Source organism: Alligator mississippiensis, chromosome 9, assembly GCF_030867095.1.
Source record: "Alligator mississippiensis isolate rAllMis1 chromosome 9, rAllMis1, whole genome shotgun sequence".
NCBI lineage: Eukaryota > Metazoa > Chordata > Crocodylia > Alligatoridae > Alligator > Alligator mississippiensis.
Window position 1 is genome coordinate 9,013,090 of NC_081832.1, and position 124,765 is coordinate 9,137,854.

The following is a 124,765-nucleotide window of genomic DNA, read 5'->3' on the forward strand; positions in this document are numbered from 1 at the left end:
GTTTTATTTTATTTTATTTTTCAGATAAAGGCCCCTAGATTCAAGAATGGGAACTAAACCCAAACAATGAAGGAGCCAATGTCAAGGAGTCCTCTTTTCTTTGAATATCCAGAGACATTCAAAGAAAGATGTTGATGCAAACAAAATCTATCTGGTTTTCATCAGCATATTCTGCTTCAGGGGGTCTCTTTGCCCAGTTCTCCACTACTGTAGGGCTCTTCTCTAAGTAGGGCTTGCAAATTGCTGGCTTGACTGTGCAGCCACTTTGCATTGGCAAGTACTCACAGAAGAAATCCTATCAAATGGGATGGGAATACTTGTGGCAGTAGCTGATAACAAAGAGGAGCTGTTCTTTCAGCTAGCATGAGGCCTAGCTATCTACATGTACATCCTATTTTGGGGTCCTCACTGGTACATTATCTTTGCCCTGGCCACTTGAACAGGAATGAATATCACCCCTGTATGAGCAGGGATTTGGACTTACCCCACTATCTAGCCAGGAGCTGGGCTTACATTCTGGGCCTCCCATGCAAAGGTACAATATCAGGTCCCTGCTCATGACCATACTATCAAAGCCATGAAATATATGGCTGCAAATCTGTTTCATAGCTGCTAATGCAACCGAGAGTCTCTACCCAGCTCTGGGCCCCATGGAATAGCTGGGCTTACATACTGCTCCGCATCTTCAGATCAATCCTTGACAATGCTAGAACAGCCTTTTTCATATTAAATTTAAGAGTGGTTTTATGTCTCTAGTGGGTACAAGATGATCCAACCCACTGAAATGGTATACGAGACAAGTAAATCTGCAGGACACTCTTAGACTGAGTGCTGATTCATTTCTGATTCATAAAAATAAACAGATAGCAAGACATATGTCTGAGCCAAACAGCATTTACTCTGTGGGAACATGTAAATGTAATAACACACTTTAACAGGGTTAAACAACATTAGCCCTCTGATTTGTCATTATTAGTGTCACTAATTCTAGTTTCATGAACATCACTGAAAATATATGGCACGCAAAAAACAACTACCATAATGTGAGCACGTCCATCTGTCTTTCCAGAAGAAAAACAGGCTTGGCAGGGACCACAGATCTGCATGGATTTAAAGCAATGACTTTTTATTCATTAAAATGCAGTTATGGTCTGGAAATGGACTTGGGGGGAAGTGACCTCTCATTAGAGCCCAGCACTTAACCACTCCGGTTTTGTCTTCCAAGACATATTGGCAAACTCTGCTGGCAAATACAATGGCTTAATGCTGCTCCCATTGAGCCAATGGCAAAATTCCCTTTCGGGGGAGGGGGAAGGACCAGACCCTACATTTGTCCAGCTGTCGGCAGTACAGAGCCCTTGTCACCAGAAAATCAGGTTTTCTGCCCTGAAGGTCTTCAGCAAATGGCCACCTAGGTGCTGATCCAGGCATGCTACTGTTACTGAGTTTTTAGAGATTTGGAGAATCCAGTAAAATAGTTCCTGAGGATAATATTAATAAAAGCAAAGCCTCTGCTACATATGAATGGCCAAGTCATGACTGGCTGGCATGCAGGGTACCCAGGTTCAAGGACCCTTCCTTTGCCCCAGTGTATGCCAGACAGGCCAGCTGTGATTACAGCCCCTGCTCCAGGGTGAGTCCATGGGCTGCCCCCTCAATGCATTCCCTGGGGAAAAATTAATTACTCACTAAATGGCTGGGCAGAAAGCAAGACCATGCATTTCTCCCAGTCCTAATGGGGTCGACTAGGTGTATCACTCTGCAGCACAGTTCTCTGGGACACAGTCTTACTTGGAGCACACCTTGGGTCACTGCAGCTCTGCACCATCTCTCTGCTGCAGGCACACAGCGTGATGTAATCTGTCCCTAGCAGGGAAAGAACTGCAGCCTGGGCTGGACGTGGCTCTCAGTGCCTGGCTGCAAAACCTGGGCAGGGAGCAGAAAGGGGGAACCACGCCACTGCAGAAATCCTAGAAGCACAAAGTAGGGCTGCAGTCCCTGTGTCTCCTGTCCCCCTGCTTGAGTCTTAGGCTGGGGCACAGTATATTTTTTAGCCATTAGAACGCTCTCTGCCCCTCTCGGCTCTCGTCCTCAGTCTTTCTATGCTTGGTTTCCACTCTGCTTGCTCTGTTACAGGCTAGCACATAAGATGCTTACTTTATCCTGTTCCCTACATCTCCACTCTCCTTTTCGAAGCCTCTATCCAAAGAGGAAGGCAGACTCAGTGCATTTCAAAATATGGGATGAGGCAGCAATACCTGCGCAAGAGTGACACAAAGTCATAGAGCCGGAGAACTAGAAAGAACCTTGTGTGGTCTTCTAGTCCATCCCCCCATGCTGAGGCTGGATCATCTAAACCTGAACCACCCAGGCAACCATCCCCCCAGGTTAGATGTTTGTCTAATCTACTCCTCAAAACTTCCAGGGAAGTTTGTCCCTAGGTAGCCTGTTCCAGGGCTTTGCACCCTGTTCATTAGAAAGGATTCCTAATAGTCCTGTTATTTAGTGGATCACAAAAGAGACTGCTGTGCCCACTGCGGGAACAGAGGAAGGACACCCTTGTTGCATCCTGCTCTATCACCTACCAGTCACTATTTATGCTTGTGCTTATCACTGCAATGCACCTGAGTCCCAGGGAAGGGTGACAAGGTGGAGATCCTGCCTCCTTTGCAGGGGAGTCTGAATCCTGGGGCATTTCTGCTGTAGACTCTTCTGACAGCTCTCTGGAAGAGGGTGTCAAGATATTAGGAACTTGATTTGGGGGGAGGCGGTGCACACCCCCAGATCCTACTGCTTTCTGCTGAGGTTCAGAGTCTCTGGAAAAAGATAGGTCCCACCTCTGAAAAGTTAAATCCTTCAGAGATAAGTTCTTGGGTTCAGATCTCAGAAGGTGCAGCTCAGCCCCTCGCTGCCGTGAGTGAAACTGGGTGCCAAAGACTGCATGGCTGAGTATTTTCTACCTGACAGATCCTATGATATTATTTCTAATGGGAGGTTTTTCTTCTGGTGTCCTAGCCCCTGAATTGCTCTTCCTCCACATCGCTCTGCCTGAAAGAAGCTGCATTTCTGTACAGCTGCCTTTCTGTGGTTATAAAGTACGGTGGGAGCCCTAACAACGAAAGGAGCAACAGCAACATACATTAGTATTATTATTTCTTAGGCACTGATATTATAAAGGCTCTCAGCGCTACGCTCCAATCTATATGATGGCAAAATACTACAGCAATGCTGGTTTCTTTGTCTTCGTTTCATTAAGTTTATTTTTCACAATTTATAGGTAACAAAACACGGTTTCCCTTGATAAACTAGAGGAAGCAGTCTGTACAGGAGGGTTAAAATGGATTCCTTTAATTTTTAAACATACTTTACCCCCTCAAAAAGACCAAACCAAAAACCCCACTGGGTACTTAATGCCACGGACAATGGGAAATCAGAGACAGTGTTTAAACAGATTTATGTCTCTAGCTGGTGTCCTGCCATTGATAAATCCACCTAATAATATTGCACGACTTTAAAAAACTTGGAGGCACATTACAGGCACTCATTTACCTGCAGAACAACTTAACTGTGTGTCAGCAGTTAAAGAGGATTGTCTGCAATTAGGCTATGATATAACATAAATGCAGTGGCCACAGACAGCACAAACTGAGCTAGTGTCTTTACAGTGCGTCTCCACGCAGGCAGCTGTACACCAGCCGAAAACAGGTTTCCACAGGAGGCTCACGATGGAAATGAGTAATGTGTAAATACATACATTGCAAATATAGATTGGTTCTAAGAGCAGTATCAGTAACATTTTCTCTCGGGGGAATAGAGCTCGAGACTGAGGGATTTTAAAGGAATTGTTTCTAATGGAAGGCAATAAGAGTTTGTGTTTTACTTCTGTTGTTCCATAAGACTCTTGGTTCCACTGTTTTCCTTCCTCTTTTCCCTTGGGGCCAGCTGGAAAGATGGGCACGGATTCGATCTGCTGAGAAGATGTGCTGGCTTCCCTGCAGGCATAGATGAGTTCATCCCAGGGAGGGGGGAAGGACTGGTTTCTTCTGTTGTCGGCACCATTCTCCCTTAGGCCAGGAGTCTCAGGGGGAGAGCTCTGTTGTGAGATGCCCTAGAGCTCCTCTGAGGTGGGCAGATGGGTACCCTTGGGTACTGGTGCCCTAGTGCTCTGTCAGGGGGGTGGCGGTCTGCTGTGGCTATTGCGGTGGATTTGCAGGTCCTGGAGTCCTTCTGTCCTGTTTGGGTGGGTGGGTGGGTGCGTGGGTGGACTCCCAGAGCTGTCACGAGCAGGCTGAAAATCTTAGATTATTGTTCTGTCAAGTGGGACAAACCCCAATATTCTCCGCCAAGGGAATGAGCCAAAATATAGAAGCAACAAAGAAACACGTCTCAGGTTTCTGTGTAAAGCTTCTTTATTCCTAGATTAGCTTACTGCCCAACCTTCATTTCAAGAACGGCAACATGACCTGGGAAGCAAGGGATTTGAAACACCTGCATTACACTCTTGGCTTTGATTCACCCAGTCCATGCCTCAGTTCTCTCATCTGACGAATGGGAGTAAGGACACTCTCCCCTCCCCTCCGCTTTGCCTGTGGGAAAAGCAGATGCAAAACCTCATATAAATTACTGTCCACATTGTCTGGTGTTGTCGGAGATGGAAAAGCATCACAATAGCCCCCGCTGGGCAAGTGCTAACAATTTGCTTACCATTGCCGCAGACTAACCTAGCAATAAGCACAGCTTAACTACAGTGCTTGCTTCTCTCTGCTGCGTGTTTAGTGGCACTGCTCTGTGGAAAGATGAAATCTATGGTTAGGCAATAAAAGAAAAGCTGGAAGGAAAGATTTATAATTTTCCCCTTAAGCCTGTCATTCATGTCATGAATATAGATGTGATTTAAGAAGGCAACAACTTTTTCTTCTTCTTTTTCTTCTTTTTTTTTTTTTTGCTAAAAGCTTTGTGTATGTACCCACAGTCTGACAACCAAATGGGGCTGCTTTTTTTTTTTCCTTCTTCCACTGTGCGGATTGCTTCTAATTCTGTCAGTCAAATGGAGCAGCAGTTTCATGATTAAGCCTCCTTCAGAATAATGGACTGCATGCTGTGTTTTTTCTATTCATCAATGCTGAAGATGGAAGAGTGATTCTGGGCTGCTGAATAACATGATTTTGCAGACATACAAAACATACCTTGGAAATACTGCACCAAATGAAGCTCAAAGGCCTCGAAGAGCCCAGGCCTATTTTCTGTTTATTTCTGCATGGCCATGCTTTATTTCTAGTCTTCACTATGTGCTCTGGGGCCCAGTTCTACGCAGCGTCCGAGCAAATGCCTAAAAGCAGCCCGATTTGGTAAACCAATCGAGCATTTGCTTAATTGTAAGCATATGCTTAAGTTCTACTGAAGCCAAAGGGATTTAAGCACATGCCTGATGTTAAGCATTGAATTAATAAAGTGGGGGAAGACTTCATCAACCCCTAACCAACTCAGTGGAAAGATTCCCATTGACTTCATAGATTTCTAGGGTCGGAAGGGACCTATTAGGTCATCGAGTCCAACCCCCTGCTCTGGGCAGGAAAGAGCAACTTGAGTGGGCTTTGGGTCAGCTTCTGAGTCTCCTGAACTTGTTCACCTGGAAGTTATTGACCACTACATAGAAATGCCAAGTCCCAGTACATTTGGGTGCAAAGAATACACAAGGCACTTATTGTGGAAGCCGGATGCTCAGAACCACTTCTAGGACTGCAGCGATGTTCACAGTCGCAGGACTCTGGGTAGTAGGGGAGTAGGCGAGTCAAACAGACAGGAATAGTGCTGGTAGCTCATTAGAAAGGGTAGTTTGGATAGTGAGTATTTGACTGTATTAGAGTCGACTTACATTGTTTAAAGACCAGCGTATAAATCTGGGAGATGAAAAATGAACTTATGCATCACTTTATGGGCTTGTTTCTCTCCTGATTGACAGCTAAATCAGGAATAACACCAATGGAATTACAGGCATGAATAAGTCCTGAAAGAGCAGAGTTGTGCCCTGTAAAGCAGAAGAATCAGGACTTCCCCACTGTACAAGTGCTACCTAATCCATTATCCATATCACTTCCCTATGAGGTAGGTTAAGGGCATGTTGTAAGCATGGATTTACCTGCAGGAAAATTAACTTGCCATCTCAATGCCAGACTAAACATTGATGAGAGGTAAATGAAATTTTTGGGCAAAAAACAGACTTGGTGGTTACTGAAACAATTCAAAACCTCGGTCTCTGTTCAACAAACTGTTTGTACAAGAAAAAGCAAATGGTACCTCAAGAGTTGGGCTGTTTTGTTTTGATGGGTTTTTTGAAACAACTTTTTGTTTTGAAATTTCCTTCCATTTTATTGAAAGCATTAAAAAAACCAACAAACCACACGGTGAAAAGAAAGCAGTCCATTTTTGATCAAACTAAATATTTTTATTTGCCCCATACTTACATTTTCCCCGACTTTTTGGTTTATCAAAAACCTTGCTAGATATTCCTTTCAGGTTGCCCTGAAATATTATGTTTTTAAAGAAAGGAAGAAAGATGTGGAACTACGAGCAAAGTGCAAATTTGACTATTAGCCCAGACCCATTCCTGATTTCCAAGCCTACAATTCGTTCCTCCAGCTCACACTGCCTCCTATCCCAGGTAGAAGGAAACTGAACAAATAAAAAAGAAATTGTTCTTGTGCATATTCTTGCTTTTTTTGGTGACTCTATTGCTCAGTGATCCCTCACTTCCAGGTATTTATTTTCCATTACAAAACTAGGCTCTATCTTACCTCTGTATTGTAGTGGTCTTTGGCAAACTTTGTAGGGCCTGGGATATGACCTCACATGTAGTGGTTTGAGCTTGAGCTGCAGCTGTCCCCAAAGGAAAGAGGAGATGTTTAGTCCTTAGTCTCAGGCTGAGAGACCTGCAGTTAAGGTTCTCGGCTCCATCTGTTAGACTCTCCGAAGATCGTCCAGCTGAGGTCTGCAGAGAAAATGGGGAAACTGGTATATGATACTGGCAAGCAAAAAACCACACATCATGCTAATGCTGTTACAAAAGTAGGAAGGAACAAAGGCCAGAAATGATTTTTGTATTGCAATTCTACTAAAGCCTCAGCATCATCTTAGTATCACTAATTATATGAATTATGGAAACACCTAGAGCAGTGGTTTTCAACCTGCAGTCCGTGGACCCTTAGGGGTCTGCAGACTGTGTCTAAGGGGTCTGCAAAAGATGACTATGATCAATCAAAAGTGTGTGAATACCCACACTTACAATTCAAAGGGGTCCGTACTTCTAGTCAAAATGTTTTAGGGGTCTGCAAGTGAAACAAGGTTGAAAACCACTGAGCTAAATGATAATCACTGGGCAAGCACCTGACCAGAGAATACTGCCTGCCCTGGCAAGTTACAGGCCTAGGGTGGGAGGATGGGAATGTGAGTCCTGCCCATTTCACAGACAGCAAACTGAGAGATTAAGCAATTCAGCCACTTCCCCCAACCTTCAGTCCAGTGCCTTCACCACAGGTCTGTGCATTCCCCGTGTGGTGCAGGAAGACATACAGATAACAAGAAAACAAAACTGCACTTTTAGCTACAAAGTGAAGCAAATGGATGGTGTGCTGTCCTCCGAGACCCCGCTGAGTTGGTTGAAATGCAGAATATTACTTTGCAATTCCCTGCACTGTTTTATGGTGTGGCAAATCTACCATGGCTATAATATTCAAGGAACACACTGGCCTGAATTTAAAACCAGGAGGACCTATTCAGGTCAGTTTTACTTATAGCATTTAATGGCCGCAGGAATCCTGCACGTGTGAGTGACTGTAACAGCCTGTGTGCTGTGTTTGCTAAGGTACAATGGAGTGAACGCTTTGGTACAACATGGTAAATGTTTCATGAAAAGAGTATCAAATGGACTGTCTAAAACCTTCAGAGACTGTCTGCACTGCACTCAAATGCAGGACATTATTTCATGATTCCCTGTGATCCCTTTGGCATTGTAATTCTAAACTGTGCAAAGAAAAGTGGATGAAGGTGGATTACAACTCCAAGGCCATACAAAGAACCTGTAATTATTTGTTAAACTGTTGTGTTTAGTCTCATGTTCTCTTCTCTCCAGACTGGGTTAGGCTGCATTTTCCTGTAAACCTCCTGGACTGTGTTACCAGGATAGTTTATAGGGACCATCTGCATCTCTTCCTATTTTCTCACAGGCGTGGAGATAAGATTTCACCTTTGGATGTCTGATTGGAGTCCAATTGGCAGTCCGGATGTGCTGGTAGTTGGGGCTCCACACTTGTGGTGCATCAGCCCCATGGGGCTGGTGGGAGAGCGTGTGCTGAAATCCAAATCCAAATGGAGTTGTATTTCTTTTTTTTTCTTTTTTTCTATTTTTCTTTTTCATTTTATTTCTGATCTCTCGGTGCAATTTCTTGATCTCCCCCCAGCTTTTTGTTTTGTTCTGGTTTGTAAAACTAGGAGGTTTTGTTTCCATTCTGCAAAGATGGATTCTCCCCAAAATTACTATAAATGGCAAGAAAAACCTGCCTGCCTTCTCCATTGGGATGTGAGGGGGAAAGGGGTCATTCACCTTCTTGAATACCCCTTGCTGCATAAATATACTTTCTTTTACCCTGCTTTCTTGTAATTCTAAATAGCAGCCCTCTGGCTGTCTCTCCTCTCCCCCTGCAGACAGGTAGGGGTTATTTTGGAGGATGTGAAGGTTGTTTTGTTTTATATCATCAAAATGGTGTTAAATATAATTTTCGTGATATGCTCAGCCCACTCCATTTGCTTGGCTATGTTGTTTTTCAAGCTTTCTCCCACCTCTAATCAGATATGATTCGGCACAGTTGGCAGCCTCTGCTCAGCTGAGGCTCACATTTAAGCTAGTAAGCAGACTGTCTGAATCACAACTCAGCCCTAGAAAGGATGGTCTTTCTAGGTCAGGGCTAAATATACCAAGCATGGGGGTGAGGATGGAAAATTTCCCATTGAAGCTGCCTACTGTGTGCCTAGCCTGTGCAGAGACACTGGGGATAAAAATGCCTAACATCAGAGGAATGTTGGAAGGATTAATTGACTGAGAGCGTTGAGATCCTCGGATGGAAGAAGCAAAGTAGTGTTATGTTCACACTGGACCATCTCATGAGCAGCAGAATAGCTCTAGGGGGAACATTGTACCAGACTCTGTTTGGAGAAGACCAGAAGCTGCTCTACATTTAGCTGGGGCCAAAGTAGCCCTTGGCCAGCTATGGTATTTGAAGGAGGACATGTAAAGGTGGTGTGAAGATATCTCTGCCTCATTTCCTTAGTTGTTCTCGAGTGCTCTGGTGCTCTCATTATCATCTGTGAACAGCATCACATATACATATACATACAACTATATACATCACAGGTAACACATGACATCCCTGACTGTGATGGGGGAACTGGGCGGACAAAGCCTCCTTCATCCGTCACCTCCTAGTGTGGTGGGTCACCCTTGAATTCATTGCCGTGCATAATGCCAATGAAGCTCTTTGTTCCCTAGTACTGTTCCTTCTTGAGGTGCTCCCGCTCTGTATCATTTAAGGTTAGTGAGCTGATATTTCCGGACACACTGACTCTCCTAACTTGTGAAGGAAGCTGTAGCGTGAACACAATTCACCCATGTTTGTTGTAACGGGGTCAGATGAGTGTGTCAGGGTCTGGTTCCAAAGTATGGCTGTCCTTGCCGCAGATAGGGATTGAACATGCTTTCCTTGAGGCTAATGTTTTCATGATGCCTTTGCAAGTATGTTGACTACGGAAAGAAAGCACTTGCAGAAATCTCCGTCCAGCCTGTGGCTGAAACTTGGCAACCTGACTGGAAAAATTAAAGCAAAATCTGTGTGCTGTTTGAAGGCAATAATGAAATGAATTCCCTTTTCCAGCAGTGGGATTGCATTTCCATTGGAACACGGGCCCTTCTCCATAAATTCCATAATAGCATCTTTCTTTTCTGATATAATACATTAGCCCTGTGTGAGAGTTGTCTTTCCTAGCAAAGATGAAGCTTATTCAAGATTGTTACGGTTGCTAGAGGCAACTATTCTGCAAAATCTTTTTTAAAATGTATTTATCTAATTAAAAATCTTTTAACAGCACCAGACATGTAGGATCAAATTTATACAGCACAGTGCTAGGTTAAGTGTCTTCTTCTGTAGAACCTCAGAGAAACAGTAAATAAAGGAGTGAAAACTGGCAGCCCTAACCCAGCTAACCTGCAGCACCTTCTCCCAAATGTCCTTGCCCCCTAAATAATCCACAGCAGGATCTAGGATCTGCCTATTTTATTATGGGAAGAAAAGTAACTGGGGGGGTGTGCTTATAATGGAGTCAATTCAATGTAGTTGGCAACAGGAGTAGAACAGCCTTACGTCAGTGACATTTTCCAGTGAAACAAACCTGTTGTACAGAGAACAATTTTTAATTAACTCTATATCTCATGTGTTGAGGAACGTGAGCAAACTTCTTTATGACTTTACTTTTGGCTGCAAAGTACATCCCAGTTCTTACTCTCCAAGAATAGAGCCAGGAGCTGAATGGCAAGGAAGGGAGGATTTCTAAAGATGCATGCAAAACTAAGTGTAGAGCAACTTTGCAAGCACCGTAGTGAGTTCGTTCTGATCTCCTCCAATCCGACGCAATGCTGCACATTAAACATCCCTTCACGTGAATTTTTTCAGTAACTTTTGATGTTTAAAGTGTGGGCTGGGTCTGGAGGCACCAAATATTTGGCACTTGTGCCTCAAGACAGCTGACAACGTGTGTGTGTGCACACGAGGCATGTCAGAGCCCTTGGCTTTTCTCCTGACCTAGGCTGGTGTAGGAGGAGCTCCCAAAGGTCCATAATGCACCTCTCTTGCATGTGACATCTGCTGCTCACTGGGGCAGTTGCAAAAGCAGGATGCCAAGGATTCAGCTCCAAGGAGTTGTTCTGGGAGTCTCCTGTTCATGGAACTCCCACTGAAGCAAACTGGTACTTACACAAAGGCTAGGGACAGAAGTTACACATAAACCGGTTTAAGTGATGATCAGAAACTGGTTTAAACCTGTAACAGAACAGAAGCTCAGTGCACATAAACCAGTCTCAAAATGGCTGAAACTGGTTTAAGATAAACCTGGTTGAATGTAATATCAGACTTAACTGATGTGGGTCAAACTGGTTTATGAAACTCTTGTCCCAGACCCCTTCCTGGTTCAAGTTAAATCACAGTCTACCAGTATCCCAGCATGCTTTCCAGCCCTGGACCAGGCTGTGCTGTCTGCTCCAGAAAGCAAGACTGGCTCTGGCTCCAGCCTTCTCCTTTCTAGCTGGAGCAGTGATGGCTGGCTGAAAGGGGGGCGGGAGAAGGGGTAGCCCAACTGAGGATGCATCCCAGTCTATGGAGGAAGCTACCCCCACCAGGCAAATCCCAGCTGGGGCCAGGGAGGAGGGTTAAATTCTCCTTTGCCTGTTTAAACTTACTGCTGGCTGCTAGGGCTCTGCAAAGCTTCGGGTGCTGGTTTGATTCAGAGGAGATTTGGCCTGATTCAGTGGCCGAATCTCCAAATCCAAGTCGAATCAGGGACCAATAAAAAGGTCCAAATCAATTCGAAGCTCCCTGAATCTTTGGAAAAGATTTAGAGAGCTTCAATGATTCAGGCAGTCCCCGGTAGCTGCAGCAGGGAGCTGGAGCCAGACTCCATGCTGGTAAGTAGGGGGTGGGGGGCTGGGGAGGGGACCATGGGGGGACCCCTGCCAGGCCCCATCCCCTGCCTCCTCCCCCAGCAGGCAGCAGCAGAATCTCCAAATCAGATTTGCCCAAATTGATTCAGGACAGTGATTTGAATCACCGAATTGAATCACTGTCCTCCAAATCAGCTGAATCCAAATCCAAAGCGAATACTATCCCCTTTGCACAGGCCTACTGGCTGCAACTGTGGACTACAAATCCCAGAGGCACCTGAAGCAGGAAGAGGAAGTGATGAGCAACCCTGCAGAGTCTTGCTGCTGTAATACTGGACTACAAATACCAGCAACCTGGCAGGAAGCAGGAAGAGAAAGTGAACACACGACCAGAGAGATTCAGCCTCAGGCTTTTTGATTATCTGTATCTAGCCATGGGGAGGTCTGGAAGATAGACTGCAAAAGAAAAGCCCTCAAGATCTCTGGGATAGGAGAGTGTCCTGATCCCTCCTGCATGATACAACTGCTCCATGCAGCTTCCAATGTGAGCAGTAACATTAAGCCACAGCCCCTGTAGGAGAACCAGGAACCAGAGGGTTTCATTACAGTCACTTTCTATGGGATTTTTTTTGAAGCTATCCTTTCTAATAGAGAGTTTTGTGTCTCTGCAAGGCTGATCTTAACTTGCTCATTTTTCTTGAGAAACAGTGTAAAGAAATCATTGCTATTGGTTGTTTCCATGTGATCAAAGATATATCTGGAGTTTTACAGGCAAGTACAAGAAGGCAAAGGCTGCACCCCAAAGCATTTACAGAATAAGGTAGTGGACAGACAAAAGATCTGGAAAAGGTTTGTGAATGTTAGCTCTTTGGCTTGGCCCATCTCTTGATAGTCCAGGGGCTTGTTATAAAACATATATTGAACTTATGGCAAAGGCAGGAGTGGGCAGTTATTGATCAATATGTGAGTTTTCAATGGAGAATTGAAGAAGCAGCAAAATCAACTAGCTATCTAGTCACTTAGCAGGCTAATGGGTTGCATGAGCATAGACCCAAATTGTATGCGTGTGTCTCAGGAGGCTATTCAACTTGAACTGTGCCCTGCTGCTGTTCCCACCACTGTGCAGACCTTGGAGTTGAGTCACAGACTGAGGTGATGTCAGGATGAATAGCAGAGACCATATGGGACATGAACCTGTATACTTTAACACAAATCAAATTAGGTTTCCGAAGTCCTGATATGCATACTAATGGCTCCAGAGGGCTTGGTACAACCCAGGCCTGTGTAATAATTTCATCCAGAATTTACCTAATGGGATAAAGGAAAGACATTTCTCAAAACACTGGATGAGTCAAATGAACTAGGTGGGAGTGCATCTAAGTGAGAGGAAATGTGTTCTTAATCAGGGCTTTGGATCTGAGCACAGGAGAGTCTTGCAAACTTCAGCTGTGACGGAGAGAGATGCCAATGAGTGGAGAGCAGCCTCTGTCAAATGCAAGTGCCTAAAAAGCACTTATAGATGCACTTATGGGTAAATGAAACATTTGTCTATGGATAATACTAACTCCCCTATTAAAGATACTGGAAGTTTGGCCATTGCTTCAGTGAGATCAGCATTTGATCTTATGATCAGCTTGAGATTGGTATTTAACCCACAATGAGCAAATAACTATGGGCTTGTCTTCAGTAAGGAGAAAGGAATTGGCATTTGGTGGCCAGGAGCTTCTGGATAGGTGTGAGCAAGCCTTATAGCAAATCATTCATCTGTAATGGGTTTAGCACTTGTTCTGTTCAAGTGCTAAACCCATCTACGTACAGCCACAGAATATTAGGAACTGACTGGCTCGTTGTTATTTAGTAATTTTCTGTGAGCAAATCAGCAGGTTGGCAAATCTTCAACTAGTCATTTGCTCTTCATTATTCTGGGTATATGATTGACTGTCTCAGTCACCTGGATTTCTTCCTGCTCCCTGCCTGAATTTATAAACCGAGAGCAAAAATGTCCAGTACAAATAGCAAATAATTGTATTTCCATCTAGCCATCTATGTTTGAGTGCCAAAATAGGTACTTACCCAAGGGAAAACAGTTTCCTCAAATGTTTGTGCAGGCAAATCAACAAAAAGGGCTTCCTTAGGTTATACAAAACATTGTAAAAATAGCTTGTTTAAAACTCTAGGGGCTGGGACCCCTAGGGACAGACATTACACATAAAACAGTTTAAATGATCAGAAACTGGTTTAAGCCTGTAACAGAACAGAAGTTCAGTGCACATAAAACAGTTTCAAAATGGCCAAAACTGGTTTGAGATAAACCTGGTTGAATGTAGTATCAGACTTAACTGGTTTGGGTCAAACCGGTTTATGCAATATCTGTCCCAGACCAAGGAGTGAAAGTCACAAGGAAGACGAGTTGTTGAAATGCCTGCTAGCCACCCTGACACCTAAAGAAGTTCATAACCCTAAGATACAGACTTCCCAGTACAATGCATAGGGAGGAATGAGATTTACAGTAGATTCATAGATGTTAGGGTCAGAATCTATGAATCTACTGTATATCTCATTCCTCCCTATGCATTGTACTGGGAAGTCTGTATCTTAGGGTTATGAACTGCTTTAGGTGTCAGGGTGGCTAGCAGGCATTTCAACAACTCGTCTTCCTCGTGAGTATGCTGAGTTTACACTTGTTGCCAATAGGAAATTCTCCAGACAGAGATGAAGCATAAGTCCCATCCTTTCAGACTTAGGCCATGTGTAGATGAAACGATGGGCGTGTGTGCACAACATTTTCAAGCGGGCTAAATGTTTTTGCACCGCTTTAATGGTCTCGGTGTTTGCATGCGTTGACGGCGTATTGTGCATTAATTCCAGCTGCTGTAGGAAATTCAGCGGCATAGTGTGCCTTAAATGACTTGGGGCACAGCAAACTAAAACTCCTCCAAGGGGTTTTAGTTTGCTGCCCTACCGGCCGTGGAGTGAACAGGAAGCCCTGCAGGCAGCCTGGCTGCAGCCCGGGAAGGCAGGCTCTGCCCAAGAGAGGAAAAAAAAAAGTGGTGAGCCTGATTGCCACCCCCAGGGCCTGCCTGCCTGCCTGCCTGAGCTATGTGGGGGCCTGGTGCTTCCCCCTGCAGCTGCAGTGCCCCCCGGGACCACCTGAGCTGGGGGCCTGCTGATGGATGCTGCCTGGTGGGGGCAGGCCTCCACTGCCATTGAAGGAAGCAGCAGCCCCGCAATGGCCCAGGGACCGCTTCGCCCACTGGCAGCTTGCCCTCCCCTCCCCGCTGCCGGAGAGGCAAGTCGGGTGTGTGCACGACACAGGAATTTACTTGGCCCTAAATGAAAGCAGTGTTTTTAAAAACCCACCACTTCAATTTAGTGCCCCCATTTCGTCTACACACGAATTTAAACACCTTACCTCTTTCAGGAACTGAGCAGGGTGAATGTCCCTTTTACCTAAGAGTATTAGGTAGGAGCATTGACCTGGTTTTAAATCACTCCTCTGCCTGAGAAGACCTGAAGTTTTCTCTCTCACCTGACAGGTTAATGCCTGACCTACGGAGTAGAACTGCTCTGCCAGGAGTGGCGGAGGCTCGCCATCTCTAGGACACCCGACTGAATGATCTGTGGCCTGGTCTGAAGCGCTGGGTGCCAGGTTTGACCAGTGTAGATTCCTACGTTCTGCCTCCCCGCCTTTCGTCTTCCTTGTGTTTAATTGTGTTTAGCATGCTTCATTCCCATCCCACACAGTTGTGCATTGCAGCTGCATGCTGTTCAGCAGCCACAATTTATTGCGACAGAGATGGCTGCAGTGTGCTGGTGTATTTAAGCAACCACTTTTGTCCATCTCTAATGAACAGTGCTATGAAAATGGAAAAATGTTGCGGTTACTACTGATGTCTGCAGTCTGTTCCCAGAGCAAACTCTCAATGCAGGATTGATCCTAATGGCTATTAAAACTTTTATATAAGAAGCTTTGCTTGTCTGGTGTATAGAAATAACCCCGGTTCAGCTTCCACTAAAACAAAGGGCAACCCACATAGGTGAAACAACTGATGTGTTACCAGGTCTCAGTCTTTTGTTTATGACAGACCTAAGCATCCCATCCAAACCAGGTTTCACAGTTTCTAAAGGAACCAGCATGCCTTAGTCTCTATTCTTTATTCTTGCAGTACTTTGTATGAGAGCCTCTTTTATTTTATTTTTTTGGAAATGCTAAAAATTTGCATGATATTAAAATGCAGGTTCCATTGGGTTTTCCATTTAATTTTTTATTTTTTTTTTTACAGACAGAGCTTAGTTTTACCATTGTTCATTTTTTCTTTTATTTTAAGCAAATTTTTCAGCCATTCAGCTCCTCGCTGAGATTTTTCTTTCTTTATGGCAGATGAAAGTTAAGAGGCCCAATTACTAACATTTTATGATAGCACAGAATATTATTAAAGCACTTAAGAGGTTATTAACACCTTTTATGTACCTCATTATTTAAAAGCCTGCCATATTTAATCATTTAGCACCATTAAATTGGCATTAACAACAACCCTATGACTTGCACTCAAAAATGTCACAATTTGACAACATTAATGTAATAAAACTTTGTGGAGGAACCTGGAGGCACCAGGTGAGTTTAATGCTTCTTGAGAACTTCAGCTTTCCAATAGCTGGGAGAGAGACAGACACAGAGATGAAAGAGGACCCAAAAATATTTCTCTGTTTGAAGTGTGTTGTTATGTCCAAGTGTAGTAGAAGGTGGTCATTGTCCAGTTTGGGCCCACTATCCTTTAGAGATGGCTCGTGAAAATAGCACGTGAATATACTGGTGCAGGCACTGGAAGACAAAAATTGTATGGTTGGTTTTGTGCCCCTCAGGGCTGCAAGGAGAGAGAGTGAGAGGCAGGCAATGGGCTGCCAATGAACAAGAAAGCTAAAGCTATGTGATAGCCATTTTACAGAGATTTCTCCATTCTGCTAGCATCAGTGTTTGAATATTGTGGTCTTTGGAATACACTAAAGTAACAACGAGTGCTTTTGACTTTTAGTTTGGATAGTGATGATCCTGCCATAGGCGGGGGGTTGGACTAGATGACTTATGAAAGTCCCTTCTAGCCTTATTTCTCCATGATTGTGTGACTTCTTTTCTTCCTGGGACCCGAGATCCCAAAGGTCTGACAGACACACAGGGGACAATGTTCCTCTGAAAACTCCAGGGTTTGGAGGAGCAGTCATTTTTCTGCATTTCCTTCTCTGCATGGCCCTCCGAGTGGGCAAGAACAGCCTGAGGGCTGCTCTAAATTGCATCGGGTGGAAATAGCTGGTCTGGAGGAGCAGAGCCAGCAGCAAATGGCCATTCCTCCCAGCCACTGTCTACATAAATCTCCTTGCCTTTCCCTGCTTCTGATGTGCCTTCTTCACCAAGGCCTGGGGAAAGGGAGGAGCAGGAACCAGCTGTATCAGCTTTGGTTGGGGGGGGGGAATACTGCCTGAGTGGCATATAGGATAGGTCCAAATACTTTGCACATCCCTGAGCATGACCACATAATTATCATGTACTCGGCAAAGATGAGGTTCAGGGACAGGAGTTTCCTGTGTCTTGGTATCCAGACACCGAAATGTGCACCTCAGGCACAGACTCTGCCTGTGTTTCCCAACCATGCCCTACTCTCCACTTCAGGAGGAACATCTGCTCAGCATCAGTACAGGGTTGGGTTGGTGGGGTGGGGGGTGCAGAATAAGATCTAGGTCCTACAACTTTAGAACCGTTACCTGACTCGGGACAGCGTGTTGCTGTCCCAAGGACGTAATTGGGAACAAGGTCCCAGCCCTGCCTCTTCTACTTCTTTCTCCAGATGTCTTTTTGTGGCACTTACTCCTCCTGCTCACCCAGACAGTTAGCGGAGCACCCACCGCAGCTCTCCCCATCCTGGCTCCTTGCTCAGTCAGTGTTTCGTGTCCTCCTCCATGCACAATCCATGCAAGAGTTACTGCCTCCAGCTCGAAAACCTCATCCATTACCCCATGCTGTAAACTCCTGCTTTTAGCTCTGAAGGACCCCAGTTCTCCAGATGGCCCAGACGGCAGCCAAAGCACCCCCAGCAGGACCGACAGGGTGAGTAGCTGCCGCCTAAGACTGAGCAAGGTTGTGAGTAGATGGGGCCTTACTTCCCTGTGCAGCTGAATGAATCCTGTATAGGAAACATTATGTATAGGCAGGAAAGTACTGCTGTGCCAAGTAAAGCTTTCAGACCCATTCTTCTTCCTGTATCCATCATTTTGGGTCTCTCCTTTATTCCCCCCCACTTTCTGGACAACTGAGGCTGAAGTACAATCTGGTGGTTAGCGATTACACATTTAATATCAGTCTCTCCCCACTGATTGTCAGCTATATCAGGGGGGAAAAAACAACAGCCGCAGAGTGGCTAAGTGCAACGTCATGTTAATCAAGTCAGAAGTATTATTTTTAAAATCTCCTGATTATTCCTAACAACGTGCTTCAAGCCAATGTGACTGGGGTGGCTAAGAGAAGTTCTGATGAAAGTAGGACTGTTCCAGTCTCCAAATAATCTATTCCACTCAGTTTGATGCCATTGTGGGGGGGGCAAGATTTTGTTTGGCAGAGCTTTTTTTTTTTTTTTTTTTTGGTAACAAAATTTGAGATGAATTAAGCCTTTTCTTTTCAGACTCACAAACAAAATCCTCTCCTATAGCCTGCCACCCCCACAGTCCCAAGATGAATGTTACTTATGTACTATGGACCGAAGCATTTTAAAACACATCTTTGTATCCACTCTTAAAATGCCTGCTAAAAATCCGACGCCCGTATCAGGCAGATTTCATTGCTTACATGCCCTCAATACCACAGGGTTCCCCTGTTTCACTCGGGTTTCTGCAGCGGAGAAATAGAAAGGTTTGAGCTGTAAAAGGGAACTCATTGGCCGGTCTTTCAGATACTGACCCTGCTGCTGCTGTACAAGTGGCTGTCCAAAATAATCAGATCCTTGTACAAAACATATCAGTACCATCCACTGGAAAGATGCCATCACTGCTATCAAGAATATTAGTTCAGCCATTTGGGGAGAACAAATGTCAGCATTTCTAATGCGGAGAGGTCAAGGCATTCTGCTGTTAATCTTGCCGTCTGTCCACAACAAAACTCCCAGTGTTTATGTTAATCACTGACTTTTCCCTATTTCCAAGGCCCTCTTTGGGAGATATTAATAGTTCACTCAAGCCAGGCTTGGATTTGTTTTGCTGTTTGTACAACATCCATATCTGCAGCAGTTTAATGTTGATAGATCACTGTGTCTCTTAAATGTATGCCAGGAGCCCCTAAATGGAGAATCCTGCCCTTCACATGACAGGCTAAAGCGCTGTTCCTCTAAGAGCCACTGTGGAAATTACTCAGCTGTGCAATCTCAGCCAAGAAGGCTCTGACTCCACCACTGGAACAGAAGCTGTTCTGCGTTATTATCTGAAAAGTTCAGCGTGGGGATGGAGGGCAGGATCAGCATTTATTGCAACAGGGTACTAATACTATATCCAAGGCCCTGCATAGCACCTGCTGGAGCAGGGGTGGGCAAAATGTGGCCTGGGGGCCGGATGTGGCCCACCAGGCCATTCTATCCTGCCTGTGGGGCCCCTAAAAAATTTAGAAAATTAATATTTATCTGCCCTGGACTGCCTGTCATACGGCCCTCGATGGCTTGTGAAAACTCAGTAAGTGGCCCTCTGCCCAAAATAATTGCCCACCCTTGTGCTGGAGGGATCTTTGGGTGTGTCTACGCATGCATTTAAGAGCGCCTAAATTTCATGCGCATCAAGCGGGTTTAGGCAGGTGTCTACACATGCAGGTGTTAAAGCACATTAACGCTGTGTGTGTGGACTAATTTAGGTCTATAGTCCCAAGTCAGTCCACACACACAGCGTTAATGCGCTTTAACGTGTCTACATGCTTGTTAATGCGCTTTAACAATTTGCACCTAAATTTGATACCTGCATTTGCAGGTACAAATGGTATATGTATACCATATGGTATACACATACCATATCTGCATTTGCAGACATGGTATGTGTATAAATGCACAAAGGGCATTTATACACATACCATGTCTGCTCCGACATGCCAGAAATCCAGCACGTTGGAGCAGACTCATGGAGCATGTGAGCTGATGTGCCCGTCTCTGCGTTGCATGCATTTGTATAAATGGCAAAATGCTTGTCGGCGTGCATAAAATGGCAGCGGTGCACTTTTGAACTAAAACACCTTCCATGTGTTTTAGTTCAAAAGCGTGCCACCACCATTTTCTCAGGGCTGACACGAATTTCATGTTTTATACAAATGCGTGAGCTGCAGCACTAGGTGCTTTTAAAAGCGCCTAGCGCTGCCACGCATGCATGTGTACAAATGCCCAAATAGCCTGAATTCACCATTTTTAAAGAGCATTGAAGGCGTGCATGTGTAGACACATGCCCTAATGCGCCTTAAATTTAGACTAATGCACTTTTAAGCATCTCATATAGATGCACCCTTTGCACAAGTTTCTCTGCCCACATTGGTCTGCCTCATTTGCTGCAGTTGGTCCCACCCTTCCCCCATTCTCACAGTTCCCCTTCCTACTCCTTTTTGCTTCCTGATTTGAACATCCCACCCCCAGTTTTTTTTGCTCCCTTTCTTCTATTTCCCCTTCCCCAGAAAACTCCAACTCAAGTGTGAAGAGGACTGTTCACATTAAGAAAAGCAGTACAGGAGTACAAGTTGTCTTGGGAGTCGGGCTGCCAGGGGCCTAAGGAACTTCTTCAGTTCCTAAATCTGGAGTGAGCAGATGAGCATTCCCCTTGGGGTAGCTACGTACTGCAGGTATGCCTCTGGACTACATAGATAATTGCCTGCCTTCATTGAGCAAACAGCTACCCACAGGTAAATTTGAGTCTGTATAACCCAAGGAGTACCCTCCCCTGCACCTTGATTTTCCTTGGGTTGGTTCCACATTGGTTTCCTGCTGTAAGTTCAGCTTTGCCAGTATAGCTGTGTCCAAGCCTGTAGCACCTCGCCATTGCTGTGGACTGGCATCCTTCTAGGGATGAAGCGCTACCTGTGTAGATATGTGCAGGGGCACCTGCCTGGTTCTACAGGAATCGGTATAACAGACTAACTCCCTGGGTGGATGAGTGTCATTGTTTTACAAGTAGTTTAAACCCCTTTCCAATTAACAGGAGCCAAAATGGAAAAAAGCCACTGTTAAGAGTTCCTCCATATGGAAGAGAAGGGTTATAATGGTAGAACTACATGAGTTTAAATTGGAAGGGTGAAAGTGTGAGGGATGGGTGGAGTTCCACCCCTAATAAATTATAGAGTTTACCTTTTTGCTACATGACCTCTTTTTTTTTCCTTAATGGAATCTTATTTGACACAAAACGTGCCGTTAAATGTTCGGAGAAAAGTTTATAAACTCGTGATTTCCGTCTGGCCTGCCTAACCCGAGCTCCTGCTAATGTGCATATGAATCAACTGCTCACTGAAGCTGGTTGGAGAAACTTTGACATACCCCTGTTCTGTCCGAATATGCCACTCTGGTGCAGTTGAAACCCAGAAAATCAGGTTGATTTTGCCAGCATTTCAGTTTGAGAAGAAAAAAAACACAAGGAAAAATGTCCCGACAGTGTTAACAACAGTGCGACACAGGATACCGGGTTTGACCCAGTAAATGGCAATTCTCATGTTCTAAAATGCCCCATGTCAACGTTTGCTTAACAAAACCTTTCAATTTGCAGCTTTGAAAAGATGTTTTTGTTTCACATTTTTTAATGTGTATTATTTATTAGAATATGAAATTTTAAAGGGTCTAAATCAAAATGAATCAGTTCAACTGACCTGAAAAAAAACAGCCTTCCAGATTTTTTCATCATGATTTCCTCCCCTCCCCAAATTGAACAAAATCAAAAGGTCTTTCATGTAATGGGAATTCTGTCCTCTGCACAGCTCTGCTGCTCACTGAAAGCCATTGGGAGGTGTAAAGGGGTGGGGAGACTAAATGCAAACCCTTTATTCTGGTGTGATTGTAGCCGTGTTGGTCTAAGGACATAGGCAGACAAGGTTCTTTGGGTGAATCTGATATCTTTTATTAGACCAACTTAAATAGTTGGAAAACTGTTTTCCAACTATTTAAGTTGGTCTAATAAGAGATATCAGATTCACCCAAAGAACCTTGTAACCTTTTATCCTAAAACTTCAGATTGCTGTGCTTGGGAGGGTGAGCACTTAAATGGCCTAAAGCAAACTTTTTGTCAGGTGTGCCACAAATTAGCTCTGCACCCTTCCCGAATGCCACTCCCAATTTCTTTCCTTTGCTGGATCTGCTGCTCTGTGACTAAGGACCATGTTTCTGCTGGCTTTCATTAACCCTAGGCTGTGTCTTCCTTGCTAAATGAGGGGCATCTTTATGGTGAGATAACTAACGATTAATGATTTTACTGGATAATCTAATGGGGACTTTTACTGTACTGTAGCTAGGGGAAGTCAATCAGGCATAAGGGATAGATGTGGCAAATCAGATAAGTTTGGGCTTCCCTGTACATGGTGTTAGTAAGAAATACTGATTGCATTTTCATGTCACAGTGTCTTAATCCATGCTAACTTTTAGGTGTAGGCCAGAACTTTTTTCCCCCCTCATCCAGCTACCTCTTTGTAAGGGCTTTTGATGGCTTCAGCACTGTCATAAAAAATCACCCCACAAACCAACATAGCTCAGCTAGCAAAAATGTCTTATTTAGACCTCCCCTTAGTCAATCAAAGGGACTGTCTCTTGGGGAAAAAAAGAGCTAGATTATTTGGGCTGTATTTACCATACCTTAGCCAAGGCTGGTTGTGAGTAATACTCATTTGGTCTCTGGGCACATGGTGGGTGAGGTGATTGTGAATTGGGGGTCTTGGTCCATTACAAATGGAACCAACTGATTACCGAACAGGAAGCCTCAGCTAAAGGACCAGGAATGAAAGGTCATGTACAACACAGCCCTCAGATCCCACTGGAGGCCACTGCAGCTCGGGGATGAAGTTTGAGAAATCAGTGCTGGAAACTGAGCTGCCGCGGGCTGCATGTACTGTGGAAGATGGTCTTGCACCAGTTCCAACAAGTCTTGCAGGGAATGCCCTTTCTAGGCAGGGGCTCTGGGCTCCTGATTTCTTGTTCAGTGGGCAGAAGTGTAGCTAGTAGGAGAACAGGGGTCTAGAGGGAAGCTAGTAGGCCTGTGCAAAGTGACTAGTATTCGCTTCAGATTCGGGTTTGGCCGATTCGGGGGACAGTGATTTGATTTGTTGATTCGAATCACTGTCCTGAATTGTTTCAGCCAAATCTGATTCGGAGATCTGGCTGACGCCGAATCTGCAAATCACCCAGGCCTATCCCCCACACAGCCCAGCAATGGCTGCCCTGTCTGCCCCAGCTCCTGGCACTTGTTAAAAAAAAAGCCCTGACTCACCAGGTGCTGCTGGGTGGGGGGGTGATCCCTGCTGCCCCCCATGCTGCATGAGGGGTTCTACACGAGCCCCCCAACTTCCCCCCTAGCTCCTCCAGCACCCACATGGCTGCCCTGCCCAGGCCAGCTCCAGCCCTTTAAGAAATAAAAAACAAACAAGAAAACCCCAGCACTCACCATTCCTGCTGGTAGGGGGCGATTCCCCACTGCCCCCCACTGCCCTATGCTGCATGGGGGCTCTGCACAAGCCCCCCAAAGCCCTGAGGCCACTGCAGGAGCGGTGAGTCCAAGGGCTTTTCTCCATTTTTGGTTTTTGGGGTTTTTTTTAAAGGACTGGGACCGGTGGGTGGGGTAGCCATGGGGGCTGGAGGGGTGTTGAGCGTGGGGCAGTGAGGGGCAGCAGAGATTGTGCCCCCCCCCCACCCAGCAGCACCCAGTGAGCACCAGGGCTTTTCTTTAAAGGGCCAGGAGCTGGGGCCGGCGGGTGTTGGAGGGGGTTGGGGAAGCAGGCAGGGGATCGGGGCTGGCATGGGCCCCCCCATGGTCCCCTCACCCCTCCCCCAGCCCCCAGCTGCCCCTCCCTCACCCCTAGTACTTACCAGCTCTGAGTCCAGCTCCAGCTCCCTGCTGCAGCCACCGGGGACTGCCTGAATCATCAAAGCTTTCCAAACTTTTTCAAAAGAATTGGAGAGCTTTGAATTGATTCAGACTTTTTAATTGGTCCTCTGATTCAATTTAGATTCAGAGATTCGGCCACCGAATCAGGCCAAATCTCCTCCGAATCAAATCACCACCAAAGTTTCGCACAGCCCTAAAAGCTAGCTCTGTATAGTGGGGTAGGAGGGAGTGCTGATGCCACAGTGCCAGCTCCCTGCACACCAATGCTGCTGCCGCCACACGAGCTCCTTGGGGCCCACCGTTCTGGCAATCCCTCTGAATCAGCGCCCAGGACTAGTGCCTTGCCCCCAAGTCTGTAGGTCAGGTGGGTGTAGGGCATGGGGGGTCCCAAGCAACCCCTCACATGGGAAGCCACCGTTTCCCATGTTTTCCTCTTTTAAAGTTTATTGATCCACTTTTAAAAGTTGTTCATGACCCTTCCTATATTCTTGTGGGCTGAGAAATGCTGGTCTATTTGATGGAGGGGTATGGGTGAAGTCCACCTCCCACCCCAGCAGTCTGCTTGATGCCCCACAGAAAGCCCATCAACTCTAGCTTTGGGCAGTCAGAAAAGCCTTTCAGCTTCAACAGATAGTTTAGTGAAGCACTGCTATTCACCCAGCAGCTGACTCTAGTGCGGAAATCTACTCTAAAACTGGAAGTTAGGTGGCTGGACCAGCAGGTTGAGGAAGAGCCTGTTTTCTCTATTTGGGTCCAGAGATCCTTACAAAAAAACAAAACCAAAAATCTACAGGCCACCCACCCTGGCAATATCAGCATCCAGGCAATGTCTTGATTAAATTCAAATTTTAGGAGACAGAAGGAATGACATTTACAGCAACTCCTACTTCAGCCAATTTTTAGTCAAAGGTGACTTGTAATCATCAAAGGATGAGACATGAGTTCAGGGTTGCAGGGTTTTTGTTTTATTTTTTAATATACAGCTTGATTCTAGAAAGGGTAAGCATACCAGAAGGCTGGCTCATCCCCCACTGGAATCCCACATCATGTCACTTTAGAATGAAAATGGCTTGGTAAAAGCTAGAGTTCAGATATAATGCTGCCAGATCGTTATGAAATATTCACAAGACATTTAGTTTAACTTGGTGCTAATTGAACACTGACAGCATAAGTTACTCCTGCCTGCAGCAATAGTCTGTCACGTTTGGGCAAGCGACATTCCTTCCCTTTTGATGCTCTCATGGAAAATAGATTGCAGGGAAGCACTGATAACAATCCATAAATATTTGGGAAACAATATATCATGGCTTGCAATCCCAATGCAGGGAGAACTGTCCGGGGCCAGTAAGAGCTCATATCTACAGAGGCATGGCTAGTTTAAAACCTGAGCTCTGATGGACTGGGGAAAGCGCTTTTTCAGTAGAACCTATGGTGTGAATTTAAATGGACATCGTGGCATGAGCCATCCCCAGGCTCGACACCCTTAAACAATGCTCTTTTCCACTTAGCTTATGTCACTTGGGAAGGTTTCAAAGCCATACCATAAAACCTACCCCGGAGAGTGAGAGTCAGCAAGGCAGTTATACCAGTGTAACTGTATTGGTATAAATGGCAAGGCCTTATTCACTTCTTTATCTCATTATTTTTAGACAAATGAACATAGGGTTTAGCAACATAACATGAATTTCATAACTTTCTCCATGGGCATTGAACAATTCACCAGGGTGTTTCTTACTCTTGTATTTGTTTCTGGCCTTATTTATTTGGGAACAAAGCTGAGGTTGCAATGTTACTTTAGTAGTATGGTCAGAAATGATGTGGACTCTAGCTACGAGGGACGAAACCTCAACGAAACCTGAGGTCTAAAGTTGTCTCTGCCATCATTCCTGGCCTGTCTTCCTTACCTCTGTTTCCCAGCTGGATAGCAATTACGTGGGAGCAGCCCACAATATCAGGAATCCTTCATGTTTACCAATGTGGGGCACCTCTCAAGGGTTGAGTGCTACGTGAATGACAGGTCTCCAGGTTGTAGCCTTATTGGTCTAGAGGCAAAAGGAATCAAAACTCATGGTAGAAATGATATTTTTTTATTAGACCAACTAGATTTTTGCAAAAAACATTCTTTAATTGCAAGCTTTCGGGCACAAGTGTAGCCCGGGTACAGCCAGGGGTGTGCCTTGTCCGCAAGTGGAAGGGATAGAGTGGTCAGGCTCTGAGAAGGGCCTGCCACTGGGGAGCAGTTCCCTCTTTTGTCTATAGAGCCAGGCAGGGACAAAACACTTAACTATATACAAATTTACTGCTATACAAAAAGTAGATATGAGTAAGAGACGTTAAATATTTACAGTAGAATTGGTATGTGACACCATGTACAATAACCTGCAAATAACACATTGCACTACCTTGAGGGACTGGAAAACATAGAACAGGTAACTGGGAACTCAGTACAGGTGACCCACCGTGCAGGCAATAATTAACCCCCCTGCACAGATGAACATTAACACTCTGGCACAGGTAAGTCAAGGCATCAACATAGTAAACACATAAGTATCAACTTATAGTTTCATAGATGTTAGGGTGGGAAGGGACCTCAATAGATCATCGAGTCCGACCCCCTGCATAAGCAGGAAAGAGTGCTGGGTCTAGATGACCCCAGCTAGATACTCATCTAACCTCCTCTTGAAGATCCCCAGGGTAGGGGAGAGCACCACCTCCCTTGGGAGCCCGTTCCAGACCTTGGCCACTCGAACTGTGAAGAAGTTCTTCCTAATGTCCAGTCTAAATCTGCTCTCTGCTAGCTTGTGGCCATTGTTTCTTGTAATGGCCATTGTTTCTTGTAACTTAGATAAACCCAGGTAAGTTGAGATAGCAATACAATAGACATACACAGGCAACAATACAGGTGAGTTCGGGTAATAGGCAGTAAACATATATAGGCAATGAAACAGGTAAACCAATATAACCCCCTTAAGGAGTACCCATAACTATATTAACATCAACAACACAAAACAAACTTCAATCACAAAATATGAAGTGCGCTCAGCACCCCACGGGGTGCTCCCCGGAGCCCCGTCCCCTTAGGACTCTGGGATGTGGACATGCCCCCCGACAATGGAGGAGGGTGGAGGCTGCAGACCCTCCCTTCCCAAGGCTGCCTCCCCTGCGAGACCCGCTTCCCCAGTAACTCATGCTCCTGCTCTGAAGCAGACAAGGTTCGTCCCCTGGTGCCCAGTCCTGCAAGAGCCTCACTCTGGCAGTGCCTCTGGCTCCTCTCGATGGCCTAGTGTCCCACACTGGACACCCAGGGAGCTCCTATGGGAGCTGAGCCCTTACTGGCTCCGGTTCCCCGGCCTCACACCGGGGGTCTTTCCCCTTCCCGGGCACTGCTCTGGGAACTGGGGCTCTTTAGTTCAATGCTGATCCACACTGTGGGGCTCCAGCTACCCAGACTAGAGCCGAAGCTAACTTGAGCGGCCTTAAGCTGCCCTCGAGGTCAACTCTCCGTGCACCAACCTGCGCGCTGTGTGGGGCCCAAGCAGCTCCCAAGGTCGGCTCTCCATGCACCATCGAGGCTCAGGGCGGGTCCCGATGATGATCTTCTCTGGAGCTCCTTCTTGCTCGCTGCGTCGGAGGCTCCACCCCGAAATCTGCCGGACCTGCAAATCACAGTCTTCAATTGAGTCCAGGGGCTCTTCACCACCCCCCTCTGAGCAGGGGTGGGGCAAGCCCCTCCCCACTGTTACCTGATTGGTGGAAATGTTGCACCAATCTGAAGTGTCCTTCCCAAGCCTGGCTTACCGTGCAAAAGCAAGCCACGCACGCACCCTTCTTCAGGCACAGGAGAAAAGATTGTAACAATTCTCCCAGGTAGAAATGGAAGTTAATATTTCTTAGAGAGTTAAAGGTGTGGTAAAATCTCCTGTTTGGCACAGTTCATTTTATGCAGCTTGGACCTCAAGAAAAGTTGAAATAGTCTGTTAACCTCGAAGTTGGTTGGTGGCAAGCAGGATGTGGTCGCATTTCTTTCTGGCTCTGATGTTTCATCTGTCACAGAGGAGAAAAAGGATGGAAAGCTCTTCTGGGCAGGAAATTCTTATGTGGCGAGGTGTCTCTGGACTCTGTGATGATGCAAATTACCTTGAACAAAGTCAGGAGCAGGATCTCAGGCTTCAGGCAGTAAAACTTGCTTTCTCCTTGTCAACTTGTGAAGATTTTTATGTGACTGATAAGGGTGATCACTACCAGACCCCAGTGGGTGCCATAGCTACAGAAAATGGTCACATGAATGGGGCCACAGCTTTGTAGGATTATTTGAAACTTCGTGATTTTCTAGAGCATCAGGTATGAAGTTCAGTTCACCAACCTCAGGTGTAAAGTTCAGTTGTGATACAATGGGGGACCCCAAACTCCTGCCCGTGGTGCAGGAAACTATCAAATACCTGTACAAGGTGTTGGGAGTCATTGTGTCCAGGGTACTGAACCCGCCACCCCTCCTGCTAAATCTTCCACACCAGGCTCTTCCTCAAGCCCAACTCAGAGCTCACCATATACAGGGTCTTCATAAAGTCCGTGTGCACTTTTAAACTTTAATAACTTAGGTTGTGCACACAGACTTTATGAAGACCCTGTATACACAGATTATACTGAGGGCCCTCTATACCTCTGGTCCCTGCTTCATAGAAGACAAATAGGATGCTTAAGTGCTGCAGAAAGCTTGTGCGGGGCACTCTGTGGAGGTGTAAATTCCACACCCCCCCAGGAGATCCAGATTGCTTTTTGAAGCAGTGTGTTAGAAAAGTGACCCTTGCGACTGTTAATCTGCAGGGGGGAACCTTCCCATCAGCCCACCTCACTTAGGTTTGAGAATTAGAAAGAAGAAACGTGAGAAGGTGTTAATGAAACTGTAAATGAATATTATGCTGACAATGATTTGAATTACGTTAGCTCATTCAGTCAATGGCAAGGTGACTGCAAGTTCTGACATGCGGACCCATTGACTATAGGCATCTACACAGTCCTAGACTCACTGGAACCAATCCAGGACCTACTGTCCTTTTTATTCATAGTATTATTATCACTATTTTCATAATGCTTACAAGCCCTGGCTAGAGACCAGGATCCCATTCCACCAGGCACTGTCCAAACACAGACAGTCCTTCCTCAAAGGAACTTACGTACAGGGTGCGTCTACACGACACGCTAAAGGCAGAGTAGACTAATTCTACTGCAAGTTAGTGCAGCAGGCAAAACCTTTGCTAATGCACTAAGGCGCAGTAGAATTAGTCTACCGTGCATTAGCATCACAAAAAAAGCATGCACTGGCACCGATGCCCAGTAGCGCCAATTACAGCATATTAAGTTTAGTATCTATAATTACAGGTACTAAACTTAATGTACCATAATTATGGCACATTCATGAACATATAGACGCACCCAAAATGTGTAAGAGAACAGGGGGAGACAGACAGATGGAGGAGTACAGGGGAACAATGATTCAAGAGTGGTCAGCATGCTAGGCAGTGGTTTCAGCATATAAGTAGCTAAACACTGTTGATTTTTTATTTATTTTTGGGGTATTTTCATATGGTCTAATTTGAAGACAATCCCTAAGGGGGTGTTAGAAACTGTGGTGAAAGGTGCCAACACCAAAACTTGAAGCATGAGAAAAATTGTGTTCTTTCTTAGATTTCCTTCTATTGCTGCCGTGGGCAGTCACTCCCCAAATGCCGCTGTCTTTAGCAGGTTTGAATAAATTTAGATTCCCCTCCTTTGATCTGAAATATCCTCTGAAAGAACAGAGTTAGTTAAGTAAAACACAGACTTCACCACAGAATCCTTTACCAACAGACACCCATACCCGCACTCCTCAGGAGGGGTATGAATTGATGCTTTGAGGACCTGTTTATTTCAATTTATTTTAGTGAGAGGAGGATGGGGGATTAGGATGAATCGAATAGACAGTGGTAGGACTCCACTGATGAAGTACTTTTTCCCCCAAAGCAGAGAATACCAGAAGATAACACAACAGCAAATTACTGCATATTTTAAACCCTTATAGCTAAACGTTCAGTTTTGGGGCTACGCCAGGTATCTTGCGGTGCCAGTGAAAATGGGATACAGATGTTCACTTGCTTGAATGAAGACACAGCAATAATTCATGCCTTCTCCAAAGTACATGATGCTCTGCATTCACAAAAGAGCACCTCTATCTTTTTCTCAGTAATAAGAAAATATATTCTCACTAGTTACCTTAAGGAAACCAAGGATTTTGAATCTGGAAAGTATCTTCTTTCTGTTTCCAAAATCTTAGTGCCGCTGTAGAAAGCACTGGCTTCTAAAAGCAGAAGAACCATAATATAAAACAAATGCTGTGTTAAAGCCATTGCTCAGAAAAGGAAGTCAGTGTGTCACCAGGATCGGTATATATAAAGTTAAATGTTTGAGTACAAATTATTGTATCGGGGCCCAAACCTATATAAAAGAATGAGGATTGAACATTGTATTTCAGAGAGAATTTGCCGTGATTAAAGCGATACAATGTGTGAATGAGATTTGACTCAGTAAGGGCCTCAGTGAAATGGGATTTAGGCACATTGGAAAATTTTAGCTCTGATCATACTTACTGTCCCACTGAAGGACATGGGGTTATGCACATTAATAAGGTCCCTGGGAATGGGCTCAAGACTTGTGCACTTGGGGTGGAATTTGGAAACCAATAGAGAATTCAGACACAAGCCTGACAGGATAAATTACCAAAAGGGCTGAGGTCTGCCCAAAATGTGCCAAAACTGACATCTGCAAGAGGTATTTAGGAGTAAATGTGAGTACTTGTGCCACTGACAAGCACCTTCCATCATATTCTTGCCAGGAGAAGTATGACTAGATTGGCCTTTGCAGTTCTGCCAGGCTCAAAAATGCAGGCGCACATCTGGCCAGTACAAACTGTGTATGCATACAATAGAAGCTACCTTTTGGAAAACCTGGCTCCGGATCCCTTAGCTTTCATTCGTCCTAGGATTTTTCATTTTACTTTTTCAACAACTGTATTTAAATAAAGGATTTTTATCCTCCCAGTTCATTTCCTCTGTACAAAGCCTGTGCTGGCACTGGAATTGGAGCGGTGTGAAACCCACCATTTCAGAGGTTGTTGTGTGAGCATTTTCAATGTTTGCACAATTCCCTTCCCACCCTGACTTTCTTTGCAATTGTGACATCACTATGACGTGGCCTAGCCTACTCTACCACCATTTGTCATGTGACTACAGGCACTGTGTGAATCAGGGATGTTCTAGCTGGGCAACCAAACTGAAAAAAAAATAATTCTGGGTTGATCTGAGCACTTTGTTAGACAAGGGTTGTCTAAAAAAAATCCAAACTGTTCTCCTTCCAAGTTATTTCCCCATTTTTAGCCTAATTTGAAATTTCAGGGCCTGGATACATGACACATTTCTACTGGTTGAATTTATGTCTGTTTTATACAGTGCTGTTAATCAAGAGCAGCCAGACAAAGAGCTATCCCAGGGTAGCGGCATACAGGAAATAATACGACAGTGCCTTGCTGCTGGGTGATGGGGCACAGGTAATCCAGACTGTTTTCTTTTATGCAAATGCCTATCTTGGGATATAAGTGGGATAGTATTTGTACCGAGATAGTTCTTATCTCGTGTTTCATAAATTTCTAGGGTCGAACGAGACCTATTAGATCATTGAATCTCACCCCCTGTTCTGGGCAGGAAAGAGCACTGCAGGGTTCAAGTGAAGTTATTCCAGTAGGGTTTTATGTTGCCTCTCCTCTCTTTTACACCAAATTAAAGGCTGACTATACTGCTTTTAAAAAGGTAATCATAGGAACAATAAGACCTGCCATAGTCAGTCAGACTACAGGTCCAGCTACCCGATATCTTGTCTCTGATATGGGCGATTACTGAATGTTTCAGAGGATGAGTATGAGAAGTAGTGTACATGTAAAATGCTCCATCCTATCATGGCCCGATATCTTTTAGCAATCACAGGTTTAGGAATATCCTGATCCTGAAGTTACACCCTTGATTTTTGTGTGTAGTTGCCCCTGGCAGGCTCATCTTCCATAAAATTTGCCTAGTCCCTTTTGAACCTCATTATTGACCTCCCACACATTTGTAATGAGCCAGGACCACCAGTTCATTATCGCCTTATCCATTGTACACCCGCAGGAAAATGAGTATTATTGGCCCCTCTGCTTATTTTCCAGCCACAGCTACTCATCAGATTGACCCACATTTATGAAAAGTCTGGCTCATCCTGAAAATGAACTACTCTCTCAAAAAAATTCATCCATCTCCAAAAACTAGATGCTAGGCATCACACCGCTGGAAACCCATAACTTCACCTGTGAATTCGGTCAGATAATTCAGGCTGGTGTAATTCCCATCCTGCTCCAGTGCACCCAACTTACATGGATAGTTTTTAGTGCCATTTTATCCAATAAGGCCTATTTTTTGTCCTGCAAGAGCGCTCAATACATGATTTTCCAAATGTGATAGCCACACTTACATGGTAACTAAGAGTCACTTTTTTTAGAAGATGAGGTTGGATCAACTCAAAAAATTGCCACTTCCCAATAAAAATAGCACCTGCTTTCACTTTTTCCCCCTTGAAAACAAAACCTCTTTTGAAAATTCCCCCAGTTCCAGATTTGCACCACAGTGTGGGGGGAGTGGGAGAAAATACCTTCCAATTCAGTTCCTTTCTCTAGGAGTATTTCACACACCTGAAGCCATAATGCTGCCTTTTGTGTTGTCACATGAAATTTCACAGTAACAGACTGATATAAACAGTGTAACTGCAGTGCAGACACAAGCCAGAGAAACCGGGCTGATTAGGACCAAGAAGGCATTTATTCAGACATAAATATCGTCTATGATACTGGGGCGGGGGGAGCAGAGGGGGAGATACAAAGTAGCCAGCCAAGAAATCACTTTTTTTTTTGTATAAATGGGGTTTTTTTTAATGCTCCACTGTGAAAAACCAGGAGCTCCAGAAAAGCCTGATGACCTTCTAATCCATTTAACATGCAGATTGCAACTCCTCTCCCAGTTAAGTGCAGGCACAACAAATACAAGACAAAGGGAGTTGATCTGCACCCAGAAAATGTTATTAAATAAAGAGGTCCCGTAATACATGAAGCTCTGCAGATTTCCATGTGGGTTTTGTGCTTGAAGGAACTGCACAATAAAGCTCAAGACATTCTCCGCATCTGCCCAAAACCCAGCATATGCTCAGTGAACCTGATTCACCAGGAGCAAAAAGCTGCTTTTGCATAGGAGAATTGTTGGATGGCCCAGAGCCAGGTGGAGGAGCTGGTATACTATCTTCTCTCAGCTAATGGTGTAGAGGTCTTATCTAGAGAACGTGGGCATGGCCAGGCATCCTGACACCCAAGCAATCCCTAGCTGGGCCAGGGCTTTTATTACCTGCAGATTGGATTGCTGTAATGTTTATTTATAGGGCTACTCTATTTCAAGATCCGTTGGAACTGTAGGCTAGCGCGGGAGGAGGCAGCCATCTTGCACAACATCGCTTCCCAACCTGCTCACGGCACGTCATGCAGCAAGGTCTTTGGTCCTGTGCTCTGTGACCCACTGCACAATTGCTGGATAAAGTTCACAGCATTAGAGTTAGCTTAGAAAACTCTGAACTAAAGTCCTGTCTGCTTTACGCCACAGTACTGGAGTCTAATTCTTCTTTTACCCACTGAAGGCCATGCTTTCAATGCATGCCAAAAAGCATATCGGGCCTCCCCTTTTCTTTCCAGGAGCGGGTCTGAGCGATCGTCTTGGGTTTCAAAGATCAGGGCTGGTGAACGCCGTGCCATTGCATGAGTATTTTTTGTTAGAAATCAGTTATCTATATGAAGGGAGTGTGAAGGAATATCCTGATAGCTGAACAGATCTTGCTGTTAAAGCTGGGTTGTGAAGCTACATGAATGTTACATTTTTCATATTTTTTGTCACTACAGTCACACTCAGTAGGTTTGCACCATGCTTTGTAAAACTTGTTCTTCTGGGACTGGAAGTGCAGTTTCTACCTGATACCATCCCCAAGCTTTTGACAAGAAATAGCTTGCATGAAAAGTCACTTATATCTGACTGGCTTGTAACAAGGAAGAACAGATCACTGCATATTCATAACAGTATACTGGACAGACGCCCTTAACTTTTAATGCTGTGTATCTGGAAAAGTACTTCTCCCTGGACCCGCAAACACGAATCCATAATTTTTGAAGGGCATGATTCAGCTGCAGCTCTTTGACTCTCTTTTATTGTGGAATGATCCACTAAAATTTCCAGCCTGAGCACATTATTATTTTTTTAACAAAAGAACATGATACAGCTCTATATATCAGTTTGAAGCAATGTGATTTGTGTCATGAATACTAATATGCATTTGACAGCCTCACATAAATTCAACACATTTTGAGGAGTATTAGCAAGAGTTGTAGCTACCGCTCTTAAGAATTTTTTTGCAGTTACAAAGAAAAGGAAGCTAGCAAGAGTCTATATTTGTATCCAAAACAAATATGGTTTGGGTAGTGGTAAGGTTTCTGCATGCAGCACTAGACCTGTGTTTGGAGCATATCATTGATTTTGTCTACATTAATCACCCTAAAGCTATAGGCAACAAAAGCTGAAGCTATGTAGATCTGATTTCTAAGTTCATTTGTTGTTCATTAGAAAGATTTTCTCTCTCTTATTTGCTGCCCCCCTGCTGCTGCATGTTCATTAGGAGAATGGAATGTATTCCAAATATTTCCTCGCACTAGCAGGGCAGATGGCTGGCAGTAATACTCAAAACTCCTCTGGAAAAAGAAAAGAAAAAGGAAAAAACAACAACCCCTAAACAGGCATCAGGTATCTTAATGCTGTCGTGTTTTACATTTTAAACTCCTTTGGGTGTAATACATTCTTTGTCAGGGTTACATGAAGAGTTGTATATTAACGGGTATGTATTGATACTACTGTGATGTTCGCATGGCTGGGGGCTTTTTTCATAGTCAACTGTGCTTGCAGATGCTTTGGTAGACAGTCCAGTGGAGCTGTGCACCAACCAGCATCATCCCCTGGGAAATATTCTGTTTGACCCCATTAGAAGTCCTCCTTCAAGCTCCCAGGGGTCAAGTTCTGCCCATAATACTGGGCAGAACTTGACCTCTGCCACAAGATCTATTCTAAATGATCAGACAATAGATAAGTAAGTATCTGTGAGTGCCCCTCCTCTCTGGTCCTTTGAAGAACCAAGAAAAAGATCATTTAGGAAATACTGAGCTGTTGGACCCACTTGCAAGATTGCAAGGGCTCACTCTCTTCCTTGCCCAGCTCTCCAGCCAAGTGCACAAGTTGCACATGCATTGAACTAGCAGACTGAGTAAGATCTGCCAGGCAGATCTGCAAGCACTGCATAGCTTAACTGTGGGTAGCAATGCCTAATAGATGGGTTTTATTTATTGTGTTCTTAAAATAATCCACTTTTCCTATATGCAACTGCTTCCCTCTTCTCATGACTTCTTTACCTTCAGAGCTCCTTTAAGCCATTCCTTCAATGAAGCTTCTAAACAGACCATGCACTAGACCAGCGTTTCTCAACCTGTGGGTTGTGACCCAGAAGTGGGTCGCAAGAATGTAAGAAAGAGTTGTGAACAAACTTTAAAAATGGATTCTCCTTAAAAGGGAAAAATGTGGGAACCCGTGGCTATTCCCTTGCAGGCTGGCAGAGTTCCAGCCTGCAAGGGACTGCTTGGGGTCCCCCATGCCCCACACATACCCCCTGCCCCACACACTGGGAGTTAGGCCTGGCACTGGGTCAGTACTGACCATCAATGTTTACTAATGGGTCTTGGTACAAAAAAGGTTGAGAACCACTGCACTAGAGTCTTGTATCTCTTCCACTCATGCTAACACAATGACAGTGTCAGAACTATTGGATTCCAGCTGTGCTCTAACCTCTGGGAGGAGGGTGCACTAAGTTCATATGCATTTGCAAAGTGCTAAGAGCAGCAGTTGGACTCATTAAGTCATAAATACAGATGGGCTTAAAACTGAACCCTAGATCTGAACAGTCCAAAGCTTAGGAATGTTTCTAGCTTCTCAAAGGCACTCTGAAAGACAGTTCTCCCACTGGCATGGCAGCATCAGTCAAGATCAACAGCCACAGAAGCCCAACATGCAGAAACTTGGCAGAATCGGGATGTTTGCTAGAAACACAGGAAAACAAGGCCATTTGTTTGACCTCTTTCGTACCAGGGAGTCACCCAGTTCCAGCCGATAGGGAAGAGGTTGGAAAAAGCTACTTATGAGAGAGCGGCTGTGAAGCCCAGTAAGATTTTTTTTAGTGCAAATAGATACAAGTTGGGGTTCAATTTACAAAAGGTGTGAAGCTAGGACCTCTTTTACTTCACATGCAGTTTGTAGTGCTTGTGACCTGCTACTCACCCATGGTGAGGCAGGTACAGATGTCAGAACCCAAGTTTGATTCAGCACTTCAGGGCCAGGTGCAGACATTACATTTTTTACAGGTATTATAATAAATGATCAGAAACTGGTCTATACCCATAACAGAAGTTCAACATAGGCTGGTTTAAAAATGGCAGAAACCAGTCTAAAATTTGCCTTTCCACCAAAGGACAAATGTGTTTTCTGTTTGTGACTAATCTAAACTACAACACTTACAGAAACCCATGTAATTTAGATTGATTCTGGCTTGGGCTTTTTGAATGTCTGTACCAACAGTGTGGGCTCAGATTTTGCAAGCAGAAGTTGCTCCTGGAGGGTGCAATTTATAAAAACTCTTAATCATGTCCTCAATATTAAGTGCTTACTGAGGTCTCATTGACTTCATCCCATGGTACCTTCTATATTTGTATGTTGACTTCAATTTGTACAGTATAATTGTGCATTTTGCCCAGTAATACTGTGCAGGTTGCCTTCCTTGAGACCTAAGGATGTGTTTAAAATTAAGTACATCCTTAAGTGTTTTGAGGAATCGGGACGTAAAAAGAATGCTACTCTTTCGACAAGTTGATCCTTAATGTCCATTGATAGACTACCAAAGGGACCAAACATGACACCACCCTTGTAAAGGACTAGCACTTATCCTGGACCATAGGATTTATCATTCAAGAGCTGACTTTCTTCTGTGGCTGGGTACAGGTAATACTATTCTTTGTTAATACCAACCAGAACGGTCTAGCAAGCAGTATTTCAGCTGAGATTTAAAATTCTAAGCTATGTAGACATATATTTTTCATATCCACTGTTTTCAGCTACTTGCCATCAGATGGCCACAAGTTTTCAGAGATGAGCAGCGGATGAAATTAAATTATCAAAACTCCTTTTCATTTGTTTTTATTGAATTGTTGAAAACATACATGACTCACAGTTATTATGTGTTGGAATGAAATTTTTCCCTTAGGCAATTTACAACATAGCCCATGTATGTATAAAAATGATCACAATCATATTTTAAATTAAAATCTGTAAAACGATACCAAAAAAATGAAAACCCAGATTAAATTTCTAATTGTTTTAATAGTGAGATTTGGTTCCATGAGAACAGGGCATATTGGTTTCCTTGGAAACATTGGCGATGTATTAGCTGTGTAAAATCTGCAATAAAAGATTTGCAAAAGTAAAGCCTCTAGGTCTTAGTTGATGTTGTAACTCTTTTCATTTTGAAAATCAGATTGATGTGTGGCCCATGGGAAGGAGTCGGTTAGGTGTGCTCTCTTAAGCCTTAAACTTCATCATTTTACAAATTACCAAAATCATTCTGAAAAAAATCTAAACTGGAAAAAATAACCCTTTTAAACACCCCCAAATCCCTATTTTTTGTGCCTTAAATATAACTGCAAATCTTAGTTGTGCCAAACACTCCAGAACTCAAGCAAAACTCATAACAATAATAATAAAATGGCAATAATATGAATCATAACAACAAGAAAAATAATAGTAAGAGAATAATTCAATATTTAAAGTATTTTCTCAAAGACTATAGGGATGGCATTTGAGTTTAATAAGTATCTTTATATTGAGATACTAAAAAAAAACCCTATGCAAATGCCTCTGGATAAAAAAGGAATAATAGGATAATAGAAACCATCAATAATATTGGACATTAAAAGTATTTACAGAAGGGAAAGTGTGTGATGAAGAAAATAAAGCAAGAGCAATTTGAGAGATTAGCAAACTTTTTGCAATTAAAGACTGATGTGCTAAACACAGTTAATGTGATAAACACGTGTGCCACGCTGATTATACAGGGTTCCACTGCAGCAGTAAACTGGACAAAGATTGATTGAAGGGAGCTGGGCAGGAGGACCAGGAGGAAGCTAGCACTATTTTAGGTGATGAGCAGGAACTCAGATGTGGACAGGCTTCATATTGACAGGAAGAACGGAGGAAAGGGGCTGAGAGCGGCCAGGGATGTCGTGAAACAGGAATGTGTGATGATAGCAAACTATACGAGAGAGAAAAGACAGCCTGATGGGAATCTTGAACAAGTTCCAAAACTAAATGAGGAATATTCTCCTACTGTAAGTCATTAGCCAGACAACGACTAGAGATGCATAGGCAGAAATAGATGGAAAAGGAACTACGCAGATTTTGTGTGTGTGGGGGGGGAAGCCCACCAAAAGGTAGATTTTCAAAGGATGGAAACAGCAACTTGTATGAGATTGTTAAAGCAAACATAGATGGTAGGAAAGATGTAAGCCCAGAGTTTTAGATATGTGGTCAGGCCCCAGACACTGTTGTAAGTGGATGGACCAGGAGGCTGGATGTGAGCATAAAGTAGGGCATGAAAGCTGGCAGCGCTGTATGGATATTCTTCATGAAGTGGAGGAAAGTGTGCTCGCCATGCTAAGGCTTGAGACAATTCTGGACAACAATGATCGTTTTTGTTCTTGTTATTTTTAATATGCACAGCACTATGGCAGAAGCTCAGGTAACATAAGCTAATGCAGCTCCATTGATACCAGCTGATGATTTGGCCTCCCATGCTTATCATCTGCCAATAGTGCCAGACATTCTCATGGCACATGTGGTGGCAGGTGCAGTACAGCCAGATAACTGTGCTTGCAGAACAGTTTGGCCACGAGGCATCAAACTGCAGTGCCCGTGAGGCAGTGCTCCTCAAAGTTTTAGATTCAAGGCATGCCTCAATAAACTTGAGACACTCTTTGAGAGAGACTCAAGGCACTCCTCTGAAAATACCAAAAAAAATTAAAAACCATTTTTTTAATGCTATGCATTCTTATTTAAAATCTCTGTGTTTATCTTGTGAATCTTATTTTCAACAACCAACAGCACTAACATTGTGTGGCACCCCACAGCACCTTTGAAAGGATCTCAAGGCACCCCAGGATACCATGGTACCCTGGTTGAGAATCATTGCCATGAAGTACCGTGGCAGGTCAAATGGACCCAGATTAATGTTGAGCTGACCTGAAATTAAATACTGAATACTATATTTTGATTTGCCAGGGAGGGAAGGTGGAAATCAAAGCCTTTCTGCGAAATGGAAACTTTCCAAAAAGCAGGTTTTGTGGGACCTGCCTTGTCCAGAGAAACAATCTTCTGTTGGAAAATTCCCGGCCAGTTCTACACAACACGACTGGTGCTGTGACAATCTATTTTAAAGCCTGTGATTCACTCTGAGCAGAAAATGTGATGATATATAGTAACAAGGGACTAAATATGGCAGAATCTTGCTTTTAATTAAACAAAACTTCTCCTAATAAGCTAGCAAGTGGAGGATTGCTGAAGACCAGAGGGCAGAAGGCTGGGTGGGTTTTGTGTAAGACTATAAACTCAGTTAAAGTCATTTTGGCAGCTGAGTAAATAAATCCATGGGAAAGAGTTGTTCTTCAGGCTTTCCCCACCTCTCTGTTTCCCCCCATGTTTTTTCTGTCTCATTTGAGTTGAAGCTTCCAAGTCAACAGGTTTATTAGGTAGTGATGACGATGTCAAATGTGCAGCTATGCAGTCAACGAGGCCTCTAGACTGTAACGTATACATATAGGCTGAGCAAACTGAGTGCAAGTTCAGCAGCCCATCCACAAACAATGGCCCTCTCTAAAGCAGTAGGTCTATTCAGCTGCGTGCTTGGCTGATTGCCACCAAAAGCCATGACCAGTCAAGCACAATCCCAGAGTCTGTACGACACACACACAAAATCCCCCAGCAGACTTTTCCTTCTGCTCTTTAGTCATTTCTATCAGCTGCAACCAGATCACTCCCATTGCACTTTCCCCCAGTGAGTAGTAACAAGATCAGATCCTTGTTAGAATGAGATTCCAACGCATGCTCTTAAATATATCAGGAGGAGGAGGAGGAGGTACAGAATAATCAAAGCCTAAAAGGACAGAGTTCAATGGCATGATGTTGGTATCCTGGAAAATTCTGTGAGCCCTACCACTGATGCCTTGGGCCCTAACAAAAGGCCTGAACTGAATTTGCTGGTTGGGTTAGTACGAGCCTTGCATACCCAGTTCCACAGCGATGCTGAGAGAGAACTGGATTTAATCTAGCATCATTCACAAAAATGCGTCACAAAAAGCATTTCCTGTTTAATAACACAATACAACTGGGATTCCAGACTCACCAAAGGACATTGCTGTCTACTGATGTCAGTAATGGGCTGTTTAAACAGAGAGTAGCACTGATAATCAATGAAGAAAATGCCTCCAAACTGTATTTTTTTTAAACCTCAAAACCCCCCCAAAAAACCCAAGAGCCATATCTTCAGCAGAAACAAAGCAGGATTGAGCCCCTTGTGGCAAATATAAGGCTGCATGGAGAGTGTTTCCATATCCCAAACTGCTCTTGAAAGCAAGGATCATTTAAAACATGTAAGAAGGGGGTGGAGGGGGGTGTCTCTCTTTTTTTCTGTCCTTGCAGTCAGAGCTAGCCTTAGACAAAATGGTGCCCTGGATGAACTTGTATTTTCATGCCCATCCTCCCAAGTCACCAGAGCTGCTGCCCTGCTGCAGGGGGTCTTGGTCCAACAGACCGGTGAGCTGGGCAATGTCTCTGCCTCTGACAGAGACCTCCGGCTAAAGCCCCCTGGCGCTGAAGTGGAGGGAGCAGGAGCTTGCGATGAGTGACCAGCGAGTGCTGGCACCACAGGGCTCCTCCAGGACCCAACATACAGCCAGCCACACACAGGCGAGACTCAGCTGGAGCCCACCCCTGCTCCCCTCTGCCCAGCCCCAGCCCTTGGCTCCCTGCATGCGCTATCCAGCCCTGACATTGCACCGAGCAATGCCCCAGGTTGGCAGCGCTACCTGCTGCTCATGGCACCCATGTGCGAATGTGTATGTACGTGTGTATATGTGTGTGTGTGGTGCCCCCCCGACCACAGTGCCCAGGGCAGTTGCCCACATTGCCCACCCCTAAGGCCGGCTCTGCTTGTAGTGCCCTTTCTTCATAGGCTGGTAATTAATAAAAGACAGTCCTACAGATTAAGTACCTTAATACATGGGAATCGTCCTCACAAATGTGAGTAATCTCCTACACATGCCTAGTTGTGAAGAATTGGGACTGTTCACAACTGGACAGTTATTCCCCTGCTTAAAGCTTTGCAGAATTGGGATTTACATACTAACAAAATGCACCGTGTCCCTAATGTTTTGACCTGTTATCTACTGATAACGACTGAATCATACCCTATGCATTAAACAATACCGCCATGATCCTACAAGGTTTTGATGGTTTGCCTCTCATTATGGGGCCCTACCGTGATTGCACCCAGAAAATCTGACAAGCTGTTTGTTTCCCAGACGAACAGATGCGTTTATCTGGAAAAATAGCATTTTTGCCTTTTTTTTTTTTGAGTGCACCAGGTTTGCTTCTCTCTCCAGCTGGAGAGGAGATTTATTTTCAATCACCGGAAAATGATAAAAACCTAAGAGGGAACGAAAGTGTTTTAAAACCATAGCAGGGAGACAGAGCTCTGCCTAAGCCAGATTTCACTGGTGACGGTAAGCGGCACGGGCTTGGAGAACTTGTCTTCATCACTCCGAGGATAGAGACACTGGTGCGGCTTCTGCAGAGGCTGAAGGGGGGACGAGGGGGGTGGCTCTTCAATGCATCTGGCTCAGGGAAAAGGAGAAGCTGTTTATTCCTTTGTGATAGCAGTGGGTCAAACTGAGGTTAGCAGCCCCTTTTTACAACAGGCCCTGATTGCCTGGGTAATGAATTGTGTCTGTGTGTGCAGACACTTCCTCCCCCCTCCCTCCACCACGTGGATTTAAAACCCACATGGACAGCTGGGGCCTTCCTTCTCTTCGCTGATTAGCTCGCTTGCAACCAGTGGAAGCTGCCACTTCAAGGATCTTAACTTCCGATTGGCTGAGCGGTTGTGTCATGTACATGCAGAGACAGAAACTCCCGTCTGTGACATCAAACCCTGTCTGAACACCCCCCTCTAGGGGGTCTGGAGACATTTAAAGCGGCAGAGCACTTTGATCAATGCCTCTTCCCCGAGCTGTTACAAATACACTTGACCAAGATTATATTCTGGAATATTGACTTTGTCTATTTCCCCAAGCATACAGGTGTAGAGAGAAAAAAACTGTCTGGTTAGTACCGCCAAAGCGCACAGTTGTTTCAAGGGTAAATTGGGAATATTATGTATGCTTTTCCCTGGTTTTGAACACAATGCCTGTTCAGAACCGTCAAATCATGCCATTCTTTTCAGTGGTAAACTCCCTTAGGAGGGATGTTTCTAGAGATTTTCAAAACGCTTGATTATCCTCTGGCAACTGACATAGAAATAAGCAGCAAACACTCCAGTTTGCTATTTCTTTCTTTCTTTCTCTCTTTCTTTTTCTCTGTCTCTCTCTTCTCTCTTCTTTTTATGGCCTCTAGAGTGAAACAAAGAGCACAGGTGGCAATGATATGTCTGATACCTATATAGAGAAGAAGTCTCTCTCCTTATTTCACTGAGAGAGAGGGTGTGACCACACACCTCTGTCCCCTGGATCCAGCTCTTCAATCAGACTGTTATCATTGCCCTGCTTGCTTTTATTTTTTAACCATGACATCAGTGTAAGTTAAATTGATGGCGTGTCAAGGTGGGCACCATCTGATGATGCAAACAGTCTTTCTGTGGCCGACTCACAATACTCTGATTGCTGAAGAATGGACTAGGCTGGTCTTCTTCTGCAGGCTGCCCTTGCCTCTCCGGGTTTTAATAGATCTTTGCAAGACAACAGCACCGGGCAAGTTCTCAAAAACCCACCTGATGAAGGGTTTTTGAACCCGAAAGCTTGCTTAATAACTATTCTCCAACCATTTGGGTTGGTCTAATAAAAGATATCAAATTCACCCAAGGAACCTTGTCTGCCTCTGTCCTTAGACCAACATGGCTACAACCTAAACCCCTGCAAAAACTCACATTGCATTTTGGAGCTAGGCTCAGGTGCTGCAGTGCCTCAGCACACTTCTTCCAGCATCTGAAAGCAAATCATTGGTTTCAGTCTGGGGTGAGGAACATCTCTGGGCACAGCATGGAGATATGTGTTGGAGTAAGGCAGCATGTACCTGAATGTTGGAGAGCAGGGAGCATCAGAGATATTCCAAGAAAATGAAAAGAGAAAGAGCAACAGTCGCATCTCTGGGTCTGTTTACACAGCAAAATGAAAATGTGATTTTGGCTACCTTAGTCTGATGTGATGTGCTACCTTAGTCTGGTTAGCATGGCTACTGCTGGCAAGGTTAGCACATGGTAGCATGGAAGTGCCCAGGGTCCCTGGGGAGTGTGTACTCTGGTTGTGCTACATCTGGCTGTTAGCACTAGTCTCACCTTTTTTTCTGAGCAGATGCACCCCCTGTAGTGTAGCCATTTCCCTTTAAGACCTGATCCTCCCCGCTCCCTGTTTCCACACAAAGGAGTTCATAAGCAAATAGGGAAGTAGACAAACTCTGCTACTAGGGCCATGTTGAAACCACTGCTGCCATTCTTACACATTTAACTTGTCATTGAAATGGAGCGGATCCCTTCTGATAGCTGAAATGACTCCTAACACATGGGCTGTGGGAACCACGCTGCCTGTGCTTTTAAAGCACTAAAAGCAGCACTCAGGGACACTTCTGGTCGAATGGCTAAATCTGGATTTCTCTGATCTTGCTATTATAAAAGCTGTGAGGGGTAATTACTTAGAGTAATCTGTTATGGTTCAAATATGTATCTCTATCTGTGTGTATGTCTGCACGTGCACAGAATGAAATCTGGATTCCTTAACATTTGAAATGTGCACAGCTAGTCCTCTCCTAAATTGCTTTATAGAAAAGGTCCTCAATGCAAACCCCAGCACAAAGTATGCTTTCAAAACTCCTGAACCGCCTCACCAGCAGAGCTGCAAGACGTTGCTTTGGTATGCTGGCTGTAATTTCAGAAACTCAAAGTGTCACCTTTGTTTGCTTTCCAGAGCACTATTTCTCCAGCCAAAGTGACTGTTGTTCTGTCAAGAGAAATCAGGGCTTGTTCATGCTTTTGTATTTTAAAACTCTTTCCCCGGCACGGCTTTCTTAGTTTTATTTTTTTTATTTTTTACATACTGTCATTCTGCCTTTGCTGTTCTTGGTTTTCAGAGCAAGAAAGTAAAATGTTTTCAGCTGGGGAGTCGTGAATTCAGAGCCTGTTTATTTTTTTGTTAGCAATGTGATATATTCCCTGCTGGTGCCTCCAATGAGATATAAAAGGAGGGTGGCATCTTCCCATTAATGTCGGCAGAAGTTAAAAGAAGCCCTGAACGACACAAAAGAGTCTAGAGTGACGTCCGGGTGCATTTAGGAGAACATTTCATTCCAGACAAGCACCCCTTGACTTTGTAGCTCTGCTGGTTGTGAACAAAACTTTCCAAATGTGTCCCAGCCTCATGTTGTCTTATTTGGGTAGGTGGAAGTACTAACAGTATATGGAGGTGATCTGTCTACATTCACCTAAACAAGGCATAGACTGTGAATCCTACCCATGGAGTAATATTTAGCTTTCTTTTTTTTTTAATTTTAACCCACTTTAGCCCAAGGCTGGTAGTGAGTCACCAGAGAAAGCAAAGAAGGAAGGAAAGGAAGGTTGGAGCTAAAGAAGAGTGACTAGATAATGGGAGAGCAAAGAAACAGAGGCACAAAAACCAGGAGACAGAAAAGCAAAGAGACCACAGACATTGTGCATGAGCTGTGCTAATGGGGACAGTATAAATGCTTGAGATGGATGGACAGGTATATTAAGCAGAGAACTGGTGACAAGGCTGAGTAGGACACGAATAGATTTCTCTCGTCCTATCCTGGCAATTATGAATGCTGTATAAAGTAAATAATTAACTCTTGCCAAGTGATCTGAGACGAAAGGTGCTCCTGGAGTCCAAAAAACTCCAATCAGGGCTTATCTTTCGATGGACTTATTCAGGGAGGGATATTGCATTTTATATTTGCCTCTTAACTTGTCTCTATACTTTCAAGTATATAAAAAAAAAAGCTGTCCATACTGTTCTGCTTTATCATGTGAAGTATCATGCTGTAAATGGCCTGGGGAAGATTGGAGTCCTTGGTACCAAAGAGTTAAAAAAATAAACTTCAGTTAAGAGGTTAGTCACCAGAAAGTGGAAACCATGTCTGGAATTGTTAGAAATAAGGCTTGCTCAAAAATAAATATAGAATTATTCACCATGGTAACTATTGCCCTATTGCGTTAGCGGATATCGATTTAACATTAATCCAAGAACTAATGCTGTGAAATATTTGCTGTCTTTAATGGACACCTATTTATTTAACAAATCTTTGGGGAGTTGGTGCCTTTAGATTATTTTTTTTTTTATTGTTTCCCAGATTGCCTCAACATATTTTTTGCAGAAAATTATTCAAATCCCAGGGTTACTTATTTCTATTATGGATCTTTCTTTCCCAGCACTTCATATGAACTTATACTTAGTAGAAAGGCATAATAATTATGCAGGGCAGCTCAAATCCTAGACTAAAGCTGAAACTGTTTGCAGTGAGAAAAACAAGCAGAGATTTAAACATGCTCTTGTACAGGTAAGAAAGACAGTTGGTTAACTTCTTGTCTTTAAATGATATAAAACAAAACCTCATGACAACAGAATGACATTTCTGTTGCTCAGTTTGTTGAGATATATTACGAACATTAGCAATGCTTTCTTGTGAGCAATGCTTTCAGTGATGTATCATGAATCCCATTTTACAGGTGAAGAAACTGAGGCACAGCGCAGTTAAATGCTTGGTTCCCACTGAGAGCTCATGACAGAACTAGGGAGAGGAACTGAGATTGTCACTAGCAGATCAGTTCTCTGGTTGCTACATATTCTCTGTCTCTCTCTAAGCCAACACTACCAACAAACCCTGAGGAAAGGTGAGCAATGTGTGGATACCAGTGACATGTGCTGCAAAATTGTAATATAAAACCTCTTACATCAGGCAAGTACACATTAGTAATGCTTGTAATACAGGAGAAGTATTGTAGAACTGACATAATTCTACCCACCCTTTTAACCAATGCAAAGGGTAGAATAAATCATCAAAGGGGTGAGGTTGTACTTTAATTTTTACATGTCCTTTCCCAGTTGCCTTTAATTATGCATTCTAATATCCTGGTGGAGAAAGGTTAGCTGTTCTTTGGGCCCCAGTACAGAGAAAAGTGGGGTATTGGTAAACGCTGCATTTTTATACCAGCATCAACTTGCAAACAGTGATATATATATTTAATAAAAGGTGTAGAAAATGTGTGAACTTGCAGAAGCCTGCACCTGAAATGGGAGCTTTTATCTCCCAAAGCTGCACGGAACTTGTAAAAACTCCTCCTTAAACAAGAAGGATGATTCACAGGAATAATGGAGACTCTTGTCCCCACCTTTTCCCAGGCATAAAAGAAGATCTCTTTTTATCTCCTGAGCCAGCTCTTCCTCAGATCACCTCCAGCCTGATTCTCTGTGTCCTATTAAAGCAATGGCAAAACTCCCATCAGCTCACCAGGGGCCCAATCCTGCATTGCTTTTTCTTGCTCATCCAGAACTCTGTGGACTCCACTTATTGATGTAGGAAAGGAGCCTGTCCTTTCCACAGGCATTTTAACTGTGAAATAAATGTGGAGGCATGGCAACAATGAGCATCTCCGTGCCTTTGCCATGGGGTGGGACCTCCAGAGCGCAGAGGGATAGAGAGGCACCTCAGATGGGACTACACAGAAGCCACTGACTGCCTGTGATAGCTAGCAAGAAATGGTGAGGAGTGGGGCAAAGTTTAAGCCCCGTCTCTTCCTGGTAGGTAAGCATCAGAATGAGATACATGTCTCTGCTCTGGATTCTCAGCCACGGACTCATTCTCTGGAGTTTGGCACCTAACCCTGCTCACAAAAGATCGGAAAGAAAGAGCGAGAGAGAAACCCACTCCGTTATCCCCAAGAGCCTACTGGTTAGTACACACGCTTGGCAGGTGTTTTTAAATCCCTGCTATGCCCTGTAAGTGCCCTAATCATTGAGCTAGTGAATATTCTGTGACAAGTATTTTTCATCTCCCCGTCTGAAGCGGTTCCACTTTGCATGAATAAACAGGTAGTCACTGGATGAGGCAGAGAGCGGAGTGACTCTTCTACTAGTCAGGGCACACACTTGGGCTGCAGGAACATCAAGTTCAAGGACCCTGCTCCATATGTCTGACTTGGGCACCTTAAGCAGTAGTTGGGCACTTATATCCATTTAAGATGGTAGCCCCAATTCAATCCAGTAATTATTTATCACGCATGCCCAGAACACCACCACTTATACCTGTACAGCAACATGGGCCCATGAAGAACGCAGAAGGTCAAGTGGTTAATTGCAGGATTCGTACTAGTAGGTCATTGTTTATTGGTTTCCCGTGAAACACGAGTAAGTGTGTATTGTTAACAGTGACTCATTTATGACTAGGCTACATACTGTAAGAGGGAAGGCATATGTTGTTTACAAGCTGTGTAGGCTAGGTTTAGCTCACAAGCTTCCAGTGCTTTTGGGGGCAAGTGAGCAGGAGCCCTTGAAATAGGGTGTCTAATATTCCCTGTGTATGAATGCTTTCTTTAGAAGGAAAACTCCTTCTATCCAAGCACCAATTACATTTGCCAAACCGTGCGAGGCTGGGGTGACAAAGAAGTGGTCTGAACTAGCATTCATCCTTGAGATTTCTATTCAGCCAGGCACTTAAGCATGTGCTTAACTGAAACTTTCTACTTTAAGTGGCCTTTCTTAGACAGCAAACCCCACATTTAAGTACTCCATTTCCAGGAATCCCAGGCCACTAAGAGTAACAATACTTTGTTACAGTCCGCCAGCTTGCAACAGGGATCTCAGAGTGCTGTAAGAGCATCAGTGAACTGAAGCCCCAAAAGGGGAGAGAGATTATTCCTGTTTCACAGGGGAGGAAACTGAGGTAGAACGAGGTGGCCCCAACTTTTCTTATTGTGCTGGAAAAATAAGATGGTAACTTGGTATAGAAGCAGATTTGGCATCAGAAGTCAAGTGTTTTATTTCCAGGTAGGCTGTTTCAATTCAAGCACTTGCAACCATATTTAGACACCTAAAACAGTGTGATTTTCAGCGATGCTTATCTTCATCAGCTTCCGCTGACTTCAGCCGCAGTTGTGGGTGCTCAGTACCTCTAATTTTGAGACTTACTAGCACACTCAGGTGCCTAATTTAGGTCACCACCAAAGTGTGAAAAATTTGGGCTCCCTGATTTGTGAAGTCATACAGGAAATCTGCATTAAAACGAGAAATAAAACACCTCTGCCTTACAGACTCCCAGCAATAGATATTAACTGCAGGCGCTATCTCCTTACAGTTTTGTGTTCAATATTATTTTCCATGAATTCAAATACGTCTTTCACTATGGAAGGGAAGGTCAAGTCAGCTGGCAGATAACTTTCCTTGGCCATCTCTGGTTCTATAATAATTCATATCCATTTAGACCCACACTTGTTAGAAACCACAATGTAACCTCTTAAAGCTGCTTTGCTCTACAAGATGCAGTATATCCCCCGCTCTTCACACTGAATTAGTAATTGTTGGAGGTAACTTTTAGTGGATGACACAGTATAAAGATTAACTAACCTTTTGATAACATGATCCTTTTCGCTAGGCATTTTCCTTAGGGGTTGATGGTGCTAAAGCAGCCTCTGAGAAGTATGCAGACTCATTTAAAATCATTTTTATAAATAATCAAGTTTTTAAAAATCCCATTTTCTGTGGGAGGAAATAAAATTTCAGACTTTCCAATAAATAATACTAGGCTTGACTTGGAGACACTCTCCACCCTCCATGATTTCTATGACTTTGCAGGAGATTTTGGTTTTACATATGCTGTTCATAGCTTTTATCCTTATTTAGCACTATATTCATGGTAGCATCTCTAGGGAGTGTTGGCCCAACTGAAGACCCTTTAACGACTTCCAAATACTAAATCATAGCTATCAAGAATTATGGGAAAATATGCTTTCTTAGAAGATAACTGAAGCTGTCTTTATCTCCCAGTAACAGGATTCACCAAGTATTATAGCAGCTTCTTCGCACCACTATAGTTAAGCTTGTTTCAGCATTTTCATTATAAACCCCTATTTTCACAGGTTTATTTCTCAGCAGAAAAAAAAAAATCACTCCTGAATAAAACCTGGCACATAAGCACTCAGTGAGGGAGTGAAGATTTTTTTTCCTTTATAGCTGCCTAAAAAGGAAATGGGATTGGTCATCTTCAAATTAAATAAAAATAGAAGTTTATCTTTCTGGAATATTTTTTGAATTTTGTGCACGCAAAACAAATGCTAGTTCAGCTGAAAAAGCAAAATCTGCTTAGCAATCAGGGCAATCAAGCCCTAAAAGGTTTTTCTGGTGCATTTGGAGAGAGAAACAGAATTTCTGATGTCGCAGCAGCTCCCATTCAGAAGGATTGGGAAAGGCACCATAATGCTTGACAGACTCAACACTGCTCGCCATTTCTGTCAACCTTGTAAGTGTTACAGAGTCATGGCTTGCACTGCAGACCGTGGGCAAGATTGAGATTTGTAATTCATTCAGAGCCTGATCCTTCTGCGGGGGTAACAGCAAAGCCCCCACTGACTTCAAGGAAGCTTTTATTTTCCACACCTCTGCGTTCCAGCCCCTCGTGTACAACTGTCCATAGGAGTAAATCTACAAAGCCAGAAGGAGCTCATTATACTGTAGTGTCCTAACCATGCTATCAACCAGTGAGTTTTTCTCTGAAGAAGGGACCAAACCATGTTATAGCACTGTGTTAAAACCCTGAATGAGTTAAGGACAACAGGTTTAAACACGGCCACTGATCTGGCATGCATCAGTTTTGAAGTGTCTGAACAGACCCGTTTTTGGTCCGATTTTCAAAGGCGCTGAGCCCGCAATGAACTCCTTGACGTGCACGGGCTGGGCATCCCAAATTCGAAGGGCTTCCAAATTGGTGGTTGCTGGCTGGCAGCGTGGCTTTGCACAATCTAGTCAAAGATGTTTTAATCTTGCATGAGCATGCAAGACCCAGCCATATCATAACGTAGTTTGGCACATTGCAAGGTTCTAACACAACTTCTCTGACGTGCCAGACTTGCTTCTGTACATGGGGCTAATTAAACAACAAATTAAGCTGTGGCTGCATTTTTTCTCAAGGCATCTCTCAAGTGGGAGATTGGTATGCAGTGGGGCCTTAAAAAAAAGAAAAAAAATTATTATTTTTTTTACAGGTTTGAAGTCTGAAACGATTTTCTCTTCACAAGACAGAGTTTGGTGATATTAACCAAGAACCAAGAAAGGAGAGTTTGGGCAATGACACTCGAACAAAGCCATCAGCCTGCTGCGTGCAGCGTGGGGAGAGGTCCTCATGGGGAAAGGTATTTCATTCCCAGCACTAAAGAGGGAGGTTGGATGCACTACAAGGTGCATTTACACATTAGGAAAGGAACCGGAGCAGGGTCCTCTGGCACCACGCAGCCTTCACAGCGAACGCCAGGCTGTTTATGGCCCGGTTGTGCAGGCGCCGAGAGGCCTGAGTTGTGCTGCAGTGGAGAGGAGCCGTGGCAGTGGGGAAAAGCAAGCCATGCTGTTATGCAGCCAGGCTACGGGGTCAGCAGATCCTTGCAAAGAAAACTGTCCTAGAGCAGACGGTGGCTTGTCTGAGCCCCTCGGCTTGGGCAGTAGAGGGAGTTTGGCTTTCTGAAGGGGGTGGATTATTGGGGGCAACGTGCAGGGAGACCCCTGCCCCCAGGAGAAGCCACAAGGACGGGGACATGACTGCGATCCCCTGGCTGTGGAAGGGCCTCACTGGGGTTGGGGTGAGGGGGGTCTGCACAGGTGGCTGGGGCGGGAGCACAGCGCAGAGCCTGGGAAGGGCTCTCCGGGGGCAAGTCCTGCCACACCTTCCCACCGGATGAGCTGCTGCTGGTTCCCAACCAGCTCCTGGTCCCCTGCCCTTGAGCACCGGCCCTAATCGTACCCGCCCCCCCACAGAGCCCCTCTCATCTCCCCCTATGCAGGGAGAGGTGTGTGTGTGTGTGTGTGTGCGCACACACATGCCTGAAGGAGGGGGGCTGCTGCTGGGGGGGCTTGCATGCATGGGGGGGGAGTGTGGTCACATGCCTGCCTGCCTGAAGGAGGGGGGTGTGCTCCAGTGGGGGTGGGGGGGCTGCTGAGGGGGGTTTGCATGCTCCTGGGTGGTGTGTGTGTGTGTGTGTGTGTGCATGCTTGAAGTAGGGGGGGTTGCTGGGGGGGGGTGCATGTGTGTGTGTGTATATAAAGGAGGAGGGTTGCTGGGGGGGGTGTGCATGCTCCTGGAGGGGAGTGTGTGTGTGTGTGTGTGTGTGTGTGTGTGTGTGTGTGTGTGTGTGAAGGAGGGGGATTGCTGGGGTGTGTGCTCCCGAGAGTGTGCGTGTGTGTAAAGAAGGAGCGTTACTGGGGGGGTGTGCTCCTGAGAGTGTGCATGTGTGTGAGTGTAAAGGAGGAGGGTTGCTGGGGGTGTCTGCATGCTCCTGGTAGAGAGTGTGTGTGTGTATGTGTGTGTTGCTGGGGGGGGCACGCCTAAGGGAGATTGTGAACCGCTGAGACGCACTCACTCCCGAGGCCCGTGCTTCCCGGAGGAGGGGGCGCGCAACCCATTCCTCCCCCCACCCCTCCCAGGTGCGCGGCGCCTTTAAGAGACAACGCGTCCCCCCGGGGCGGGCGAGGGCAGAGCGCGCTGTGATTGGCCCGTGCAGCTGTCACTCACCCCTACCCCCCGCCCGGCGGGGCTGTGGCGAGGGCAGTCCCAGTCTAGCGCTGACGTCAGCGCGTCTGTCTGCTCCCCCCAGCGACACCGACTCCCCCCGGCGGGCGGGAGGGGAGGGGCGGGGCCGGGATCTTGCTGGGGCCGCGCGAGACGCGCAGAGCGGTGGCGGCGGCGGCGGAGGCGGGCGCGGAGGCAGCGGGCAGTGCCCGGGCTGGCGGCGGCGGCGGCTCCAGCGCGCTGCACGCGGGCGCAGGGGGCTGCCTGCCCGCTCCTGGCCCGCTCGGCTCCTGCCGCCCGGCCCGTGCTGCCTGCATGCGGGGCGGCCCGGGCCCCGCCGCCTCGCCTCGCCGCCGCCTCCTCGCCCATGTATAACTTCATGGGGCTGAACGGCACCGCCGGCATCGCCCTGCAGCCCAATGTGTCCTGCACGTGCAACTGCAAGCGCTCTTTGTTCCAGAGCATGGAGATCAGTGAGTGGGGCCGGGGGTGCGAGTGCGTGTGTAAGTGTGAGTGTGAGGGGGGCGGCTATAAATAGCCCTGGCCGAGCACGGGGGGCTCAGCTAGTGGCAGGGGCCCTGCCACAGCCTCTCCTCAAGGGCCGGAGCAAGGAGATTTGGGGCACTAGACACCCCCCTTCCTCCTCCTCCCTAACCCGCACCTGGAGGCACCGGTTCGCAGCCGGAGTCGCCGGCGGCCGCGGGTGTCTTTTGGAGGAAAGTTTTGTGCGAGATCCAAAAGTCACGCGTGGCCGGCGAGCAGGCGAGTGGGGCTCTCCGTGCGCCCCACATCGCAGTAAAGTTGTAGCCGGTCGCTCCCCGCCTGCCAGACTGCCGCGAGGGGCGAAGAAAGCCGTCGCTGTTAAGCGGCTTGTCCGGTCTGTGCACATCCTGATCTTTAATCTGTTGCTGCTTGGGATTCAGCATCTTTGTGCCGGAGCATCCTGGCATGAGCAGGGACGACCGCGCTGCGTCCGCGGGCGAGGGACCCGCCGGGCTCAGAAATCGCTTTTGCCCGACCCCGTGCAGAGTTGTGAGGGGTTTATATCACGAGGGTTATCCTCGCCCCTCTTGTTCCCTTCAGTGTATGTAACGTTTCCTTTTCAGCATATGTAAAATTTCCTTTTCCAATTCATCTTTTTTTTTTATATCGTCCCTTCCCCTCAGCTAATCAGCCGTAATGATGTTTTGGCTGACACCGAGGCAGTCTTGTTAATTTAGTTGTCTGCTCTAACTGTCTGCTCTTCCAAATAGACTACGTTTCTCACTTCGGCTGAAGTGATGCTCAGGAGATTTTGACCCATAAGGTTAGCGCTGTTAACACTTTGAGCCTTGCTTTTAGGTATCTTAATTAACCGCTCCATTTCAATGATACGCCTTCAATTATTGGAGGGCTGGAGGCAAAAGTGGAGCAAATATTTTGAAAACTCGTTACATTTTTTTAAAAATGATATTTTAAACTGCAAACGTGGAAAATCAGTGAGAGCATTGTCTGACCCAAATAGCCTGTACTTCTGTGTTGGATCACCCTAACAAACTACCTAGAAATGGAAACGGAGTTTTCTTTTTAAGGGAAGTCATTTGGCTTCCCCGGCTATTTTTAAAAATGCATTGCCTGGGCCTGATTATTTTCAAAGCGTCTCAGCCTGTGTGGCTTTTCTGCAGCCAGAGGGCTCATTTCTACTTGGGTCGACATCCAGTACCACGCAGCGCAGTCGTAACCTCTGTGTGCTAGTGCGTTTGGCGCAAAGTGGAGACTTGGGCATAATCCTGCTGTTGTTAACACCCCAATAGGGCAAATTCATTCCTGATGTAAGCATGTGAAAGTCAGTTGAACCCTATTTAATGCCACCGATTCCCATTGACACCTTAGGATTGGGTCTGTTGTTTGAGGCTGCAGAGCTGTGTTTTAGGGCAACTCTGGTCTTTAGCATTTCGGATAGTCAAAGCCTTGAATCCTGTGCCATCAACTATGCCAGCCATATTTTGGGTTGATTTGGTTATATATGGATTTTGGAAAAAATCTATAGGCATTCATAGAATGGGTACTAAAACGTGTTCAACCTGAATTGTAAAATAAACCATAGCCTTTGTACTGTATGCACTTTTAATCCTGATTTAATCTCATTCGTGTTCAGACAAAGCTAAGCTGGATTTGCCTGATTTTATTAACACTACCAGTACTGAATAGACCATTATTCTTTCTTGACTTTAACAGGCCATGCTAGATAGGAATACCAATAGAGCTCTACAAATTAAAAGATACAGATTTCTTTTTTTTTATGCCAGTCAGGGAGTGAATGTAAACGAGTCTGTTATCCCATGACATAAACCTGAGAAACTTTTTTTTTAGTTTAGGTCTGATCAGAACTGTGATAATATCAAAGTGGAATATTTTTGAAGAATTAGCATCCACTCTGTCTTTTGAAGAAACAGTCTTTCTTCTTCCAATCTGATCCTTGGCACAGGTTTCTTATTGGAACAGTCTGATCTTTTAATTTAATTGCTTGACTTCTTAGAAATACTATCCATTTCTAGATTTCCTGCAGTGTCTGAAAGGCTTAGTAATAGGTGCTGATTTTGGGGTGTGCGTATGTGTAACCAAGAAAAAACTTACCTATTGGAGGATCTCTTCCTTTAAAAAAGCTAGAACCTACTCCACGAGACCCTATTCTCTTTAGTCTGCTCTATCAAATCTCTGCACCACACAATCAGCTAGTTAACATCATGGTCCTGACCCAAAGTGGGTAAGTTTTCTTTTGGCTTAGGCTTTGGAGTAGGCCTTCAAAACTTTTACCACTATCTTACGTCAGTGTATTTGGCAGTAGCTTCCTTTGCTGAAATTAGTTGTTATTTCCTACGAAGCAAGAGTGGTTATATTGCAGTGGGGCTGGCTACACAAATGCTTCTTTTTACTTTGATTTAACAGAAAGGACAGAGTTGAGAGTCCATTAGATTCATTAGTTTAAAGTAGATGGCGGGGGGCAGCATGACTCAGTTTTGAAAAATTATTTGGATGGGGTCTGAGAACAGGTAAAACGAGATTCCGTTTAATTTTGCAGGTATGAATCTAGCACAGGACTGATGCAAGATAGTAGCATAGGTGCAAACTGCTTTCTTTTAATTTAACCCTCTAATTGGGTTAACTGTGAAGTTCATCTAAAATATTTCTGTGCATTTCTTATTTCAGGTGACAAACGAGTATTTAAACAAATGAAGCAGTTGGGCTCTTTCTGTCTGTAGCCTTCCTAGATGAGGATTACAAAGGGTTTTATTTTTTTTCAGTACAGGTTCAAAGTCTTGACTACCACAGTGACTAGAGAGAGTACTCTGACCTGGTGCAGTGCCAACACACTAGGCCAGCTAAGCTAGCCAGACATCTCTGCTGTGGCCTCTAATCAGTCACCCAGGGTGAAGGGGGTCAGGGGTGATTTCAGTGTTGTCTGTGTCTGTAAATAACTAATTATTCAGCCCAGCAAAGTCCTTGCAACAGTCTTCATTCATAGCTCACAGCCTCTTGCCACAAACAGCTAAACTTGTTTTTATTCTGTCTGGTATAATCGATGAGCAAGTTTTTACAGGATCTTGTGAGGGCCTTGTTCATTCAGCATTTGGAGTCCTTTGTACAGGTAATAGTTTGCTATGAATGCTGAGCTCTGGAAAACTATGGAGCCGTTTCAGACCTGGAAGGACTTCTTGTATATTGATACAGGGTTGGGAATCTTTGGCTAGAGATGCCTCTGTGCTTCTGTTTTGCTTCAACCTTCCATGATAATGTAGATGCATATAACAGCTGCAGGGGTTCAGAGCTGCTCACCTTGAGTAAGGGGCTGGTTGAAGGTCGCTTTTAGTACAGTGAAGTGTCTGATAGCTTTAATAATAAAGTGTTTCTCTTGGTACGGCAATGAGAATATTCCCTCATCTTTTTCTTTTTTTTTTAGAGCTGGAAAGCACAAGTTTTACAACCATTTAAAGACATTTAAAATTGTAAGTCTATTACATGTGAGAAGTTCTGTCCTCAGAAAGAAATCCAGTGTTTTCACATCCTTTAGTTTAATAAACCAAATGCAGATGGCTGAGCCTAGAATTTTCTCCATTCCACCCCCAAACTCTCTCTCTTTGACTACTATATATGATATTCTATATTGCTGTGATTATATATAATTTTTCGAGAATGTTTTGTGTTTTTCATTGACGTGTCAATGGCAGCACTGGAACTGTTGTACTCTCCTTACTGAAAAAAATCTGTAATACTGGCTCAGGTTTTTTACGTGCTGTATTTTTTTTTTTTTTTTTTAACTGAACATTTCAGAAATAAGTCTACAAAAACAAGCACAGGTCTACTACCAGCTTTTTATCAAGCTAATTAATCTTTACCCGTGGCCATTCAATTCCTGATATTTCACTTTGATATAAACAAATGAAAAGTCAGGTGTGTGTCACCCAGCTTCGATTGTGTCTTTGCTACACCAAAAAGTGTTTTATACAGAGAGACTCTTTTCTGCATAAAATCCAAGTGGAGAAAAAGCACAGGTAGTTCTTACTTCTAAAAGGCTAAGAATTATCTGCACCTTCTCTTCTCCAGGATTTTACATGGAGATGGCTATCTCTGGTTACTTATCTCTGTGAAAGCACAACCTTCTTTGAGTAAAGATACAGTCATAAGTCACCCTTGCCCTTCCGTGTGTACGTACCAGTGGGGTCTTAGAGCAGCGTTTTATTTTAGTCCCATGAAATGGCAACTTATTCTTTGTATTTTATTGCTTTCATTCAATGTTGATTCAAAAAGGGGATAGAGAAGGAAACAGGATCAGACATACAGAGTTAAGCTGCTTTTCCTTCTGGGTGAACACCTGTACAGTACTTCACATCCTGCTACTACAAGGTGGGTCAGAGTCCTGTGGCATGCATTGAAACAGAGGCACCTGAAATCATTTATAATGCATAGCAGTGACATGATACAGTGAACTCTTCCTTAATGGGGCATATCCAGAAGAGGATATTTGACACAATATGACTTGGTTACTCTGTGTCATGGAGGTGTTAGTTACCACCAGAATGAGTCTTTCTGTTTGTTTCGGGTTTTGTAGGAAGTTCTCAGATACTAATACTTTTTGGCGCATAATGTACCATGGCGGCAGGGAACGACATAGCTATGTATTTTTAAGCCAAGGCATTTTAAGAGTTGGGACTGAAGTTGCATGTGAAATTTTGCAACATTGACTTGGGTTTAGCTGAATTCTTGATGCATTCTGTGGAAATATAAACTTCCACAATGGTTCCCTTATTTTTATTTTGCTATTGCTCTCCAAAGGTACAAAACTCAAATATCTTAGGGGCTGGCAGCTGGCTGCATAAATTCAAATCCAGAATCAGTTTGTAAACCTAAATTAGAAATGGAATTTATAAATGAGATGACTTTTCTAATAGAAGTGTATAAGTATATAGTGACACCAGTGGCCAGTAACTACGACCTAGCCTTTTTTCTAAGTGGTAAATAATCGTACAGTCGAGATTGGTCTTGCCTCAGTTAACACACAGTTATTATTTGGTAACTGATCCGTTAGGACTTTTCATTTGTGATTGTTTTTAAATAAAAACCGATTTTCAATTAAGCGGATCTGCTGTATGCAAGGAAATTCTGTGTGGTGTATGTTCTTATTCAGAGCTTTAAAGTCTTTGGTATAGATGGTTTTAGTGCATCTTTTGTCAGCTTATTTTTGCCTTCTTACTAACAGCTTCTGTCATGGAACTACAAGGGCTGCCTTGCTGCATTTAAGCGTAGTCCCGGTTTGCAAAATGAGTATACTCCTAAATATATAGAAAGCAAAGGGGCCATTAAGGACTATGGGGTCTGTATGACAAATGATTTTTGTGGCTCTGGGGCTAAATTTCTGTGAGATTTGCCTGTTGAAGTCAAATTCTGATCTTCTAGACATCAGTGAAGGGGGTGAAAGTGATAGTGTGCATACATTTCTGTATGCCTGTATGCTTACTTGTTTGTAATGGTCTTCAATAATTGCAAAGGACTACAGTTTTATACATAAAATAATTGATAATAGCTAGTTGGCTTAACTGCCAGAAAATGGAATTTTGAACTCATGGGAATTTCTAAAGTATTGGTTAACTTTAGCAAGTTGTGTTTTATTTTTAAGTTTATTTCAACCACAGCAGCTTATTCCCAGTCTGAGGATTTGGGAAACTACTGAGGGTGGAAAAGGCTTTGATGACTTGGCAAGGAATATAACTTCCAAGGCAGTGCTTTGATCTGCATTTTAAATGGTGCTTTGTAATGAAAACTTTTCACGTTTCTTTCCCCCTTTTCTAAGTTAGTTCTGCAGAATTTTGTTTAACAAGAAGAACAAGAGGAAGAGGACAACTTCTTGTCTACATTGAAGCCACCTATAAGTATATAGTTCCTCATGTCCTGCAGATCGCATGGTAATTGCATGGTTATACTAAACAGGAAATTAGTAGAGACGTTAAACTATTATCAAAGTGTTGCAAGCCTTTTGAATTTTCTCCACTAAGAAACCTATGGTCACTTTAACATTTATACTACAGTACTTACTTCAGAGATATCCCTTCTACCTAATGCTGCATGTCTCTGCTTCCGAATATTTTTCCACCTGAAATAGGGCATTTTATTATTTTTAGGATGCGAATCCTTTTAATATTATAGTGCACAGAAAAAGGTTGTAGTTTCAGTTGACACCTCAGAAGTTTTGTACAGATAAAACAGCCACTAAGTTCTTCAGAATAGTTTGCGGGGGGGTTGTCCTTTCACCTCTGTCAGTAGCAATTTATCCTCGGGTAAACTGTATTGGGAATTGTGGGTTGTTACCCACATAGGTTATTTCTTACGCATGAAAAGTGATGGTTGTTGCAGTGATTCATGCAATGTGGATCCAAGTTTGTCAGAAGTAGAAGTGCAAAATATATTTTATATCTTATATTTTATATCTTATATTATAAATCATTTAATTTAAATCTGCTTGAAAATAGTCGGTCTGTCTTGGGGCCGGCTTGTGTGGGCTTTGTCTTCTAGTTGAGGAGGTGATGCCCTTTAATGATGAGGGATAATTGAGCAGGCTTTCCCAAATAGCTTCAGGAGTGCCTCTGATTAGTTCTTGTAACTGCTGTTAAGCCTTTTCTTGCATAGACTCCCAATTATGCCAAAATAATGCCTTTGTGCAGGCACTGGTCAGCTGGGGTTTAGAAGAGATCAAATACATTTCATTGGAGCGAAAACCCACTTCTTAGAGTATGTGCTAGTTAGCAAGGCATTCATATGGAGCTAAGCAGAGTTTTTGCATTTTTTAACTTGCACCTTATTGCATGCTTCTCTGGAAGTAAAAGTTCTTCCCGGAGTTAAAACTCATCCTGAGTTACTCTTTGCCTCTACTTGATCCCAACTGCTGATTTTTGGGCAGATGGGTGTGTATCATCAAGTCTGTCAAAACGTGCAGTTATTGTGACCTGAATTTACCTGATGGATTTTTGCAGGCATTGAGATCAGCATTGAGGCACCCCCCTACCCTCCACAATGTATTTCTGTTTGTGATCTACCAGAAATTTGGCAGTGCCTATCATAAAATCATGAAGGGACATTTATAGTTTGTACAGTTTTTTGCATTTGCACTGGATCTAGAACACTGTCTGCTGTCCGTTTCTGATGCACATTGTAATGCCAGTCACAGACTAGATTTTTTTTCAGACTGAAGTCTAGTACATAACTTTGAACTTAACTTTCCTTGTGTTAGTTAGCTGTTCTGTGGTGGGTTTCTGTGATGCCTTCCAGTCATTGGTCTGTGTCTGATGTTAACGAGGTTTTACAAATCCCTACTAAAAAATGACCAAGATTCTTACCCGCAAGTGGTGAATCTTACACTGCAATATGTGCATAAATGCCTGTATTTGCATGTACAGACTTGCTTATGCCAATGCACTTGCTTATTCAGAACACTCTGTTTACATCTACAGCTATGAAGAATTGGGCATGTGATGGGAGTTTAGACAAGACATGTGCACTTTAACAGGTGCTACCAAAATGCTCAATACTGAAGACTTGGCCAGTGCAACCTAACAAGTACAATTCTGTAACAAAGAATGAAGGGCATGCATGCAAGATGATTAAATAACTATTTAAAATGACATAAAAGTTGAAAAGATGCCCTTAAAAATGTATGTAACCTCTTCAAGAATTATATAGGGTTTCAGGATCAAGTGAAGTAAGAAAGACCAATTTGTTGAGTAGCCAGTGTGTTACTCCAGCCCCCTACAAAGACTTGTCAGTAATAATTCTGTAAAACTATGAATCAACTTTGCATGACTTTGTGCAAATAGACTGAGTAATTTCTTTGTTCTTTTCTTCTTACTTTGTAATTGGTGTCTGTAAAAGCCCAAAGGTTTGGTCTTGTGGAAAGCATGATTCATTTATTGGTGTCTGTGCCGACTAGTTATCTTTCAGTAATTCCAGAGTGCTGCTACAAGCCAAGAGTGATTCATACATGGCTAAGTGCACAAACAAATGGGGTCATGGCCATCTGCAGAAACTTCTCTAATCTATTTATGGTATCAGAGAAAGAAGTGGGTGTATTAAGGATGATGGAATAGGTGTCAATTACATTGGTGAATATAACCGGTTAAGTAACACTAAACATTGCTTAAAAATACTTTCTGCTTGTTGCTGATGATCATAACAGTAGATCACATTTATATGATATCACATCCACTCAGCCTGGTGTCTCTAGGTGGTGATTCCTTTAAGAGACGAGCATAACTGTAAGGTTGATTCCTTATGCCTACTTCAGTCAAAATTCATATTGACATAGGTGACTGGTAGGGGGTGCACGTGCCACCCCCCCCCCCCCCCGGCTGACACTGATGCTGTCAGTAGGGCTGGTGCCCCCCATGACAGGGCTGCCGCCATCAGCAGCTTCTGTGGATGCCCCCCCAGATTCAGGAGGCACCAGTCACTCATGCATATTGGCCTCTAGATTTTGTAGATAATGAACTAAACCTTGCTCTCTGTTACTCCAGATTTGCAATAGTAGATGCCATTACTTCATTACACTCAAAATTTGGCCCAATATTTGCATAGCTGTATATTCATGAGCAGGGATAATGTGCCGTTTTTATACATCAAATATAACTGCTGTGGAATAGCTTAGAAAAGTAAATGCAGTGAGCAAGTAGGCTGACTCTCCTCAGAAAACCTTTCTGTTCCTTTTGTCAGTGCTTTCTTGGGTAATTGAGAAGAGAGCTGTGCATAGTGAGATGGACTGGACACTTATTCCGTAGTGACTTTGTGCATCTCTTGTCACTAATGTTGAGAATTAGTTTTCCTTTTCTAAATCCTGGTGCACAGACTAACAGAAGCGTCAGTGCTAATTGCACCAAATTTTAGGACTGCTCAGGTGGAAATACCTAAATTCTGTCCCCTGTTTGGGGAATTCAAACCAGGCTCAGTGGCACCTTGTTGGCTGTGCTGGCAATAAAGAAGAAAGGGGGTTTCAGACTGGTTAGGAAAGAAGAAACCATTCTCGGAGTGTAAGGAGAGGGATTTTGTTTCTACTGCCATGGAAGAGAGTTCTTCTACTGGTGAAGAGAGTTGCCAAACTGAAATTCATCTATCCATTTCATCTAAACCAGTGGTAATTCTGCATAGGGTTTAGGATGCTATACGGCTCTTAGTCTTAAACAGAAATGCATTGTTTTGTAAATAAGTAAGTATATAGGACTTGACAATTGCAGAGCTAACCATGTGAGGATCTTGCAGCACTTACGCAGGTAAACATCACATTAGAGAGAGGCTTGAGCAGCAACATTAAGAAAAAAATCTGTGAGATTTCAAATGTGCCCATGTTCAAGGATACTTTGGCACTTCTTTCTGCCTAGTTTATAAAGGAGTCAACTGAAGCCCAGAGCTTGATGGGTTACAGATGTACTCTAAATTGAATGAGTGCACTAGAGCTGGCCAAAAACTGAGGAAAAATTGGGCATAACTGAAAATGTAAAAGCTTTGACCAGCTCTGTTGCACACTTGTTCAAGTGCAGTTGCTAAAAGGGAACTGGGCTTCTGCTAACCTCTGAAATGTTTTCAGAAGGGGAAGTGACCCAGACTTTTGCCCTAAAGGGCTGAGGAGTCTCTTGTGGAATCAGAATTGCTCTCCTCTTGGTTTATTTAAACCAACAGATTATGCAACTCATGCTAGACTTGCCTGCAGGGGAAGCGGAAAAGGAACAATGCCATTGCCATTTAGATCAATTCCTATGCAATGTCTAGCCCTGAAAGATCAGGGCCAAAATTTGCAAATCTGTGTACCCAAATTGGTGGGGTTTTTTAAAATCCATATTCAGGTTCCTCAGTCAGAGTCCTCTGACTCAATGTGCTGAGCACTTGTGGGGGTCATGGTGTCTCTTGAGACTAAAAATACTTAATCAGACATTAGCCTAAAGGGATGGAGACTTTACTCAGTGGGTATGACTTGCTAAGTGTTCAGTATGGGCCTAAATCAACAGTGAGAGATTTTGAAAATCCCACCCTTAACATGTTCATAGTTTTTTAAACCCTCCAAAAGCCATAAAAGCGAAGTCATGTCGCAGACTTCCCACACCCCTCACCTGTTCTGCATTCCACATTCTGCTCATGATCCGAGACACAGATGAATGCTTAGCAAAGTCGTTCTCACACCCTTGGCTAATCTGAACATTCCTGTTGTCTGTGTTGGAAAGGGTGGGGTGTCCAGAATATACTTGACAGCTTAAAATACAAAGGCCCCTCTCACACATGCTGCCACCCGTTGCAATACGGATGCATGAACCAACTGAGCACGGAGGAGGTAAACCATTTATAACCCTCACGTAGGGGTTGGTAAGTGAGAAGTTTGTCTAAGGAGTTTTTTGGTCAATCAGTTTCCAACAGGGCCAGGATGTGATGGAGGGTAGAACATCTTCTGGTTCTCTCTGGAAGCAAATGGAGAGAAATCCTGGCCTTGGTGAAGTCAATGGGAGTTCTGACATTGACTTCAGTTGATCCAGGATTTCATTCTTGAAGCGTAGTATGTCTTTTCGCGCTGATCTCTTGAAATGCTTGACATCCCTTCACATTTGCTAGCACCCTGAGAGGGCAATTGTGCAAAGAGCTTTTGATTTCCCCCCACATAGTATAAGAGTGACATAGCTGTGGTGATCCAGAAACTATGTGAGAGCCAAGGACTTCTTTGGGTTGTACCTTGTATTGGCCCAGCTATTAGTTGGCATTAAGTTAGACAAGCTTTGGGATGCGAACACCAATATTTCCAGTGACGTGCATGGGAGCTGCAGGTGCTTGGTTGCTCAAAAAATGAATTCTGAACCTTTTGTATTGGAGTAGCAAGCACTGCTGTTCCTCATGATCTGCCTCTCCACCAATACTCAGTATTACTGTTGCTCTGTATAGTTCCTTGGCTCCAATAACAGCACCAACTTGTATACATATTAGTCTTTTCAGTACTGAGATCAAAAGGAACATTGGCCAATTAAACTCCCCCTTAACGATACTTAAGCATCCACAGTCACATTGCTCTTTGTTTCACTCGTTCCAGAGTAAAAATTAGCTTAGATGTTTAATTTTATGCTTCCAATTTTATGTATGGTGTCTCTTCTTTATTTCCTTTTCCCCTTTCCCCTTCATAAAGCTGTAGTGAGAACTCTTTCCAGGTGAGAAGACCTCTTTGCAATCCACATAACAAATGCGTATGATGACTTCCGACTGAAATATTCTGGGCTAGTCTCCAGGCCCACCGCACGCAGTATAAAACAAGAGGCTGAGCATTTTTCACGTTTTAGATAGGTTGCTTGGCTCTGAGGCAGTTTTTTTCAAGTCTGGAATGACTGGGGCTTCGCTCTTGATGCAGCCTTCATCGTGAATGCAGGGTACAAACGTGACAGCCACCATTTTGGCTGACACCGAAGATTGAACTGGGACCTTCTAGGGCTTCAGGACCAAAGGTTTCTGTGTAGCAGTTCCTCTGTGAAGCAGATATGGGAGGGGATCAGCAGGTTACATCAGTATCATTTTTTATTAATACCTCTACTCTTCCTAATGTTAGTGTGGTCTTGTGACAGATGCTATTCTTCACCAAAATACATCAGCCACTGCTCAGTGACTAAAAGGGAGAATAAATATAATGGGCATGCAGGGCGCGTCTCCATGTGCCCCTACAGCGCCGTTGTTACTGCGCCATCGTTTGGTACTTCCTTTAGGCTGTACTAAAGGAAGTACTAAAAGATGGCGCTGTGCCGTACTGGCAGTGCAGTTATTTTTAGCTGCTGTCACCGTAGTGACGTGCTATAGCAAGGGAGCGCATCACTATGGTGATGCAGCTGCGGCGCCACAGTTCGAGTTTGCCAATGCTACATCGCTGTAGCGCGTTGCTACGGCGACAGCATCTTGTATAGACACGCCCACGTAGTTCATTCACAATCGACTCACGGTGGCCTTTCTGCATTTATGTACAGCTAAATCCTGAAAGTAGCTTGTTGAAATTCGAAGAAAAAAATGCATGAATGGGTTTAATTTACTTTAATTCAGTTATGAAGTAAGAGGGGAAACCTCTCTGGCTGCATGAGGTCAGTCAGTGAATATGTGAAGAATTAGCTGTTCTTCAAACAGGGCGACGGTTGTGTGCGAACATTAAAGAACTTCTATTTTCACTTGACCATTGGGTTTTGTTGCACTCCAAACCACAAGTGCACTTCAGTCTCAAAAGGCTTTGGAGAAAACTTGCATCATCTTATGTTCTTTTTCTTTGGTACAGGGAGGCCCAGATTATGCTCTGTGTGCGTCTTTCCAATGGTATTTGTAACATTGGCTTTATGTTAAACCAAGGGAAGGCTCCTTTATCAAGAAAATAAAATCAGGTGTAAGACATGCACTTGGTTAAAAAGAAACCCTGCCCAATTGTTCAAATCAGCAGTTGCCAATGTAGGTGTAGCTAGCTTTTTTCACAGTGACTTCATGGATTTTAATTTGAATGCTGTAATGAACTTCAGTGTAGGGTTCACTGTAATGGACTTGCAGCTGAAAAGATATGGGTACCATGGAAGGCAGGACACCTCAGATTATAGGAATAGTTCTAGGAACAACAGTACCCATTGCCTGCCAAGCCAAACACATCTGTCATCTGCTATACTTGGTTGATTGTTGTTTTGTTTTGTTTTTAAAGAATACTGGGAGATTAATTTAATCTTAGTGATGTTTGCTAGTCAGACTGTATCTGTAACGTTCATTCTGCCCGTGTTCAGGGATGGGCAGAGGGAAAGTTTTCTCTTATTATTTTTGTAACTACTAGCAGGTGAAAAATGCAAACTCTGTTGCAGCTGTACTCTCCTAATTGTGCAGATGCCAAGAACTGCAGCTTTGTTTTCCAGCCTGATCAATGCTGTTAGTTTAAGTAGTTGGATAATTTCGTAGCTCTAGGCACTTTTGTCTGACTAACACGAGACTGGATTGCTTTGTTTGCCCCTGGTGGGGAGGAGAGGAGGGGACTTCCATTTAAACAAGGCTTCCCCCAGCCTCACAAAACAGCCAGCTGATGCTTCTGTGCCTCCCAACCTTTTTTGAATCAAGAGCATAAGGAAATGGGGGATGTTATACCTTGACCTCATTCTCTCACATTTAACCTGGATACTCTCTTTCTATTTTCCTGCGTGAGAAGCCAAAGCATTGGTCCTGCTGGCCAGATACCATCCTGCCTTTTTTGATTTGTTTTGTTTTGATTTGTTTTTAGTGGAGCTTACCAGTTCTCACCTTTTGATCATGTAAGCCAGAGCTTTTCCAAGATGGAGAAATAGGGTAGAGATGGACATTCAAGACTAATCTGAACCAGTCGTCTGACACTTCATCAATCTAGATCTATCATGTTCCACCATTTTAATCCAGTCTCCGTGTCCCGAACTTGTGGTCTGTCATGGGTGTAGGCCTGTTTTTGGTCACTTATACTGGTTTATGTGTAATGTTTGTACCTAGAGGGACAGTACTCCCTCCTTTTGTTTCGCAACCTTCCCATGTTTAAACCAGGACTCTTTCCAACCTTGTTTGAGGCTGCACTGGGTGGGATTATAACCAGTTACCTTCCTAGGCAATACCAGTCTGAGATGGTGAAAGCCCTGTTTCTTTTGTGAGCAGCCCAAGGATTTCTCTTTTGGTGGGGGAAGGGAGAATAAGAGGTTGAGGCTTCAGAGATTTCATTACAATTGGGCACTAACTCATTTAATCATTCCAAAAGGGGTTCCAGAGACAATCTCATGTCTCCTCCCTGCATGTTTCCCACACTGAACCGAAATGTCTTCCTCAAGAAGGAGAGGGTGTGATTCTTAAGAGGAAAGAGAGAATTCCAGCTGTTCCTGGAGTACATCCGATACCTCTGCGCAGTGTTTGGTTGCTTCAGTGGGACACGCTGCCTGATGCTACTTTCTCCCAGGAAGATTCATTTAAAGTCGAACCAATTCCAGCTGCCGATGAGCGCATTTTGGGCGGGACATTGTGCAGCTGAGAGGCTGTTCTCACTTTTCCAGTGATGTAATGAGGCAGTCACAGACCCTGCGGCTGTCGGCTATCTTGGGGAGATAGGGAAGGATAGTCTGTGGCAGTAGATCAGTGCATAATGGCTCTGGTTGTGTTGGTTACAAACACTGGTGAAAGCTCAGGACTTGATAGTTGTCTGAGTTATCCTTATACAGCATGGTGTCTTTGACTTTTGTCATAGAATGCCGGCTGGGTGGATTTTGCCTGATTTCTGAAAACTGCTCTGTTGAGTTTAGTGTGCTCTTTATGATGACTATCCAACTCAGCGGCTGTATAGTATAGTGGATAGGGCAAGTGCCTGGGATTAAGGGGTTCTGTGTCTTATTCCCTGCCTAGCCAGTGGCTTTTGGCATGCTATCTGTTTCCTTTCCAAATCATTTGTCTTGGAGGCTGACAACTCCATGGTAACTCAACATGTGGACACTCTTATTTCCAAATAAGTGTTCTGGTTTGTGTTTCAGTTTACAAAGTGATTTAGCCTAAACTCAGAAAGGAGTGTTTGCCCATAGAGTTTTTCTGGAATAACTGCTGTGCTTTAAATTAGACCCGACTAATTCTGGTCTTGCTTTTACATATAAACAGACTCTTAACAGGAGCTGCCTCTTGTATTCATACAGTTTTCTTTAACTCTGCCTACTAGCCCAAGGGTATTCTCTGAATGTGCAGTAGTCCTTATGTCAGCATTTCACATTGCACCCCCATGTTATAAGAGAACAGGAGGTGCCTCAGGTCCCTTTCAGGTCATCAATTTGGACTTGGCTTACAGTCAAGCTCAACAGGAGCTTGGAGTTTGTAGAGATGGAGCGAAATCTTAAGGTTATGGCATGCCTGGTGGGGGAGGTCTTCAGCAGTCTCCAGGCAAATAGTGCCTGGTGTCTTCCTGCTCCCTTACCTTATATTTACTTCCCTGATCATCACTTACGTGCAGTAAAACATGGAAAAGTGGGGTTCAGCCAGTGAGAGAGATGCAGGAGGCAACTTCCTAAAATGCCACATGCTGGAATGAAGGCCAGCCTAGCTTCTCCCACACAGCCAAGCCCAGTGCCAGAGTATCTCGAGCGAGTCATCCCATGAGCAGATACCATACATGTGAATATGCAAAATGTGGTAGAGGTATGATGGCTACTTTCAAGGTTGACATGCCAAGGTGTTGATGCAAAGCTCTCTGTAGCTAGAAACTCTTAACTTCTATCTATTGCAACTTAGCAGTAGACATGCAATGCATACCCATCAGTGGAATATGTATGCACCTAGGTAGTTATATAAGCAAATTCATAGTGGTGTGGGGAAATGTCCAATGACTGCTTTCTGTCCCACTATTAAGTGTTCCAGATATGCTGGATCCTCTGCTGACTTCTTCTTTTTATGAGTTTCAGAAATCAAAAGCTTTTGAGCATCTGCACTTCACTAGCCAGAGTGTGAAGAAAAAAGTTGCACGTTGGTATAAAGCTTGATAGTATTTTGTTCTCTCCATTCACAGTAACTTGATGAGCTACAGCTTTCAGTTAAAACTTTATTGCCTGCATATGTGCTAGTATTGCAAGCTGCCCAGTGATGTTTCAGCTGCCCAAAAGAAATGAAGGGTACAATTTGTATCTTACAAGATAACTTCCTAATTCCGTCTATGCACGAAAAATTGATTTGCAATGCATCTGAACTTGTTCCTGTAAATCAGAATGACTTAAAATCAGTGAGTTGACTCTAAGCCTAGAAATCCCAAGTTATTTAGCTGCTACAGTAATTTACAGTGACTCTCTGGCCCTTAATTTTTTTTCAAGGGTGAAAAAGTTGCTTATCTGTATCCTTTCAGGTGCCCTGAAAGTAATTTTTAAAGTTGCATTCAAGAGGAAGAAAGTGTTTATATAACCTCTTGAATTACCTTGTGGACTGCTTTTGTGCACTTCTGACTTGTCATTGTGCAATGGGAGGCCTGAGAGAAGGAAGGAGTGCAATAGGAACTTTGATTTGTCAGGTGTTTTTGTGACGTAACCTTGCCTTGATCTATGTGATGTCTGACACACACTGTTCCCCTTCTATCATTGACTTGCATAGGGCAGTTTTACATTAGAACTGAAAATCTCCTATGATAAAAAAGGCTGGTGGTTTTTTAGCAGTAGATGCTAAATAGCATTTACCAGTGGTATATAGTTTGCTCCATGAAATGTGGTAGCCCTGACAGGAAGTACTGTGTCGTTGTTCGTCACAGTCATGCCCCAGTGTTTACCTTGGATTATAATGTTATTAATATAGACTTTGCAGACTTATGACCATGGGCAGTAGATAAGCAAATTGGTTATGCAGATAGTCATGCAGCACTAAATTGCAGCCAGCAAATAAGCAATCCGTTGCCTTTTAGTCATAGCCTAGTTGTTCGTATGTACCTGCCCATGCCTGCCTTTTTAGGGAAACCTCAGTTTAAATCAGTAAATTCTATGCAAGAGTTTTATTTGAATTTTTTTTTAATTGAAATGGTGTTCTAAGATTTCTGCCTTGTTGGTGTAGGATGGGGTTTCACAAAGGATTGCTCAGATTATTCTTGGCCTACCTAAAGGCCCCACAGTGTTTTCAGTCCATCTCTGTAAACCATCAGTACAGACTTCTGGGGCATCTGCACGCCAGTGCGGAGCTTGCTGTGGCATGCTAAGCGTGTCTGAGCTGAGTCGATTAATTGAGTCTGGTGGAGTGTGGTAATTACCGTGCTCCAGCAGCCTCCCGCGTCTCGTGTATCAGCGTCCCCGCACTTCAGAATGGCGGCAGGGGCACTTGAACTAAAGCTTTAGTCCAAGTGCCCCCGCCACCATTTTGAAGCGCGAAGACGCTGAGGCATGTAAAGGTGCCCTTGAAACCTAAACCTTCCTTCAGACAGGAATGAGCACCCAACACCAGTAGCTGGGAAGTGTGGTTGAAACTTTGAGGGCTACAACCTCTAATCTAAGCTTTGGCATAGCTGGAGGTATCTAAACCCTTTGAGCCTTACCTAGCCCCTCTGTTTTAAATTGTCATACAGCTTAGGTGGCCAGAGGTGCAGGACTCCATGGGGTCTTACTGTCTCCACCTAGTGTCTGCTCCACAAAACTTACATTATTAACCCAAGATTCATTACATGCCAGGTTACAACATATTGCCAAACTTTCCAAAGCTGTTGACATTTCAGCAATAAAGCATCCATCTAAAGCTGCTTGCAAAACAGTCTTTGCTTTTTAAAAATATGCTATCATGGCATCAGTGGGTCACTTAAAAAAAATCTGGGAATTGGTTTTACCTTGGTGTACCCTATAGACAAAATATGTTTGGGCAAAAAAAAAAAAAAAGAAAATGCAACAGTATAGCTGAGCATATTAGAATGACCCTTTAAATTGAGATTCCATTTATGAACAGTTTACAAAGTGTTAAATGATTTAATGGATGTTTTCATAAATGGTTAATCAATTGTCATAAAGTCCAACAAGTCAATAGTTTTATGGCGTTGGCTTATAAACTATAATCTGTAACACACTGCTGAGGTCTGTAACATGCTTATGACGTCTATAAATCATTTATTAGCATTTTATCAACCACTTATGAATGGAACTTTAATCTAAAGTGATCAAAAAAAGAGTTGTTTAAGATGTGCGATCTGGCCTTTTATATACAACAAGGTAAAAGGCCACGTAGAATTACTTTCATTGCTGCCTCCATTGTTTGTAAAATTTTTGAACCACTGCAAATAACTACATGAGATGCAGGAAAAACAATTGAGCTCAAGGTTAGGAGCAGCTGGTGTGTAGAGGGGTGTGGACAGACATAACCAGCATGTATGGAGAGCTTTGAAGGTGGCAAAGATATTTATTAAGATCTGGCAGGAATTTAGCCTCTAGAAAGAAAAGTTAAAAAAAATTCTTTAGTAAGAAACCCATCTAAACTCTTGCCTGTTTTGAAGGTTTCTGCAGAGATGTTGGTCTAATCTAGAAAGTTTGAGTGGGGGACTGTTCTCATTGGCAATAATTACATTTTTAAGTGGCAGGAAACACTTGCAGTTTTAATTTTATAAAACTCGCACCAGTTACCTTGTTCCCATGATTAAAGGAAGCAAATGAGCCAAAGGTTTATTTTAATTTCATGATCTTTTGCTTTCATTATTAGGTTTCCCTGCCCTATTTTGTTGAAGGAAAAAAAAAATCTGTTGAGAATTTGTGCCGTTCTAGACTACAGGAAAAAAAAAGGGCTAAAAAGAATTTTTTGGAACGAACGTCATTGGCTCCTTTGCTATGTGTAGGTTTTTTCTAGTAGTCTTGCTCCAGGAAGAGCGCACACCAACTGCAGAGACTTCCTCAGCCTGACCTAAAGGTTTTTAAACCCAAAAGCTTGCTTAAAACTTTTTTTCCAACTATTTAAGTTGATTTAATGAAAGATATCAGACTCATCCAAAGAACCTTGTCTGCACTGAATTGCACTCAAATGCGGTCGGAAGGCAGGGTAGATATGTGCTGTTATAGACTAACAAAAAGTAAATGTGTGCGTACGTGAGAGGGAGCGAGAACACAATGTAGGCCAGTAACAGATCACATTATTTCTATATACAGCCACCATTTTAAAAGTACATATTTAAGTGTTGCATGAAAAGGGGAGACTGCAGTGCATAACAAAATGAGAAAAAAACTTATAAGGCTCTTAAAAGCTGCAGTCTGCAAAACAGCACTCTCTCTATCAGATGGTTATTCTCAGAGCCTTTGTTGTCTAGGACCTTGTCTGCAGCCCCAGACTGTGTCTATATTGCCAAAACCAGCAGATCCAAAAAGTGCTTTATTCTGTAGCTTTCACAGCATTGTTGTTAGGTTTCAGACCACCGCCCTTGAAACTGCACATGGAGAGCTTGCACTGTGTGTATCCAAAGGATGCCAGCAAGCCTCTTCTGGCATTCTTGGGCATCTGGAGTTGAATTTCCTAGGAATTGTTAAGCTTCTTGTTCTAAGGCACAATCCTCTGAAACTTGATTTGGCTGAGAGGATGTAGGGTGGGAAGAATCTCTTCTGCAAAAAAGAACCCCCTTCCCCCCCCCCCCAATTTTACACTCTAATTAAAGGGGGGGTTGTTTTTGTTTTGTTTGTTTTGTATTGGACCCTTTGAGTTGAATCACTTGCCCCCTTAGCTATGACATCCTGGCACTGGCACATTTGTTAGTTGACACAATCACAATAATGCTAGTGGCAGCACTAGCCAAGTTCTCTGTTGGCATCATTGGGGATAATCCCTGACTCTCTTTGGATGTTGAGAATAAAGCTCATAAAACTCTGCATACAGCAGGTCACAACACAACCACCAGGCAGGAAAACCATTTCCAGTTAATCTGAACCAACGGATTTAGAGGTTTTGTTTTGGTTTTGTGTCTCGTGCCTGCTTCTGATGCCTGAACGTCTAGTGAAATCCTCTAATTTAGTTTAGAAACAGAATTCTTTCTCAGATTTAGCTAGCGTTTGACTCAGACTTTTTCCCCTCCTTTCTTAAAAAGATTAATGGAAATACCACCAAAAAACGTTCAGTTTTGTCTTGGGAGAAGAAGTGGAGTGCTGAACTGAGGCACTCGGTTATGCCTTCTATCAAAATAGATTGCCCCCCAAAAATGCAGCAACTTTGTTGTCAGGGTTGTTGGTTGTAGTCGTGTTGGTCTAAGGACAGAGCTGATAACTGTGTCTGCAACTTCCTTATCGTTTCATAGTGCCCTTCTCAACCCCCTCATTTCCTCTTCTCCCCCCCCCCAATTGGTTTAGTTAGTTATTAAGTCATAAGAAAAAAACACCTAAATAAAGGGCTTTGGGTCTCATTTTGGAGAAGGTACAGGAAGGGTGTGAAATAATTTGACTGGGGAGAAAGCATTGAGAGAACACAAATGCCAATAGCTAGTTGGCTTGGTTACTTGTTTTACTTGTTTGGTTTCTCTGTATTTGCACAGTTATACCTCAAGGATTGTCTGTCTGTGGATTTGTGGATGCGTTCAGAAAGTATGATGAAAACCGCTAGCCGGACAAGCGTCTTTACTGTGAGCTTGGTCCAGAAGGCACTCATACGGCAACGGCTGTTTGGAAAAATAGTTCCATTCAAATCCACGTGCCATTAATCACAAGAGATGGTATTACAGTCCTCTTCCAGCCTGTCCTTTCCCTTTATAAAATCTATAGTCCATCTGGGATGTTGGCACAGTGCAAAATATATAGAAGGACGGAAAAGCACTGTCCCCTCCTGACTTCAATGGGCGTGGGTCACAATTCTTCAAAGATGACATTCTTTGCTGTTGTTGGATCCTATCCTGCCTCAGGCCGCTGAGAAACTGTCTATACGTGTAGCTCCCTAATTCAGCATCCAACTAATAGGACCAGAATTGAAGGAGCTACACTTGTCTTCTCCGTGGCTACATGCTGATGATAACATCCGGCTGTAGAATCTGTGGGCTGCTCACTTTCTCCAAGCAATGAGGTTTATAGCTTTTAAGTAGTCTGGATCGGATAAGGGGTCACCATTTGAAAGCTCGGCGAATAACAACGCTCTGCTCATGTTCTGCATATTTGTAGTTGGTTGTTACCATTTTACTCCTTATTATCAGAGCATTCAGTTTGGAGGAACTGAATTCGGTTTCACAGCTACAGAAAATTGTCTTGTTCTCTTTGTGTCCAGCTTTGTGATCCCATGTAAGATTTTTCACTGTGCTGAAGAAAGGAAAGTTTCTGGTAATCGGGTGGTAATCCTTTCACTACCACCATGGTGCAAATTAGGGGGGAGCTTGAGGGGTGTGGGCTAAGCCCCCCCATAAGATTTGAAAATCATAACGGGGGGAGGTCTCCGATTGGATTGCTTCTTCCAAGTTTAATTATTTTTGCAGACTTCCCCAAGAGTCAGTGTAATTCGAACCATGACTACCACTGTTCAGAAGTACCATGCTGACTGGCTTCTTCATCCCGGAAATAACACCCATGTCTGCTTGTAGCAGTAATTCCTAGAAACTATCCCTGGCTTGGTATACAGAGGTGGCTTTTTATTTTTATTTTTGTACAATTAGTAAAAGAATCGTTCCAACCTGGATTTTTCTAACAGAAAACAGTTTACGGGGGGGGAATGAAAGGACATATCTTGTTTTTTCAGGTCAGTTTGATCCAAAAGTACTTTCTGTTATTCAGCTGACCCATAATGTTTTATTTTAAAATAGTTTAATACAACGCTAAACTTTAGGTCCATATTGGTACATCTTCCATAATGCAGCTTCCAGATTCAGAGTCCCTCAGAGAAAGTTACTAGTAAGTGATCTGCCCGAGTAACTTGGTCATGGGGAAGTCAAGCATCCAGTTTTCTTGGACTGGAGCTTCCATGAGGCTGTCCGTCTCAGAAGGGGAAAAAGCAGTTTACCATTGAAGTGAATTGACAAGCAACCTCTCGGGTAATTTCAACAAGCTAAAATATGTCATTTTGGCTTTGGGAATGTCAAAATGCTTTCTTCTAATCAAAAATGTTGAAATGGCATTTTTCAACTTTTGTGAATTGTAGCTTTACTTTTTCCTCACACAGAATTTTGAAACAACTTTTTCATCATGAATGAGGGTTGAAAGCAAATATTGAAGTGTGAAAGTTGATCAAGTTTCTGAATTTGGAGCTCTATTCTTTAAATATGTATTTTTTAAAATACTGATATTTACATCAAACATCTTTCTCTTAACACTTCCCACATTTTTCCCCAGTGCACAGAGTGGGAATTCCCCCCCCCCCTTACACATACTTGTCTGACTTCCTTCTGTAGTAGGTTGGACAGTGCTGCTATGCCTGTTGTACTTCCCCAGTGTCACAGAGGATGTGTGTGGGAGAGATGGGATCTGAAGTGTCCTGGTCTGAATTTGCGGCTACCACCTTAACAACTGGATGGAAGGAAGTTTCATAGTAACCTTTGCGTTTATCTAAACAGCCAAACTGAAGGAAAGGCTCCACAAGAGAGAGGTCCTGTTGTCTGCCCTGACAACTGTTTGCTGAGTTACTCATAATAATCAGCCCTGAACTGAACCCAAATTGGTGGCTTGAGCGGAGTTGTTAGAAATGTATAGGTGCTCTTTGTGAAATGCAAAGAAGCTAAGAGAAATCCAACACTCTTCAAAGTGGGTCTGTTCAGTTGTGGCTGATTTGGGAAGCTCATCTTAATACATGGATGGGAAGGAAAGATCCTTCTTTCTTTCTGGTGTGATCTGGGTTACATTCACCAAATATTAGGGCTGGAGCTTACATTGCTTTTGGTTGTGCCTCCTCCCCCCCCCCCCCCCTTCCAGTCTGAGCACCTCCCTTGACACGCCGCCGTCTCTGCTCTCTAAGGCAAACACTGTATCTCAGCAATACAATACTTGCCTTCTCTCGCATTCAGACTGAAGGTCTAGACGCTTTCTCTACCTTTTGTTAGCGGAGGTCATAGGTTAGGGAGTGTTCCCAGCCAGTTTTCTCTCGACTGATCAGGGAACGCTTCCCAGAATAGGGAGCTGTGCTTGGGAAAGGAAATGGGGACTCCTCCATGGGGAGTAACCCCACTATTTAAACATGCTCAGATTTATAATTATCAAGGCAGCTCCCAAAGAGACATGTGCTTTTGAAATTCAGTCAAGATTACTCCCACTCCAGTTCTTACATGCACAGATGCTCAGCTGACACTGTCTAAATAAAAACCTTTTTAGCCTATGCCAATAAGTCTAGAGCAAACTGCCAAAAAGCAGCTAGGACTCGGATAGAAACCAAAGTCAGGTTTGAGCAAAGTACATTTATATAAAATATATACATATATAAAGGATGCAACTTATGCGCCTCTGTCTCCCCAGTCCAACTTGCAACATGGTTTAGTCTTAAGGACTTTTTGGAAATGTAAGAGTAGAATTTTTTTTTGTTAAAGGTTTTCATCAGACACAAAGCAAATGCTCCCCTAGCAACAAAAGCACTATCTTTTCTTTTTCTTTCTTTTTTTTTTTTTTTTTAATAATGCAAATTTTTGTGATGAAGCATTTTTCCTTAAATCAAAGAGGGAATTTTTGTTGAAGAAGAATTTTTCAGAGATTGAAACTGAAGCCTTCATGTCCATCTCTCTCTTCCTGCTCTCCTTAAACTTTGCCACTTCTGTCTCTCTCTCTTCCCTTCTCTGCACCCCCACACCCCCTTTGGGCCTGCTTGCATCCATGGTGTTGAAATCAGCATTTGGCCTTTTTGTCTGATTTCTGGCTTTGTCCGATAAATAAATTGCTCTCAAGTTTTATTGCTCCCTTGGCCAGAAGACAAAAATATTGGCAGATTAGTCCTTTTCTTTTCCATTGAATAAAAAGGATTTCATAGCAAGTGTGTGCCAAACCTTGACATCCTTATTTAGGCAGAGGTCTTGGTAAAGTCGGGTAAGTTAAGGTTTGGCCCACTTTGTTTCTGGGTGTCCACTTGTATCATCGGCATGGAATGAATGTATAAAACTGATGGAAATAGAAGTGGCAGCAATTACTCTTCCTATTCAAGGCTATTGCATGTCTGGCTTTTGCCAGTGCAAATCAAAGGAAGTCTATAGAACTACGACAGCAGATTTAACAGCTGCAGGATTGTGGCAGGTTTGAAGCCTGAGTGGTGTTAAGGAGGGTATGATGATGTCTTTTTACAGAGTAAATCCTGCCTGGTGATTTGCATCTTCTGAGGTAAGAACAAAATCCAGCCAGCATGCTTCCAACCCCAGCACCAATGTCCTAGGCACTTTAAAATGGGATTGTCACCAAAGGACCTCTTTTCTGATTTGGTTAAAGTATCTTGAGCTATGGTCATGTTGGCTTGCTTGCTTCCCACTAGTTGTGACCCAGACTGAGGCCATAGCTACGCTTTACATAAAAACTAAACGAATTGGTTCAGTAGAACTGAAGAGCTGCATTTACCTCTGTAATACTGCTGTCTGGCATGCTTGTAGTGCTTCACACTCTGGGCCCAACCCATTAAAGTCAATAGAAAGATTCTAGTTGAGTGTAATGTGAATTTATTTGGCTTTGATGAATTAAGGTTAGCTCCTCCATTGAGTTTCTCAAACTTTACCATCTAAATTTGGGGCTAAGTACAGACGATCAAAAAGCCTGAGGCTGAATCGATTCAGTCTTTGCAGGTTAATTTAAGCTTCAGGGATAAAACTGAGAAACAACTGGACAGACATTCATTTTTGATTCGGATATGCAGCCACATGCCTGCACTAGCTCAAGTCAGAAGCCAGGAGGTGCTAGAGCATGGCTCTCTGGCACATAGCCAACATGAGCTGTGTGTTCACTTCTTCTTCCTGCTGCCCCCCAGACTTCTGGGATTTGCAGTCCAGACTCACAGCAGAAGGACTCTGCAGGGTTGCTCATCACTTCCTCTTCCTGCTTCCAGGTGCCTCTGGGATTTGTAATCCACAGTTGCAGCCAGCAGTAAGTTTTTAGCAGGTCAGGGCACCTCTGTACTTGGGGGAAGGGGAGTTTAACCCCCCTCCCTGGCCTCAGACCCCAGCCCTTCTCAGCTGGAGCAGACAGCACAGTACAGCCCAGGGCTAGAAAGCATGCTGGGGGACTGTGATTTAACTTGAACCAGCAAGGGGTCTGGGACAGAAGTTTCATAAACCGTTTGGACCCAAATCAGTTAAGTCTGATACTACACTCAACCAGGTTCATCTTAAACCAGTTTCAGCCATTTTGAAGCTGTTTTATGTGCACTGAACTTCTGTGCTGTTACAGGTTTAAACCAGTTTCTGATCACTTAAACCAGTTTGTGTAACTTTTGTCCCTAGCCTGAGAGAGGAGCTGCACTGAGAAGGTTTTTGGTTATCTGGTCTGTAAGCACACACAGCTCACCCCCTGCAAAGGGACTCAATAAAAACCTGCATTTTTAAGCTTTGTAGAAATCTTATACTATCGAGTACAGTTAAATGCCTCTCTGGCTTGATTACCCTGGCAGGGCTTTAAAAAATATACTTAGCACTAAGTGTGAACTGATAAAGATTTTTTGGGCCGATACCGATGGCCGATTATTGACCAGCCATATCAGCTGATACCAATCCAATTCCCAATATTCAGCCCTGCAGCGTGGAGAGCAGTGTCTGGCTGGTAAGTCTGGGGGGAAGGGGGGGGCAGATTGAGGCCCCTGTGGTGAGGGAGGGAGTGGGGCGAGGCAGGGGCAGGCACTGTCCAGCCGGGGCAGGGAGGGGGATAGGGCAGGGGGCTGGCTCCTGCCGCTGTGCGCACCCCCAGGGGAGGCACTGGGGGCACCCTGGATCTGTGCAGAGGGTGAGGGCAGGTTACCCACAGTGCTCTTGGGGCCTGGGCTGTTCCAGCATCTTCTCAGTGGCTGCACTCTGCGAGGGGGGCTACAGTGAATTTTGGGCCATAGTGCCGCCCCCCCCATAACCCTCCTCACAGTAGCAGCCCACTCTTACCCCACGCACGGATCTGGGGGGCAGCGGCAGGAGCCGCCCCTGCTCCCCGGTGCTCCTTGGACCAGCTGTGCAGCACCTGCCCCAGCCCCACTTCCTCCCTCACCATGGGGGGCCTCAATCTGCACCCCCTGTACCCTTTTCCTCCTCCATGCCCTTTCCTCCCCCACAGACTTACTGGCCTAGCGCTACTCTCTACGCTGCATTTCTGGCAGTGTGCATGCTGCAGCTGTACAGATGCATGTGGCATTTATCAGTGACATTATCAGCCACATCGGCCAAAAAAAGCCAATTGCCAATAATGTCAATTTTTGTTTGATCAGTGGTGATAGTATATGGACCAATGTATCAGTGCACCTCTACTAGCACATCTGCTGGTCAATGGATAATTCTGGATATGCTTGTCAGCCAAATGCTAAAATATCCCTATAAATGGCTTTCCAGATTGTGGCTCCGTTGCCTATAACCCATGTGCTACAATAAACACAAACAGTACACTTTCTGGTAAGGATTCTGTAACACCTGTACAGAGTATGGCTCAGAAAGCAATTAGAGACTAATTACATCTTTTGACTGCAAAACCTGCAACATGTTTAACACTGCTATTTGTATAGGGGGAAAGTAATATTAAATTAAATTCTTCATAAGGGAAGAAAAGTATCCAGCTCCATTCTTTACTGCTCGTTTTAGTAATTTCTTCCAGATAACCTACACATCTGTGTCAGTGCAATTAAAACAGAAATTCTGTCTAATGAACAGTTGTAGCCCTTGGGCTATTGCAGAATGAGCAGTGAAGTTGGGATCAGTCTTATTAAAATAATAATTAAGAAACAAGGGTGGGAGGGAAGGGGTGAGAACACAAATGGGGTGTGGGGAACTTTTTCATGAATGTGCTGAGATAAATTGTAGTAAATCTGATTTTTGAACTTGGAAGACCCATTGAATGCTCTTACACCAACTCCTAACGACTGCCACGTGATGCAGCTGGGCTAGAAACTGTGCCCAGTGACCCACTCTTCAGAAGATGGTTTTGATGCCCTCTCCAGTTTATTTTGGCTCACGATAACATAACGCCTTTTAGAAGTCATAGCCTTATGCTTGCATTTTGCTAAAATTGTTACCTTTAACATTAGCTGTTGTGGTCCAGCCAGAATATTCACGTATCTCAACTGCATCACGGGCATTGTCAATCTATTTTGTTAAAGACAAAGCATATATTTTGCATATACTTTATAAATGTTTCATCTCTCAAACAGCTGATAAGAAACATTCCCTTCCCTCTCCCAGCTTTGTTTTAGACAAGCCTTTTTTTTAAATCTGTTTCTGCTTTTCTCAGAAAATTGTTCTGTGTCAATAAAAATGGCTTGGATGGTCAATTTGCATCAGCTCTTCTTTTTACTCTTGGAAGAGGTGTTGCAAACAGTCCAGTTTTATCTTACTACGTCAGATGTTACTTTTTTATTTTTAAGCATGCAAATCGGAAGGCAACACTTGAGATTTTTTTTTTGCTAAACCAAGATAGCTCCATCTCTTGGTAATAAAAACAAACATAAATGTTGACCAAATTCACTGGAAGGACATATTGGGTGGATTTTGAAGGAGTAGGTAAAGACAGGATGTAGGGCTTTGGGGTGGGGGATGCTTTTTCTCTTTCTTTTTCTTTTTGAATGTTAGCTATGAACGCAAGCAATGACTTATCATTTTCATTTTAACTCCATCTGACACAAATCGTTTTAGATGGAGAAAGCAATGCTGCATCTTTAAATGGCTACTCTGTCAGTGCATCTCGCAGGGCTTTAAATGCCCTTTGTTATCACCGTCTAGACAGGACGCAGGCAGAATATTTGATATGTTATAAGGCAAAGATTTGACAAGGTTGAATTAATTTACCAGCTTATTTAAAACTGAATTTCAAAACATCCCCCCCCCCCACACACACTCCCGATAAACTGCCTTTTTGTCTGTCTCTCTCTTTCCCATTTTATTTATTTATTTATTTATTTATTTTTGGAAGTTGGTACAGTATGTTTGAAACTGCTTCCACTCCGGGAGGAGACATTAGCTTACTGCAGCTTGCAGTACTTTAATTGCCCTTTTTATGACTGTCTAGACATCATGCAGATGCATGTTTGTGGTGAGAAGACATTTCCCCCTCTGGATATATGATAGTCTGAAGCCTTTACATTCACTATCTTTTTACCCCCGATCATGGAATTCAGCATGCCCCCTCCATCCATGAAAATCACTTTTATGCCATTTGCTTTTTTTAAAAGGGCGCATCAGTTTCCTTTATTGTTTTCTACTGTTTAATGTGTTTACTTACATGTGCTAATATTTTTCTGAGTCGGGGAGGAATGTGGTGCGAGTCTCTCAGCGTTGCCTAGGCAGGTCACATTACAAAAGCTATGATTATGTTTGTATCGTGTATGTGTGTGTGTGTATATATAATCCAGTTTCTACATCGTGATATGAAGAATATAGGCCGGGTTTAAGAAGGAAGGCATCGGCAAGGCTTGAATGGGTTCGGCATTTTAGTTATGCAAATGTGGTGTATTAATTAACCCCGTTGCCATGGCTACTACTTTATTGTTAAACTCAGTGAAAAGGGGACAAGCTGTGTTCCTGAATTATCCTCCTCTCTGCATTGCCCTCCCCCAGCCTCAGCCCTACCCCACTCTTCACCCCTACAAGAGCCAAACTACAAAGTCAGCTGCAACGTCCCCCTTCTTCCCTGAAAAGATCAGGGTCACCAGCACCATGCTACAGGCTCTTCCAAGGTGAGAGGCTAAGAAGAGCTAGCCAGCCATTGCCATGACTGAAATTGGGAGCACCAAGCCAACGTAAGGTCTCTACAAAGTCTCTGAGAAGCCATGCCAAAATTTCATTTGTGAAGAGCAAGGTGGGGGATGGGCTGGTGCAGATAATGAAAGAAACTCGTTTCTTCCCCCTCTGCTCCCAACCCCTTGTGAAAACCTATTGTTAGTGTTGACCTTACTGAATAGCTGTAAATTTTCAGTCGCAGCCCCCAATCATCAATCTACCTTCTGGTTCCTACGTGCGGGGTGGATAAGGTCTCTGCTGGGAGTGGGGAGGAAGGGAAACAGATGTCTCATGGGGAGTCTAAAACTTGTCCCATTTCTGTCTTAGTGAGAAAAGCAGCGGGGTCCTGACTTCAGCCAGGGCCTCCAGGTAGGTGCTCTTGTAGTGCAAGTAAGTGACGTCACCTTGGCCTCGGTGGCACTTCCATTTAAATGAGTGGGAAGTTGCTGATGTTTCATGTTGGGAAATGCGTGAGGAACAGACGGGTTGTGCTAAACCCTCTTTTTTGGTTACAGCAGATAAAGTATTTGTAGCGTGTCTTCAAAATTCCTTGAGCTGCCAGTTTATGAGACTAAGCAGCAGTTGGAGTTGGGGGCATGAGAGAGTAATACCCAGATGCACATGGATATGAATATTTCTAGTTGGCTTTATCCTCTCTTACATTCTCAGGCTAGCAGCTTGTATATGTAAGTGCAGGTAACTTATTTGCAGCACCCAGAGGGCTCAGCTGTTCCTAGGGCCCCGTTGTGCATGGTGCTGTATGTACATACAGAGTTTGAGACTGTAGGCTCTTTGGAGCAGAGACTGTTTGACAGTCAGTGGCACCTCTTCTTTACACTGAGGAAAGCTTGCATGACTAGTTTCACTGGGGTCACATGTGAGTAACTGCTAAGCAATGCAAGTAAGGTATCACAATCTACATACTGGGATTTCTCGTATTTGTTTGTGGGGGAGGGCATTTAAGAAATGTGATCCAGCGGTTAACCTCAATCTGGGAAACTCATGCTCAAGTACCTGCTCAATCTAAGTAGAGCAAGCGGGGATTTGCACATCAGTTTTCCATCTCTTTTGTGAGTTTCTTAGTTACTGGGCTCTTTCCTTGTACAGACCAGGACTGTCTTTGAAATCTCAGTGTTTCATGGGATGGCAAAAACATTTCTTTCCAGCTTTGGAGTGCAAGCATATGTTTCATATATTATAGCTAGACCTGTCCTTTCATTCCATTATTCCTTCTGTAGATTCAAAAATGCAGAACATGCCAAATGAAAGCTGTTTGGCTTCATATTTCTAATAACTGGGCAGACAGATTTTCTGTAGTATCTTTGCATTAGCAGCAGGAAGTGGAACAGTTTACCATTCCACAAACAGCAACCCATAGTGTATATAACACAGGAGGTCACGTAGGCTTTCCTAATCAATCTTGTAGCTTTGCATTAAGAACAAACTCCAGGCAACTCTCCTCCAGTTTCTTTTCAGCTGTTTCCTTCTGTCAGTGGAACCCAGTCCATTTAGTTGCTGTTAGCTTTTTTGGAGAGGTGGCAAATGTATTCCTGGAAGGAGTCTTTTGCCCACTTTGGAGTGGACATCCATAGGTTGCAATTTATCTGTTGAAACAGATGTGGCAGCAGCAAACATCTATTTCTATAACTAGAAACAAATTTGGTAATTGTTCTTTCAACAGGACTTGTGCAAGCAGGAAATGAAATGCCTAAATGGCAGTTAGCAAAAGTATTTATGAGACCTGCTCTCTTTTGTCATGAGTTTCTGGTGGTTGGGGGAAACCTATACAGCAGCAAACCACAAATTGATCAATAGCACGTGGGACTATTATTTGTCTGGTTAGTAGAAGTCCAGAGCACTCCTGGCTAAACGAATGCATCTTTTATCTTTCAGAGTAAATATACCAGGCTTGATTTTTGGTATTGCTTATGCTGCCTTTTTTTAACCCAGCATAACACCCACTGATTTGGGCCACTCTGGGTTTATCACTGCAGCTGGAAAATGAGGCCCACAGTTTCTGTTACCTGTCCCTGCAAACAGAACTGGAAGCACTGGGGATTGTACTGGGCTGAGGTCTAGGGCAGAGTAAAGGTTTGGCAGAGTTAGGGCTTGGCGTCTTCCTTTGAGTCCGTGTGGTGAAATTGGGACTTCATGTTTAAGCTGTTAATTATTGCCAAGAGATGAGAATTGAAAATGGGGAATTAGGAGAGCAAATCAAGGGACTTTTGTTACTTTATTACTAGTATCCGAAGGCGTCTAGCTCTGGTACCTTTGCAGAGCTCATAAAAGATGGTGAAATAGCCTAAGTAAGCAAAGAGCTAAGTGCAGACATTTGAGAGGTTCAGAGGAGGTTACTTTGGGTTAAAAAAACTAGCCAGTCTAACTTAATTCACCTTACACTTAGACCCAGTCTCAGTGATTGAAAATCAATCTAAACCTGTAACAGTACAGAAGCTCTGTATGCACAGACCAGCCTAAATGGTGAAACCCAGTCGAAGGTGGATCTGGATCAATGTACACTCAGGCTTAATTGATCTAGGTTAGATTTGTGCTTGGAACTTTTGTATTGTCTCCTCTGCGGCCCTGGGGCTAGAAATGCCCTAGCCGCTGGCAGGGCTGCCCTTTTCATACCAGTTCCTCTGGCACTGGGCTGCTTTTAGCCCACCAGCCACCCCCAACCCTGTGGACCATCCAGCCCCCCCTCCATCACCCTCATCCTGCAAACCGCTCTGAGTGCCAAGTTTATAAGTGTTCACTCCGGCTGGGAGCCAAGGCAAGTAAGTATTGATGGGGGTTAGGTTTGCTGGAGGGGGAGTTGAGGGGCTAAGAAGAGCCCCTGATCCTGCCAAACCCTCCCAGACCCTGCAGACCCTGCCTACTTGCCCGATTTCCTCCCCCCCCCCCCCCATCCTGACTTACCTTGGATCAGGTGGCCATTTTTAACCTGATCTAACCTCCCCAAATGTCTGCACTTAGCCGTAGAGCTCTCTGGTGGCCAGAGGGGACCTTGTAAAAGCTGTTTTTCTTTTAGCAACCTTATTCTATAAATACTGTCTCTCAGGTTCTGCAATAAACCATAGATATTCTCAAAAGAAGGATTTTTTTTTTTCCTAAGCTATCAGCTCAAATTCTTGTCCTTCTATTGACTCCAGCAGATTTTGTTTCGGGGCACTTCTCTTAACTATGGGTGGGATGGGGCGAGGAGGAATAAGTGCAGCTGGACTTAAAGCAAGGTGGGAGTTTGTTTTCCTAGTGCTCCCTGTCCTAAACCATCCGTGTTTAATTCTTACACTATCTTGTAACTTCGCACTCCCTTACTGAAGGAATTTCTTCTAGCAAGGCACTGGCATCACAGTTGCCAACGCTCTGCTCTTTGTTAATCATTTCGGAGAGAAAAGATGACTTAGCTGAAAGATTTGCTGACTGTATGTCTAATGTCTGTGCAGCTCCACGCATTGTCATGTAGATTTTTTTTCTTCTCTGTCTCTGGCAGCCCTGGCTTTGAACCAGACTCCCATTCTTGAGATCTGCATTCACACTACCTTGGGACAACCCTCTCTGTATCAGTGGGAGCACTGGTGTAACTGGGATGCGGCGTTGTTTCTAGGGCAAAAATCAAAGCAGCTCTATATGAAACTATTGCACAGACATCCAAGCCCTTTCTGATTAGGCATACCCATTGCAGAGGGTGTGAAATGGGGGTGATTTCCCACAGAAGGCTGGGCTATCACAGCTCCAGGACCTGGCACGTCAGTGACTCGGAGGAGATGACACTTTGCCATTCCAATGAACAAAGAAAATGAACTATATTAAAGCATAATTATAGCTGGACAAAGCAGTACTGTGAATATAACCTTTGGCATTCAACTGGGTTATATTTCTTGAGCAATGATTTCTTTTTCCATCTAGCTCCCTTTACTAGTCATAGGGCAATTGTTATTCCTTAGCCCACATGCTACAGTTTTCAATCTAGGGTCAGTAAATCATATGGGTGGGGGGGTCTGCCTTGTACATTATAACCAGCCCTATTGATGTATCATTTATCAACATACATCATAACCAGCCCTGTTGATGTGTCTGTGAAGTGTGTTAATGACACTTGAAGAACCAAATTCCCAGAGCCGCATATATAGCTGTGTAGCGCTGGATGTAACTATGGGTCTGAGTCTTACCTAATTTATATCCCCATATTGCCAGGGTTGGGAAAGCCTTTCGAGTCTTTGGGGTATTTCTCCTAGATAAACCAAATCCAGTGATATGAGCTTTGTCTGCTGTATTTCTTTTTCTTAATGCCTCCTTGCATGTCTCGTAGGCATAGCTGATGCATACATCCTGTTTAAACAGTACTGGTGTTGCTTGGGAAGCAGAAGAAATATGCACAGTAACAACATGAAGCCAGGCTTGATGCTTCATTTTTTCTAACCGCGATCACCTTCCAGTGGGCTGGTGACCAAAGGCTGTCACAATATTTCGCCTTTGTTCTCCTCTGCACAAGCTCTGGAAGCCAGTACATTGGAGGCTTCCTAGCTGGTAAAATTTGGGATGGGGCAGTAGTTTCTGTTGCGTGCCAGGTTGTCAGCCCTCTGGATTTTGGCTGTTTACCGTGGGGGAGCTGTTTTGGTTCTCGCTTCAGCTTGAAGGAGAGCAGCTCTGAATTCCTTGCAACAGAATACCTCCGCCTGGTGAAGCAGGAAGGGACAAGGCTGCTGTGCCAGGGGAATCCTTTCCAGGACTTCTATGCACCTTTGGGGGTAGAGCCAGGGAAGTGGCTGGTGTGGGAACTAACCCTCAGATTGTCCTCTGAATATTCAGGTTGCCACAGCAAGTCAAGAAGGCAAGCATTACCCCTCAAAAAAGCCCCAACCACATTCCTAGAAGTGGCATTTGTTCAGATGCTCTCCTCTGGTTCAAATTCTCTTGTTTCCTCTGGAGAAACTGGGCTTCAAGGTCTCTAATTGTACAGGAAACTGGAGCAGTACCCAGTTGAGCTGTCTGCTTCGGTTATGCATCCTCGAGGGTGAGAGGGCTTCAGATGAGATGTCCTTTCTAAACTGTCCCCAGAGCACTCTTCTTTCTAAAGCTTCGGCTACATCTTACCCCTTGCTTACCTACCTTACCTTGGAAGCTGGGAGCCAAATAGCTGAACATCAGCCCCCAAGTACATAGCTGGTTCAGGGATGGTAATCTGGGCCACTGCAGACTGTCTATGCTAGACAGTTTTAAACTATTTCAGGTACAGCTGCGTAGGTCGCAACTGCTCGAATGCGGTTGCAGGATAGACATACCTCGAGGCACTTGCAGCATCAAATGGAGGTAGGACATCACCTGACATTGCTAATAAAGCTCGTTGGCAGGTGCAGACTTTTCTGGTTCTTCTCTACTTGCTGCTAGTGTAGTGTACCAGCCTTTGTAAAGCAAAAGACTCAGGGCAATGTTTGTGCAGACCCCAACTGCTGTGGCACGCAGGGTGCTGGTTGGTGGTAAGCTGCTTGTGGCAAGAACTGAAAGAAGTCCCTACATACACACAGGTCTTCCAGACAAGGTGGAATTAACTGGATGAATTATTAAAAAATCAACACCTGGCAGAATGGGACTGTTGTCCTTAATAGTGCTGAGCTGTTCTCGTGCAATTCAGTAGCTGGGCACACTTCAAAGCTGCATGGATGATAGTCTGACTGTATCTGGCTAGGCCTGTCAGCCAGCTAACCCAAGGCAGTAGACAGTGTCTCCTTTCACTTCCCCTGCCTCTCCCTCTCAGGCCCTGGTTTTGATGGCTTCTGAGCACCGGTGAGTTAAGCTGGAGGCTTGGGTGCTTAATCATTGCTGAGAATCAGGCCGATGGGGTATACCCAAGGCAACAAGAGTCTTTGGGCCTGAGGCTGCTGTGCATCACTCTCATGGTGTCCGGCTAGATCATACCTTACTAGCTTGTTCTTAAGGCGTGTATATTTGCCAAGGTTTCTTTCTTAAGGTAGGGAAAACAGGCAAGGTCCTTGGGAAAGCTGGCCAAAATGGATGCTCTACTACAGTATATTTATAAAAATCATTCAAATGCCTGTATACTGAAAAGCATTTCTTACATCAGCTGTGGGATGTGAGGCTCCCTCAATCGTATTTGAAGAGCTGCTTCTTCATTTGGGGTGTTTTGAAGCTTTGAGGGTCACTACCCAACCTTTCTCCCAGTTGTTGGTGATAGTCCAGTACTCTCTATGCCTTTGGTTTCCCTCTTGGCAACCCATCAAATACATGACTTTAGAAATCAGAAATGGGGGTGGAAGCTGTCTTGAAGACTCAGTGGTCCAATGGTTCATGGAGGGATCAAACACCACTTTATACCAGACTTATTTTTATTTCCTCCTCTCTGTCATTGGCTTCAGTCTTCATATCTGAGTCGTCCTAATAGTCCAAACCTTGCCCTTCCCTGGGTTTATTTCCTTCACCTTAATTTCCACACAACTGATGCTGCCATCCAGGCCTGTAACGAGTCTGCTCAAGCAAAAGATGCCCAGAAGCAGGGACAGCACAGAGGGATTAGAAAAATGGGGATGAAAATAGAAACAAGAACTGTGTACATCACCACAGCATTTTACTTTGAGTGTCACGCTGCCAGGGCTGCTCTTTGGATGTTGGAGGTGCTAATGGAAAATCAGAGAAACATTGCATGATGAAAGTGCTCATCTTGGATTTGTGAACCTCTTTACTAATTTATCCAATAAATTCTGTCTAGTCTGGAAGATCTTTGTGTATGTAGGGAAAATAGGAAAAAATCTATCCATCCTTACACACGCGCGCGCAGACACACACACACCAGGAGCATGCACACCCCCCCCCCCCAGCAACCCTCCTCTTTTATATAGATGGGTATACACACATTTCCCCCCCCCCCCCCCCCGGAGCATGCACACACACCCCAGCAACCCTCCTCCTTTACACACACCCACGCACACCCTCAGGAGCACACCCCCGCAGCAACCCTCCTCCTTTATATACATACAGTTTTATTGTGGTCGGTATTTCAGTTAGGATTTTATAAGCTTCAAAAGACACCCCTCGTGTTCAGAGTTTTGCTGAAAACTTGTATTAACTGAGGAGGGCACAAGGAGTGTTGGTTAATGGGAAAAATGCCACCCAATCAGAATGCTATTGTTTATGCAAATTTTCCTTCTGATTAGAGGCCACGTTTCATACTGGCCTGTTTTAAATTCTGGTAGAAGTAACTGGTTTCCCATCTTTTGTATTCATTGTGCAAATCACATTCAGCAAGTAAGGCTCTAAGCAGCGGCAAACCCTGTACGAGGAGTCTCGCGCAGTGAGGAGGGCAGTGTGCCACGTCATGGTTGAACAAGAGCTTGGGAGATGGAAAGCCCAGATTCTGCCCTCATCTCTGGCCTTGTGCAGACATTTAGTTTCTCTTGGCAGTCAGTCATTGTTCTCCCAGGAGAAACCACAAACGTACAGATGTTCAGCCTTTTTTTTCCCAGAGTAAAAATGGCCACTCCAGGAGAAAAATAACTTGGGTACAACCAGAGTTAAATCACTTCCAGGAGAGTAAATGTCTGTACCTGCTGACAGCCCGTGGTCAGCCTGTACTATCTGGGTTAGCCACTCAGGGCTGCCCTATGCAGTGCTGTCATCTTTTGCCAGGTAGACTAAGGGGGCCGGCACAGCATACTGGGATGTGTGCACAGGGCTGCGCCCGGGCTGCAGCATCAGCACCGCAAGCTCTTCACTCTTCAGGGCCTCAGCATTCAAATATCTGTACGTGTGGCTCTCGAGTAAGTGTTTGTTTGCTTTTTTTGTTTTTGGTTTTTTTTCTCCTTACGCAAGAGAACAGGTTGTGTAAAGAGAAAAAAGGTTATTTAAATGTGTGTATGCAGCCTGAACCATTGTCTCTTGAGGTGATGTTGGGGAAGCCTTGCTATGACTCAGTTGCTCAGTTTGCCTCTAAATAATGCGTTTCATAGGAAGATCTCCAAGGAGTTCAATGCCTATCCAACTCTGCATATGTCCTCTGCACACCTGGGAAACCGAGTCATAGCAAGGGTCATAGCAGAGAGCCTTGTGTGCCCAGAGGTAGAAACTTTCAGTTCAGTATTCCTGAGCGTGCTTGCAGCCTATACATAGTTTTTCTGGGACTACTGGGTGAGATTTAGGAAAAGGCTGCTCAGTGTGCCTCCCTGGAGCCATCCCACTGTGCCTAAAAGTGACATCTCCTATGACGAGCCATGCTGCAGCGGCTAACCTTGCTTGGCTTTGGTGGAGGCCCTAAACAAAAACCTGTTGATTTGCCCACTCCCCCACAAGCAACCACATGTATCTTATTAATTCAGTTTTTTACAACTCTTCTTAGCCATAAAAAGTGGGCTGTCTCTCTCTTGCATTGTGATTACAAATGAAGAGATGCAGTCTGGTGGTTAAAATACTGTTCAAGGCAAGTTGCTTTCAGCTTCTGCTGTGAGGTAGGAAGGACTGGGCAGCACTTGCCTGCGGTTGTTGACCTGGCTTAGTTTTCATCTCAATGAAGTGCCAGCACCTTGTCCCCACTAGCATTGCATAGCACTAATGCACATGAGTTAGCTTCTACTAAAAAGAGCCGTAGCTTCATCTGTTCCCTTCAGTGGCTAGTATAATCATCACCACCATTTGGTGCCAGTCCTCGTATATTTGTAATCAGCTGAGGTGGTAATGGAGAACTTCAGGCAGAACCTCTGGCAGTTTGCTGGGAATTGGATGTTAAAAGTTGGCTAGGATTAAAGCCCATCGGTTTAGATGGTTTTCCAGTGCTTGACGGTGAAGATCCTCAAACCAATCGCCACGAATAAAAGTTCTCAGTGCACTTCCAAGAACCGTTTCGATTTTTACAGGGGGTATAGTTCAAGTGTGTAGAAGAGGTGGCTGCATCTTGCTGAATTAATCTTCCCGTAACTGTTTGTACTGGCTTCATTGAGCGTTGCTAGTCGAGCAAAAGCAGTCTTCCCCTTCCACCCGCCAAAACTTGTTCATTGGTATCCCAGGGTGGTTAGACAGAAGTTTTCTGAAGTATATTAAACAAATTCAAAACCAAAGGCAAATGTGTAGTACTCAAACAAACAAAAAGATTTGGCTGTGTCATTGGATGCCTGGGGCCTCTTTCTCTGAAAAATTTGCCAAATTTCTTGAGCTTTTAAAATCGGAAGAAATGCCCTATTAGCAGTGGAAATCAGCCTGTGGGGGAGGTTCAGCTTTTTTGTACATCTGATTTGCAAAACAGCGAACTTAACCAGGAAGGAAAATTGAAATGAGGTCCAGATGCCTAGCAGCTTTATCTCCCTACTGTAGCTCTGAATTTCATCTCTGGCTGGGACTGTGCACTCCTTTTCGGCCCAGTAAGAGTCATTATCACTTCTGCCGAATTCCTTTCTCAGCGAGGAACGTGGCTAAAGGAAAGAAAGAAAATGTACTTGTTGGCAAGGTGAGGTAGTGACTAAAATGCTGTGGGAGAGAAGTTTCCGCTGAATCTTGAAACTTTTAAAATAATGAAATAAGTGTTTTCTTATCGCTTTCCTTCCCCCCCCCCCCTCCCCTTTAATCTCCTGAATTCTTACTCACTTCCTTTTTCTCTTTCTTCTCCCCTCCACTCCCCCTGCTTAGTAATCTAATTCATTTTGGTTTATAGATTAGCAGTGGCCCCTACATAGTTTAATCTGTAACTCCTTTCCATTATAAACATGGTTTTGGCCTGGCCTCTAAAGTGTGGCATTGACAACTTTGGGGCAATTAAAAAAAAAAAAATCCCCTTTGTAGAGAGGGCTTGCTGCACTGACTCACTTCCTGCGTTCACCTCGTCACCCAGGACTTTTGTCCCCCTTTCCATATTACTCAGCTGTAACTTTTTATGTAGGCCTACTCTAACCATCTGAGGGTCAGACAAAGACAGGAGCTTGCCTGGAGATGGAAAGATGGTGTGATGCTTGAAAGGGGGAGTTTTTGTGAGGAAACCAGCAGATCAGGTACTGGGCCAGATCGTGTCCTCAAGCTGTCTCCAGGGAGGCTTGTTTCATGGGGACTTGCCCCAGTTTTCACCTGGGACAGGGTCTGTCTTGTCTTAGGAATGATTTGTCCTTCTTCCCATCTGCTTTTTACATGGAGCCAGCTTTATGCAGAAGCCTTTCTGGGGAAGGTGAAGAATGAATCGGTTGAAGAGCATGTGGGGGAGAGTATATTCAACCATAGGATGTATTCTGTGTAGCGAGCACGTCCTCTCCCTGGGACTCCAGTACACCTCCAGGGTCACCTGGCAGGGCAGCTCTGCTGGATCTATACCGCCAAGGAGTAGGAGTACCAGGACCAGAGCAGGTGCGGATGCCAAGGCCTCAGTCATTCGTACAGTCACCTTGCCACAACCGCAGAGAAGCAAAAGACTTGGGAGTAGAGCAACTTCAACCCTCGCCTCCAAAATCCCTCCTCTGAAGGATGATTTGGGGGAGAGGGCAAATCTGGAGATTTGCTTCTCCAGTGCCCCATCTTTGCCACTCATGTCTGAATCGGACACAGGGTGCAGGCAAATACATGTTCAATTGTATCTTGATCCTGGCAGACTACTTCTTTATGAACAGTGAACTTTCCGAAATGGTCCACCACTCGGATGCATCCGTATAGTGGTCTCATGGCTAACCAGAGTCTGTGCTCACAGGCGGAGAGAGGGACCCGTTGTTCTCTGAGCTGGCTTGTGCGCACGTGCAAAAGAGAACAGATTTGGAGAGAGTGGCTGCAAAAGCTGCCTGAAAAGACAGTAAAGCTAAGAGAACTCCACACTTTCACCTATAATCGGCTCCAGCCGAGAGGAAAAGCTGCATGGTTTTACAGACAACTGAGATGAAAATGTGCATCTCTAATTTTTTTAAGTGATAAAAGCCCATTTGATTTTTGTTTAATGGCGGGGGGGTGTTCATTTTAATACAATGAAGAGACAGTTTCTCTGGAAAATAAAATCTCCAGTGAATCTGCAAAGCCTCTAAAAATTCGACGTTTTGAAAATAGTGCTAAAAATTCCCCGTTGACTCCATTTTCAGTCTGCTCCTGGAATATGGGCAGGCTTGAGGATTTGCCACAGCAAAGCATCTTAGCACTCATCTGGACTCAGCCTGCCTTTCCCCAAGCCCCAAATAGTAATACTTAACTATCTCAAAGGGGTTAGATTCATACCTTCTAGGGTCTGAAGGGACCTCAGTGGGCCATCTAGTCTGAACCCTTGCCCCTGACAGGCAAGAAAAGGGCCACCAAACCTGGGGTCATGTGAACCCAGCCAGGTGCCTGTCCAGTCTCCTCTTGAAGACCCCCAAGGATGGGGCGAGCACCACCTTCCTTGGAAGCCTGTAAGAAGGCCCATGGGTTAATGTTCTCAAAGGTCTCTGGAAACACTGTAAAGAACAGTCATTAATGGTGGGAGGGAAGAGTTGTGCATGTGTGACACCCATACACACCCACAGTCAATGACTTCTGTATGCACAAAATGGCATGGTCTGTCTTGACACTATTCTTCATATAAGACAGGAGTTGCCAAATCAGAGACTTGACTTCAATGTGGCTGAGAGTTAATATATGGAGTCCCTTCAAATAAGGGCTTGCTTGACTCTGTTGCTACACATCCTAGTTTCTCAGAGCTCATGGCGCAAGGGAAAAATGGTGTTTCAGATGCTTTCTTCAAAATAGTGGTGTCCTGCGAAGACCATAGTGATGGATGAATGTCCACTGGTTCCAAGGCTTAATCTGGGTACCACCTAGAAGTTCAGATTCCCACCCCATCCCTTCTGTGTGGGGAATCTTTGGGGAAAAAATATGGCTTCTTGGAAGGTGCCTGGTGCTTGTGAATTGGAAATGGTATATGGAAAGTCTCATCTACCAGTCTAGTGGATACCCTCAAATATGTGAACTTTTACAAAAAGCCGTTACTAAACTCTATAAAAACACAAACATTTAGAATGTGATTTAAGATCTGGATCAATTCTGATTTGAAATACCCCAGCCACCAATTTGAAGGGTGTATTTTTAAATTTCCAGTATTAAGAGCATTCAAATGTGATGCTAATCTAGGCAAGAGAGAAACAAAGCACTGGAAGAATTAATTTCACCAGGATATCCTTTGTCTGCCTCTGGATAACTGACTTAAGTCTCTCTCTCAATATTTTCCAGTTACAGCACAGTTTACCATAGAAAGTATGATCTGTATATCCTTTATCAAGTGCAGCTGTAAGCAAACTAAGCCAATATAGTTGCATTATCTCCCAAGTAATTTTTATTTTTCCCCTTTACTGCATGATCTGTAATTCCAATACATATGACTAAAGCGTACAGATAGTAACAGAATTGTTCTGACTTGCAGCTGCAAATTGCATCCAACTGAAAGCAAAGGTCTTATTGGAAAAGACCCTCCGGAAAACCATTTGGTACAGATTGGTTATACAACAAATCACAGATTGTATTGCTGGTTTAGTTCAGCAAAATACACCATGTTACCCCTACTCATGTGGAGTATTTGTGTCTGTAAGTAAATGGCACTCTGTCCACAAAGAAAAATCATAACAAAGTTAATTGGTAGATTTTCTGTACATTGCAATAATTGCAAAATAAGGAAATGCACAATAAATGCATCACCGCATAAAATATCCTGTGGCAATTCTAGTTATGCTTCAAAGCTGAGCCTTGCTATGTCTTAGCAAAGAGAAATACCCATTGATAGTAGCATGAATATCAATGCAAATCGCTGTCTCTGTTTTTTTTTCCATTTTAAACTAATATGAAATCTTTTGTGTCTGAAACGCTCAATGAACGCAGAATTCAACTACTCCCAGTTCCTATCAGAAAGTTATTCCTTTCAGTGTCTGATTCAATTTGATTTTAAATTCTAAAGAACAGGTCTTCATTCAGATGAAGAGGGAACCTTGGCTTGGGTGCTCTTGGAGCCTCAATAAATGAAATGGCATGCCTGTCGAAAGTCGTTTCATGGGAGCTGCCGGTCAGAATGACAATGAGCTTTCCTCTGCCTTGTCACATTGGCAGCAACTGCTAACCAGATTAGATTTTCATAAATTTCAGACACTTTCAATCCCTAATACCTTAGTGGGCAGCCAGCAGTCCAGGCATGAGCAAGTTTGCACGTGTTTGTTTTTAACCAGGAGGTGAAGCAAAGTGACATTGCTCCTCTTAGCTTATTTTTAATAGATTGTTCAGCGGAAATGTCTGTCTTCTACCACACCTGAAGTTTGCAGGGCAAAAGGCCATAAGGTGTATTGCCAAAGGACTGTGCCTAGCTTGCTTACAGCCTTAGAAATTCAACATAGCTATAATTGTCTGTACTGCTTTGATCTGAGGAATGCTGATTTCGAGGGGAATGGCTACAGTCTGTCTCTTTTTTTTTTCTCATAGTCCAGCAGCTTTGGGAGACACTGAAGGCTCCTATATTTAAGTAGCAGTGTTGTCTAGACAGAAAATTCAGAAAAATCTGGCTGCCTTACACAAATGCAGTGTCTGAACCTCTTAGTTTGAAATGTACTTCGGAGTAAACATTATGCTAAATTAAATTAGTGTGACCTTACTTTGCATTTAAAAACTGAATTTGTCCAGCTTGTAAAGCCTAGTGCATGTATAACACCTCCCTGGGGGAAAATTACAGAAAGAAATGGAATGAGAGCTCTTCTAATTGAAAAGTGACAATGGTTAAGAAACCAAATACAAACTATACTGTTTTTGGTTTTTTGTTTTTTTAATTAAGATACTAGTGGAATTATAAACGACGTGCTTTCTAGTTTTGGTTTTTCTTTCCCCAAAGACCCTTCTTTGTATAGTGGCTGAATTGCACAGGTATAATAAGTCACTAAATTTTTGGATTTCTTTAAGATCTTTATTTATTAGTTTTCATTACTAGATAAAATTTTACAATGTACATCTTGCTTTTCAGTGTGGGTTCTCACTGATTTTTGGAAAAAAAAAAAATCTCATGAATACAAGTTAAAAGGGAAGGAAAGTTTGCATAAATCTTAATGCCTGGAGTCTCTTTGAAGCTTGAAAAGAGCAGATCATGGCGGGGGTGGTTAATTTGTTTTATTTTTTCCAAAGACCAGGTCTGGTGACATCCATGTTCTTGCTGAAATGGTACAGTTAGCTCACCTCCAAATTTGTCTCATTTACTAGCTCGTATGCTCACTCCAGACTGGGGTTTAAGGGGCAGAATTAAATTAACAGGAACTCCCTACCCTGAGCTGCTGCTTAATGTTCCACCATTGCACTCCAATGGGTGCAATGCCACAAGTAGCAGCTACCATAAGAGCATTCATTGTGACCCTTGTGGCTTTTTGGTGGCCCTTAGCAACTGAAAGTTGCAGATGCATCATCTACACTAGGCATGCAGTGGTAGGAAATCTTGTTGGGTTTTTTGGGTTGGTTTTTTTTTTTTTTAAGAGCTCAGCACAGACACATCCTTACAGCTAGCACTGGCTGAGAAGCATAATCATCACCATTCAGGCTCTTGTTTATGTTACTAAAATCTACAATAACTGTTACAGTGATACTTTCATATTTGAGAGTCATTTACTTCCCCCCGTCAAACAAAGATAAAGGATTCAAAGTGTTCAGGTATAGATAAGAAAAAGGAGGAGTTAAATTGGTTACGTGTTGGTTACTTTGAAATATTGCAAAAATCTCAGAAAAATGATAAATTTGCAAATGAATCCCTCCTTCAAATGAGGAGATTGAAGTTGTGCTTCTATTTATGATGTTACGCATGCTTTTTTCTCTCTCACTCACTTTTTAAACACTGCACCTGGTGCTCAAACTAAATTACAACTCTAAACAACCTAACTTTGAATCAAAGGGGGTTAGCAGTGGAATCAAAGTAGTGGTGTGTTGATGCAGAACCATGCAATAAATCTTAAAACCTCATCTGACAACTTTGTCTCACTTGAGTCTACTCCTGATATTCCAAGCCAGCTCCAAGTAGATGCCTTTGAAAGAAAGAGGGGGAGGAGAAGGAAAAACCTTGTCTGAAACTAATGTTTCTCTTGCTCTAGTAATCACATTAATATTGTCACATTAATAGCTTTTTTGCAACTATTAAGCCAGCCTCTGTGCCAGTCTAGATGATATCTAATGCTGCACTAGGAACCAATTCCAAGGCTGTTGATATGACCCTGATCTTTGTATCATTCACACTCTTCTCAATGAGGGAAACCAGTCCTTTGTTCCTTGTATGCATGCATGGACACGCATGTGTGTAAAAGCTATTTTAAATCATTTTGCAGGACATTAAAAAAACTATCTTTTTCTTTCCCTCTTAAGGTTGGTCTCATTGGGTGCCCATAGACGTGCAGGGAGGCTGCTCCAGCGTGCAGTAATTAAAGTAGATTAATCGAATCCGCTGAAGCGCAGCCAGTCTCCGTGTCTCGTGTACCAGTGTCCCAGTGCTTCAAAATGGTAGCAGGAGCACTTTAACTAAAAACTGAAACTCTTAGAGCTGGCTTAATTAAAGCCCCCATGTACTCCCACCCCTGGAGCAGGTGTAAAAACACTCCTAGTTTACTAAGACACCTGGCTTTGCAAGTAAAGATATATGAAAACCACTCCCATATAGCAGTAGCTTTATTTGCACCAACAAAATTCCTGAAACAGTTTAGCAAGATTTAGCTAATTGGTGCATCTGTCACTGATGGGTGAGAACTTTCCTTTATAACCAGCTAGCCTTGCTTCTCTTTTAGCATCTCTCTCATTTCTCTCTGAATCTTCCTACAGTGGCCAAGAACATATGTTACGCTTTCAGGGGCAAAATTGGCTCACCTTCTTAAATCCCAGGTTTTTGTAGCTGCTGTGCAAATGGCATATTCCAGTATGTGGGATGGCTGTTTATCCAGCTTGCGGTCTCTGCTAACAGTGGGTGCGTGGGGTAAGGAGGTTCATCATTCTGAAGCTGCAATAATCTGTACCATGTTTCAAGGAGCTGTGAATGCAGCTGCTGAGTGACTTGGGCACCTTGACAGGGGCAGGGCACGTAGAAAGGGAATGTACTACAGCAGTGCCCTAGCGAGACTGCCAAGCAGTGGTTATAGAAGAAACGTGACCATTGCTGGGGCAATGCCATGAAAGCCTGAAGCTTTCCTGTCGGAGTGGTGACCAGAGCTGCAGGGGTGTGCGTCTATCATGATGATAATTGTTTGACTTCAGCAGACTTCTAAATTAGCTCACAGCAAACTCCTGCGAACCTCAATGCACATACAGCCTTTGGCATTGTACAGGCATGTTCTGAATACAGCATCTCCACCCAATCCAGTTAGCTTGAGACTTTTATTTGCAAACCACTTTTCCACCCAAGTAACAAAATCAGGTTCCTTTCCAGACTTCACGTGCTTGGAGGCACTATACAGGGTGCCGCGTGGGGGGTGCGCTTGTGTACTGGGTAGGTGATGCTGTGTCTGCAGGTAAATACATTTTACACCGGCTGGTTGTGGAGAGTTTCTGACTTTGCCTGATGGGAATGGGATTGTGAAGTCACTGAAAGGGGCTGTTATAATATGCTGCTGCCTCGCCTAAGCCACCCGCTGTATGCAAAGTGAACTGGAGCTCCCACTGTGAGGTCCGTCCATCTCTCTGAAGAGCGGCTGTTTGCAACAAGACTCCTCTTCTCAACAAGCATCTCGGGGGAATCTTCTTTTTAAAGGGGGCGTCAAGTTTCTCAGCGGCCGAAGGATCACAACAGGTCTGTTAGGAAACGGGATCGCTCACCCTATATAGCCTGCCGGTCTGCAAATCTGTACTTTCTTCTAGCACAGGCCAGCCCAAATGCAGGTCTCCTGCAGCCTGAATGCATAGAGGGTGACTGTGGGAACCCCATCCCCTGCAGGCAGGGACTCAGAAATGAGCCTAGTAAAACAAAACCAAAACCAATAAAAAAAAAATGCCCGTGCATCTATATAAACCCCCCTCCTCCCCACTCTTCCCCCTTGTCAGGCAAGGCTGAGGCCCTGCGAGGTGCGGTGCGTGAGAGGACTGTCAAACGCCGTCTGCCGTAACTCCACCCTCGAGGCTGCCTGTCTGTCTGCCAAAGTGCTTAGAGCTGTCTAGGAAGCACCGAAGCATGCCCAGGGCACTCGCAGTTAACACAAGGACAAGGGGATTGTCTCCTTGTCAGGGTTCCTGTTACCTTTAACCTCTCATGGTTGGGAGGAAACAAAAGGGCTCTGCGTAATGGTTTAAAGGCTCTCATCCTTTTGGTCATGCAGGGAGACTTGCTACAAAGGGCCCTTGAATTTTAATAGCAAATATTTAAATGAGGCCGAGGGCCTGTGTGACTGCTTCCCTTCATGGCATTGTGTGGCTTTTTGACATGTATCTCATTGAGGTAGAAAGTGCAGAGCTGCCTTTTCTTTGGAGTGGATTTAAAGACCTCTGTTTATTACAGGCCCCCAAACAATCCCCGATGATAGGCTGCGGCTCTGAATGTGGGTGTCAGGAACAATATGCGTACTGTATGTTCCCCATTCAATTGAGAGTATTACATTTAGATTATTGAGACTTTGAAAGGCTCTGGGGGAGAGAGAGAGCGCTCTCGGGCTGTTGCTGGGTAAATCTCTCCACCCATCTCCTCTCCAGCCTCTTTCCTCCCATTAAAAATAAGAGGCTCACGCTCTGCTCTGGATTCCTGAATTCGCCGCCGTTTGAAATGAAGATGGGGGAGGGATGAGAGGGGAGCACTGCAAATGTAAGACGCACGCTTTTCTCTAGAGAGTCCATACCTTAATCCTCCTCCCCGAAGTTCCTTTTTAAAAGAGGACAAAAATGAACGGGGATTTGTAGGACTTTCGCCCCCACTCTTTAAACCGTTCAGAGAGGAAGATGCACTGGTTTTGTCCTTCAATGGGACTTGCTGGTTTAATGTCTCCTTGTACTGCTAGCTCCACCCTATTAATTCCAGCAGGGGCCCTTGGCTCATCGTCCTGCAGCTTAAAGAGGCAAAAGACCTATCTGCATGCTGTGCCCATCACTGTGGTGTTTGGACACCGTGTCTGCTTTACAGTGACAATCCTGTGCTTCCCTTTTAGAAACCTGGTGACCTTGCCTTTGTGACCTGAGCTAAAATTGCTCTCTATCACTGTGCACGCTTTTATGGGCTGATTTTCCATGCACTCCCACCACATGCACACACTTATTTTGCCTCCCTCCACTCCAGAAGTGACTGCGTTTTCAGTGGCACTATCAGCATATATGGAGTCCAACCCTGAACAGACTTGCATGCATCATAGTTGCAGTGTTTTAAAGATGGTCCTGAGACTTTTGAGGTTGTGGACATAATTGGGACTAGTGTTTGGGGCTCCTTTGGGTTGGAAGGTGCTACGGGAAAGGTAGCATGAAGACTGGTCCAGAGGCAGAGATAGCTGCAGCGGCTGCCTAGCAGAATTTACTCCAAGGTAACCGGCAAGGATTGCACCTGGACTGTTTTTCCTTGATGTTTTATATGCTTTTGCTGGCACTTTCCTCCTGGCAGCTGGCAGTTGTGAAACTCTCAATAAAAAAAAAAAATCTGCCTGATTCAGCAGAACCCACCCTATCCAATATGAATGCTACTGCCATTCTGCTTTTTTTTAGGTGCTTACATTTTAATGCAAATCACAGCACCTGGAATAGCTAAGGACACAGCTTTTTCAAGTCTGTTCTTTCAATAGCTTTTCTCTCAGAGAAAATCATGAGTATTATTGGCTTTCAGTCCTCTCTTCTTTCCCCTGCAATGGCTCGTGTCTTTACAGATATCCCAAATTATCCCTGAGGTTCCCGTTGCCAGGGTGGCACAGACATGAACACGCTGTGCCCTGTAGTACAGGTGAGCATCTGTGTTCCGCAGGCCGTGGCAGTAATTTCTTGGCCAGCTGTTGGGCAGCAGAGCTACTTCAGGGATCCAGTCTCTGCCTGGATGCCAAATTCATTGTCTGAGCTAGGAATGTATAGGCACATCTATCAAGTTACTGTGTGCTGTTTTTCATATCCAGTTTTCTCCATCTAATTGCACACAGTCAAAATGAAGTGTGGGGAACTGCCGTCTTAGCATCTAGGAGTCGGCCCCTGCCAGCCACTGGCCTGTGTCTTTTGAAGACACGCTGTTGCTGCTTGTTCCTGTTTGTTTGGAGGGCTTTTTTGGGTTTTTTCCTGTAACAGTCCTTTGTGCCAGTTCAGTCCATTCAAGCTGCCACTGTCATTGGTAAACTGAGCCCTACATTGAATTACTTCTGTCTCCAGAGCTGGGAGGAGTTGCAGTCAGCATAGATTGAGGACGTCTGTCTTCTCATTGAACAGCTGTGTGTTGTGGCAGAGTTCATGGTCTTAGAGAGGGAATTTGGCTGGTAGCTGGGACCGGGAGTCAGGAACAGACCACAGAACTGCAGACTCTCCGCGGTGTCTTGAGTGGGTCCTTTTGCTTCCTGTGCTTCTGTTAGCATCTCTGTGAAATGGGGATAACTCTCTTCTGATTCACAGGGGTGTCAAGGCTTAATTTAATCCCAAACCCTCTGGTGTACAGAGGCTCAGTAAAAGTTAAGTGAACTGCAAGACTGAACTCGGTGGTGTTTGCTTGTTTTAAACTCTAATTAAGACCAGAAATACTTGCTGCATGGTTCCACAAAGTGGGCCAAAGCAGCATTCAGTACAGAAATCCTTCATTTACAGATTGGTTTGTGGAGGCAGGAAACACATTTTTGGTAGAGGTAACTTAAACCTGAAGCTTTTGAGAGATTTTTGGGGGGAAACTTTTGTGTTGGGGTCCTACCCTTGAAGCTCAGGTTAATCAATTTTAAACATTTCGGCATAACTTAGAACCTTTGTAGATCATGTCTTAGGCCTCTTATTCCTTGGCATAGGTCATTTCCCTTGTTCTTTGTTGCCTAACTGAAAGCATGTGGAAACCGTGTGCGTCTGAGTGTCTTAAACATCTGTGGATGTAGCTGTGCAATTCCACGGGCTTCATAATCAAACTCACTCCAGTGTTTCTTGTACTATATTTCTCTGCTTTCCAAGATGGTTGAAAATGTGTCTCTACCTCTCTTACAGCGGAGTTGGAGTTTGTACAGATAATCATTATCGTGGTGGTGATGATGGTGATGGTGGTGGTGATCACGTGTCTGCTGAACCACTACAAACTCTCTGCACGATCCTTCATCAACCGGCACAGCCAAGGGAGAAGAAGAGATGAGAACCTGTCATCAGTAAGTATCTCCAATAATTCCCCCACATCTGTCTGTCTCCCTCTCTGGGCCCAATGTTCACCACCTGATGAGATGCTTGTGAATTGTTGCCTGAATCCTTAGGAATCCAAATTCCTACCTGAATTTGCCTAACTAGTAGAGTCTATATGTCTCCCCCCAAAGCATTATGAGCAGGCACCTTCAAGATTGTTAAACCTTCATTCATGGGATGGTTGGGGTCTGTGTAGAAACTTCCAGTTGGCATGCTGTGCATTAAGAGAAATGCTGCAACCATTTTCTCTGTCCATCACAAACGCAGCTACAGGTGCCTGTGTAGTACTGGTGTCTGATAAAAAAAAAAAAAAAAAACAAACTGCTAAAAGGGATCCTGGGAAGAATATTCTTATGTCTCTCATTTCCTGAAATCGCTAGATGCAAGCAGTCATCTGGGAGTTAAATATGTTAACTTGTGTAATTCCAGATTACATCACCCCCTTAGATACCATATTCCCAGGAAGCCCCACACTGCACTACAGTTTAGAAGGGAAGGTGCATATCTCCCTAGGTGTTTTCTAGCATTCTCTAGTGGTGGCAAAATGTCGCAACAGTGGAAGGTGCAATGGTTTTGTGCCATTCCCATAGTATAGAATAGGTCTGTCTTACAAGAAAAGTTCTCCATGAAATAATGCCTATGATGTTCATGAGACATTTTTAATGAAGCAGGAAGTTTAAAGCCCAGGTAAGAAATGCTGTTCTATTAATTGTGTTGCTGACACCAATTCAATCAAAAGCCACTCCAGCAAAGTAACAGATGTTGCTTAATGCTCTGATCCTGTGGGGATGAGCAGAGTTTCAGAACCTGTAGCCAACAAATCCAATCTTCATGTTCCTGTTTATTGGACTCGCCTTTCAGCCCAGGAATATCTTGTCTTTGCCTATTGTCTTTCCTGCTGAAGGATCCCAGGGCTGTTTCATAGCCAGGCTGTCTCGCAGCACCCACAATGTAGAACTGGGCAGTTTGGGACAGGAAGTGAAAAGGAGGAATACTGCACACATTTGGAACTGCACAGGAATTTGCCTAGGAGTGAAATAAAAAATGAATGCCCCTCCATTCACTGACGTGAACCAGAAGTTGCTCTTTTCCAATTCATGGGCTTCTACTTGAATACAAATTCTAGTAGAATGCGGCCCATGCTCATTTTGTCAAACATGGAGCACCATTTCCACGCCTTAAGTGAAGTGATCCCTTTAGAAACAGGAAACCTAAAGGGCAAAGCAGTGAGTTTTAAAGTCAGAGCTGCAATACCTCTCATGCCCATGTGGGCAGGAGCATGGTATTCGGCTGACAGTCCACTCTTCTGTTCATGTGCAGAATCACACAGACTGTCCCCCTCATCCCATGGATGGTCTTTCATTTTGGCACAAAATAGGGGCAGTTGAGGTCCCTTGACTAGTATTTCATGCCAAAATGAGACAGCCTCTTGGGAGGAAGGACTGTAAAAATACTCAGTTCAGTTAAACAACCCTTCATTTAGTCTGATGCAGACTGCATCTCTGAGAGACTAAGAGTGAGCACCATGAACAGTCACTTGTTTAAACAGGCAACAGGAGCAAACTACTTTGGACTGGCATGATAATCATTTGACGTTAAAATATTTCACAAAAATATTGGCATCAGACTTGAACTTTTAACTTGTATACAGACCCTCTTTGAAGTCTCAAAAAGATTTCTTGCTCCTTATCTCAATATCTCCTAGTTTCATCAGTAATGCTTCTAGTTCTGGTTTGTGTTGACTGGAATACAAGGTCTTGCCTGTCCTTAAAAGGTTCTTGGCCCAAAGAGATCTTCATACGAATATTGCTAATGGATCACTAATGGGTCCAGCTAGCCGGTTGCCTTGTCTCTCTGAAAGCAGATGACCTCAGATGCTTCAGAAGGGGTGCAAGAAACTCTAAAAGGACAAGAAATAAATGATACAACCCAAAAGCATGACCAAGGAAGTGACCTAGGAGTTTTCTGGTCCTGATGCAGTATAGCTTTAGAAAATTTATCTTAATGCATTGGGCAGGTGGGGTGGGGGGGGGGGTTGTTTTGTTTTTTGTTTTAATGAATGGTCAGCTTGCTGAAAAATAGTGCTTTGGTGAGGGGCAAAGCTCAGTAAGAACTGGAGCAAAAGGAACAAATATCTGAGGGCGGGGTGGGGGGGAAGGGGTGGAAGAGAGGGTATACCAGAGACATCAGACCACTTTGTTTTGCCATTTAATGAAGGAGATATTCCATTTCAGAAAGACTGAATGGTGTCTTTTTCACACCATTCTACTTGAAACTTTTCAAAATTTTATTGTTATAAAATCAACCTACATTTAAAAAAAAATAAGTAACCTTAAAATAGTGAGGGCAATCTGATTGGGTCCAATGATGTGTTCTGGGGTGACCTAAAGCTTTTTGGTTTAGCCCAGTTTGACCCTGAACCATTTCCACCCCCACCCCCCCCTCAACTTTTCAACTTGGCCCCGAAGCTAAAAAAAAATCCTCTTTGCCCAGCTGTCGTGACTTCTACTTCAGATGTTTTCATGTCACAAATTAAGATAGCTTTTCATGAAAGGTTTATTTGCAGTGCACTCTGTTTTAAGCTAAACCCCTGGAGAGGCACTGAGTCCTTCTGGTCTGTCTCCAACCTGAGGCTGCTGTACCACTTTGCATGTAGACGCAGAAGTCTGCAAGGCTCTGCTTTCTTCTTGTGGTACACCTGTACCCCTCATCGAGAGCATCCTGCAAACCAGAATACTTGTCTCCAGTTACCTGCATTCTTGGGGGCTCATTGGAAATGGATTTCCTGTGGTTAGGCAGCGTAAAATCAAGAACATCTCCTGGCAGGTTTTACAGTACACCAGTTCAGTGCCATATGCATTGTGTATAAATACTTTCAAAGCCTGTTTGAATTTACCATAGAAGGAATAGCTTTGTAACCCAAATTAGCTTCATAGATCAAACACTCCTTTATCTTTTTATTTTTAATTATGGATTATGTCTTCAGTTTTCAGCCTCCCTTTTTTCTCTTTCTTTTTACCCCAGAGGAAAGGGTTGGGGTTTTTTTTTTTTCCTTTTTATTTTCTTTTTCTCCATTTTCTTAAATAGAGTGTAATTAAGTCTCAGACACACTTTAGTTAGTGGCCTGCTGGGTGCTCGCCTAGAAGGACAGAAAAGCCCCCTAGCGTGCTGAACAGGAAGCTCATTACATGAGGATCAATCATCGCAAAGCTCTTAAAGGTGGCTCATTTTAAATTCAGCACAGTGTGATTTATTTTTATAGAAAACAATATTCCAATAGAAATGACTCCCTGCCACCTCCGTGCATTTTCAGTGTTGAACTGGATATTGGTTTGTGCAATCCACTGAACTTTTACTGAGCCTTAAAATAAATAAATGAAAGCAGATATTGCTGTGGTGTTGTGAACAGAGATGTGCATATACTCTCAGTTCCTGGAAATGGGAAAGTGCCTTTTCCCTAGCAGAGTCCTAGAGCTCTAGTAAGTCCCCGTTTTTATTTCCCTCCTGCTCTCTTGGCATAAAAATTGTAAGTAAAAAAGAAAAAGCCTTACTATTTTCCCAGAGAAGACTTTAACGTGAGCAATGCTAACATGATGGTTTTTTATTCCCTATTCTCCCTTGATGCTAAAACTGCTTTTCCTGTAAAGATCCTTTCACTTATTCAAAATCTGACCATCTCTGGGAGAAAAGGAAGTGTTGACTCCCCCCCCCCCCCCCCCCCCAACAGGGATAGATAAAAAGTTAAGCAGAAATGGAAACCCTGCTCCCTCCTGATGCCCAAAACCAAAGAGCCAGAGACGAATCTTAGGGACTGAGATCTTGCTATTTTTGCTATTTATTTCTACACATAAATGCATGAATACTATCCTGATAAGCAACTGTATTACATTCTATTGAATAGATTTTTTTAATATATATTTTTTGGCTAGTTATAGTCGGTGTTGCCAACTTCTGGAATTCTTTTTATACCTGCTTGATTGATTTGTTTTTTCCCCCTGAAATCCAATTATACAAATACACCAGAAGCTGAGCTTTCACTTAAAATAAAAGTAAACAGCAGGTTTGTAGACCCAGTGGCTATGCAGATAAGCTTGAAAAAACATGAACCCCAGTACCCAGAAATCAAAGGTGAATTAAAAAAAAAAACAAAAAAACTTCAGATGTCTCGTCTGAAAAAGCCTTGATCTCCTGGGGATTTTTGTCTAATGATGTTCGAAGGCTGAGGGCCAGCAGTGCTGCAGTCTCTTAGCCAGGGTACAGGTGCTTAAAACAGGGAAGTCACAGCTAACGTTTTGTCCTACAAACTTGCCGCTCTCCTTGGATTTAGAGAAGTGCAAGCCACTGCTCAGGCATCATGGCAATGGCTGCTGCACATGGCCCCAGGCCTGCAGGCACTCACACACGTGCTGAATTCCAGTGGGACAAGCCATGTGTATAGCTAGGCTTGCCAGATCCAGCTGTAAAAGCCTAAGTGGAATGAATAAGAACCAAAATCCCAGATCAAACTATTTCAGTGTCAGGAATGACAGTTGATGCAGCTTCTGACCATCCTCAGATTCTTGCCAGTTCTATTTTAACAAAGTTTCTGCTCTTCTATTTAATCTTGGGCGCTGTCTGATTATTATTATTATTATTATTATTATTACTATTATTATTACAGTAGTATGTGGAAGCCCCAGTCCTAGGTCAGGACCCATTGATATGAGGTGCTGTGTATACATAGAACAAAACAGCAAGGGGGTTTCTACCCCAAAGTGCTTATTGTGCAGGGAGGTAAGGCTTTGGAGAAGCTTTGAAAGTAATTTAATCCATTTGCCAGTGTTCTTTGTCCCCATTTGGAAATGGCCTTCTAAAGTAGCCAACCCAAGGAACCTTGTCTGCCAACCGAAAATGGGATTCAGAGGTGTTGCCTCTTCATTACGGAAAGTGTTGGACTTTCTGCTATGCTGCAGCTGCCCTCATGGAAGGAGGCTGACATCACTCCAGGGGAAATGGAAGAGCAGATGGGATGTTGCAACAGCACTGCCCACTGCTAAATTAAATATAAAACATCTAGCATAAGGCAGCGAGGCACTCGCTGCTCAGGAAGTCTGCCATGAGGACATTGCAAAGTAAACACTCACTCCTCTGCCCATTGATTTGGATTTCTTTTGACTGAGGTAACTAACTGTAATCAAGCTACCTCCAAGCTACCATATATATATAAAAGAAACAAGCCTTTAGTTTTATCATTGGACTTAAATGTGTGGGTAGAGGAGAGATTTTGATCTTTGATGCAGAGGCGTAGCTGGGCAAGCTCTGTGTCCCGAGTAGGCACATCATGCCCAGGCTGAGGACATTTGCTGCAGCACTGATTAGCAGTGATATGATCAGTGGCTGCTGCAGTTGGTGGCCACTTTGTATTTTGGGGGCGGGGAGGGTTAATCGAGAATATTCTTTATAGGCTTTATTTTTTTTGTAAGCAGAAAAATCCAAGTGGAATTTGATTACTCAATTACTGCTTGTTTAAAAAGTTGTGCGTGGAGGACACAACTTCCCCATAAAATAGAGTCATCGTATTGCTCGCAACTGCCAAAGATACCAACGGAATGGAAGAGCTGGTTGAAAACTAACCCCGTAGCTCCATTAACTTCACCTCTACAGTATTCCGTTATCATCGTACTTAACCTCTAGCATTTCAAGGAGAGGTTCCCTAAAAACTGCAGAGAAGTGAAAAGAATCTGGGCCAACTCATTTCCATATAAATCACTGTTTTTTGTTCCACTGGTAGCAGCACTGCCTTGAGGTTTGTGAGCAGAAACTGAGCTTCAAAAACAAGCACCTGATTGGATTCTCTAGGTATCTGTTATCACATGCAATGCCACAAACTACATTTCACCCACTTAAAATTGGGAAAAGTAAAGCAAAGGGCAGGGAACACAATCGGAGTTTAACCGCCTGTTGTTTTTCAAGATCTTAATGCATCTTGGGTGTCTTCGTTAGACTGTCCAAGTTATTTAGAATGTTTCTGTCTCATCCCTTTGCATGAGTCGGCTGTAGGTACCGTGCATATATGAGCAATGAAATAACTGGCTGCCCTTGTTTTATGTATAGACCAAGCAATTGATTAGGACAGTAAGGCTGGCTATAGACATGAATATCACAACTCCGTTTTCCCACAGTATATTTTGTGCCCTAGTACATATAAATAGAGGGAAACAACACCTGGACCAGCCTAACTCTAAATGACTTCTTACTCTTCAGGTGTTGGTGTCATATTCAGAAAGCTATACGTTATGTGCTAACCCTCAGTTACTCTGTCAGAGATAATAAATGTATGGGTTTATATTATAGTTGCATGGCTTTTTCATGCAGAGCACGTGGGCTTCTGTCTGGGCATGTTGTACTTTAATGCATCGGCTGGAATTGGGTGGTGAAAATAAAACTGACACAGGGGATGATGAATGAAAGTATGTGAAATTGGTATTACTTTGATTGTCTAATCAGTAAGTGAATTTTTCTTAATACAAAGATAGATGGTAGAAAATCACGAAGCAGGTATGAATGTTGGCTATCTTAAGACATAGGACTTACCCTTTGCTCATGTAAATGCAGCTGCATTGTGTGGAGCAACCATAGATTTACAGCTGCTGGCTAAAAATGTAATCGGACGAGGTCTCTTTCAAAAATGTTGTGGTTTGTAGACTGGCTGATCATGAATGATTCTCAACCCCCCTCCTATTCTTCCCACTGTAGGAAGGAAGCCTGTGGCCTTCAGAAAGCACAGTGTCAGGAAATGGAATAACAGAGGTGAGGGCAGTGTTGGTGTCAACTGGGTTGTGGGTAAGGACTCGCGCACAAGCATTTTGAAACTCAGCGGTCTCTCCCTTTCTCTTCAGCAGCAAATCTACACTCCGAGACCCAGCGACAGACTAGCAGTTCCATCCTTTTTGCAGAGGGACCGTTTTAACAGATTCCAGCCAACATACCCCTATATGCAGCATGAGATCGACCTCCCGCCCACCATCTCGCTGTCGGATGGAGAGGAGCCTCCCCCTTACCAGGGACCCTGCACGCTACAACTCCGAGATCCAGAGCAGCAAATGGAACTCAACAGAGAATCAGTCCGAGCCCCCCCCAACAGAACCATCTTCGACAGTGACTTGATAGATAACTCAGTATATGGAGGGCCCTGCCCTCCCAGCAGTAACTCTGGCATCAGTGCAACCTGCTATGGAAGCAATGGTAGAATGGAAGGACCGCCACCGACGTACAGCGAGGTGATAGGTCACTATCCTGGATCTACGTTTTACCAGCACCAGCAGAACAACAATGGGATGCCCTCGATACTAGAGGGTAGCAGACTGCAGCCTTCACAAATCAATGGCCTTGAGAGCACAACTGCATGGAACAAAGATAAAGAGAAGCAAAAAGGGCACCCCTTTTAAAACAAAATCAAGCGCAAAAGTAGATAAAACACTCTGCACTTCTCATTTAAAGAAAAGAGAGAGAGAGAGAAAGGGAGAGAGTTGGGAAGATGAGCAAAGAATAAAAAGCCCTTCCCCATCTCTCTGTGTATAAATATTTCCTTGTAATGTCTGGTCTGAATGCACAAGCCAAGAAAGCTTGCAAAAACATTTCTTTATTGAGCTGTGTCTAGAAGTTTAAAAAGGAAAAAGAATCAACTGTAGTCCTTCATTTTTGTTTCTAGTTGAGCTGTGTGTGCGTGTGTGTGCGCGTGTGTGCGTGCTTTTTTGTTTTGTTTTTGTTTTTTGATTATTTCACTTAACTTTAAAGAGGAAAATATTTGCACAAAAACGTTTTGTTTAAAGATCTGCAATATATATATATAAATATATATTAAAATAAGAGAAACTGTATGTGTGAGGAGCAGGAGTATTTTTGTATTAGAAGAGGCCTATTCAAAACAAAAAAAATAAGTTTTGTTGTTTTCTGAACTAGAAGAAAAATGGCAATTTTTTGAGTGCCAACTCAAAAAGTGTGTATTACATTGTAAAAAAAAAAAAAGAAAAAACCCTAAAAAAAAAGAAAAAAAACAAAAAAAAATCAAAAGCAGGGGTTTAGAGTTATTTATATAAATGTTGAAATTTTGCACTATTTTTTAATATAAATATGTCAGTGCTTGTGTTGGTCAAAGCCTCTATCATGTCTACCACAAAACTGTTAAGGGATTAATATGTCAACATGGAGAACAAACTAGCTGGAAAGGGGTGGAAATTCCTAAAATTAAAGTAAACAGCCCTGTGAGGAACCTTGTAAGAGAGACTGCATCTTCTGAAACCTTTGATTTCCGTATTCACTGAGCATTACCCATCCAGTTCAACCAGCTAATGGGTAGTTTAATGACAGTCATGGTCTTATACATTCCCTACAAAACAAGAGGAATTTGTGTGTATGTTTGTATGTTATCACTTAGGATTATCATAGTAAAAAAAAAAAAAATTCTCAGTGCTTCTGTGAATCAAAAAAGAAAGAAAACAAGTTAGCAGAAGCAAACACAATTTACTTGATTTTTTTTTTTTTTTTTTTGATGAGCTCTAATTCTTTTTGGGAGCGGGTGAGAATAAACTTCTGTGTCTGAAGGAAAACAAAGTGATTTTCTTCATTTGTTTCTTTGTACATTGAGCTGCAGGGCCTGGTGTTGACATCAAGGATGTTTTCAAATGGGAGTAAATGGTGGTATACCAGAAGCCTGCCTTTAAGATGGGTTTTTAAATGTGTCACTGAAAATACGAGCCGAACAATCTGCAGCTTGTGCAAATCATCTTCATTTTATATGAAACACCACAACTTTTATTGGGATGAAGAGTGCAGTCCTATTGCCCAACTACCTGCAGTTCTAGGCTGCCTCTGGTTGTTTATTTTATTCCTTTTTTTTTTTTTTCTAGCTAAAGAGGCATAAAGTCCAATAGATGGAAATGAGTATGCTCCTGTGATATATTAAGTAAAGGCTAAAGAAATATGCTTAACGCTTTAGAAGCAAAACCCTTTACCTCTTCTGAAGATTTCTTCATTCAAAACAGCACCAATCCCTCGTGCCCACATGGCAAGGTTCTACCCCACCCCTTCAGAATCAGCGGATGTCACGTCTTTTTTAATTTATCTTCGTTTCATGAGCATTTTGTCTTACTATGCTATTGTTTACATTTTTATATTGTGTAGATATCTGGTAGCCGTTTTACCCTTGGGGTGAATTTGTATGTGAAAGAGAGTGAGAGAGTGAGAAATTTGAGAGAGAGAAAACAAAAGGGAAAAATTGTTCTCACTACCTTGTGCAGATATTACTAGCTTGGCAACACTTCTCCATTTGCTGGGAGAGGATTTCTCCAAATGTGAGGACGGGTCAGATGGGGAGAGGGAGGGGGGGAACCACAACGAGTGAAGATTTTTACAAGGTGTAACTTCATTTTCTGCAGGATGCTAACTAGTAGAGTAACATAAATGAAAGATATAAAGGCAATAACTATTGTTTTTAAGCAACTTTTCTATTACTTGAAGAAAAAACAACCAACCATGAGAACAGGTTTTGAAGTTCTGACCATTTGAACAATATTTATATATATTTTAAAGATGATGGTGAGTAGATGAACTTGAAGTTTGATCGTTATTTTTTTTTTGGCTTTGTTTTTGTTTTGCCTAGCAGTAGTCCTGTACCTTTACAGTAGCTCAGCCTGCTTTTTCACAGTTTCTTGAAGTCTTCATAGCTTTATGAGTCATGGAACCTAAATTTTGCTGACCTTCAAACAACAGCAGCAACAAAAAATAAACACACAAAAAGATGAATCTAGTTTGTCTTGAAAGGTACAAAGCTGATGAATTTCTACAAGTTTTTAAAAGGTATCTTTCCTTTATGTAACATGTCTATTTAGTGCCTTATTAAAGAAACAGTAACCCTCCCTTTTTATATAAGGGAAAATGAATTATTGTGATTTACTGTGTTTTGGCTTCTTGACTTTTAGGATCTTATATTTAAATTTTTTCCAATTACTTATTTAAAAGGGGTACTGCTTCTTTAAATGTTCCCTTGCACCCACTAGACCCAGTTTGATGTGCCTAGCCGAGTAAGGTGCTCCCTTTATGCCATTCGTTTTCTTGGACTGTTTGTAAGGTAACTTGAATACATTTATGCACATATCCTACTTCAATAGGTAGGAAACTGTGGTGGATATTGTAAATGAGATCCCAACCAAAAGACAAACAGAAATATAATATCTACTGCCCTCTTGAGCCAAAATACGTGAATAGTATTGTTGGGTTTTATTTGGGGTTTTGTTTTGTTTTTTTTCTTTTTCTTTTTTTTTTTTGTGTTCTGTGGTCTAACTAGTTTGTTTGCTACAAAAATGGTTACCTCAACAGGTTTTGGGTGGAGTATGCATCACACATCTAAAACTGTATAGTAAATGTGGAAGTGTCATCAGGATAGGAGGTTGTTAAGTAACTGGTCTGTCTTGTCCTACGGAGATGAATCTGGCCTGGAGAGTAACAGAACCAAGTCTTAATCTGAAAGGTATTTGGATATCCTGAAGGCACTGTCTAATGGGGGGACACTTGGAGAAGATTCTGAAAGGAAGCCTAGTTCTTCAAAAACTCAGAATTTCAACTTTTTTTTTCCTCTTGGAAAAGTAATCATACTATTTTTTTTTTTTTTTTTTTTTCTAATCACCTTCCAGTTTAAGCACGTATTACTTACACATCATCCCAAATGCTTGCAACCCATTGGTCAGTTGATCAAGTTACGGGTTTGGTATTACTGAATAATTTTCTTGTGCACAATATACGCCAAAAGCAAGGGCGGCTTAATCTGGAATCAGACTTCTCTTTCAATCTGTATCTTGCAGGTGTACAAAAAGGATCCATCTTTTCTTGCTTATTGCTTAATCGTTTATTCCTTAAGCTCTGTTACCAGCGGAGTTAGCTCTGGCTATGTACAATCGGCATCTCTGCATTCCCTATCCAATCTGGCAAAACTCCAACTGACTTCAACGGAGCTGAGATTTCACTGTTAGCTTTTTATTTGGGGGGGGGAGGCGTTCCTCCCTGCTCTGCAGTCTTGAAGAATCCTCTGTATTAGAGATGCAGATACTAGCGCTGGGGCCCAAACCTGCTCTCAAGTTTCACCACATAGCTAGGATTGATGTCAGGATTTTTTTGGCCTGGGGTCCTTTTCTACCAAATACGGCTGTTCCACGTTGCCACTGCCCTATCAAAATATGGCTGTGCACTCAATAGCTACTGCATCTTGGTCCTTGTTTGCTTCTTGCCCTTGTGCAGATAACATAATTGTACTTGAAGCTTGACTGTGGTCAGATACCACAGAAGCCATTAGGAGTTTTGCAGTTGTCAAATAGGGAAGGTTCAAGCCCTTTAGGACTGAGCATCCTTTTAAAACAACGATTCCTTTTTTAAAAACAAAACTAAACAAGAAACAAGACATTGCTTACGCTTAGCAACCTCTTGTCCCAACCTGCCTATTTGCTAGAAGTTTAAGAGTCATGTTAGCTTTAAAAGGGGTTTGCTACCTTTCTTTCCCTTGGTGTATTACAGTATGTCAAACAGCATTCTCAAAGTGCCACCAAAACTTAGTGAACTGGAATGTGAACATGGCTTTTTAAATAAGGATGGCAAGGAAGAATGGCTTTTATTTGGTTCTGACACTGGTAAAACTAAGTTCCCTTCACAACCCTTGATTTCAATGGTTGGAAGATTCAGCTTTACTAATCTAGTGCATTGTTTCCTTACATGTGTTAAAATTCATTCTATCTTAAGGGTGGGGTATAAGGAAACTTAATTTGATTTCTTGGGGAAATGATGCTTTTGTATGCGTACGAATCTATAAAATTGCACTAACTGCTCTATTGAAAAAAATAAAAGCCCAACATTTTTATTAAAGGGTTGAAAAATGACTGAATCCAGATGTGTAGCATTAACAATGCTAGGCAAGAACAGAATGAATTTTTATTCTCTTCTGTCTCTGTATAGCTCAGAGATTTTCTATGTACAACACAAAGCTACAAGAAAAAAAAAAGTTTTCCAGAAACCGCGCTTCAAATTTTTTGCTGTACTATAGAAGCTCATGAAGGACAACATTAAGGTCCTAATTTGCCTGCCTTATAGTCACATTTCATTGTATTAATATTTTCTTAAACTTCCAGTTGCATTGCTTTGGCTTTGGAGTTTGTTATAGGCAGTCCTGTATTCTGAGTTCTGTTCAAGTTTAAACTTATGTAAACTATTGACAGCACATGCAATGCAGTACTTATCTATATTTTGCTGTTTTAGTATGAATATGTACTCTGATGCCAATTTACAAAAATCTGTTGTAAACGCTTATTGTGTAACAGTAACCAATAGTGGCAATTATATGTCATTCTAAAAGCTGCAATACTTATACAATAAATTTTACAATACTTTGGAAAATTTGATTTCACCTTCTGCTTTGTTGCCTAAATTCCCAACACAAGCTTTTTTTGTTTGTTTCTTTTTGTTGGTTTTTTTTTTTTTTAAATGCACATCCCAAATTTTTGAAGATGTTGGGAAAATCTATTCTTAGCTCTTGGTATTCCCTCCCGCACCCCCCCCCCCCCTTAAGTAGCATTCTCTATGGGCTAAAATGACATACTCATTTGATGTGGTTTTCAAATGAATCTGTAATCCACTCCTACTGTTCTGCATGCCAGATATTTAGTGTGCATGCACTTGCATACCAGTTTTCCTTTGAATACATCAGAAGGTGTTGCAGCTTTAATTCCAGAAGAAGCATTCCTGTTCTGTATTATATACAACACTTGCAATCCTGCCTTTCAGACAAGAGCATCACTGATCACCTGAAGTTCTTGAGTAACTCTGTCAGCAAGAACTGTTTAGATTGACTTCAATCCTAAGCACAGATAACTTGTATACCTTTCTTTTCCTCTCTGAGGTGGTGGTCAAATTGCAGTGATCACATTAAAATGACTGGAAAGTTTACTGTTTGCAGGGGTTTTTCTTTAATGTTATTAAGGGCTTCCTAATATCAACATTCAGCTGAGTTGGATAGGCTTCCTAGTCAGTTTTTCCTCTTGAAAATAAGCGATGTCTGTGAACCATATGAGTTTCCCCTCGCAGTATTCATTTGAGGGCCGGAGGCACATTACAATAGTTAAGCCTCCTGACAGACCTATAAGTGATGGTAGCTTCTGTTACAACTTGGCTTGGATGTTTATCTTGCTGGGATCCTACTTATGGCAGGGGGGCTGGACCTGATCTCACGAGGTCTCTTCCAGCCCCAAATGTCTATGACTTAGCTATCTGCCAGCATGGAGAGCAGCACCTCTTCAAGTGGCCACTGATTTTTGGTGCTGCCTGGGTTTTGGATGTACAGTTTGTGACAGCTTGGTGTTGAGTTCCTGCAGTTCCCATGGCCTTCAACTAGAGTTTTGGGTGACTGGCACTTTGACATCAAAGTGGTCTGAATACATGCATTCGATGACTGATTTTTACAAAATGTCAGTCTCTATGATCTTTGAAGCAGACTAGTGGCCGAGCTGGGAAAGAGGCCCAATGGTCCTCACCTCCTGCTCGTGGCTCTAACCCCTTAGTTCAGACTGCTTGTCTCCCGCTTAAGGTGTATTTGTTGGATTTCCTATGTACGTTCAGACTGGAACGAGGACACTGAAGAACGACGTACTGAAAGTGAGTTACATCTGGCTGGACCTATCTAGTTCATTCCCCGAGGTGAGTCGGTAACAGGTTTGTTCTAAAACCTTGCCGGTCTCCAGTTGCATCAGTGTCGTTGTGCTTCTTATGTCAGGTTACTGGGAAAAGGGATTATAGATGACGGGATCCAGTAGACCGAAGTACCACGTAGCAGTGTTTGGGGGGGATATTGAAACCTCTGATACTAGTTGGGCCTAGTTCTGGAATAAGACTCCTGAGACTATACTTAATATCCTGAATGTCTGTATCTACCTCCTGTCTTAGCTTGTGGGAAAATCTGGAAGATTAGAGACCAGGTCAGATGTCTATACCTGAATACCAAGAACAGATGCTGAAGGAGGGGACTAAGCAAAGAACTGGTGTTACATGTAATGGGCCTTCTAACAGATGCTGGAGCAGCAGGTCAGACCCAAGCAGGGAAGTGTCACCAGATCGCCTGCTTAAACAGGAAACACATTTACATTTAGACAACCTGTGGAAAACAGGACCTCATTATCTGTTAACTCTACTAACATTAGAAGTAACAGACCAGTGTAAATAAGGAAGGGAGGGAGATAAGAAACTTGTCTTCCTTTTTGCATTTGCAGGATATGAATCCCAATTAAGAGACCACCCTCCAGGCTTGCTAGAAATCTAGTTTAATCCAGGTTTGAAAGTTCCCGTGAAACAAAGAACTTTAAATGCAACCAATCAGAGATCATTCCTTAGTATATTGAAATCCCGTTTACCACCCATCTATAAATAGGGGATGTGACTGGAAGAAATTGGGAGGGTAACTTTTCGACACCTGTGGGACTGCTGCGTGGCCCACACGCTTGCCTGGTGGAAGTTGAAAGAGGATTTCCCCCCTGTTGTAGAGACTGAAAAGCTGGCTGATGCCATGCCACTCCATGGCAGAAGAGGCTTGTCTCGTAAGATTATGCTTACTGGCAATTAATCTTGTTTCTGTCAAGGAATCCATAAACTTAACGTATTGGTTGGAATGACCCATTTTTTCACCTTTTGGACCTTGCTATCAGATATGTTTGGAGTTAAACTAGGACATAAAGGCTGTACAGCAATTTCTAACGTGCTGGAGATGGGAGTGATGACTTGCTACTGAAAAAGGGGGATTATTTCAAGAATTTTAGGGGCCTTGGATTTTTTTTCCTCGTTGCTTGCCTCAATTCTGCTAACTAACAACTTTTATTAATAGGCAAATTGTAGAAGCAGCAAATTGGGGTGGGGGAATTTACATAAGGGGATAAATGTAGGAAGCAAATGTTAAGCTTCAGTATGCAGAAGAAACCAGCCATAAGGCATGGACAAAAGAACATTATGGTGAGTTAAGAGTTTGGGAAATGTATCAATATACATTGCATCTCAGCTAACAAGTACTTGCAACGGCCAGCAAATGATCCTTTTTCAAATACAAAATCTATACCAGGGTCCAAGACCTTAAAACAACCCAGGACTGCTAACAACACCATGTAAAATAGCTGTGGCAAAACATGGGATCACTTGTAAATTCAGCCCTTTTCACAGTGCTAGAATGTCAGTGAAAACACAAGGTTACAGGGATAGTCTTATAATACAGGCCTTTTAAAAAGCTGAGTTGGATTTCTCTTCCCTTGCTATGACAGCAATTGCAAAAATCTCAGAGTAGCTTTTCTGGTGCTGGCTATTGGAGTTTCAAACAAAGCCAGCTGGGTTTGCTTGCAGGACGTTTCCTCAGCATCCCTCATTGGCTGAACGTAGCCAACGTGTTCAAGAAGGTCAGCTGAAGCCAATCTGACTTGTATGTCTAGGCTTCAGTTGGAGGTGAAGAATTTCTTAGAAAAATAGACCTCTTCCTATAAGAATGGCAAAATGTACTGCATGCAATAGGTGACAGAATGTTTTATTGTATTGGGTACAAGCATCACAATTTTCCAGGAATTCATGGTTTAAGAGACAAGCAGAAGGATGCTAACATCAGGATGGAGCCTGCTGAGCTGTAGATATGCTAATGTAGGGGGAAAGGTGGGTGAACAATAGCAAGAAGATTAGTGCGCTAAATGTTGGCTCCAAGAAGCTCTAGGAGGAAACCCATCCAGGGTAAACAAAGACATTAGGAAGATTTTGTGTATTGGGAATAATAGGGTAGACCAATGTGGAAGTTTGGAGCAAAATCTGACCAGTTTCTACAACTCTAAAGAATAAGATGTAATGAGAAAATCGGGGGTTTAAAAAAAAAAAGAAATTAATGAATTCTTAGCTAGTTTGAGTTGATTTATTTGAGCCAGCCAGCCTGAGAAGCTAGTGTCTCCATCACTAGCCCAGCTGCAGATATTCTGCTCAAATGCTTGTAACTAATTGTGTGGGTACAGTCATTGATAAGGGCTGTAATGTTTCTACCTAATATAGAGTTGGCATTTTGTAATGATGTTTTAGCATGTTTGCTTAAAGTAACTATGTAGCAAACATTGGCTTTGGGATTTAATAAAGGAACTTGAGCTGAATTATGGATATGGTCAATCAAGTTGTTAGGGGAAAGGTCTACTGAGAGAGAGGAAGGGGCTTGTTAAGAAGTGAAAGACACCTACGCGTCTCATGAGGACTTCCTTGCCGTACCCCGATCCACCATTTTGCCTTCTGCATGTTGACATGGGTCTGTTAGAGTTGTTCACTTGCTGGGTTCATTTGTATTTCTCCAATGCTGAGCTGTGTGTGCTGCTGCATAGCAATTTTTGCTTCGACTGGCTGGTTTATGGCCATGTTTCCATGCATCTTTCATGATGTGTCGGCCTATTTTTCTAAGATCTTCGCTATGCTAGTACGTCATTTAGAAAGGCCTGTTCTGCTGTGGGTTGTACTGAGGCATGACATGAACATAATACCAAAAGTTACTCCCTGCCCAACAAGCTTATCATTGTAAGATGAGAAAACAGGAGCTGCAAAAACCAGACGGGAGTTTGAGGTCAACCTGATATTTCACTCTTCCAGGAAGAGGGCAGATTAATTAAAGGGTTGTGATCTGAATTTTGAGCAAAGGTAGTTGGCTATTTCAAGCTTATTAAGTTGAATTTCTTACCTGTATTCAAATGAATCACTTAATTTTTTTGCCCCCCACCCTTCCTTCCTCACCGCCTATCACTTCTTCAGTGCATGAAACAGAGAGCGCTGGATTCTCCTCTCATGCTGGTCAGTTCAGCAATAGCAGCCACTAACAGCTGGTGGTGTTTTACTTGGGAAAAGCCGGTGTAGGGGGAGAAACGGGGATGTGATGTACAAACTGGTTGCATTGGTTGATGCAGGTAAGATGTGAGCCTTTGGCTCATTGAGGCAGCAAGTAATTTCCCCAAAATAGCACAAAAGATACAATTTGCCATTTCAAAGTTGACTGTTGTTATTTAATTGCTTGTATTCTGGAAGCACCTGCTGGGAGCAGAGCGCATTATGTGACATGTGGCTGCTCTGTTTTTGCTAGTGGGGACTTGCATAACTTCCACTGATGAGTCTGAGTTGTTTGAACAGCACCAGGCGTAGCAGAGCACCTCGTGTTCAGGCCCAGCACTCTTACCTTTAGAAGAGATTTCAGACCAAGTGCCACCTTCATATAGTGTTAGGAAGTGGGGATTGAGAGCAATCACCCCTCTGGCTCCCCACCAAGCACTCAAAGTGGTCAGGACTCTCAGGTTGCGACCAGTACTAAAAAGTGAGCCGTTGTATTTTGAAGTTTAAACTTTTTAAAAGAATGTCCTGCATTGCTCTTTCTATTGCCCAGGCTCTGAACTTCACAAATGCACTGTCTCTGTTACATCCCTTCTTTCTGTCCACATGTTCCCTTTCCTTCTGGCTCGCTGAAGAGCATTTCCAGCAATGCAACCAGTGGCATTTGAGAGACTGCCGAGTGACGCCCCCCGAAGTAGCTTCCTCGAGAGTCTGTTCAAGCACCCTTATGTATCTTGAGTGGTGTGTCATTTCTAGTCTGCAAGCAAGTTGCTTTTCGGGGTGAGAGAGGCAGAATGAGGCCAAGAGGACTACACGAAGCATGCATACAAAAATAGGGGAAGAGTAAAGTTATTTTTAAACTGGGGATGAGCATAACCTGAACCTCGTGTTTAGGGGATTCTAAGTCGACCCCCTAATTTTCTAGCTCAGATAAGTTTTATTAGCAGTAAGGGATGTCAAAGGCAGAGGGGAAGGCAGGGTTTATGCTGAGCATGAATCGAGGCCTTGTTTGTGCCTTGCAGTTTCCATCTAAATCAGACTGGCTGAGAGTAATGCCAGCCCATCTGGATTTGAATCCTCCAGTCACCTTCCTTGCAGGCCCTTGACTCTTGTTATTCACCCTCAGACTCCCGTTCAGTGAACAACTCTGACTGTATTAGTGTTGAATGCCCCTCTACATCCATGCAAGGATACCTGTGCCCTGGACATGGAAGATGTACAAACTATGGGAGGCACATAATCCTTGGCAAGGCCATCAGCAGCAATGTGCGTCTTCTGGTGTACCACCTGCTCCTAATATTAAAGTATGTGCCGCGCTGGTGCTGGACGACAGTGTCCCTTAGCACAATGCCTGCAGCAGGGCACTGGTAGTAACAGGCAGTGAGTGTGCCAATTATACACCTATGGGGAATGTTTAATATCTGAGCATTTCTATGGGCTTCTATATGTTGTACCTACCATTCATCTGCATTAGCTGGCATTCCTGAAATATTCTAATGGACAGTACAAGACCATTAGCTTTAGCCTAAAGTGATTTGAACTAAGGAGATTCAGATACTAGGGCGGTGTCTCTCTCTGTACAGCATTTAAAAGAGGAGGAAGTAACAGAGGCATAATTTAATAATCCTGTTTATGATCTCTGCACAAACATACAAGGTTTAGCTAACACCCCCGCCCCAAACGCACACACCCCTGCTCAGAGGAGTTTGTGATAGGAGACAGGGAGGCCCACTAGGGCTAGGGAGAGGCATTCAAAAAGCCTGAGCCTGAATTGATTCAGACTTTGCAGGTTAGTCTAACCTGACTAGGCTAAATCAGTTTGTAACTGCACAGACATCCCAGATGTGCAGGCACTTGCCCGCAGTAGCTCAGGCTAGGAGCTGGGGGGCGCTAGTGTCCTCTACTAGGCCTGTAGGAAACTTGAGTTTTGGGTCAGCTACCCATTATTTTCATTACAGGTGGGGAAAAAAAGACTTCCAAGGAAGAAGCCTCGTTTATTATGAGGAAGAGCTCTTTGAGACAGGGAATACCCCTTGTGTGGAAAAGGATGACATTTCAAAGCTGCTGGCCTTTGATCTGGAAAGAAAAATTAAATTAACAAATTTTCATGCAATAGGAAATGTCAAAATGAGAAATTTCAACGTGTTAAGGAAAACTCAAAGGCTTGGTTAGCCAAAACAGCCTTTTTTGGTTCCAGATCAACCTTTCAAATTGACATTTTTCATTTTGGGTCTCCTAGTCAGAACACTTATAAATTCCACTGAAATCAACCTCTTCCCACAGAAAATGTCAGCTTAGATGAAACCACATTTTCCAATGGGAAGTGTTCTCGGGCTCAGAAATGCCAGCCAGCTCAGCTGGTGGCAGTGGTGGGTAGGGGAATATTGTGCCTAACCCACTTCTTTTCTACCCCAAATGACAAAAAGAAGGGAGTGCAGCTTGATGGATTGGGGAGAAAGAGGTGGTTTTTTTTTGTTTTGTTTGTTGTGTTGTGTTTTTTTTAAGCTATTTTCCTTCCTGCCACAGGGAAATGATTTTAATTGTGACTTTTGGAAAGCACAAGTGGCAGGAGCTTAAGTAGCTTTCCGGGCTGAAATTTAAAAGGACTTAGTTGGGTGTGGGGGAAATATTTTTTCCTTACCCGGCAGTTCCAGCATTGAGACTGTTTCTGTGAAGTTTTTGAACCTCTCCCAGGCTTTGCTTGCTGGAGGGTGTGTATCCCTACTTGAAAGGATCCAAACTTCACAGCATCCGTCTTTAAAAATCCCCTTTTGTCTCAATGTTTTATCTTTCTCATCATCACCCCGACTTTTCTCCATTCTCTGGCAGAGTTTCCACACAGAGATCTTGATCTGGCAATCAGTTAATCCTTGTCCCCGTTACTCCTTGACAGATGATTTACTTCTCGTGTAGCTTGGGCAGTCCTGGCCACGTTGCTGCCTGCGCCTGTATTTAATCACTTCTTGTTCCTGGAGGCAGCTCAGCTTCTGGTGAAAGGGAAGTTTTCCTACCCAGCCTTGGCAGCTATGCTGAGTCCTCTGGTACGAAGAGCTACTTTGGAGGCTTGTGACTGGCAGGACTGCTGGGAGGGTTGGGTTGTTTCTCAGTAAGATAAGGGTTGAAGGGGTTTAGTGCACAGCGGGCGCAAGTACTAAATAAATGCACTATAACAACTGCGCAGTAGCATCTCGTGTAGACGTGGCCAGGGTGATTTTCTGCTTCAGAGATACTAGGTCAGAGAAACTCTGCTGCTCTTATTCTCTATAGCCCTGCCCCACCATCCAACCCCACAGGAACTGGAGAGTAGCGGGGTTGATACTACACAGTTTTTTTGTGCAACCCACATACGTTGCATGTTCCTGCCACTCGCGGGTTGTATCACTACCCTCTGGCAGTCATGTCGGAAAGGATGAAAACCCACTTCAGCTCGAGTAGCCTTTCCTGCTGAAGGTCTAGCTTCATAGTTGTTAAGGACCTTACAGATCATCGGGTCCAGCCCCCTTGCACATGAGTAGGAAAGACTGCTGGGATCAAATGACCCCAGCAAGATGGGCATCAAGATGTTTTTTGATGATTGCCAGGGTGAATGATCGCTGATGGGTCCTGATAGGGGTCACCAGACAGTCCTCTCTCATCCCCGCTGAGCAAAGGGGTGCAGTGGCTTTAAGAATGGACGCTAATCCCTGCCTGGATTCGAGTCTGCCTGGCTGGTTGGAGTGGTTGTGTGCGGCGGATATTTTTTTAGTGACAGTAACGGTGCTGCCGGTTTGTTTGTCATTCCACTGACTGTCATAGTTGCCTCGACCTCCCTGTATCTGACACAACTTACACCGGCTGCTGTGGATACAGATCAGGGTTGTCACTCCAAACACTGCACTTCATCCTTCTTCCACTCAAATAAATGTGTGTTGTCACCCAAAGGGACTGAAATTCTTCTGAAATGGGATCTTGGCCAACCACATAACGTGCATTAGAGGGTGGTTTCTTTGAAGAGGACCTGTACGGACTCTGCAGGGACCAGCAGGGAAAGGAGGCAGTTTTATTCAAGGTTTCTTTACTTTTCCTTTTCTTTAGTATGCATGGCACTTTGCGGGTGAAGAGGTGGGAACGGACTGTTAGATCCTAAGGGAAGTTCCCTGTAGTCGCAGTCAAGCTAGCAAAAACATGGTGGGAGATGAAAAGGTCCAAAGGGCACTCTCCTATAGCCCAAGTCAAATGAAGGCTATGGCTGTTCCCTGTTCTTTCAGATGCGAGTAGCTAGGACTTCCTAGGTAAGTGTGCTGGTCTGCAAACTCCAACCTGAGTTACATCTAGGATTATCACTGGTGAGAGTAATTAGCCTGGGTTATGTCAGAGGAAACTGGGGGACTCAGTGGCATTTAGCATTAGCTCCCTGAAGCTCCGTTTGAAAAGCCTCGTGTTGGCCAGTATTAAAACTCTGCTGAGCTGCACACGCAGTAGTGCTGCCTGGATGAGCGAGGGTCTGATTATCCCTTGTTCGTAGCGGTGCGATTCCCTGGGTTTTCAGGGGGGTTACTTCTGACTGGCAAATGAGGCTCCTATGGAGCTCCTCCCTTATTGCATGCAAATTTGGGCAGAAAAACGCTTTCATAAAACAACAATCCCACCCTAAAGAACAAAAAACAACTGCTGCCAGAGCCCCAGTTGGTGCTAATCAGAGTCAGCTGAGCTACACCTATTTTGCACAAGTTGAAAAGCTAGCTTTTAGCAGAGCAAACTGATGATAGGACTGGATAGCCAGGATGTGTGGAGTAGGGCTGACGGGAGAAGATCAAGAAGTCTGTTCCATGACACATTTCCAAGATCGACTGATTTCAATTGGCATCCTATACAAAGGGGCAATCACCTCTCTACCACAGTGGTGATGATTAGGCCGTGTTTGTGGAGCTTTTCAAAAACACAGAGCACGCAAATGTGATGGCAGCCCTCTTGTCCAAAACACCAGAGGAAGGACCAGTGACCTCTGGAGATATAGGAGGGTTTTGCAACAGCTTGAGCTCACAAGAAAAATGCTGTGAAGTAGGGGGTTGTGATATAGCTGGTCTGGGCACGTGGCCTTCTAACATCGTGACCAATGGGTTGCACTAAGCATTACTCTGTTGAGGCTAAATTTTCTCAGGTAATTTTTCTCCTAATGGCCAGCCATAGTCAGAACCTCAGTCACTGCTGCCAGGCCTCACGCTACCTTACTGACACCCGTACTGACACAGAAAGGAGGGTGAATCCATGACTACCTGTCACCGTTCCCTACAGCACAGAGGTGCACCCTGGCAGCCCCCATGGCAGCAATGTTACCCCCGATTAGTACGTGTGACCTGTCTGCGTCCCTGCATGAACTGGGATCACTGCAGGCAGATATGGTGCTTCATCTTTCTCGGGTATAATGAGCAACAGGTAAAATAGACTGACCTGCTCTTTAGGTTTCTCCGCATCTCAGCATGTTGAGTGTATATTGTCAGATGAGATTAAAAGACACATAATGGAATTTACAGCCCTAACGAAGTAAAGCAGTGGTTCCAGACTGCACAAAGGAGAAGCAACTTGAAACATTTGATGTGAAGTGCTCAGAGTGGATTTTGAAATGCAGAAATCTGGAAGAGCATTGACTATCAGTCAGAATTAATTATTTGTCAGCTCTCGGTGGCTACTCATATTTCTTTCTCCCCGCACAGTACAGGCTCCCTGTTCAAATGCACACAGTACCTTGAGATTGATTGTTTGAAGCAGCAATAAATCACAATTGCAGCATCTCGCGGCGAGTTTTGGATGCCAGTTAAAAAGTGCCTCCTTGGAGTATTTGTCCCTTGCAAATGCAGAGAAGCTGGACATTGAACAATTAAGTCAGGTTGGCTCTATTAAATTGGATTTGATTAACTGCATAGTTCTGAAGTGCAGAGGTAGGCACCTTCAGTGATGACGTGCATTGCTAATAAGCAGCCTGGTACAAAACCAGGAAAATTGAAAACTATGGGTAAAGCTGCACCTCCCTCCCCCCCCGGAAAAGAAAAAAAATCACCTCTCCAAAGACATCAAGTACATAGGGTAGAGCTAGTTTTCCTTTTTACCAGGGCAGACTTGCCAGGGTGAAGGCAGAGGGCACTGTTCATACTACTCTCCCTCTAATTCCTTTCATCTTCTTTCATCCAATCGCTTCATACTTTGAAAAGCTCCGATTCTGCTCTTAACCGGTACAATTTAGGAATGGAAACCTGGGTATCTGAAGCAGGAATCAAGGGTTCGGGAGTTAACCTCTGGAGATTCACTTTGGTCTTGTCTTGTCAAAAGTCTCTAGGAGGCTTTTCATCCTGAGGATAAATCAGACCACAGTCCCTGATGGAGCCACGGTGCCTGACACCAGCAAACGTCCTGGTCCTGAGATATGCTGGTTGGTTTCTGTGCGTGCCAGATTATCCTCGCAAGCCCAAGCCTTGTGCTTTGTTTTATCTCCTTTCAGGCCTTGTGCCTTTTATATGCACTCAGCAAAACATCTGGAGTTCCCTCCAGGATGTACCTGCTAGATTTAAAAGGGGGCCTCCCAACTTATTTGATGTGGTGCAGCAGAACTGAGTCTGAGAGGAGAGCCTTCAGAGATCCATGTGACGCTGTGCTTCTCTCATGGTCATGTGTCAAAGTATCTTCAGCTACCCCGTTTTTGGCATGGATCAGCCAGTTTGAAGGCTAGGAAGGACAATGAAAGGTCAGGTAAGGCTAAGTATATTACTATGCATGTTTCCCACTGTT

The 124,765-nt window shown here is 43.7% G+C and overlaps 1 protein-coding gene across 2 annotated transcripts; it reads left to right on the forward strand.

Moving 5' to 3' along the window:
* The first annotated feature begins 52,267 nt into the window (after nt 1-52,267).
* PMEPA1 (prostate transmembrane protein, androgen induced 1) lies at nt 52,268-113,533 on the forward strand. Of its 2 annotated transcripts, none has more exons than XM_006276593.4 (4): nt 52,268-52,538; nt 100,931-101,085; nt 107,852-107,905; nt 107,998-113,533. In XM_006276593.4, the coding sequence occupies exons 1-4, from the start codon at nt 52,433-52,435 to the stop codon at nt 108,541-108,543; spliced, it is 861 nt and encodes a 286-aa protein (XP_006276655.1). In that variant the 5' UTR covers nt 52,268-52,432; the 3' UTR covers nt 108,544-113,533. The 2 variants fall into 2 exon arrangements, with proteins under 2 accessions (XP_006276655.1, XP_006276654.1); XM_006276592.4 differs by having other exon boundaries at nt 52,269-52,538; nt 107,995-113,533.
* Nucleotides 113,534-124,765: the final 11,232 nt, after the last annotated feature.

Excerpts from the sequence above, each read along its gene's own strand:
- PMEPA1 (XM_006276592.4), top strand. The coding sequence starts at position 52,433 with ATGTATAACTTCATGGGGCTGAACGGCACCGCCGGCATCGCCCTGCAG. Across the intron at positions 52,539-100,930 it reads GTTCCAGAGCATGGAGATCA|CGGAGTTGGAGTTTGTACAG; the intron begins GTGAGTGGGGCC and ends CCTCTCTTACAG. Across the intron at positions 101,086-107,851 it reads GAGATGAGAACCTGTCATCA|GAAGGAAGCCTGTGGCCTTC; the intron begins GTAAGTATCTCC and ends TTCCCACTGTAG.